The sequence below is a fragment of the Vollenhovia emeryi genome, unplaced genomic scaffold (assembly GCF_000949405.1).
Source record: "Vollenhovia emeryi isolate VEMERY1.0 unplaced genomic scaffold, V.emery_V1.0 DF939123.1, whole genome shotgun sequence".
NCBI lineage: Eukaryota > Metazoa > Arthropoda > Insecta > Hymenoptera > Formicidae > Vollenhovia > Vollenhovia emeryi.
In genome coordinates this window covers 2244619-2388797 of record NW_011967243.1, presented here as the reverse complement: position 1 = coordinate 2388797, position 144179 = coordinate 2244619, and the positions used below count along the sequence as shown (strand labels likewise).

At 46.1% G+C, this 144179-nt stretch overlaps 5 protein-coding genes and 1 long non-coding RNA gene across 13 annotated transcripts in view; 4 read left to right on the top strand and 2 right to left on the bottom strand.

The window, feature by feature from the left end:
* LOC105569677 (protein cueball) overlaps positions 1-2401 on the top strand; it is a 15408-nt gene extending 13007 nt beyond the window's left edge. Inside the window, exon 7 of the mRNA XM_012026325.1 lies at positions 1-2401. This exon is cut by the window's left edge and continues 736 nt beyond it. The gene's annotated coding sequence lies outside the window, so the exon portion shown is untranslated.
* Positions 2402-2514: 113 nt separating this feature from the next.
* LOC105569675 lies at positions 2515-4562 on the top strand. Its single transcript, XM_012026316.1, has 3 exons — positions 2515-3041; positions 3475-3725; positions 4091-4562. The coding sequence occupies exons 1-3, from the start codon at positions 2779-2781 to the stop codon at positions 4531-4533; spliced, it is 957 nt and encodes a 318-aa protein (XP_011881706.1). The 5' UTR covers positions 2515-2778; the 3' UTR covers positions 4534-4562.
* Positions 4563-5493: 931 nt separating this feature from the next.
* LOC105569676 lies at positions 5494-21212 on the bottom strand. 7 transcript variants are annotated; one of them, XM_012026322.1, is made up of 20 exons: positions 20996-21205; positions 16613-16741; positions 15860-15951; positions 15049-15310; positions 14640-14769; positions 14418-14569; positions 13916-14191; positions 13111-13422; positions 12699-12782; positions 11357-12230; positions 10560-10949; positions 9805-9986; positions 8969-9147; positions 8487-8635; positions 7543-7689; positions 7249-7338; positions 6588-6960; positions 6327-6496; positions 5882-6025; positions 5494-5724 (listed from the first exon to the last, which is right to left on the bottom strand). In XM_012026322.1, the coding sequence occupies exons 2-20, from the start codon at positions 16689-16691 to the stop codon at positions 5517-5519; spliced, it is 4293 nt and encodes a 1430-aa protein (XP_011881712.1). In that variant the 5' UTR covers positions 16692-16741; positions 20996-21205; the 3' UTR covers positions 5494-5516. The 7 variants fall into 7 exon arrangements, with proteins under 7 accessions (XP_011881712.1, XP_011881714.1, XP_011881708.1 ...); XM_012026324.1 differs by having other exon boundaries at positions 8496-8635; positions 12699-12794; positions 13111-13410; XM_012026318.1 differs by having other exon boundaries at positions 12699-12794; positions 20996-21204.
* A 2910-nt stretch (positions 21213-24122) lies between these two features.
* Positions 24123-129677, top strand: LOC105569668. The gene is made up of 39 exons (XM_012026310.1): positions 24123-24791; positions 25047-25133; positions 25226-25608; positions 25695-25820; positions 25990-26105; positions 71918-72060; positions 73402-73745; positions 79851-79985; positions 80539-80697; positions 83254-83430; positions 83602-83827; positions 84013-84314; positions 84593-84811; positions 84891-85064; positions 85195-85356; positions 85449-85691; positions 85800-86030; positions 95794-95896; positions 96939-98212; positions 98292-98869; positions 109957-111031; positions 113361-113465; positions 114028-114153; positions 119609-119785; positions 122687-122772; positions 123045-123261; positions 123346-123436; positions 123880-124076; positions 124707-124801; positions 124900-124966; positions 125647-125700; positions 125779-125880; positions 125966-126037; positions 126157-126310; positions 126681-126838; positions 127056-127214; positions 127372-127506; positions 127678-127851; positions 127989-129677. Exons 2-38 carry the CDS (start codon positions 25118-25120, stop codon positions 127846-127848), a joined length of 8352 nt encoding a protein of 2783 aa, XP_011881700.1. The 5' UTR covers positions 24123-24791; positions 25047-25117; the 3' UTR covers positions 127849-127851; positions 127989-129677.
* Positions 129678-136067: 6390 nt separating this feature from the next.
* On the top strand, positions 136068-141239 carry LOC105569669. Of its 2 annotated transcripts, XM_012026312.1 has the most exons (14): positions 136068-136321; positions 136420-136593; positions 136804-137106; positions 137188-137314; positions 137434-137597; positions 138378-138599; positions 138701-138803; positions 138870-139130; positions 139251-139413; positions 139592-139795; positions 139897-140039; positions 140121-140348; positions 140498-140809; positions 140902-141012. In XM_012026312.1, the coding sequence occupies exons 1-14, from the start codon at positions 136218-136220 to the stop codon at positions 140917-140919; spliced, it is 2526 nt and encodes an 841-aa protein (XP_011881702.1). In that variant the 5' UTR covers positions 136068-136217; the 3' UTR covers positions 140920-141012. The 2 variants fall into 2 exon arrangements, with proteins under 2 accessions (XP_011881702.1, XP_011881701.1); XM_012026311.1 differs by having other exon boundaries at positions 136185-136321; positions 140498-141239.
* Positions 141240-141316: 77 nt separating this feature from the next.
* Positions 141317-142456, bottom strand: LOC105569670. Its single transcript, XR_001009529.1, has 2 exons — positions 142275-142456; positions 141317-142019 (listed from the first exon to the last, which is right to left on the bottom strand). It is a non-coding gene; the product is annotated as an uncharacterized LOC105569670 (long non-coding RNA).
* Positions 142457-144179: the final 1723 nt, after the last annotated feature.

Genomic DNA, 144179 nt, shown 5'->3' with positions numbered 1-144179 from the left:
GATAGGTATCTACCAAGCAACATGATTATTCTAATATGAAAAGTTCTGTCTTATTTCTCTTGTATCATTTAGAAGAGAGTTCAAATGTGTGCAAAGTGGAAAGAGAAAGAATAAGGAAAAAGTATCGCAGTCACAAGGGGTGCGCAAAAGTTGCCTTAAGCGATAATTCTAATTGTTGCTCAAAAGTACCACTGAGTACATTCCTGAAAGAAATTTAGATCGCGATATGGCGTCGCAGAGATAAGTGATTCTCTTATAACATTTTTTGACTGAACCATCCGTCAACGGACTTTACAGTACATGATGTGAGTAATTTCATTACGTCAGATCGTAATTCGATAGTTAATTTCATTCATCATTCTTGGATTTTTTTTTACATATCACGTTTGTGGGAATATTGCCGCGCAAAAGCTTCGTCTCTTGACAAGCGCTTCTCTCTCTCTCAAACTCCATTCTCAGTTAATTCATTGAATTCACTTCGTGTACATTTTCAATCATGTTCAACCGCTGACCATTCTTTATCATACTGTGAGTACAATATATGCGTTAGGTATATATATAATATATTATATATATACCTAACATTTGTGAATGTACGAATGATGAGCTCGAGTTGAATCGTGCTCTTACGCACCTAAGATCCCTTAATCGCGAATTTGTTACTGCTGGATATTAATTCAACTCGAGAAGCGTTATCACGTAAATTCATAGTAGTGATATGAAAATTGATGTGGCATTGTCTAGGCAACTAAATATGTAATACGTGTATACATATGCTACATTACGAGGTATATATTAGATGAGAATAGGAAAACGTTCAAAGAGTCACAATGTATATAAACGATCCTCAAATACTGGATACCCCCCAGTGATAACATACACTGCAGATCTATGAAACTTTGCCAGAAGCTACACATCAATAATATCCGTGATTTTTAGTTTACTTAATTTTGAGGATCGTCAAGATCTTTTTTTTTCTTTATATAGTTTGACGACACCTGTAGCGTTCCTTACAGAGCAATATTTCGTTTACTTAACTCCGAAAACTTTTGTTCTATATCGATATATGTAACGCGGAGCCAACTTTAAGTCTTCTTCTTTTCTTCCAACTTTATTCCGCGAGAGCGAAAAATCTACCATTCTTATTTTCTATGCGCGTGCAGTTATGGTGGTTACAGCTCACGTGCGAGATCACGTACGAGGCGAATGGTGCACTTGTACATAAGAATCGAATTTATTTTGATCTTTTCATTCATAAGGAGGATGATCGCAAATTTTCATCTTTTTAACGTCTACATTTTTATTCAAATCAGCCGTTATTACATTACTATCTATAGCAGTAACGTAAAACGTACAATCTGTTACGTACACCAAAGTTGTTTTTAGTAATAATAACATGAAACAGAGTACAATATTATTGGTTTGCAGGAATTATATGTTGCATCTTCAACTAGCACACAATTTAATCTTTCACGATATTGTGACGATTTTATATGGAAGCCTCACATATATTGAAAAGTTTTGTTTCCAATTGCAATCACGTTAGACAATGGCAAACCAATGATGATTATGTTGTTCATTTAATTGTTTATTTATAGGAGTTATGTTATTTTTTATCATACGGAATAATGTTCCTGTCGTTGTGACAACAAATTATTCACAGTACATGACGATACTTTCTGTTCCTGTATACGATAGATGCTGTTAAAAAAAAAGGTCATATTTGTTTTTTAAATCTACTTTTTAATTTTTGTAATAAAGATTTGCGACATTTACCGACTCTATATATACATATATATAATATAACTATATACATGTATACATATATTTAAATATGAAAAGAATATATATATATACATATATATATGAAAGTTGCGCGATCTACGTATCGATATTGTATTTGGAAAATAGCCCTCTCCCACACACTCATCCCCAGAGACGGGATAGTGGATTTATGGTGAAAGGGTTATATTCCTGAAAAATATAAAAACCATGATGATGTATAAGATGCAATATGTCTCCGTACAATTTTGTTTTATGTATTCAAAATGATGAAATTTATCATACGCAATATTTCCTCGAATTCATTAGTTGATAAACGCAATTATCTTTATGCAGAAATGTTAATCTGATATTTTAAATATTTAATGCTTGATCTCCGTTATCTTGAACTCGATCTACTTTCTGCGTAGGAGTTCGAGAATTTATTGCGTTTACTTTAAATTATGTACTTAAACTTGGTAAGCTGTACTTAAATTGTGATTAAATTATTAGATTCTTCAAGTTATTAAATATTTACTTTGTAAGCGACATATTGCATATTTTGCATCTCTCTACAATGGTTATAATACTGGTTGCTATTGTATACAGAATAAAGTGAAATAAAATAGATTATCTCTTATTACTGGTGTGTCGTTGTTATGTATGTATGTCTTCAAGCGTCTAGTTTCTAAACTTTTACTTGGAACTACATATGCGACGGATATACATTTCATTACACATCTTCCTATTTATTATATATTTCATTATATGTTGTATGCATATATTTAATAAGTTTAAATTTTTATTTAAGTGGCCGCTCAATTCCTCTTTGGTGACTGGCAAACATATTTAAAGCTGTGTTTTCTCGACACTAAAATTCTCGAAGCGAAATCAAGAATCGCACGCGGGAAGCCTGTTAGATACTACACTAGACCAATCTGAATTAGGCTTAATATTAACATTAGGATAACTTCCTATGAGCCAACGAAACAATCGAATGCTTGTACCCATGGTAAAATGGCGTGTCTGAAGAGCACCCGCAAGACGTACAGCTTCGAAGAACGGAAACTCCTGATATCGCTGATAAACAAACACGACGTTATTCAGGATAGGAAATTGGACCCGATCTCTATGTGCAAACGGAAATCGGCGTGGAAGCGAATCGCCGAGGAGTACAACTTAACGGTAGGGTCTCAGGGTGCACGTACCGCCGTACAGCTCAAACGTTGCTGGGAGAATATGAAGGCCTGCAAGCGTAATCACGAGGAAAAGAAACTTCGGTAATTCGACATTATGAAGCAATGCTTTCGAGGTTAATCGAATTTAGCAGGACTTGACAATTGCAAGATTCGTACTTTTAAATTTGTAGTGTCAAATGTATTCAATGTGAGTCATTTTTAAACATTTCTAAGTCACCACTGCTCCTGCTCAATATAGAAATGATTAAAAATAAAATTAAATACAATTTGAGACTACGAATTTAAGTATAGTTTGAAAAAACGCATATTTAAAATTTTGTTTGTAAGAATTATAGAGCGACGAGAGAGTAGAAAAAAATAGCATCGAGTAAAATTTTCATTGCAAAGAAGAATCTGCTCCAACCTTGCCTAGAAGTTTGCTAGCAAGTGATTAGACTTTTCAACATGAATTTATGTGTAAAGAAAAAGTCCTGTGAGAATAAGAAGTATTTGGATTTTTATCTCTCATTGTCAGTGATAATACGAAGGTAATTTGTCAAACGACAAAGGACAAAAGGTGGGCGAGGAATCAGTGCTGGGAAGGTATAACTTGTAGCCAGAATATGTCGGAAGCGGCGGTGTCTACCGGAAACGGCGGTTTGCCACCGAATGTAGTATTCGAGCCGAAGGACTCAGAACCATTCACGTTGCAAAGTGTCTGCACTGCCGGATCTCAAAATCCAAATTGCCTGAAGAAAGACGCAGATAGTCGCAGAGATTTAAATTGTAAATGTACTTTTTTTCTTGTTTTACGCGTTTAATATAGTTTTTTAATGCACTCTCTGGAAAAGAGGACATTCTTTAATTATGCGAATAAATATAGTTAAAATAATGAACGATAAACAAATATCAATGAAAGGAAAACGTGAGAAATGATTTTCAAAATTGAATAGTTTCTAATTTGCACGTCGCGTTTTTTTTCTTGCTTAATCAGGATTTCTTCATAGGTTTATTATTTTGAGAAGGCGATAAAAGTATTGTTTTTGTAATATTATAATGATTTAATATTTGAATATTATTGTAAGTAGAGAGGCAGTACTTTTTAATTTCAGGCAAGTAATGAAAACTTAAAATAATTTGACTTTGTGCAGTTGACGGTGTATTCAAGCAAATAATCGCCGATAGAAATAAACACGTTGATATTGCACCACCCTCTGATTCAGTGGATGACTATTTTAAAAGATTCGTAACAAAAAGAAACTTGAATTCCCCTACGATCGGTCAGTCAACGGAAAATAATAAAATCGGAAAAGTCGCATGCCGAGAAATTCATGCAAATGCGGGACCGAGTGACCTGTACACGTCCATTTCGCCTTGCGTTGTGCAAGGGCACAATCGCAACGGGAAATCCATGCAGCGAGAAGAGGAGCTGCATGTATTGGCGCTTTCGGAGGCGCAGATGAAGGTCGACATCGCTGCCATGTTGAAGGAGGAGGCAAGGATCAAGCTGGAGGAGGCTCACTATCGCAAGGAGGAGGCCAGGCTTAAAATGCTGTTTTTTACTTACAAATTGAACAGGATTAAAAATGAGTAAAGGACAGCGGATAATTTTGTTGGATATACGCGAAGGACGCATTCTGGCAAGTCCATTATTTATCTTTGTTTTTGTTGATCCGATGCATCGGTATTGTTACCGGTGCTTGTGAGCACGACAGATCAGTTCTATGAGAAATATAAACGCAGTTGTGTCTTCATATAATACCAATTTATTTCTCATAAATATAAAATTAGGATATCATAATAAATATGAATCTTCTGATAAATTTACTTGCTAGTAATTAATTATTATTGCGTTAGGCGATGTTATTTGGTTTGTGACGAATGTTGCGCAGCTGTGACTTTTGACAAATGCAGACGCGATGGAAAGTTGATAAAATTATGAGAGTAATATAAAAGAAAAACGTTTCGATGTTCACGTTATTCGTACTGTTTGTTTGGATCAGTCATTTTTGGTAAAGTATAAGAGCACAGATAACTCGTCCTCGGTTCAAAAGTTTAAAAGAGAGATAACAAAAATTAGTTCTGTAAGAACGTAGAATTAAGTTTGCCACCACGAGTTTTCTATGCGTCTTAAAATACTCTTGATTATTTGAAACTTAAATTTCTATATTAATAACTATTTTGCAGTCATTTTGGAATGTTGTTTGAAACATTAGACGCTACTATTTCTGAAGCATCTTTAGGAAATATTTTCATAAAGCGATATCTTTAACTTCTCGATTGTTAGTAGTAATATTATATAAATGTAAGATCTAATTTAGATAATCTTTTCGACAATGTGATAAAAGTCGATCTAAATTAATTGGGATCCATTTGAAAGATTATTGATAAATGCTTGACAGTCATTAGCAGAGGGTTTGGCAGTGGACCATTGACTAGTGACAGAATAGATCATGTTGGAAGCTGATTTGTCATGGATCGGTTAGTCGTTTTCGTATACTCTCATTAAGGTAAATAAATAGAGCGGGGATCGTTCGCGTAACGCAATTTCGGGTTCGATCTACCCGCGAAATTCTTTTACATAAGATGAAAGTTATCGCTGAGAGCCGATTTCGTGGCGTTCGAGCAACGGGTGACCTCGAAAAGCGAGGGATCGGTGTAGATCGGCTCGCTCGGATCGAAACCGCCACGTCGGCCGGTGGATAATCCTACAGCACCCTCCAGAGCGGTGGGCGACGAGGCAAGACGTTGGCTGATAGCGTTGCTCATTGATCTTGAGATTGACCTATTAAACATTTCCTCCTGTTAACAAACTCCATTGCAAATTAGCTAAAGCTACAATAATTGAATATTAATCAAATCGATAATAATAATAAATAATCAGTTTTTGCAGAAGTGTTAAATATTTTATATAGATACTGTTCGTTTCGCTTTTCACTTACGACGCCTGAAACGGTTTTTGAAGACCCGCCCTCATAAAAGAAAAGTTATTGACCCGGCTGCTGTAATGGTCGTCGGAATGGCTGCTGCGGTTACAGGTTTTGTCGAGTCTACGATTTTTCATGATCACGGAATAAACGTATTTTCTGAAATAATGAATCACTTTACATTTGTTTAATAGTCAAAGAAGAGATGGTATATAAAACAAGAAACTTAGACATTTTATTAATATACTTCAAGTATAGGAAATTTTTTTTTATAGATTAATTAATTTTCGAAGGGACACGTTCTTCAATAGTGAAACGCGAATAAGGGATCGAAATCTATATTCTGCAAGGTTGACAAAGCATCAGGAGGACATGACCGGCGAGAAGGTCGCATTATCAAAAATTCCAAGAATTTTATTCATACTCGCAAGAATTTGCAGCGATGATAATAGAATTTTACCTGTAGACGAGCATAGACAAGAGAACGACGGAGGCTAAGAGCACGACGAGGATGCCCACTGCGGTAACCAAGCCATAGTATTCGTTTTGCGTTATACAAATATTTTCCAAGATCTTAGTTTGCTTCTCGACGATGGTGTCTTCCTCAATGTCCATTCTCGAGTCGAGAACCTATCAAAATACAGATAATATTATTGGATTGCGTGAAATGGAGATGACACCTTTCCATTCCTTCAAAGCGAGAGCGATCGATCTTTGGTACCTCTATCATTTCTCTGACGTGTTCTTCCTCCTCTTCGTCATCTAGCTCATCGTTCGCAGCGTCGGTCGCGTTGAAAATCGTCGTCGATGCGTTGTTAGAGTCACCGTCCGTCACCGCTATCGGCGATACCTCGTCCTCGTCCGCTACCGTGTCGTTATTTACGTCCCTTCGCCGCCTGCCGAAGGACGGCTCGCTTCTCCCGGTGCCGCCGGAGCAATACGCCGGCTGGCAACCATCGCGACACGTTCGCACGTTCGCCTCGAACACCAGGAAATTTGATTCGGGTATTTTGAAGGCGTTGAAGCGGGCCTCGAGACTGTCACCGTCGCGGAGGCGATCCAAACCCGGAAACACGTAGTTGTCTACCGGACAGCTGCAGAAATTTGCGAGGTTCAATCACGCGGATACGATACGCCCAATGTGTAGACGATTTGCAATGTAATTAAATTTCCCACATTGGCGTGTTACCATATATTGTTTAGTAATTAAATTTGTTTGGTCATTACGTAACTTGAACCATCTCAAGAAAGACCAAGATATATGTAGACAGAGAGAAGGTAGAACATTAATACTATATTATCTCCACAGTGTAGATAATGCTATTATAAAATCTCTCGGTCTTTCTCTCTTTCTCGCTATTAGGAGATTCAGTGATTCATACCCATATCTGTCTATCAGTTGGACACTTCTACCAGAGTAAGGATCTCTTGCGATAACATTGGTAGCAAATATGTCTGTTACGTAATTGTACCTGTGAGAAAATAATGAGGATTTCATTAAATTAAAATTATCAATGTCTTATAAGTACAGCAGTGAAGTTTTCAGTGTTCAATGTGCGAAAATGTAACGATACGAAGCTATTATTACCAGTGAACCGCGTTTTCTAAAATGTAATCTTGCAATTTTACTAATTCATCGCGCTTATCATGTTAAGAAATATACAAATGGAGATTACCCATCCTGAGCTTCGAGTCTGAAAGTGAGAGGGTCGCCGACAGCGATGGTCGTCGTAGGTCTACCCTGATAGAGAATCAACAAGCGCACTCTGGAGCTCAGGGTGTTTTCCGCTGGGAGATATTCAATGGGGATGGGAGACCCTGATCTGTACAGTGCACGTGCGAGACCCATTAGCGAAATTGAAATTGGAAATCGTCGGAAATATGGTAATAGGGACGTACGAAAAGTAACGTTAACGACGTAAATCAACTGATTAACTCTTGTTTTTAAATTTCAGTTCTACCAATTGATATAAAGTCAGCTCTCAACCGAATATATCATACACTTTTTTTATAAAAAACTGAAGTAATTATGCTAGCACAAAAAACAAAAATTTCCCGATATTTAATCCAAATCACACTTAATTTTTTAGCAAATAGCAACATTGTACGTGTAATACAGTGTAACATAAAATAGAACAGCAATTATAGGAATGGAATACGTGCGTAACATCCTTAGGTGACATTTGGGGCTAAATGTGTAATAAAAGAAATTGCACGGGCGTGCTTGCACCTATGTGTACTCGCGTACGATAAACGGAGCGTTTCACCTTACAGTTAACTCGCTAAGCATTACACGTGGATTCATGTTAACATGCAAAATTAATGAGCGAGGTAAGCCTAGAATAACACTGGAGCAATACCGTGATATTCGCTCAACGGATGTAAAGGCGAAGAATTTGACTGTTTGTCTAAACGATTCGTTTCGTCAGAAAAAAAATCCTGTAAAAGTACAATTAGATAAAGTGATAAGTTATAACGAGGAATATTATCAGTTAGGCTCAGAAATTTTTCTTTCGACATGGCTTTATTTACAACTTTCATTGGCCCGGAGTACTTATGGCACGTGACGCGTTAAAGACCATACTCTCGGTGCAAGACACGACCACTTGATCGATATGACCTGGCATACCCGGCACCGATGTAGCCGGATGTGACGACAGCTTCGCCGGGTCCCCGAAACATGCACGTCAGGTTGAATCGTTTGTCCCGTCCGGTTTGCACATAGTCCGAAAACTGCACCACCACGATGTTCGTCATCGTATCGCCGTACTGCAAACATTCGCCGTTCAAAGCGTTTATTACATCCATTACTACTGTCAGAAACGGTGATTTCATCGGGCACCATCGAGAAAGGGAAGTAGTTCGTTAATAAAAAAAAATTTCATAAATCAAATTAGAGGAAAAAACGATTTACAAGCAAATTATTATAAATATTGTATAGCTTCGGCGAATCTGATTAAAAGTCATGAAGTAATGTTCCACGATTCAGTTTGCAGGGATTTCGTCGCTGTTGAACGCGCGCGGTAAAAGTTTCGAGCTTGAATTAAATCATGGAGATTACTTTAGCGGATCGGGCCGTTAAGCGGAAATGGTCACTCTTACTCGCTGTGTCCCGCAGTCGGGGTATCCCTGAGGTCCGCTGATACGGAGCACATTCACGGTCCCGCCGCTCCCGCGGAAGAAGCACCGGTCGTAGAATCCGTACGTGTAAATTCGCCCGATGAATCCCTCCGGCGTCCTGAGAGTGAACTCCATCCCGTCCTCGCTGCAGACTTGACTCACTGCAAGCGTAACAGAGCGTTTTCCGGAAAACCGTAGACCGAGGAGGTGCGCGATGGTGCAAAGTTAATCGAATCGAAGTTAATTAAATAGCCAGTGAAATTTATTAAAAGGCAAGGGTGAATAATCGTCGAGCTTACGGGAATAAGTTGATTTACGCGAAAGAGACCAGCCCTAGAAACTGCCAACCGTATTGCTTTTCTGTTAGCATCAAGATTGAAAAGAGGAGTGGGAAATCGGGGGTGGTCACAAAAATGTAGGCTGTGTCGGTGCGCGCATATTGCATAGGTCGCGCACATGCGACGTGCGAGAGGAGGAAGAAGTATAGATGAAAGAGAAACGGCATTAGAGATTTATTTCGTAAAGGCAAAGTCGTGTGACAATAGTGCAAAATTGTCTGTACAATAACGTGCGTTGAATTCATCATTAATGTGCATCTTAATTCTAGAAGAGTAATCGTGTCATTTATAGACCGGATGTGCCGAGTAAATCGCTGTCTCCGATGTGTTTTTAACTATTCCGTGTAGACGACAATCCGGACATTGTACATGTATTTCGGACACGTGCGTTTCACCCTGCGGGTTCTCAATGCGCTCGTGCGTATCTCGCGCGTTCTCCAGCTCTCGCGTCGGCACCTTACGGACGGAGTGGCCGCTTACCGTCCAGGCATTCCCCGTCCGCGCCCTGGCGGCCGTTGTTCCTCTCGTAGAAGTCGTAATCGGAGCCCGAGTCGTAATAAACCGGATTGCCCATGTCCATGTCCCTGGAGTCCCGGTCGCTGAGCTCGCAGTTGTCCCTCTCGGCCCCGTAAGGCGCAGCGTACGGCCGGTAATTGAAGGACCTGCAAATGACGTTGGGAATTCGCAAGCATTGTCCGATCGATTGCGCAAACAAACGCCATCAGATCATTCGTAATTCAATTTCAAGCTCCCCGGGTCACAAGCATCTCCTGAATCAACTGTCGGAATTCGACGTTTCGCCGTTGCAGTTATACCCCTCGAAGAACACACGTCCTATTACCTGTGCTTTTGCAGAACTACCTTTTCTATTTCGCGTATCGACAGGCGGCCGCCGAATTTCATTTCCTTTTACACTAACTTTTACTTTTTCCTATTAATTTTAGGATCGCTAGGAAACGTTTTCATGCCGAGCTAATAATTTATAATCACGCTATCATAAAGCATGCTGCTCAAACCGATCATGCTCATCACTTGAAAATCATTTAAGTCGGACCAGGATTCTTCTTAATTTTTTCTAAATTGCTTACGTAAGTAGATACGAGTAAAAAGTAGCAGAAAGGTAAAGCAAACATTTCTTGTAAGTGTCTTTCGAATTAATTGCTGGAAAACTGATGTTTGTCACGTGAACTTAAATTCATCTAACGTGTTTTTGCTTACAGAAATTCGCCCGTTACCTGCAAACGAAGTCTCTGGCGTCGGCGCATTCCTTCTCGCATTGGGCCAACGACGAGGCGGTGGTGTACCGCCTGACGAACGGCTTCCGCACTCTGGTGTGAGACCCGACTTGTCTGAAATTATCCTGCTCGTCGCACGTGGACACTAACGGGGGTCTGCCTATGATAGGCCCGCCGGCAGTTCCGAAGGGACGAGGGTTGTAGACGCCGCCCTCGCCTATGTATCCACCACCAACGATACCACCGTCGCCGTATCCTCCGTACCCTCCGACGGGTCGCGCCGGGCCGTACGGCCCGCTGCCGTAAGGGGGTCGCGGCTCCTGACCCTGGCCCTGGGAACCGCGAACATCATCGGCGAATCCGTGCGAGTACATCCCTGGCGGATACCTGCTGTTTAATGGAATCGCAAGGTAATTTTTTACAGCGAGCCTTGGATTATCACGAATATATATAAACTATTTGATAGGCCGAGTTTTCGACAGCATCTTAGTAGTCCTGATGAGTGGTGGGATCCAATTCTTTTAAAACATTTGTAAAAAAAAAAACAGATGGCATCTAACATAAAATTTTAGATCGCGTAAATGTATAATAATGTAAAAAGTGCGCTACTCAACACGGTATCCACGAGGCTATAGTCTCGTTTAATCATATTACCCAATGTTTTATCTGTGTATGATGGAAAAAAAGAGAGGAAAATTCTCCATGACACTTGTAGTAAAACTCAGGGCAGACATGGTGTTAATGGAAAAGCGACAAATTACGCGAAAAAATATTTACATTCGATACGCGCGACTTACCGGTTAGCATAAGGATCCTTGTCCGGATATCTTCCACTAACTGGGTATCGATCGGCAGGAGATCTGTCACCTGATGTCATAGGATATCGGTCCATCGGGTCTTCCGGGTAAGGGTACCGGTCGATCGTGTTGGGATATCGATCGATCATGTCGGTGGGATATCGGCTTGGAGGCAATCGGACTCCGTGTATTACGGGATACCGATCATTCGCGGGATATTTCCCCAGAGTTCCGGCATCTGGGTATCTATTAACAGGACGGCGATCTCCTCCTCTAACGGGATACCGATCGGATATGGGATATCGATCGGACATGGGATATCGATCCGGATAGCGGTCTCCGGCTGGATAACGGTCTCCCATGGGATACCGGTCTCCCATGGGATAACGATCTCCCGCGGGATAACGATCTCCCGCGGGATAGCGATCTCCCGCGGGATAGCGATCTCCCGCGGGATAGCGATCTCCCGCGGGATAGCGATCTCCCGCGGGATAGCGATCTCCCGCGGGATAGCGATCTCCCGCGGGATAGCGGTCTCCGGTGGGATAGCGATCTCCCGCGGGATAGCGGTCTCCGGTGGGATAGCGGTCTCCGGTGGGATAGCGATCTCCCGCGGGATAACGATCTCCCGCGGGATATCTATCGGGATATCGATCGCCAAGAGGATATCGGTCGGGATAATTGTCGGAATCGCCTGAAGGATATTTGTTGTCCGGGTATCTATCGTCTACGGGACGACGATCGGGGTATCGGTCTGGATAGCGATCGGGATACCGATCTGGGTAACGATCTGGTAGTCGGTCTGGATAGCGGTCGGGATACCGATCCGGTTTGACGCTGCTGGAATATCCTTTGTCGTAATCGTCCGGGTATCCTGAGGAAAATATTTAAAAAATTTTCCATTGTCACAGTCAGTCACGCATTTCTAATCTTTCGCAGTTTTAATATGATAAACAAGTGAATGGTGGTGTCTTATTGTGCACATTATTTGATTCTTTGTTACTATCGAATACGATCAGAGTAGAAAAGGATTAAATTCAGAATTAACCATACACCAGATAACCACGTTTAATTAAATATTTAGCGTTAAATATCATGTGGGTGCTGCCTTGATTAGCTTAGGGTATTCGAACGACACGATTGATGATATTTACAAGATGATCGTGACAGATGATGTTAACAATCGTGTCTAACAGCGGTTATATATTATACATTACGTGCTTCAGATCTTGTCCCATCAAGACAATTTATGCGGTTACTCAGCAGCTTCATGAATAATTACGCAACTTTATATGACACGTCGACATACGATATTATGCTGAATTAATAAAGCGATTCTAACCGGGTCTTCCTAAAGAGGGTCGTCCGAAGTTTGTGTCTTGTCCCAGAGGATCGGGTCTGTATCCAGGTCCATCGCGATCGCCGTCTAGATATTGATCTGTTAGTACAATGCGTATAATTTAACATTAAGCTATGTAAAGCGCCGTCGTCGCCTTAAAAAATTAGCGAGATGTGCGTTTACGCAGTGATACAAGTCAATCTACCAACCGACATAATCGTCCGAAAAAAGAATCGAATTTGAAATTAACCGTAGTAGAGCACGGATATCTCATAATACGGGACCTTCCTCTATTAATTGTTCTATTGCCACGTATGTCAAGAAAAGAATTTATGTCGCGGACAATACGATATTCAGGAACTGTTTATCACGCGTATCCTTTCTCGCGGTGAACGGACGGGCGATCGATACTCACGCATGAGGTTCTCGTAATAGTCGTAATCGGCATCGTAGATAATCCGGTTGCCGTCCCTTTGATTGTATCGGCTCAATCGGCAGGTGTGATAATTTTCCGAGTAAACGGCGCTGCGGCACTGGAAGCTCGTCTGCCGGAGGCACTCGTCCAGGCACTCGCTGAGGCTGCGTCCGGTAATCTCCGAATGAAACTCGCCGCTCAGACGCGAGTTCCGATAACGCTGGAAGGCCGTGTCCGGACGACGACCGTCGGAGAAGAGGTGCGACGTCGAACTGCTGTCCGGGTATTCGGAGCCGCGCGCTACGGACGGATCTACGCTTCGTAAGTGGGCATTGATAACGAGTTGTGAATCACCAGCTGACCATTGTTAATTCAATCTTACGCCTCGTTAGACTATACTATGGTACAGAGCAAAGATAGAAGTCGCTCCTGTGCACTGAGAACTCTCGACTACCACCGTGAATAATTAGTGCACTAGGTAAATTTCGGGATTCCGTATTCGATCCCAGCTCTACTTCGTTTATTTACACCGGAGGTAAATTAATAAAATTATATGATAAAGTTTAGTAAAATTTCATAAACCAAGATATTAGTGAAATTAAATTGAAGAAAAAAAAAATAACTGAGTGAAAGCTCAGTTTCTTGAAAATTAAGTTTGGTTAAAGTTTTGATAAAATAATCAATATTGTACAATTTGTTGCGAAACTTACTTACGCAATGAGACGATCTACTGTTGACTAAAGGAGAGATAGGCGAAGAGAGAGCTAGCATTAAAAAGTAACGTTAGAATTTGGCGTACACTCACGATTGTCTAAGCACACCAGATCGTAAAAGTGATGACTCGGACTGCTACTAACTGTAATCTCGTCCTTTCGCGAGACGGAATCCTCCTCGGATATGATGCACTGCCGAGTTTGCTCGTCAAACTCGACGCTACGACAGAAGTACTTCTCCGCGTTGAGACATAGCGCCTGACATTCGTCTAAAGTGAGATTCTTGTATATGTCCACGTCAAACGGGCCGCGTAAATATTTGTTTTCTTCCTTGACGAATACTGCGAGACCGTCGCATCGTCTGTCGCCTGGTCACACGTTAACCAAATATTTCTTCAATTTTAATCATTCTTTCATCGGTATAAACATTATTAATTAATATAATTACGTGATACATTTCTATTCAACATGCGAATTTAACGTCTTCTAATAACGTTTTCTTGCAGCGACGACTAAATGCCGCGAGAAAACTTATCACGTAGTTTTGTAATAAAATACGTGAATGCTTTGTACAAAAATTAACCGGGAACGTACCGTTGAGGCAAGTATTTTCCAGATAATCAGAATTTGGATCATCCTCTAATAATTCGGGGTGAGTTCTTCTGGTGAAACGGCTGAGAGAACAGCTCCTTAGAGCAGTGTCGTATGTCGCCGACCGGCAGACGAAATTGAACTCGTTGAGACATCTGAACGCAAAATTTGAATGTTGTTTCTTTTACTACGTATGGCAGTTTTAAAAAATCTTTACACGTCTACCTGTCCTCACAGTCGGTTCTGTTGGCAGCGCTGACCTCTTTGATGTCTGTCAAGGGTAGCTTCAGCTTCTTTCTCGGGTGCCTCTCGAACACGTAACGACGGTTTGGACATTCCCTCCCTATTCTGCTGGCTGAGAGACAACGTTAACTTAATTTCCAGTAAACAAAGATCATTAAAGACAGGTAGAACGAAGTTGCAATTAAGAATTTCAGCTTTTAAATTTGGAGAGAAATTATTTCTAGCCCGTTTTTGCGGAGAATCGTTCCATTTCTATCAGAAGTGAAGAACAAATCACTGGCTGACACTTGTCCTCCCGGCAATCTCGCGAACGAGCGTCTGCTTCAATTAATAAAACGCATCTCGGTGCATGCAAAGGTCTTTTTTTCTCTGTCGACGCGCGGATACTCACACGTTAGGCATACTTCGCTGAAGTGCACGCTGTTCGGTACGAGCATGAGATTTCCAATGCCCTCCGGCTGCGCCTGTTCGCTCGTTAAATAGCAAGTACTCTCCTCGTACTCGCCGGCGCCGTTGAAAGACGAGATTCTGTTGCCGGGCAGGAAGTCGAAGCTCGAACAGATGCGTACCAGGTTGTTGTTCACCGCTCTGTCGCGCAGACAGAGCTCTTGACACGTTTCTAAGACCCTGAACGGAGGCTCCGTCTTCCGCAGCTGTCGTAAAACAGAAATTTGTTTTTAACGCCGAATACTTGCTTTATCGCAGTTACCGCAACGCGGCGACTTGTTCGCGGAATTGTGGAAAATTGAACTTTGAGGATCGATTGATCGTTTTATCGCGAAATGGCGCACGGTTGAAAAGTCGCAACGTTACTGTTAATATTGCAGATATGATATCTGAAAACTTAAGAAGCAGAACTGTTAAAAGTTTCGTCGATCATTGAGGTTCGTCTATCGCGGAAATCTTGAAATTTCGGGCGTCGAACGCCGAGCGCCGGTGCCGAGAAATGACGTGGCGCCGTAAACACTTTGGTCGAAAGCAGTCTATTTTCATTGTACCAAATTATTAACGCGGCGACAGTCGAACGGATCGGTGAGCGGTCGGCTTATCGTATTATTCTTTCTTGATACGCGTTCGCGACAAGTGCGGGAGGAAACCGCGATAGCTCTTTGTGAATAATAAGTCATCGCGTGATCGCTGAATCCTCGCGATTTGCTATCAATGCTCGGTTAATCAGCACGACAGATATCTCGCGCATTTACCTCATTGTCATCGAAACTTTGAAGCTGCTGATCCGGAAGTCTCTCGTAAACCACCCTACCCAAACCGCCGTTGCAGGTCGTTTGCGCTGAAACTATAATGGTTTTCTCGTTAACGCCCGTTTGTCGGTCAACGCGCGACAGACCCTTTTCCGATTTTATTATTTATATTTACTGTTCTGCGCGAAAAAGGCACGTATTATTATTTCCTACTCTCGTAAAATTCTACTTCCTCTAGACAACAAACGCGCACACGCGCTCTGCGATCTTATCAACGCGATATTTTCATGCCATAAGTGGCACGGATAGTGACACAATACCGACCGACAGTTTCGCAAGTATGACGTGGCATCGTTCCGTATCCCTCGATTTGCTTGCTCGCACGTCCGCGAAACTATTTAAACCGTATGCAAATTCCCAGCAGCGCGCAGAGCGCATTTTAAAAGTATAATTTAGAATACGATTTGTCACGTTGAAATTTTTGCACGGAAAATTTAAATAAGTAAATTTTTTATTTTAAGCAAAAATAATTTAACTGCTGCTCAAATGATTTCAAACATTAAATCAATTAACATAAATTTTATTCGCGTTTATACATCGTGTTTCATTAGCGTTAAAAATTTTTTAAAGGCACGACTGTTTCTACTTTTTGCTAATTTTTCAAAACTAAAATATGTCAAGATCTGTGAGTAACGTGTGTCCTAATATTTATCATATATTTAATCTGAAGGAATCTTTTATTTATTTTATTCTTACCATTGTCCAATAAATCTAACGCGATGAGTATCCAAATGGCTGGCAGCATACTAATTGATCTGCGAGCTCTCCGCATCATGATATTAAAACAAGTTACTATGTCGCATACATGCCAATCGCTATTAGGATCTGGAAAAAAATTATTAAACATTCGACCACGTAAAACGCAGAGAGAGAGAGAGAGAGAGAGAGAGAGAGATGTTTTATTGTTTGCAAAATGTTATCAGAACTTTTCCATAATTTTAATTTTTTACAGCAACGTTACTAAATGCAGTTGCTATATGTGCGTTATTAAAACAGGTTCCAATGTCGCATACACGCCAATCGTTACTAGAATTTGAAACAAAAATATTAAAAATTTAACCACGTAAAAAGCAGAGAGAGAGAGAGAGAGAGAGAGAGAGAGAGAAATTTTTTATTTTGGCAAAATATTATCAAAACTTTTCCATAATTTTAATTTTTTTTTACAGTAACGTTATTAAATACAGTTGCTAAACGTGCGTTATTAAAAAGATACTGAAATATTTCGTGTTATCCGCCGCAAAATTACACGAAGCAGAAATGGAGAACGGTCGGTGAATGTGCTTTTCGCTACGAAAAGAGAAGAGAAATTTAATTTATGCGAAGAGAGAAATGCTTTTCTAAGGGGCGGCTTTGTATTGAAATTTAATAATGCAGGAGATCTCGAAATTATTTATACGGCGGACTATCGGAAGGCAGCACCTATTTTCCACGTGTATTTTTCTTTTACGAAATAAGTGTCCGGGGAAAAATATTGTAACGGTTTCTATGTGCCCCGGAGGCATAAAGGGGCTTTTAAAAATTACGCGCGCTACGTACATATAAATATACTACCTTTAATTGAACGAATATTTGACTGAGGGAATCCACGAAACCGGGTTTGTAAAAAGAACGCACACCTAGGAAGCGCAGTAATTATTGCTTAGATGTTTCTCGAAATCGTTCGTATGTCTCTTCCGAATTTCCCTGGAGGACCAGGTGCAACGGACGGTAAATCCAGTTTTTGTCCCTCGCGTAAAAAAACAAAAAACAATACATGAAAAATCGAAATACAGATAAAGCTACTAGCGAGAGCCATTTGTTCTGGGCGATGGACGTTTCTACGTACTCCAGATACGCGGGGACAGCGTGTACTAAACTTTATGGGATTCCTGACGAGCACTCACCCTGAACACCTCCACACACTGTCACCCTAGCGCGCCCGTAAACGTACGCGGCTGCCAAAGGACCAGCACACACGCCCGTAAGGGCAACGAAGCGTGGTTCCAACTTTCAGGCATTACATTATTAGCCGGTTGCCATTATCTATCCGGCTATCGTGATTGACGTAGGAGAGCGCGGGTTCAATCATCGGAAACGAAAGACCGAGCAGGGTCATCTCCGTGCGATGATTTCGATCCATCGATCGAAAGGAGAATCGTATTTATGTGACGTGTAACATCTACAATAATTTTGCAAACGTAATCCAAAATAATCTCACGCCTCGAAACGTTTTATTCCGTTGAAAGATAGTTTATCGCTAATAGTTTTTCTTCTTTTCGTCAGTTTTTAATTTTTAATATTAATCAATGCACCTACATAGACCAGCAATAACCTACTTTGATGACATTATATTTTTTTACTCCTCCCTTGAATCTTTAATTCTAAAAATGTACTTTAGCTGCCACTTAAAAGGACCTGCTTTAATGCTAAATTGGCAAAAGTAGAAATTTCCGACACTGTCAGTTTGAAAGTAGGAGTAAATTTTGTTCTCGCAGTTCGACCTCTTTTACTGTCTCAGGTCCTGCTGTACAGGGTGTACTAAAACCACCGGATATCCTTTTAATCATAAATTCTTTAGAAACTTTCAAGACAAAAATTCTAATACAAAAATGTCGAGGCTATAATAGTTTTTAAATAATAAGCGATTACATTTCACAAATGACAGGCCTGAGATTTCGCGCGCTCAGGTACGGCGACACGACAAGTGATAAAGGTGTTGCTACGAATATCGCCCTTTTTAGCATAGTGACAACTTTCACAACAGACTTAACGATTCATTCTCGAATTAATTGTCCCTCTTGTTATCTTTAACCATTTCTTTTGTTAACTTTGTGTAACGTCTTATTAATAAAAGGGAGGGGTTCACTATGATCTTGATCAAACTGATATCCTTCGATTTAGTCGATCTCCGATATTCTGAGTGAACTTGGAATTTTCAGTTAGATTCAATCTAGCCTCCTGCCTCTCTTTATCCTCAAGTTTTTAAAATAACCGGATCATCGTCTTCCCAAATATTTTCTGTCCCGTCAAACGGTGACTTTGGTTCTCGCTCGCTCGCGAAACACATAGGAACACTTTTATCACTCGTCATGTCGCCGTGCCTGAGCGCGCGAAATCTCAGACCTGTCATTTGTGAAATATAATCGCTTATTATTTAAAAACTATCATAGCCTCGACACTTTTTAATTAGAATTTTCCTCTTGAAATTTTCTAAGGAATTTGCGATTAAAAGGATATCCGGTGGTTTTAGTACACCCTGTATAATCGATTTAAAGGTTCAACGTAGGGCCAAAATTTGGACTCGGGTTAAATTATTTATTTGTATTTTATAAGTTGCAAAGTCCCCGCAAGATACAATGCGAATACTCGTCTTTATTCGTTCATAATTTGGAGAATATCGCGGTCGAGCTGCTCGACGAGTGCCTGCAGCGGCGCCGCAATAGGATGTTTATGATATCGACAACGTATCATAAAGAGGATTTTATTGTCGGGGTAATTTATGTTTACTCGTTGATGCGCGCGGGCAGTACTTGTTCGTGACGAGTGCCAATTACTATGGCCAAGTCTCGTCCACCGATTGTGTCCCATCGGTGTCCACCGTGCAGAGCGCACTGCTTATTAATCGCGTTATGGTTTATCGCCTCGGTAATTGCGTCTGTCACCGACAAAGCAGTATAAAAGCTTATTCTGATGTTAATATCATCGGCCGCGAGAGAAAATTATGGCGCCCGTTCGTCATAATTCGCGTAATATTGCGCCGCGCGAAATTACATTTCTGCAATTGTCCTCGCCGGATTGCCGGATTTATGACGTGCCGCTCGTCGTATGCAAATTATTTCGGGAAATTACTCGGATTAAGGTAATTAAACGTGCCGTCGGACACGGGGGAGACCACGAAAAACGCCGCGGGTGGAGGAGGACGTTAAAGGGTATGACGAATGGTGGGCGCCAAGTGTTTTTAATTTTTCCCGACGTCGTGAAATCGGCTGCTGCGAGACGTTAATATTTTGCAAACCGAGGAATTTGGACCACGTCCCCCGTGAACGAACGAGTTGAAACGAGTCGTTTACGGGGGACAAACGGCAATTTGGAGATCGTTGTTGATGCGACTCGCAATTCGGGCTTTGGGAATCATCGGGGCCTTTTGAAAAGCTTACCTTCTGCAGTTGCTTTTCACCGAGCGAGCTTCCACCGCAGGGTCTATTGTCGTGGTGCTTTGAACCCGATTGGTACGCGGACGGCATTGTTGCGTGCGTATCCGTGTCGAACCGGGAATGAATTCGGTCATTGTTGTGTGACGTTCATGTTAATGGAACTTTCGCACGCAATGACAAATTATTATCTGGTAATGCGCCACGTTAATTCCGTCCAATTCGGGCACGGGGCGACGCCGGCTCGGGCGGAGGCGACGACGTGTCTCGATCCAATATTTTCGCGAGTCGCCGGAAAATAATCACCAATCGAACGCGATCGCGCGGCTGTGCGAAGGATCGCGGAAGATCCGCATGGTATCACGCCCGTATCTCGCAATTGCGTAACGATCTCCCGAGTAATTATCGTGATTACAGCAATAAGTACTGCGCTACAACGCGTTCGCGATACGTCATTGGAATAATTAATTAAGTTTTCGAACAGTTGCAGTCATGCAAGCAGTCACTTAATCCTCGGTCCTTATATGGCGATACAATCACGTGAAAATGACGTTCCGAGAAAATATTTATCTCCTCGCGATTGTATTGGAAGGAGAATTAGCTGCTACGCGTTCATAAGCGTGCGCGAAAAGTCTCATGCTTCCTGAAATAAACTTGTCGACTCAATAAATCTCCTTTCGAGGTAGATAACGGGAAGCATGAGGGTGCGGCGGATCGGTAAAAATTAATTCACCCTCACAAGTACGCGATTTAATCTTCCATCCGTGAATTCTCTTGAAGGAGGCTATGAAGTGATAATTAAAGTCCAGCAATCGCGAGTGTATTTGCAGACTAATTTAATTGAAAGTTACGGACTGAAAAAAAGGAAAAAAAGTTCTCTGTACCAATTTAATATCTCTCGATATCCGAGTGGAAGAGAATTGTCGGTGCGAAATAATGCGAGTCTTACCCGGGAGGTACAGCCCTCCCAAAGTTGAGCCCTTTTCCGTCGCGAGCGGTCCGTCCTTTCGGCGCGATTGCGGCTACCGAGAAGAAGGGCGAAGGGTGGCGGGGTCCGCGGTGCCGGCGCTGCAACGTCCCGATCCCGATGGTGCGATCCTGGAGCGTCCCTCGCGTCTGCTGGCCGCCGATCGCGCGCGTGAAGGAGGCGGTGCGAGCGTAGGCCGAAATCACGCGTGCGGCGCGAATGGCACCCGTAATCAAACTGACGGTCGAAATCGGCGGAAAGCGTGGAAATAATGGACACCTGCACACCCGGGGAAGCGGAGAGAGAGAGAAAGAATGGCAAAAGAGCAAATCGTGCATTCCCGATGAGCGGTCCCCGCGTGTACGGCCAGGCCGTAGGGGGCCCGGGGCCCGCGGAGAGCGGCGCGCGGGGGCGGACAGGTGGGGTCCCCACGTCCGACTTCTCTGGCCTTGCACGCAGCGGAAGTGGACCCATTGTGTGTCCGGTTTCCGTGGGGCCATCCGGGAAAACGAGCGATCGCGTCATGGTTTCCGCGCGGGGGGGCCGGCCCTCCGGCAAGAGTCGCGGAGTGTCGTATCCAGCGGTGGTATAGATACTCGCCATCGAGGCCGATTCGCGGCGGAATCATGGATTAGAGACTCCCAGCCGAGGTCAACCAGGACGAGATCGCGTCGTCATCGTCGACGGGAGTCAACGAGCCGCTGCACGATCGGCTGGATAAAGCGCGGGGTGATCGGGCGCCCCAGTACAGGGGTCCGCGAACCTTTTGTTCGCCGTACTGGATGCCGAATGATCTTCGCGTTTGCATAATGAACTGCCTCGCGAACAGTTCAATTTACTTTTATTTTCAGCCCTTTAGAATGCACGAGAGTGCCAAGGCACAATTCGCGATCGTACGCGGAGAGAATGTTCTTTCAAAATTTACCCTGGAAATCGTGCAATCGCGAGTCAACACGGCATTTTGAAGTACTTTATGAGAGTTTTTTGAAATTTTATCACACATTTTGCTAGTAAAATGTATACTAAGCGAGATTACTAGTGAATTGTATAGTAAAATTCTTTGAAATGCCACATTGTCTTACGATTACAAGATTTTCAGGATAAATTTTATTAAGGGAAAATTCTCTCCGTGTACAATTCAGTTTTCAGTGCATGCATATTCGTTTTCGCGATTTTGCAACATTATGGAGAAGGAATTAAACACTTAGACGATTTTTAGATAAAAACCTCGTCTCTTCTCTCTGAAGTACGTAAAACTTTTATCCCGTCTGTGGGAATCGAATGTGATAAAAGTAAGCGTGTAAATTCAATATTTTCTAATAAATTAATACGTTAATACAAGTATTAAATAATAAATATAATAATATAATAATGATCGAGTTAATAAATATAATAGTATCGATAATAAATGATATTGATGCGATAAATATAACAACATAATAATAGTGGAGTCAATACATGGGAGAGGGAAAACGAAATTCGGTAACAGTACGTCAGTCCCTCGTAAATTATGGCGCTAATAATGATCTTGAGATCTCTTCCCTTCCTTTCTTTACGGGACGTCCTTTCTTGCGTCTCCACAAAGAGCATTATACTTAAGAGATATCTCTTTTTCTCTGGAGACAGCAAATAACGACGCTTCCGTGAAGTCTGAAATGTAAGGGGAGGTGGAAAGATAAAGGTATGTAATAAATCTCCCTCTAAGGGCGCCTAATATGTTTCTTCTCGATATTCTTTTATATAATAATAATAATAACGATTATTTGCGGATAAATCCTAGCCGTAATAACTTGCCTTTCTCGTAAATTCGTTACAAATGCTCTCATATTATAACCGACACAAAGGAGGAAGCTTTATAGCTGCAACAAACTTGCAACTAAAAGAATCAAGGAAATATTGAAAATTTGGCTGTGTTGCAAATATGAGGAAACTGGGATTGAATTCTGCCGTGGCGCTTAATAAAAAAAAATGAAAAACTCTTTTATAAGAAAGTGCGTTTATTGACAAAAAGGCATCAAGTATTCACATACGTAAACCTTCGTGTGCACCAAATTAGACGAAAACTGTACATAAACCTGTAAGCCTCCATTTTCCGTATTTTATTATTGCACTTACAATCAGTGTAATAAGAATAAGAACAAAAAAACAATGATAATTATTAATAATAATTCCAAGCAGCAAAGTGACGATGAAATAACGTTTAGTGACGTCTAATGCACTGAAATAGTTGTTTCAGTGTAGCTTCTATTAATTAATTTCTACAATTAACTAATGATTCAATTACTCATATACAGTAATTTTCTAGTAATTATTTCGTTCCTCTTTCGTAAGGGAGCGCAGCGAATTTAAAAAGAATTCTTTTCGAATTTCCGAATCATGAAATAAATTCTTTCTCCATCTTTTCCCCGCTTCTGTTCTAAAAACATTCCTCAACGTTTTCAAAAAGTATTCGCCCTTAACGTCGTCAAGTATGAGCGCTTTTTCAGATGCAAAGGGAATTCTTTTTGACGCAAATAATAGAAATATGCCTTGTACGGTCGGGTTGGATCTTCGTTGCCGAATATTTTTGCATGCGCAGTCTGAAGATACACTTTTACGGAATCCTCTTTGAACTATCGAAGAGGAATTCTTTCGGACAAATTACTACTTGTAAAGAATTTTCAAAAGTGGATCCTTTTTAACAATAAGTTCAACTGTGCTATTTAATTTAATGCCATTCTGCTATCTGAGATAATAATAATTAACGATAATTATTCTTGGGATATTAAGGCAAAAAGTAGACCCAAAACGTACGATTTATAATTTTACATTAAATTGTTAAATTAAATATTACACTAGATGAACTCACACACAAGAAACTGCGTTTGATTCTCAAAGCACATTTTTTACTTTGTGATTTTAATATCGAGAGTCTTTAGTTAATTATCCATTGATTAAATAACAATTAATGTTCCGAAATAGTAAGGCTCGATTTCAATGTCGCTTAACTTTAGTCTTGATTTAATTTATGTTTGTCTCTTTCTAGAGCAACAGTTGGGAAAAGACAAGGAGCGAATTAAGCTGAGCTTAAAGTTGAACAACCGGGACTTAGGACCAGTTTCATTTATGCTTGTCTCTTTCTAGAGCAACAGTTGGGAAAAGACAAAGAGCGAATGAAGCTGAGCTTAAAGTTAAACAACGTAAAGTTAAACAACCGGGACTTAGGACCAGTTTAATTTATCTCTGCCTCTTTCTAGAGCAACAGTTGGGAAAAGACAAGGAACGAACGAAGCTGAGCTTAAAGTTAAACAACGTAAAGTCAAGCAACCGGGCCTCAGGCGTCGCTTCAATTTTGATTTAATCTTTCGTCTCTTTTTAAAGTTCGTCTCTCTCTGAAGTAACAGGGTTGGGCAAAGATAAAGAACGTAGTGAGCCAAGCCCAAAGTTGAACAACGCAGGTGAAATTTAGCCTTAAATCGGCTAAAAACGAGACTTCGGCGCCCGAACGGCCCGCACGGCGGCCGAGCGCGCATTTGAAAATGGCGGGCGGCGTCACGTGATCGCCGACCCGCTCACCGAGTGCGTGCCCGCTCTCCGGACCGTCCCCGTTGCGTGTATACGTGAGGAAGGAGCTCGATAACAGCGATATATAGCTCGGCGAAGTCAGCTGACGCCAGGATGCAATCGCCCGTCGCCCGCGGACTGTAATGAGATCGCTCCGTTGTCGCGTGAGACCGTAAGGATCGCATTCGCGGAAGGAACCGCGCGTTCTCGCATCTCGCCGCGAGCCGTCAACGAGGTGAGTGCCTGCGATATCCGCGAGGACGAGCCCGCGTATTGATTCTCGCGGCGGGGCCCCGCGCTTAATGACAATTAATCCGCCCGCCGAGGGGGGCATCTTCGAGGGGCGCGCTGTTCCCCGAGCGCTCCACCGTCTGTTTTGAGGTTAAGAGAGCCTGACGGTCGCGCGGGGCCGCGCGCTTCGACGGGCGGGACGAGACTCGGGGCTGCTTGCGCGTACGCGCACGGGATGTCATCTCTCTTTACGTTTCAGTTGGAGCAAGTTGCGCGAGGGACTCGTGGAAACTTGGGCTAGCTGGGCCGAAGGGAGCACGGGAGGCCACCATGCCGCTCAGCGCAGGTAAGTTGAAGGTATTTTGGTAAACGCGACCCGTGCCGTACGCTCGGGTATCCCAATCTCTCGTACCGACGTCGTGCTTTCGTTTGTCGCAGACATATCCACGGCGCTCCACCTGCTGGAGCACGTGCAGGAACGGGTGGAGGACTGCGACGATCCTAAGCTGCAGATGCACACGCAGCAGGACCTCAAGTCGTTGATCTCGCTGCTGGAGGACCCGGTGTTTCGCAGCATCGTCACGATCCAGGACTCGCTGATCGAGCTCAACACACAGCTGACGCATCATCCGTCGATCCTGCCCGGCGACTTCGACATCAACATCAGCGGGCAGCTGGAGCTCTCGGTGCCGAGCACCCCGGTGCAGCCTCTCGGGCCGAGCATGTATCAGGATCTTTACCAGGACAGCAGCGAGCTGGAGGACCAGCGGGTGCCCGTCGCGCCGCTGTTGCACAGCAGCAGCGAGGACACGAGCGCGCAGGTAAGTTTTAGCGGTCGTCGCCGCGCGCCCGGTGGAGGATTAGCCCTGTACTTGTTATCGAAGGGTCCGCCGCTACTCTGTCGCAGGTTACCAGCCCCAGCCTGGTCTCGGAAGTTATGGGAATGCCGCCTATAACCACCCCTACTTACGCGAAGGAGTTCAAGAAGGTCATCGAAGCCGCGGCGAAAGGGCGGCAGATATTCACGGTGCAGGTAAAGCTTTTCTTGAAGGATGTAGACCTCGTTTGCCACGTAACGCCTTTGCGATGTCTTTCTGCGCTCCGTTAAGACTTCACGTTTACCTTTCGCACGAAAAAGAAATCGGGATGAGACGATGTCGCGGGTATCCCTCGCTGATTAGGGCGATTTTGCGTTCCCTTAGCTGTACAAGCCGGAAGGTACCAGCTTGGGATTCAGCGTGGTCGGACTTCGCAGCAAGGACAAGGGCGAGCTCGGCATATTTCTACAAGAGATACAACCGAACGGCATCGCGGGCAGGTGAGTCCAACTCCTCTTACCTCTAGCGTGTTTTGCCGCATGCTTTCGATATATAGATTGGCCTGCAAGCTCTTATGACTTTGCGCAATTGAGTGTCCAAGTGGTCGCTGTTATTTTGACAATAGCAGCCGTGTGTTCCTTTTTTTTTTCTATCGATGGACTAGATTCGAAAGATTGATAGACATTTTCGCTTCAGTGGCGTTAGGGATCTGCGCGAAAGTTCCCGGCTGACGTACGTACGTGCCGATAGGGCGGCAATCAGATAGCAAGTCTCGCGAAATGTCCAAACGCGTTTGATAGTCGTCGGTAAAAAGATCGTGCCGCGATAAGGGGCTCGAAGCGGAAAATAGGGATGATCCGTGAGTGGGCGAGATATCAGGTGATCCAATAACTTCGCTTTACCGCAGTGCGGTCGAACCGACATTTCGCAGCAGAGCTAAGCGCGGAGGAAAAGCTACTCTCCTTTTTTATATACGTATAAGTCAAGAACATTTTCCGTCGTATCGCGCGATACATTGTAAACCCCGGGCTCTATGTTAGCAGGAAGTCAGATCCGTCGTATCAATTACAGCGTTTTTTTTTTTTTTATCAACGCGCCTTTATCGGGTTTGCAAATCTCGACGGAAATTCGCTGTTAATGCATGAACCCACCGGGCGAAACGCGATCCCCTTTTAGCACGGTGAGAGCGAAACGCGATTCCCTGATTGCTCCTGGGGAGAGAAAATGAGAGGGTTGGGTGGGAGCAGAGGGAGAATCAAAGCTCCACAGGCAGTCTAATCTACATCATCGTCGTAAACCGCATACTCGGGGGGGGCGAGGGAAACACGCGAGTCGCCGTCGCGCACACGCGCGTCCAAAGCGAGCGACCGCGAGCTATCATTTCCGGATCACGCGTTTCTCCCCGGCACACCCTTGTGCACGGTCGTGTGCGGTGCCGATCGTGCCATCCGTCACACGCATGCCCGTTACCCTCCATCCGGAAGCCTCGCCGCCGCCGCCGCCGCCACCGCCACCGCCGTCGACGCCGCCGCCGTCGTCGTCGTCGAGAAAACGCTGCCTTTGAAAAAGAGCCTCCCACCCTGCGGCCGACCAGTCTTCGACGAACCTTCGTCGGCCGAGGGTCGCGGGGCGGATCACCTGCGCGCGCTCTTATCACGCGGTGGACACGCACCTCGCGCGCATCCGCGCATCCACGCGCGTAATCACACACGTATCCGCCCGCTCGGCCGCCCGCTCCGCCCGTCCGCCCGCTCGCTCGCTCGCTCGCTCGTTCGCCCAGGTACAACGCGCGGACCGCGGTGTGCCGCACGCCGCGAGTGCGCTCTCCCCCGTTTTTCCATCCCCCGTGAATCGTCTCGCAGTGCGTTCTCTCCCCGCGTGCCGTCCCGCGGCCACGCCGATGCACCCGGAGCAGCGCGCTCCGGAATCCCCCGCCGAGCGCTGACGACGGGGGGTGGTTTTTTTTTTCGTTTTTGCCATCCCTCCCCCCGCCCTCACCTCCTGATTAATCCGCGTTGGCGGGAGGGGTGGGAGGGCGAGGGAGAAAGGGGCACGCGTGTCGGGATCGCGTTTCTTCGCGAGGTGACACGCGAGGCGGCCGCGCCGCGTTCACGCGATGCCCTCGTTAATCAGCCGCGTGCCCTCGTGAAGGGCCCACCCCTTCGCGCGCGCGGCGGTGGTTACGCACACGCGGGGAGGTGAGTGAACAATGCCCGACGTCGTCCTGTGACAGCTCACGTGGTGCGTGGCCGTCTTGCGTATCGGGAGGAGGCGTCGCGCGGCGCAGCGTCTCCGGCTCACCCCTATGCGCGATACTCGCCCGGCTCCACGTTCCTTCTCACGCGATATGATAATGGGGCGAGGGGCGCGAGGTTGCTCCGCGAAGAAACGCGTGTATCGGCGAGCCACGTCGGAAGAGACGCGTCTACGGTTGCGTAACGCGCGGCTGGCGGTCGCGATTTTCTCCACGAGCGGCCGCGGCGAATCGGCACGCGAGTCGGCTCGGCGACCTGGAGCAGCTCGCACGGCTCTCGTCCACGTCACCGTTACGCTACCCCCGGCGGCGCGAAATTGCGTTTTTATCGACTCGCCGCGCGGCTCTACTCCGCGGGGCCGAGAGAGCGTGATACTACGCGGCCGCGCGCTCTCCGCGGCCCGTGCGCGCCTCGCGAGAGGCGAAACTGGGTTAGATCGTCGGCGGGAGTAGGCCTCATCGATCCCGGATTTCAATTCAATGTGAAATTATTCTAGCCCGCGATGCGCGCGTATTATTCATGCCCTGGGACCCGCGGCCGGTGGCGCGCGGATGGCGCCGCGACGCGCCGCGCCGCGCCGCGCCGCGCCGCGCCGCGCGAAATTGAACGACTTTCCCGCTGCTCCGCGGGGCGAGACCTGGCGCGCGAACCTCCCCGCGGTCGCGAAATTTCGTCGGCGCGTGCCACCGAATTTATCGCCGTCAACGCCACCGGGGGTGTGTGTGCACGTGTGCGACGGGGCCGCGCCGTTCATAAATTAGTCCGCGTCCAGCGATATCACTCCCGGCGTATGCATAATGAAGAGCTACGGGACGCGGCGGCGGCGGCGACGGCGGCGCGGCGCAGCCTTGTAGCTTTCGTACCCTCGAATCGCGCCCGAGTTCCGCGGGGATCTTAATATTAAAACAACGACGGCTGATGCACGCCGGCTCTCGATGCCGATTGTATACTTTTGTGTCGCCGCCTCTCTTACCGGGATCCTAGTGGAACTTGCATATTCTTGCGTATTGATTGCGCGGCTATTTCTACCCTCGCTTTACTTGCCCAGTTGCAGTTTTTCGTCCCGGTAATTCCCGAGTAATGACGTTTACGCCCCGCCCCGCGGGATTGTTTTCGTTTATCTGTTATTCCGTATATTTTTAATGCAACGTGTAAACTGTGTGGCGGAGGCACGCAAAAAGGAACGGATGTGAGGGGTGTACGAAGTATGGAGCGTGAGTAATTTGTTGTCGAATCGATGGCTGGCCTATATAAAGCCGGGCACGCCAGCATTTTGACGCCGCGCTAAATAATGCTGCGGAGGGGAAAAAATTAGGCGGCAAAAAGGGGGCACTTTAATTGCCGGTTAGGCGACGATGTGAAAAAAGAAGAGGTTCCAGGCTTGATGAATTAATGTTAAAGGGACTACCCTCGGCCCGGGCGTGCGGTAAGGTTTCCCTTCCTCGCGCCGTGGAAAAAGGAATTCGTCGAGGGGGAAAACGCTCAGAGCATTGCGGTGTACAGATTCGCGGCATTACTGGGCATTACTGGGCATTTTTGGGGCATTTTTTCGGCATCAGGCCTTGTGCTGGGGCATTATAAAGATACAATAAGATAAGGTAATGCTCACTGGACAGTAGTGGGCATTGGTGTACAAGATTTTGGTCAGCGGTTTCCCCCTCGGGCGTCGTAAATCGTTGACTTCGACGCAGACACCGCGAGCGTAAACAGCGCCGAGGAATATCGGTAATTAAGTTTCACGAATAAATTAATATTTTAATCACGCGTCTCTGGACGCGTCGGGTTCCCCCGCGTCAGGTTTTCTCTCATAACATCGGATTCGGGGCGATCGGCCGCGCGCAATTTACGCCCCCGACGTATCGCCATAAATTTTCACCCTGATTTGCGGCGCGTGTTTGCTCGAGGTATCGCGACGTCCCCCCCCTTTTTTTTTATTATTTTGACACGGGGCGAGCGAAATTTATCCGCCGAATTTTTACGCGGTCAATGGTCACGCGACAGAAATCCGAAGCTCGTTAGTTATACCATCGACGCACGTCCGACGAAATGTGCAAGCATTATACGCATAGCTCTCGAAAAAGCCCCGGCGCGGTTAATGTGTCGCGACACGTCGCCGCGTTGTGTACGTTAACGAATTTATCGCACGCGAGAGAAAGTCCGGAGTGAATTATTAGCCGGTTACGCGCGCGCCGCGCTCGGGGATGGTTTTTTTTTTCGTTTTATTCGGCGACAATGTATAAATATTTCAAGTATACTCGCCGAAACTTTATAAAAGCAGCGATGTTACAACGGGCTTTTTATTGTACGCCGCGCCTGTTTGCCGAACGGGCTTTATTTCACGGAGATTACTATTTTAATGTAATATTTATTTTCATACAACTTTAATCCACCCCCTTCAAAAATTTCTCTCTCCACCGGCGATACACGATAATACGATGGGGTGGAGGGATTTTTTTTTCTACCGGGGACGAGACGCTTAAAAATTTCGCTGTTAATATTTATATCTCGACGTTTGTCAAATAGTATAGCGAACGTGGGATTATCGGTAGTTGACCAAAATTGACACGAGATTGTTTCCCCGGGGAGAAAACACGCCGGAGGATATTGAACGGGGGCGAAGACCCCGCTTTGTAATTCGCTCTCCAGTAAGTAAGTAAGTGGTTTTTATATCGGCGCCCTCTTCCTCTCCGGCGTTTTCATAAAGGGACACGTGGTTTACACAGCTTACGTGCTCGCGCGTCTCGCGACAGCTGAGCGAAATGTTGTTAAAGCACCGAAAAATCGTCGCCGCGTTCGGAATTGGATCACGAGTAATTGGCGCTTTTGCGAGGAAACTTCTCGCTTTCGGTCCGTCGTCCATTTGCATCTCAAAAGACGAGGCGGGAATTGTGCCAGGCCGGATTTTTCAAGGGCTCGGCCGCCCCTCGTGCGTCTTTTCGCGCTCACGCTGCTCGCCCGCGCGAGATGCATCTCGGGCGGTGCGCGCCGTCGGCTCCGGGCAACAATTAAATCCGCTAGATTGGATCCGGTCGTTTTACGGGCGGCGTGATCGTCGCGTCCTAAAACAAATGTTTCGTAAGAGAGTCAATATCGTTAACCAGGCGCCGTGCGTTATATAGTTGCAACAATGGAGATCAGTATCCTCGATAGTTTGCACTTCGACCCGGCCGCCATCGCCACCGCCGCCGTCGCCGTCGTCGTCACGTTTTGCGCTTTGTTCGTTCGATAAAGGCGAGACAAATTTCATCACCGAATCAAACAATGTTCGCGCGCGAACAAAACTACGCTGCATTCTGATTGCTTTCCAGATAGCGCAAAACACAACGCGGGCGGATTTAACGCGAACGATCGAAAGTGCGGTTTTTCGCAGCGTGTACTTTAGGTAACGTGTGCGTTTTGTTTTCTTACGCTATAACGGACAGTTTTTAATTTACGTTTTTATCGCGAAAATAGCAACGGAGTTTGGAGCTCGTAAGGAATTTGATGAGGTTTGCATTTTCAAGCGGGGCCGGTAATGGCCGCTGTTAAAGAGTTGCAGACAAACTCAAGTTATAAGCTGATTTGAAAGCGTAACTTTTGCGAGAGAAATTGCTGATTAACCCTTTCTCCGCGCGCGCGCGCGCGCGCATTTTTTAGCCGTCACAGCGCGTACTTCTCGCCGGTGTACGCCGGTAATGCGACTCTCCGTCAAAAAGCGGAGCAATTTAAAAAGCTGCACCACTTGATGCCGCCCGCTTGTTGTACTCGATTTTTTTTACACGCATTTAAAAACCCGTAAACTGTTTAATATCATCGCCGGGAGTATCCCGCGTGTGTCCGTGCTAAATTCTAATTAGGACCGGCGATTTCTGGCATGTTGGCCTTCATTAAAGCAAATGGCAATATACAGTTCTGTAATTAAAGCGGGACTGAATTAATGTCGTACATTCCGAGGAGCGGCGCTGAAAAATTTCGGGATTAACATCTGTCAAAATTATGCCTCGTGATTATTTGGACGTTAACACCAGTTATTTAGGCGAGCCTGTTTAATATCGACGGAATCGAGTCAAGCAATTCCCGTCCAGGCCCCGCTCGAGCAGTGATATCAGTGCAATCGATGAGGTTTCGAAACGATAAGCGATGAAAAATTAAAAGCTCCTACGTTTCTGAAGATTGCCGATATTTAATTCAGTTAAATTCAATAGGATTTAAAAATAGCCCGCGCGCAGGATATAAATGCAAATTTCAGAATACTTCCTGCATGGTTTCGCCGTATCAAAGAACGTATCGATCACAGAAGTCGTCAGAAGGCAACCGGCAGCTTTTCGACAGCAAAAGCCCCCCCCGCGCGTTTCCGTTTATTTTCTCGCGCCGGCAAACTTCGGTGGTACTTTCACCGGCTAATCTCGAAGTCAGAAAGTCGACGTTGTTACGCGCGTTCAAGTGAAGCGGCGCCTTTTCTTTTTTACAGCCTCTCTTCTCAGCGGCGTCGCTCTTTCACCGTAAACAAAGATCAATAACGTTACCGTATACGTAACGTCGCGGCGAGTGACGACGGTTTTATCACGGGTGCCATGAAACGCCTCGTAAAGTGCCAACCTCGTTCTATTCTCGCTCTAGTTTAGTTATATCCTATTCTTGTACGTTAAACGAAAATGCGCCCGTTTGCGCTCGGCAGGATCATGGCGGCGGCGACGGCGGTAAACGTCGCTTCTTCCAACGCGGTCAACGCCATGGCAAGAAATTGATTAACCCGCCGCCCCCCCCGCGCCGCAATGCTGTAATGATCCGGCGATTACAGGCATTGTGCGCGGAACGAGCTACGTTATCGTCGCAAACAATCGTTTAATAATTAAACTGGCAAAACTTCGGGCTTCTGTTTATTAGCTCTGAATCGCGCCCGTAGGGACGCCCGATCCGCGCAGTCATTCGGGCTTAGCGCGGTACGATCCGAGCTCGACGCACCGCGGATATTTGCATACACAGTTGTACGCAGTGCGCACCCCGTGCACACGTTTTCGTTACGCGAGCGCAATAAGTGCACGGAGCGGATTTTCTCTCAGAATTTACCGTGAAAGCCGCGCAATTGTCGGACAGCACACGGCATTTTGGAGAACTTGACGAGAGTTGTCTTGAAACTTTACCGTACATTTTACTAGTGAAATCGTCAACTAATCGGAATTCACGCAGTTCACAAAAGTCGAAAATATATACGCGTTGCACTGGAGTGTTAGGTAGGTCCAGGTTCAAACCCTGGCTGAGGTGATATTTTTCGCAATAAAGTTTCTGTACTATTAAAGATGCCAGGTGTGCGGTCAAGAAAAAACCCTGATGTTAAAATCATCAAGTTCAATCGCGATTACATGATTATCAGGACGATAGTTTCAAGAGAGAATTCTCTCCGTGCACTTGGTGAAACGTGACAGCCGGATACAATATAATTTTTGAATAATAGGAGGATCCGTACGTATGTTTGATTTTGACAACGGGGCACAATAGCGGGAGCGCTCATCTTTATCCAATTAAAATCTCTTAATTAAGAAAATATCCGGGTGGGAGTTTTCATCTCTAAAGGATTCTCAAAAGTTTCCAAGCGCGAGCGAGTGACTTCCCGACGAACTTTTTATCAATGTCATACAGAATCGTATTTTAATTCTCCACTTTGTTCAATTAGCGGACGCACGACTGGATCGTGTGTATAATTGCGCAACTCATTAAATGAAGACCCGAGATTGCGTTAAACTCTGTACAATTTAATAATCATCAGTATCGATTTCAAACAGTAGAAATTTCATGTGCGCCAATTACGGCTATTAGCGTTATCTCAATAATCTTAATTTAATCGCGGCGCGTAATTACATTTCAAATTCCGTCTGGGAAAATTTTTCAAATTACATCACCGTACCTTTAAATACAGCCCTGTTGTTGAACCTATTTCAGGCGGTCTGTGATTTGTGTCAGATCTCCAGATAGAATTTCACTTTTGACTCTCCCGACCGGCTAATTCGAAGAATATTTGAGGAGTCAGAAATACGCACAAAGCGTGCGTTAAAATGAACTTGTCAGACGTTAATTTGTACGCGTATGAATAGAATTTTATCCCGAGGTCTGACGCGAATTTTAGAACGTCCGAAACGAGCTTTTAATTTCAGAGGCGCGAGGGTACAATTGCCATTTCTTAAAAGATATATATAAAAGATATTGTCAATTTTTTCATATCCGATGCAGAATCGCGAGAATACCGGCGGCAAAATTATTAAAAATAATGTGTATGTAACGTTCCACCGACGAGAATTACAAGTATACGCGAATGACTCCGGGACGGGCTTGGGATAAGCAGCTCGTAACTTGGATCAATATAATCTCCCTTTTGCTCTTTCGTGCACCCGCGGCGCGAAAAAAAAGTGCCCCTTTCAGTCGACGCAGTCTTGTTCGCCGGAAAATATATTAACGAGTAATATCTATTGTCGGGCGGCTGCTGCTTTCTTTTCATTCCCGCGTGTTGTAAAAATTGGAATTTCTGTAATGAAAGCGTAATTACATACGCTCGCTGCGGGATAACGCAAAGTAATACCGTGGAATGGAAATCAGAACACTCGTCAAAATATCTCCAAATTGATTTATTAAATAATTATCGGCAGATATCGTAATTAAATACATTATGCGAAGGTAATACGAATGGAAACGGGAGCTGCCGATGCTTCGAGCCGATGCTAATATTTATTTGTCGAGGAACATTCGTTTATTCAGCTTTGCCTTTTTTTAAACCGTTTATTCGCGCTCACGTGGGAAAGTGCAGAAGTGCATGAAGTTATTCGCGCTATTACCTCGACACATCAAAGGAGCAAATATTGCACGCAGGAAGAAAAATTTAAATCCTGCTGTTATGTTGTTTTTTTTGTTTCTACTCTTCGCGGCTCACCGTAGCTCGTTAAGGATAAAGCTCGCGCGAGAGCAATGTGCAAGCGCGTCGTTAACGGACACCTCGTACAAATTCTTGCGTTCTTCACTTGTTGCTCGATCGATCCTTGTGTACCATTATTGCCTGGACAGGCGTACTTACACTTACGTAACGCAGAATCGGCGATCTCTCACTCCCGCGCTCTCGAGGTTTCGCGGCTGCGCGACAGAATCTTAACCGCCGGCGTAACGCCGGGAATTCTTCTCTGTCTTCGATTTGGCAGTGACACTTTACTCCTCGCGTCGCGGAATTTATTATGACTTTTACGAGACTATCCGTTTCCGGCGGGCTCGAATAAAGGGAACGGAAATTCAGAGACTCCGACAATGACGGACACTTGCGAGACGACGGGGATAACTTTTTGATCTATGCTCCCCTTGCCAAAAATTAATCGCTTCTACGCGAACGTATATCCGGGGAAAAGTTCTAATAATTCCCGAGGAAAGGAATTTTATTTTCCTATTTTGCATTACGCTTTTACAAAGGAGCGGCCCGCTCCCGGTCGTCGCGTCCTGCATATGCATAAGTTATTACATTTATGAAACATGCCCCATAAATCATCTGTAAAACTTCACCGGGATGAGCGAATTTCAGAATAAAAATGAGCCTCGTAGCGTCACGTTCTTAATGGTGTGCCTTGCGATAACCACAGACTATATGGAGGAAAGTCCCCTGTTATGAGACAGGGCTCTTAATACGAGATAGCGGAGTCTCCGCTAAATTAATAAGCGTCATGTGAATTTATTGCCCTTGGAGCGAAATCTGCTTAGCGGTAAACTGATTGTCAGATCGTGTAATCGTTGCGAGAAGAGACTTGCGATTGAATTTGGACGTTAAAAACCTACTGTCTCGCATTAGAATCCTATCTCATAATAGAGGACTTTTCTCTGCTATTAGACTGCCGTCTTCGAGCTGAAAAGTGAGGCAAGAGTTCGGCCATGTCTTCTTCGGTAAATAAAGTAGTGTGCATCGGTGTGTCGCTGACAAGCCTCACTTTTCAGCTCGAAGCTAGCAGTCTACACCGAGAGACTTTTCCTTAAAAATTTACCGACAACGTGGCATTTCGAGGAATGTATACTAATAGCGAATTCGATAGCTTGCGCTAGTGCGCACTCAGGTCAGTTTATAGTCAATTTTTATATTTAACTTCGTCTCGAATACATGTTCAAAGAGTATTTAGTCAAAAAATGATCCGTATGGATGCTATACATCATTTACTGGCCGCGAAATATTTCAAGAAATATTTACAACGATTCTTTAATATAAAAATGGTCTGTAAACGAGCCTTAGTGTGCACTCAGTGCGCACTAGTGTAAGCAACCGAATAATTCGCTCACTGATAAAAGAAGTATCTTAATCCAAAAATCTACTTACTTAGTTAAAAAAATTTTTTTGGTCAGTGTACAAGTTCGATAAAATTTCGAAAAACTCGCATAAAATTCTTCGAGATGCCATGTTGTCCCACGATTACGTGATGTTCAGGCTAAATTTTAAGAAGAAAGTCTCTCCGCGTAGCAGCGCGTGGTCCGTGGCGATAACTCGCGGTGTCGTTACCTGATATTTTCAGTAATCATGATTTCGCATCGCTGTAGCGCCGCATGTCCAATCGGGGGATGCGCTTAAAGCTCGGGGAATTGATTTATCGGGCATGTGGCGACTGGGAACATTCTTTTTTTTCTACGTACCCACGACATATTTTTCGACGCGATACGTGCATGTGCAGCCGACGTTCTTGCTCTCTCTCTCTCTCTCCATTACGGGCGTGATTTTCATTGCGCTTACGCCGCTCGTGTGTTTATGTTCTTTGCAAATGTTCCTTCCAACGTGGCTATTTCGAGGTGAAAACGCGATTTTACCAAGTAAAATTGACTTGCATACCAGGAGATCGTTTTATGCGCCAAAGTGTGTTACGACTTTCTCTTATTACTATGCAAAGTTTGAATTAAAACGCGAAATTTTAAATGGTTACGGCATTGTCGCGGCAATATTTGCAAATTAGAAGGGACTCGAAAGTGCACAGCCTGTGCTTGCGACTGCCTCCAGATTTGAATATCGGGTGGGGGAAATGAAACGTATAGTAAAATTCAGACGCGGTTTATTGATTTAAAATTAATGGGAATACAAATAGGACCAAATGCGAGCCAAAGCCGAGCTGGTGCCATCCTTTTTATTCGCGTAATCAGATTTTCAGTTTCGCAAGCGTAAACAAATAGATCCTTGGCTGGCCGGCTTGTTTGCGTCGCTTTAAAACTCCGACAGCGCAACGCTGGCTTTTCAGAAATGTTTTCGACTTTGAAACTATTGCCGGGTCGCGGATTTATAAAGTTGCGTAACATTTCGAGTCTTTCCCAACGTGCTTGTTAACATTGTATTAATTAACCCATCTTCGCGCTCGCCTCTGGCGGATCGACGGCGTCTGCATTTTCGATTTGCGGTAATCGCGACCACCCAATAATTCTCTCCTTTTCTTTTGCGACAGAAAATAACGAGAATCGACTCGTGAGCGCGCGCGCGTGTGTGTGTGTGTGCGTGCGTGAATCAAGACCTCTTTGAGAACATTTAATCGCGTGCTCAGTAGACAAGATATACGTTACGACAATCAAATGTGCCACGTGAGGAAAAAGCGGCTGTCCCTTTATTATGCATATTGCTCGGGGCTAACGCGAGATCTACGTGTTCCTCGCTACGGATGCTGTCTGCGAATCGTGAGAGGAAGGATCAGGCCTAACAGGAGTCGGAGTGCAGGTATGTTCTCAGATGTGACGACTTATTCGGGGAGCTACGGCCTCGTCGTGCCTTGCGCGTCACAGTTTGCGGGCGAATCTGTTTATTTTTCCATTTAAGGGCGTAATTGAACGCGATGTGTGGGCGGCGCATCAGACGGTTATATGTTAACGTTAAATGCCCGAAAATGCCGGCCAACGTTGCAGCACGTTCGTGTTCACCGGGCATATCGTCGGTTTACCGCGAGCGAAATTGCAATTTTGCGTGCATGTAAATACATCGGGGCCCGAACATTTATATTTCCGCGCGCAACACGCCTCGAGGAGGGATCGTTAAATATCGTTAATCAATTTATAATACGGTTTCATATCGTTGCGAAACAACAGTTTAATTATCCCGTAGATATCGGCGTAATAAAGCTTAGCCGGACACCCGTGATGCATCGAATTTAAACTCGGGGGTATAGCGCACAAATTATATTACCGTATTGCATTAGCGCGGCGCTGACTCCGGCTGATAATTAATTTATTTGAAAAACCTCACGTGACGATTACGCACCCTTTGCCCGCGAGAGTTTTCCTCCCTTTCTTCAGCGCTCGCCGACCTCGGTCGCGAGTTTCCAGTTCTGAAATCTGTGTATCGCGACTTCGAAACTTTTCATATTAGCGAACGGTGTACAGATCTTGAAATAATGACACCGAGTATTTACATATCGTAATCGAATCCGTGATTGAGAGGAATCGGAGATTGATCAATAACAGTCTACAAATACACGGGAGAAACGAACGGGGGGGGGAGGATGAGCAGCGGCTCGGGGAGGCAGAGACGTCGAGCTTTCGCGTCCCCCGGCTGTGTCTCTCCAGCGAGACGTTCTCGCTCGAATCGTCGCGGTGACTTTTAATGAGCGGGTTAACTTCCCTCATTCTTTCGACTGGGAATACGACGCTGCATAATTCAGCCGGCAAACAACGTCCCGCTCCCCCGTTGTCCTCGTCCCGTTCCAGGTAGCTGCGCCTCGTTGAAGCTCGGCGGGGGATCCGGCCTTAAGGCGCAATCCGGGCGCGGGCGTCGCGATTATCCGGCACCTTGCTTACATTTTTCAACGCAGTGCATATTCTCAGACGGCGGGCGTCGCGCGCGCGCGCGCGCGACGTCTTTTTCCCTCGCGTCTATCTAATGCAATTTTAACGAGGTGCAAAGTCGGTCAGGTCCCGTCGCATACTCTCCGATGCTTGATGGCTCGTGTCGTTATACTTCGCTTCACCCTCCTCCCCCCCCGTGGATCGATATTCGTGCCCGCACACACGTACGCGCTCTTTCTGCGCTCGGACGTTGATCAATCCCTCGCGACGTGAAAAGAAATCAGCGTCTTCGAGAGGAGAGCAGGAACGGTCACCGGTTCCCGGAGAAAGGTTTCAATTGCAACTTGAACTTTCTCGAGTCCCAGTTAGAGAGCTCTCGCTCCGCCGTATTTTAAATATAATTACACACCGAGATGGAGAACGCGCCGGCGCGAATCCGCGAGATGTTTGGGCAAATCGGCGCGATTACCTAGCGGGTATCACTCGATTACATTTTCCTCCCTTTGATCGAGGTACTTGGCCACACGATGGCTCTCTCGCTAGTTGAAAGCTTAAGTCGAATAAACGATTGCATTTGTACGCGCGGTAATGCAACGTCGTGCCTTAAGGGGATGCTGGGGTGATTCTGCACTTTTGGCCATCTCTTGCTCCTAGAACTGTCGATTCGTGAAAACATTTGTGTAATACACAAATTATGTGGCTTTTGTGTACAGACTGGCAGTGTCCCACTATTCAGATTAAGTGAAAGAACAGCACGGTATCATTGGAATTAAGTTTAGGAGCTTGACAAGAAGTCTATTCGCTCGAATAAGTTATAGGTTAGGTAACCTATAACTTATTCGAGCGAATAGATTTTTGGTTAGGCTTCTAAACTTAATTTCACGAATTGACAGTTCTAGGAGCAAAAGGTGCCAAAAGTGCAGAATCACTCCAGCGTCCCCTTAAGCGCGAATAAAGCGGGATATTTTACGTGACTTCGGGATCTTTAACTCGATTTCAACTCGAAGCATAATTAATAAAGCGTCGAGCGTGCGAAAATTCTTCCGTCGGTCTTGATCGGGGCGAGGGGGGGGGGATTGCTCCAGTTTTCCGCGAAGAATATCACCGTTGCATTCTGCACGCGGGAAAATTCAATCACCTTATGCATTAAGGCATGCACTTAAATGATTAACGTACGCGAAGTCGAGATTAAAAGCGCGGCGAAAGATGCGGGGTCTCGCGCCGAGAGACCGGGAGAGCGAGAGAGAGAGAGAGGCAGCGAGGGGAGAGTGAAAGAACGCGTGTAAAATCGTAGAACGCGAATTTCGGCTTCCTCGGCCGCGCGAAATTTGAGTAATGGGAGAAGTTTAAAATCAGATCAGTTTCGCTCCATTACATTCCCTTTCTCGGTCGACATTTTCTGCCCGGTTGCCCGGCCGAGCGATCAATCTCCCGTATTTGGGGAAAAATCGGCCGCGATCGATCACAGCGTTGCGGAAGGTGCGCGGACGGCCGTGTATGTCACCGTTGTTCGGTCCTCACGTACATCGAAATCGCTGGACCGTACGAGGGCGTAATATCTGCACAGCGAGCGGCCGCTTCTACAATTATAGTGCGAGAACCCTCCACCCGGAGGATGAGTGCACGTGAACTGCGCTTTCATCCCGATTACGTTGCTCTGCGAGCCGGCCTAGGATCCCCCCCCCCCCGTATGTTACGTATCATCCTCTCGGCTTGTCGCGGTGATATAATGCACCTATTGCCTCCGCAGTGGCAATCGAGATTCTTATCGACGTAGCGGGACTCCCAATCTAAGATTAAATTGCAACCCGAGCGAGATTAAAATAGGACTTTTATTACCTTTCATCTGCCTAATTCGCCGTAACGACATAATGCGAAATTTTAACCGCTATTATTATCGCTGCGGGAAATTGCGCGCAACTTTATGACCGAAATTATATTGTTCTATGAAATTAGCGAATATTTGAGTCGCTTATTACCCGCGTTGTATTCCGGGTGTGTCGCGTTTGGAGTGGCGGCGGAACTTTTTATCCGGGAAATTTGGAGGCGAACGGAAGTGAAAACTGTCTGGCGTAAATTTAATTTGACTTTCGGCGTTTCTCTTACGCTAGCCGACTAGAATCTGTTGATTGCGCCTGAAAAGGGCCGAAACGTTGCGCGAAGAAAGTTGTGTCGGATTATTCAATCTATTTGTTAACTGATCACTGGCGATGAAACATTTCCAAATTTTGCTTCAACTCTTATGCACTGAGAGACCCATTTTGTTGAATGAAACGAAACAATTTGATTGAATCATTTTGTTGACTGAACATGTAACTTGATTGTACAAAACGAAAAAGCATGTTGCTGATAATTAGCTAAATGTTACAACAACAAACTACTTGGTTTCCACGGGTTGTTTATCCGAACAAAATTTTATGGCTGAGATAACAAATTCGTCCATCTCATCACGTCCTAAATAATTGTGTTTGTTGCGCCAACTAAATCGCTCAGTCGGATATCATAAAAGGACGCCGCGCGTGTTCACTCAACCAAATTTGTGTGTTGATAGAACCAAATTGTCCAGCTAAATCGTTTTGTTGTATCAACCGAAATATTTGTTTGCCCATATCCAAACGAGAAATTCGAGTTGAGTCGACTAAATTTTGTTTCATTCAACAGAAACGGGGTCTCTCAGTGTGTGTCGAATATATTACACTTTCCGGGTTCCGAATTTTGCACGATATTGGGAGGGTAATAATGAATGCCATGTATGTTATACATCGCCCCTTAGGATGCTGCAATGAATTATGCATCGTTCCGTATAGCGTTCGCAGCCATTATCGATAGCACGGATTTATCAATGGAGGTTTAAAATGGGTTCCGTTTTCACGCACTTAGATTGCGTTCTATGATTTTGCGAAAATGTAACTCGAGAACAATGTGCGCGAATGATGAATCGGGCATTATGGTGCCGCGGCGTGGCGCCCCGGCACATGATGGGGCGGCACGCGGAATAAAGACACGTTGACATTTGGTATCAATTGAGATAAATGAATATTGCGTTGTTGATAAATTTCGCCGGCTGGGTTTAAAACAAATTGAATTAGAATCTAATGGAGAATATACATTCGATTTAACTGGCAATAATAAACGGGCATTTCGTCGTAATTTTTTTAGCAAGTACAGTTAATTGACTCGCAAATTAAATTCGCGAGCGCAAATGCGAATGTTCGACAAACGTCATGGAGTCCCGCGCGCGCGCGCACGTACACCGCCGTGCGATGCCTCAGTAATGCGCACTGCACGTTAGAGGCGGAAATTCTAATATAAAAATGCTGAGATAGTTATCATAATAGTTTTAGAGTTATGCAATCAAAGTTCGTCCCCGATATCGCGTAGAGTTCGCGCGCTGTAATTACGCTACGTGCCGATCTGTTATCGATTTTCAGGCGATTGTGCCTTCTTACATGCGGCCGTTACGTACGTTACATTCGTAGACAAATAACCGGTCGGTATCGAACAAATCGATTGCCAATAGCAAAATTGTCGGATGCAAATTATTCAGTTTGTTGCGCAAATAAAAAATTTACCTCCGCTTGAATATCCGGAGAGTGATGTAATATTTATCATTATTATCTTTCCCTTTCAAAGTTTCACGTCCCGTGAAAAAAAAAATCGCGCGGTAATAAATCAAGGGAAATTAATGAATCGCAGTTTCTCGCGGTGATTGAATTTCAGGTCTCTGATTATCGGAAAATCACGAAAAGTTCTTAATTAAAGTCACATAATTTCATTCCCCCCTGAAACGCAAAAATATAGTTAATAATAATAATCCCGAACTTGATGCAGTAACAACAAATTAATGCTGTTCAACTAACTTTTTCGATTATAGGAAGGTAAATTTTAATCTCTAAATAAACTTCGGATTTAATGTCGAACGGTAATTCGCTCGCCGGAATTAATTTGGATAGAATACTGCGAATTTATTTGATAAAGCTTCAGATTTGTAATTTGCGTCGGGTTGCAGGAATTCTATTTATGATTTTGCGTATTGTATTTTACGGTGCACAAAGGGAGCAAGAATTTGTACACGTGTAAAGTATATATTGAAATGCGCGCACGTGCCAAAGGGAGTTGCGAAATAAAATAATATCTGTGAGTACGTCTTTCTTGAAATCCGCCGCGATTTGTCGGACTAAAGTAGGCTTTAAGCCGCAGCGCATAATCCGCAGTGTGCAATCCGCAGATAACAATGGCAGTCTTGCTTGCGTGTTGTCTTATTATAATGTCACAGAAACGCGAGAGCGTTCTTTCCGAGCGACTGAATTATCGCTACGTTTTTTGCGTCAAAATTTTCGTCTCTAATTTAACGCGTTATTAAAATATTGCACGGCGGACGTGGGCGAGATGTCGCGTATATTCAGAGCTTGCATCCGTTAGATATGTGCAAACGCGGGTGCTCTGTTTTTTTTATGACAAATATTACATGTCGAGAAAACACCCGGGTGTCGTATCTCATTGAAAGGGATTACGCGAGCGTCGGCTTAATCTACGGAATCGTGTTTTCTTTTTACCTTGGAAGTCGACGTTCTACACCTTGGCGTTTAAGCGGCATCGATCAATCTTTTATGCGGCTGAAAAAAAATGCACGCGATCGATAATCCGATATAGCCTCTGCTTTTCTCGGGATATATACGCGCGTATTCCGCCACATGCACGCGCCAGAACTAGGACAACTCCGGGCGTAATATCGCTCCTTTATTGCGTAATTATCGACGCGGCGACAGAACGAACGGGGGATTTTCCCCCGCGACGAAGAAAAATTCCCTCGCGCTCCTCCGTGATTGCGTAAAGCTTGCATTTTCCCGCCTGGCTGGCGCAATTTGATAGCCGCTCGCGGCTGCCTAGAACGCCATTGTGTTCCACGTTGACAGTCCTCAGGTCGGTAGAACCGGATCCCCCGCGAGTCGGACCGCCGTGAAATCGAGCCGACATTACCAGCTCGGACAAGAAATTGAGTCGGGAGGATTGAATTCGCGCCCGCTTTCAAACGTCTCTCCTCCCCGTCTCCCCCGCAATTTAAAATTCTCATAATGCCGAGTGTAACATTTCAGGCGCGACGCGAATTCCCGCGAATTATATACGCGCGAATAATCGTAAGTCGGAGGTGCGCCGTGATATTTTAGCGCAATTATAAGTTTCCGTAAAATGTTCGCGGCCGTAGAAAATTCCCGCCAGCTTTAATCCTTCCGTGGGAATCTCTTCTCCCCCCCCCCCTCCCCCCGATGGGACGTTTTGCGAGCGTAAACCTGAATTATGCGGCGCCTAAAATTGTTTTTCATTAATTTACGTAATTTTCGTTGGCACGGCGAATCCGGCGAAATGCATATTTCAGGCGGTAATACGATTATATGGTGTAACGTTTTGCCATCGCAAAGCGTTACACCGTTATAATCGTATCTCCGCGCTACACAATTTCGGCAGACACGATAGAGCCCTTCAGCCGTCCCTCCGCGCCGGATCGGGTTCTTATCCGGGGAAAGTAATCCGGAAGCTTATCGCGATCCCGAATCAGATGATACTCTCTCACTCGATAACCCCGCTCTTTACGTACTTGGCGGCGAAATTTGCATTCCGTAACGTCGGCGCGCGTGCTGCTCTCGATGGGGGGATAATTTCGCGAGCGCACGGAACTCGCGGGGACTGCGGTCGTGCGAAAAAGACAAGCGGCGGGGCGAGGCGGCGAAGGGGTTGGCTGGCGGTGGCGGCGGCGGCGGCGGTAGATAGCCGCCGAGAGTGGGTAGGGGAGAGTGCGAGGTTGATGGTTTGAGAACATTGGAGTGGAGCAAAGTTGCTCGTATGGTTGCCTTGGTGAGGGGTTGGTGTATATCGATCTCAGACTCGCGCGGGAGCAGGGAAAATTATATTTGCAGTGCGAGAACGAGAAGAAGAGAGAGAGAGAGAGAGAGAGAGATTGCGAGCGGGGGTGTCCGGGGGAAGAGGGTCGAGGGCAGGGATTGGATGCTTCGGGTCCGATGGATCGCGCGGATAAAAGTGCACTCGCGGATTCGATTATCTGGATCGATGTGTCCGCGAATCTTCCAGCGGCGATTAACTCGCCTCTGATCGAGTGCGGGGCTTTGGAGGGGACCGGAGGGGGGGGGGAAAGTTGTTTCGCTCCAGTTATCAGTTTTCCTTTATCGTCGTTGGGAGACGCGAGCGTGCCGTCGCTGAAAATGCAATCGAAACTCGGGAGGCAAAACGGAGCGGCGCGCCGCGCGCCGCTCCGCTCGGAAACGTAACGCCGATCGAAAATGGATTAACGCCGTGTTTCTCCCCGATTTCCCCGCGCGCACGCACGCTCTGCGGCTGCGAGTGATTAATAATTTCGTCGTAAACGCGCGCATGTAACTGTGCGAATTAAACCGAAACGTCGGATTGGAGATGCATGCCTGCGAGCAAATATTTGGCTATCCGCAAAGTCATCCGTTAAGTAATTTAGTAGAATAGAGCGATTCGAGTTTGCGGAGGTCATCGAGCCCGAGAGTCGGAGAAAGAGTGTTGCTGGCAATTAATCGCGGGGAAGAGTGATTTTGTTTTCCAACGGTAACAAGTTAGGTAAATCTTTCGCGAGTTAGAAATGAGAGACTAAATTAATTCCCGTAGTTTTTTTTTAGATGTATCTAGTTTATCAGATTTAATACAGAACGTCAGACACCGTCGGAAAAATGTATTTACGTAATACGAATGTAGAGTTTCAATCCATTATATGAAACGTATGGTTTCTGTGGAAGCGAAACTTGTTTTTTTTTGCGCGCGCGTTACATTATCTTCAAAATAATGAACGAACGTGAAACAATGCGCGAATTGCTAAACAAGAGGTCTAAAAAGATCCGACGTGACCGCCGGGGCGAATGAAATAAAAAAAAAACAAACGGGGGGGGGGGCGTGCCGTTTATGTGCGCCATTTAACGACACAATTTTCCGCGCAAACGGAAAAGCAATTATCGGATTATCCGAAATTGCGCGTCGCATTTCATTATTAATCAAGAGTAATTTTTGGAGCACACGGCACGGAGGAGGCTCTAGGATCGATAACGGAATGGAGAAGTTTATTATTCAATGCAATTGCACGTTGCTCCGACCCAGTATGAATGAAATAGCGGGGCGCGCTATTTTGAAAACTTTGTACTTTGCGATTACGTTGCCACCCTTTCTCACCCTCTGCTCACCCTTTGCCCGGTATATTTCTCTCTCGCTCGCTCGCTCGCTCATCAAACTTCCTTATCGCGAAGTTTCAAATTTCGAAACTGCACGTGTACACAAGTACTCGCCTCTTGACTGAAGCGAGCCGGGCGGGCGGTAAAGGCGGCTCCATCAACAGAAATTAATGATTCACGTTCACGGACGTGAATCGCGCGCCCGCGAACGTTTTTCCGCGGCCCGCAAACGGCAACCCGTGTATGCTTGGATTTTAAGAATTTTATGCTCCCCCCCTCTCCTTCTCTCTTTCCCACGTGCCCGTTTCACTTTTTCATTTTCCGGTTTTTACGCTTTTATGCCCGGCTCTTATCGTCTCATATTCCGCGAACGTGCATACGCGCGCGATATTTCCCAGGTAAAAGCGCGGCGGAGCACGCGGTAACGAAAATATCGGAGAGGTAAGCTTACAGCTCTTTTCAGTTATCGAAATAATGTAGTCGGACCAGATGATAAATAATTGAGGGGGATGAAATTGCCGCGTGTGCCCGGCAAAAGGAATTTCTCCAGACCCGAGGAGACAGGTTTTCAAACTTTAATTATATTGTTTCGCCGGGCTGTTACTTTTTATTGAATAAATTACCGGGCGCCAGACATCGAATCTGTGTATTTAAAATAATTTTTAATATCCTGCGAAACGAGCTTGTTTAACAGCAAGCATGTTCTGGGTTTTACGAATTTTTTTTTTCCCCGTGTAACGTTCCAGCAGACATGATAATATTACACGTGATATAAATGCAACAGAGAGACGCGGGTGTGTGCGAAAATTTTAATTTGAAAAGGACCGAGGAGAGAAACATATATTTCGTGTAGGGAATATAGTATTACTTTGCGCGAGTCGAAAGAGATACTCAGGATATTCATACGGGCATGATTTTTATTAAATATGAAATCAATATCGCCGATTACACCGCAGACTTTTATATACTACTAGACTGCTACCTTCGAGCGGAAAAATGAGGCAAGAGTCTTCTTAGGTAAATAAAGTAGCATGTGTGCGCATCGGTGTGTCGCTGGCGGACCGATTCACGCGTGCTACTTTATACGCCTAACAAGACATGGCGGAACGCTTGCCTCAACTTTCCGCTACACTCGGAAATAAAGATTTACTTAGGTTAAACAAACGAGACGTACGAACGAACGTTGGTATCGTGTTTCTCTGAATCTACTAAATTTTTATAATCAAGCTTCTTAGTCGACATTAACCGGCCGGTGTTTTAATGCAGAAAATCTATTGCGAAAAATATTACCTCAGCCAGGGTTTGAACCGATGGACTTCCCTTCTCTCTCTGGGCGGGCGGTCTCACCAATTCGACCGCTGAGGCATGTAATATTTATCGCAATAACAGTATAAAGGCGACGCGCTGCTAAATTTTTATTTACCTCCACTAAAACATTTGCTAGACTTGATGAAATAGATATGAAGTTTCTTAGAAGTTGCAGTCTTAGGACCCAGGTTTTCCAACCTCTTGGTAAACTAATAGTTAAATTATGCGTCTCCTTTTTTAATTTCAAGGAAAGCCAAAGACATACATACGATTCAACTATTAGTTGACTTACCAAGAGGTTGGAGCAGCCTGCCCTTAATCAAATAAAATTTTAGTTAAGGTGAAGGAAAGATTTCTTTGAAGTTAAATGGAAGTCTAGTAAGGTCAGAATTCGAAGAAGATTCGTTCGATTTCAAAGAAACTCTTTTCTGGGTGTAGTAACATATCTAAAAGTCAATCGGCGCATTATCGCTGAAGAAGGCGTGCGTGCGCGCGCAGGCCTCGTCTCTCCACATTATCGGCGTTATCGTGCCTCAAGGCGGGAGAAAATTCAAGAAAGTTGTTCCGTTGTTGCGTATCTCCTTTGCCGGCTGAGATCTTAATGCACCTTCGTATTACGTGCTGGCGGGGCGCAGAAGTTTCGCGGGAAAAAAAAAAAAATTATACGACGCCAGAATTAAACGTCGGCAAATGGAAATTGTACCGCTAAGGATGCTTTATCTGCCGAACCCACCCGCGTTTATTACGCGAGGAGCGCGGCGGTGCCGTAAGGAATGCGGGGAATACGGGCCCGTTGAAAGGCGAGAAGAATGTGCTAATCGAAAACGCGATCGCTGTTAACATCGCACGGTGTCGGGTGGTATCGCGCGAAAGCGATATTTTTGATTTACGCGGCCCGTTACGGCGTGCCGTTACGTTCGTAAATCTTTTCGCGCGGGAAGATTGATTTGGCGCCAAATCGTCGCATACACTATGCAACGATGGCACCTCGTAAATCCGTGTTTCTCAAAACGATTCTCTCTCGCACGTATCACTTCTATTATTTTTCAATCCCGACTTACAGCGAGGGAAAATAGTCCGTCGCAAATTTTTCCGCTTGAAGCCAGCGCCACGTATTTTTTTTCCCTTCTGCCTCTTTCACAGAGAGAAAGGTACATTTTCTACTGTATACTTTCTAATTGTGCCCATCGCGGTCTTTTATATAAATAAAGAAAAGAATAATAAAACGACCGCTATTGTCCGCCGTGGCTACTTACTTCGCTCTTTAATTAATTTCCATACCGCTCAGTTTTCATTATGATCCACGAAGATTTATCGACGACATACCCGCGAGATGAATCGTCCAAGTTCGCGGGCGCATAATCTCGAGGGGGGGTGGGGGGGTAAAAACCAGACGATGAAAAAGCGGAGATGTCGGCGGGTAATACGCGCGAGAGTTATTTCTGCCGCGCGCGAATCCTTTTAATCGCCTTCCAGCCCGAGGTGACGTTGGAACACCGATAAATTTGTAGCTATCGAGCCACACCATCTGTCGCCATCATCTTCGAAATCAGACCGATTAACAAGGCCGTTCGGGCGCCGCTATTTACCGAAGGGAAATGTAATTTACGATCGCGCGTAGCCGCGCAACAAAGGGCCGAAATTGCATTAAAGTCATAACTGCGACTGCAGGCACTTTAATTGCCGCGAGTTTACTTTGCCGAACAACAGGGAACGGCGGAGCCGGGGATTCGCGAGACGCTCGCTGCGCATCCGTCTTTCAAACTTATCCTCTTGTAAAATTGAATATTTCAACAGCGGGGTCGCTTTGTAAATTCGCCGCGCCGGCAAATTAATTATCGATCAAATTATAGTTTTCGGCGAATGGCGGCGCGACGCGACAACGCAAAACGGATCGTATCGGTAACGCGTTAGAGACGGCAAAATGGCTCGCCGGTTTTAATCGTAGCAATAAACTCGTAAACAAGTCCGGCTTCTCCGATTCAAACCCGTTTACAAAGCTCGCTCTTATTTTTTTATCTTTTACCTTTAAATGCAGCAAACAACTTAGAAATTTTTCCCGAAGGCTGCAACTTTCTTATGAGAAAGTCAAGCTTGCCCCGTTTTTCACGTGCAAACTCGACGTGGAAGACTTATCAATATGCCATTTTCGATATGGACGACTTATCAATATCCTATTTCACGAACGGCGGCCGAAATGTAAATGTAGATTACGTGGCATGCTTCCATATCGGGACACGCGTGAACTTCCGGTGACCATATGGCGCGGGCCAATTTATTACATCCTGAATTCCCCCGAGGGCCGCGCGTTAATCGGTTCTCTGGCGGTATCAAAGATGCGAAGCCGTGAGATCGCGCACAAATTTAGCCCGGCGATAACATCATCGCGGGCAGCATAAATTTTAGGTCCCCTGATTCACGTATAAAATATTGCTCCCGTACGTTCCCGATGTTGCGCGCCGTGTTTTTCGAAACATGCGATACGTTACCTGCGGACTTAGCCAAACAAAATTATCGTCGCGATTTATTCCTCGCGACGGGATTAAATTCGTGCGTGTCGCGCACGCGCGAGAAAACATTCCGCCGAGACGGCCGCGGGATATTATGTCGTTCGGCCCGCGCGTGTTTTAGGAGCCGATATTTTTTACGTAACGAAAACGCGGAGCGGAAACGGCGCGATCGAAGAAGTCGTCCCATTTCTCTCGTTTCTGGGGACAAAAGTACTTTTATGACACTTAATGGATGGAGTACATTCCGGAAGCGCTCCCCCTGGTTATTTCGGAGTTCGATCACTTTCGCGAAAGTACTTTTATCTCGCGCTTAACGGCTGCAAATGCCATTCGGCCGAACGGCGCAGAAGAGCCGAGTTCTTATTATTAAATCGCATCTTATTTCCGGATTGTCGGCTTCGCCTCGCGAAGACTCGTCTCCGGACTTCACGAAGGAGTGCTATTAATCGTGCGAGACATCTCGCGGAATAAAATTGACGATTAAGCCCGATCTACAATGTACTCTTTGCGTCTAGAAACATTCTATTTCATAGCCAATGAACTCGTTTAAAAAAATGTGCGCGATGTCGATAAATTTTTTGAGCGTATCGATTCGCCTGCATAAAATAGAATGTTTCCCGTTGCGAAAAACACATTGCAGATTAGACTTTAAAGTCGAATGTTTGCAACTGTTGTGCTTCGCGAGTCAGGTTCTTATTGTTAAATCGCATCTCATTTCCGGATTGTCGGCTTCGCCTCGCGGGCTCGTCTCAGGACTTCACGAAGGAGTGGATTTAATCGTGCGAGACATTTCGCGGGATAAAATAGACAGTTACCACAATGTGCTCTTTGCGTTGAAAAACATCCTGTTTTATAGCCAATGAACACGTTTGAAAAAATGTGCGCGAGTTGTAATATTAAACATGTATATTGCACAATCGTCGCATTGTCGACAAGTTTTTTTTTTTTTGAGCGTATCGATTCGCCCGTTTAAAATGGAATGTTTCCCGTTGCGAAAAAACGCATTGCAGATTAGACTTTAATGTCGAATGTTTGCAACTGCCGTGCTGCGCGATGGTGCATAATGGGAGTTTTGTTCGTAAAGCGCGAGACGTGGCGGGAAAGCGAAGGAGCCTTTTCGTCCCGCGGTCTTGCTTCTCTTTAAAAAAAAGGAATGTCCAACTTCGCGGATATGAGAAGGGAGGTGGCTGAAGTGCAGAAGTTCTCGCCGCGACTTTCTTCAAGAATATTCAGAGAAGTTTCACGAGTAACGCCTCGCTAACTGCGAGTACTTGGTGTTGGCTCACCGCAATCTGCCATGATTATATGCGCTACTGTACATAGAGCGTACGCAGCCTCGTCCTTCTGCGCGAGCTTTCGCGGTAGAGGAGCGTAAATATGCCTCTCGGGACGTTGATACAGACGAGCGTCAGATAGGATACGTAAAAGTTGGAAAAGAGGCCGGGGGAAAAATTGCGCCGAGCGTAAAATTTCGTCGGCAAGGGCCGCGTCACGGAAGCCGTAAACTAACAAGCGGGATTGTACGGGGTCTTCGTTTATTCTCGGCGAACGAAGCTGTTTTCTTTTCTTTGTGTGCGAACGTTTCTACGTTTGTCGCGAAGAGATAATTGGAAAAGTTAGTTTGCACGGTTCTTGTATTCATATGGAAGATAACGCGGAACGATTTATAGCAATTATGCGCGCTGGTTATTCAGAGTTTGCGAATTTGTGCCGCGAGGAAACGCTTTATTCTATATGAATATTTATTTCGCAACGCCGTACATTCGGAGTGTGTACAAAGTGAGGGCTCGCTTTAAGATTCTTCCGAGGCGGACTTGTCGTTGATCGAAAAATCGTTAATGAACGTTCTTTATCCGCTCTTAATCTCGCGTGATTAATTCTCGGACGGACTTTGCATAATTGATCGCATCGATTTGTAAAGGGAGGGGGAAGGGCTTTCTTGCTCTCGCGTGAGATATTATTATGTTGCCTTAAGTCTTATAAATGTCCACGAAAACGCGCGATCGTAAAAGTTGGAGCAACGTCGTTACTTTGTTCGGCCACACTGCTGCTACCATTGGCGGATATCAAATCTCGGACTATTTCAATTTGTAAGTTTGCCGAGAGGAGCAGAATCGTTGTAACTTTACCGTATCCATCCGGGGAACTTTATTTCTGCTCGTTTCTGGTCCGCCGCACGAACTCGAAAACTCATTTTCCGAGCCAAGGAGGCGCGAGGAACGCGAGTCCCGGGCCCTTTCAACCGGGCGAGAGATCGTTTGCCGGCTTGTAAGTGACTTTGTTTATTAACTCGGCGCACCCCCGAATTTCTCGCCCGGCCATCATCCGTGGAATGTGAAATACGCGCGCTGCAACAATAGCGCAAAGTATGTGCCGGCATCGAGCCGAGATAAAAGTGATTTATTTTGTGCGGAGCTGCGATGCCTTGGATGTCGCGCATATCACGGCGAGCGTGCCATAATTTTGAGGGAAAAACAACGCGTACAAAGCCTTATTGCGCGCAATATTTCAAAAGTGCAATATGATTTTTTTTTGCAAAGGCGCGCCTATTTTTCATTTAAAAATTTCAACCCTTGGTACCGCGTGATATGCAAATTTATAATTTACAGCGTGCCACAGATCCCGGGTGAATTTTTTAAATAATTCCCCTCCCCCCCGTCCGCGGGTGACTCGATGATGCGTGGCATTTTCGATTTAAAACGCGAGTGTTTATGCCGAGAGGGAAATACTTGCAAAGGTTACGAGGGATCTAATACTACCGCACTTGCTCCGATTTCCGGCGGCTGAGGGAATCGAGTTACGCTTTGACCTGCGACATACACGTAGGCGTCGCAGGTGTTGAACGTACCGATGCAAATAATAAATAAATACTAGGTCGTGTGTGTATAAAATGCATGAGGTGCGACGGATGTGTGTTGGGTGCCGCCGCCGATGATCTAAACGCGTATGAGAGGTGGCTCCCCCGGTGCGGAAGTAGGTCGAGAAATTGCAAAGCGCAATTCTTTTTCACAACGCTCCATTTTCGGAAATTTCAATTTAAAAAATTCCCAAGATTGATGTATTTTTTACGCTCTAGAAACCTCCCGTAAAGTTTTCCGGCAGTGGACCAGCCGTCCCGACAAAGACGTATATCAAAATCTAGATAAGAAAATACAATATTGCGCACAAGTGGAGGAAGAAAGAGGAAGGCGAGGAAATGAATGGTCTTGTTACCTTTTCACGCAACAATTTTCAAAAATGTGTTTTCCAAATAATATCAAAACCGTAAATTATTTCAACTTTTAATGAACCGCTGCACGGAACAAAAATGTAGCTACCGTAGCTAAAAAGTGCACGTGGTAACTAAATTTCAGTGAAATATGGACAGCTGATATTTTGCTACTGTGCCTATTGTATTAGGCGCGACAGCAAACCGTTTGCTTTAGAAATTTGTAGTTAATGCAGCAAAATGTTTTTAGCGGAAATCACGACACGCTCTGGACACACGCTCGTGCCCAAGCCGAAAGAAAGATACGAATCTTTCTAATCGCAAAACTTGTCGATGTTCTACGCCTCGTTAAAAGAATCCGTGCCGCTGTTTGGCTTACTTCAGCACGAGAAGTTACTCCGTACGTGTTTCCCGTTACCGCCGGCACATTTTTCGATGCCGCGATCGGCTGACCGTGGGCTTTTTCTACTTTCTCATGAGAGTCTGCCGGGCTTCGCGCGATGGAATTGGCTGCTGCGAGTGGCGGTTCTCGTTGCGCTGTAAATTTCTCAACACCACCGAGGGGAATCCTTTCGTTCGCGCGGGTCGTATAACTCTTTAATGCTCTCCAACGAGCCATGCTCTCGCTCCTTGCCCTTCCAGAACGGACGAGCGCATCCGTCGTTCCGCTCCAGAAGGGCTCCGCTTTGTATCTTGCCGTTTTGCAAAAGAGAATGGCATCCCTTTGGGCCGGTATGTCGCTGAGGGGCTCCCCTGTTATGAACACGCTATTTTGCCCAGCTGCATATTGCGGTGCGCGAATTTCGTGACTGGGCAATTACGGCTGTATCAGGGTTGCCCTGAATTTTAAGCGGGTGGTAGTGATGTCCGCTGTTGCAAAAATTCGTATTTTGCATATTGAATATCGTGACTTAAGTCAGGATAGGCTGAAGGGGAGAGTCAGACATTTCAACGTTTTGCTATAATTATATTTTATTGTTTGCTGTCTTAATACAGTAAGAGAACATTTTCCAACGGTTAATTATAGAACAAATTTCCGGATCCCAGTGCTATTACACCTCGATGTATCGTAAAATAGGATCGATGTAGCGCCAATCATATTTAATCTTAAACAAAAAATTCTAAAATCTAGAATAAAGCGACAGTACGCGTCGTCTTTTGTCGAGGATCGCGGTGCCAACTTCGTGCGTCGTAAGATGGAAAATTTATTCCAAGCGCAGGAATATATAAACTTACATTTACACAAGTTACTCTCGTCTCGATATAGTAAGTCAATCTTGTTTAATTCGATAGAGGAGAATAAGAATTATTGATTTTATTTTGATACCGTCTTATTTTTATACTGAATGAGGTTGCGAGAAATATAAATGCGTCGGGAATATTTCTTGTCTCGGCGACAGAAATCCTTTCCGGGGGGGGGGGGGGGTGTAGTATTACGAATTCGATCGGGTTGATGGTTGCATAAATCACGCCACTAGGTAACGTTGTCCGACAGTCATCAAGGTGTACCGCGCCCTGCGTCGCGAAAAAGGGAACATCGTGACATCGGCGGGCTTTAACGAAATGGAGTTGGCATGTCGTAACGTGCCGAAAGAACGTTGATTTCCGGCGTCGGTGCAGGTCCGCGGGTTAGACGGGCAAAAAGCCGGGTCGAACTTCGTTATCGAGAACCGCTCGTGACGCCGGGGTTTCGTCCAGATATTTGACCAGCCCGCACCAGATATTTACAATCGGGTCCTTACGACGACTGTGCGGCAACGCGGCACGTTTCTTTACCTTGTTGTCCAACCTCGGCGACTCAGTCGCGGAAAGAGAGGCCAGGACAGGAGCGGGGGTGTGAGCCTGGGATGAAAGTGGGATAGAGAGAGGGAGGGAGGGAGGGAAAAGGGAGAGAGAGAAAGAGAGATTCGTTATTGATTCGAACTCGACACAGCTTGGGTACAGTCGTAGCAGACCGTCGTCGTCGTCGTCGTCCTCGTCGTCGTCGTCGTCCTCGTCCTCGTCGTCGTCCACGTCGTCATTGTCGTCGTCAATGTGTATCGCCGGTACTTAGAGGCTGTCGGCAGGCACAGGCGCACGCAAAAGCGCCCGGTGTAGCCGGATTAGATCGCGACGACCGATGACGGGGACGGAATGACCCCGATACACTATCGACGTATAATCTCGAGAAACGCGAGCGAGCCGCGCATTCACGCTGGGGATATACGCCCCCTCGTGGTTGTTAAGAATGCAGAAGGGTTTGATGGGTTGGGTCTGATACGGGAGGGACGGATCGCTGGATCCGTTCGACTGCTCAATTGTGAAGAGTGCTTGTTGCGCAAGGAAGAAAAAGAGAAGCGGAAAAGCAACAGATTTGCTACGGCTTGTATAAAAGAGCGCTAGAGAAATCCCCCCCCCTCTCTCTCTCTCTCTCTCTCTCTCTCTTTTTATCTAATATCCTCCCTCGGTTTTTTGTATTACGAATTATTTTAGAAAAATGTTGAAGATTGATGGATCTCACACACAGGCGGTTCTCATGCATTACGCAACGTTGCGGGGATTGTCTTAATTTTTTACAGACCGAATGAGCGAGGGAGGAAGCGGGTAGCTTCGAACGCGAAGCATTTTTGGGGGAGTAAAAGTCCGATTTTTCGGAAAAAAGCTGCAGCACAGGTGAAAAATTTAGGAACTCCGTACTCGCGGTTTCTGTACGAAAAATGGGAATCCTTCGCTCGTAGGTAACTCGGGGAAAACTTGTTATTCAAAAACTGCCACGTGTTTAAAATTGATTTCTCTACGTGTCTGACGCGCACACACACACGCACACACGAGGGCGATGCTAGACATGTCGGTTATGTGGACGGCACAGGGATTACACTTTCAATAAAGATCTAAAGAAAAAAGGGAAACAGATATTTCTCTCGGGGAAAGAATTATATTTGTTTCTTTCGATAATGTACCTTTGCGTTCGTTACCTCTCCCGAGTCGTTCGTTATTTTTCCTCTTCTATACGGGCTTAATTTCAAAGGGAGGCCTGCGGTGACATTTCAACGCGGCCAATACGTAAAACGCGCGCGTGGGCGCCGCATTTAAAATGATCCGAAAACACAATTAGACGCGAGCGGGCGAAATTGACAAATTCTCGCGCGGCCGTAATTTAATTCGGCGCCACGTGGATTGGAAAATTCATCCGCGTTATCGGGAGAAAGGCGGCGTAACGGAGCGCGCCGGAGTCCAAATCCGCCGATAATAACCGAAGATGCGTGACGAAAAAAATTCGTTAGACCAAATGGACTGATGACGACGACCCGATCGGTCGGTTAATTTTGATAAATGACCCGTGGAGAAACAGAGCCGCTTTTAACGAGCCGCGCTATGCTTATGCGGTTTTTTTATCGCCCTCCACGCTTCGAGGATATATCGGTCGCGCTATGAAAATAACTTCCGTTCTTCGATTATCGCGTCGCGAGTGGAATTCATTTTAGCGCGATAGCATACGTGCGTCCCTGTGCAACTGCTTCCTGTCGCCGTCGCAGATCTTTTTTTTTTTACAATTAGACGCTCGAGTTTGCGAACGACAAGGGATTATTCGGGTACTCTTGAGGTGACGCGAAAACGATTGTTCACGTGTACGCGGATAAAATGTGCATCAATACGTACGCGATAGCGTTTAACGTTTAATTCAAACCGTGCAATAACTCTCCGATATCGTCGACCTAACGTGAATTATCATTCGCGCAATCGCGGCACTTATCTACGCTTTATATGAGCAAGCGTTACTCTATCCTCGCGATAATTGCTCGCTCGTTATTGATTAATCGCGCCATTAATGCTGTTGTAACTAACCGTTCAACGTTGGTTTTTAATTCGATTATCTTGGAAATTAATTACGCTAATTATTTTCTCGGCCCATAACAATCGGCAGCTATTGCGTTTATTCTGCGTTAAACTAATAATATTTGCCGAGCGTGCGGCGCCCGTCGCGCCACGCTATTTTCGCGGTGTTTCCAGGCGATTGAAATTTATCGCTTGGGACACAATAATGATTTAGCCGACATTTTCGCCCGCGCGCGGGAGAGAATTTTATTCCCGCTTTATTCGATATATTCTAATCTGCGGGAGTGATGGAAAGCCGTCTATGTAAAAACGTAGTAGTTACGGATTATTCTGATAGCGTCAAAGTACGTTATATTCGCTCCCGGGGGGATGCTAAAAATCCATTTCTTAGTATTGACGTGGATATAGCTGCGGCGCCTCTTCTTATGAAAGCCGTCCATTTTAGAGCGGAGCCTGCCAATCCGCTTTCAAAGGGAGAGAGATACGTGCTCGAAGGGATATTTTTACGGCTTTCAAGCGTAGAATCTTTCACATTACATTCATATTTATATGGAAATGAGAGCCGCGGGGAGGGACGCGGCGAGGTGTACGGTAATCGGTGCGCGATTTAGAACCGGGGACCCGTACGTCTCGCGTCGCGACGCGGGGCGGAAACGTCGCAGCCGACGGCGGCACTTACCGTGTCACCGCACAACCGTCTCCCGCGATTCTCCCGCGCACACGCCTCCCCGTCTTTGCATTGATTACTCCATTGTGGTTCGTTAATGACGTCAGGTTGCTGCAACAACAATAACCTGCGGCACGAAGCGATTCGCTCAACGTCGGCGATTAATTCCGACGGAATTGATGGCATAGCGATAATGGTCGATCGTAGGCGCGATGCAGCGGGAGAGAGAGGCAAGGAGATTGATACAGAGATAGACGCATAGTTAGATAGAGAGTTAGATAGAGAGAGAGGGAGAGAGAGAGAGAGAGAGAGAGAGGGAGGGAGTGGAGAGAGAGAATGTTCGTGACACGGCCGCGATGGGAATACGAGATGTAACGACGATATCTCGTTTATCTCGATATTTCCGGCGCGAGTAATCCCGTCGCGCTCGAACGTATGCTCGAAAAGGCGAGAGCCCCCCGGCCGGAGGGGGTGGTTTTCCCGACGGGGAGACGTCAGTCCTGCCGCACCCCCTCGCGTCCACCCTCGCGAAAAGTTGCCCGAGCTTTATCGTCGCCGGCTACGTGCCGGCGGCGAAAAGCGCGCGCGTGTATGTGTGTGTGCCGCGCGTTTTCGCGAACGGAGACAGAGGAGGGAAGCGGCAAAAAGCGGAAACGGGTAGCGGAAAGTGCAGGAGATGGCTCGTTACGCGCTTCCGCCGTGCGTTTCGGGCAAGTATGCGGCGGGACGGATCTCGCCCGCGACAAATCGGCGCAACGTACACGCGCGTGCCCGCCGAAGGCGTGCGTGCGGAACGATGACGGATCGCCCGTCCGGAATATCGAGCGATCGCTCGATAAAGCGCGTCCGTCATACGCGACGTCGCGCGCCCCAATCGGCGTCGCGTCGGTTTAATATTTAAAAAAAAGAAGGAAATAAAAGAATAGAAAAGAGCGACGTTGGATTCTCGATGTCCCGTCGAGATGTTTTAATGGCGACACGCTCTCGCGCGACGTCAACGTTTCCCCGCCGCAATGACAGAGCCTGGCAGTTATATCGATCCCCGCATTTGCCAGGCGATATAAATTACACACGCGAGAGACACGAATATGATTCCTATTACGCTATTTCTCACGGCTCGTTGTGCCACCTTAATTCCGTTTGCAGCGCCGCCCAGAGCCGCCGCGAAAACATTTCGGAACGTTTTGAACACGTTAAAATGATTTATGCCGCTTGCATCAAGCTGGAATTCAAAGGCGAAATTGTTCCCGTAAGGTCTTGGATTAATGCGCGAGACATGTTTTGTAGAAAACAATGACTGTTGATAAAAAGCGAAAAAGAATCCTCTCGCCTTAATGCGATTTTACACTACTACTCCATATTACATTTGGGATTAAACCGACCGAGGGCATGGATATCCCTATAAGCAGCTGATCAAATGAGAATTGTTATAAAGGAAAGCTCCCTGTTATGAGATGACGGGGGTTTCCGTCAAATTAATAGGTATCTGTTGGTTCCACCATAAAATGGCGAAATCTGTTTAGTGAAAAATTCCTTGTTAGATCGTGGAATCGTCGCGAAAGAAGATTGAATTTGGATATTGAAAACCTGCTATCTCGTATTTGAAACCTATCTCACAATGGAGAACTTTCCTCGATTTTTAAAAATACGAACTGTTCAGACGCCAACATATCCTGCCACGGCTCTTCAGTCTTTATTCCTTCGAATTTGCGTTTACCACATGAATTTGACTAGTTTGCAATATTTTTCTTCGTCTTAATTAAACGGCTGCATCCAGATGCAGCCGTGAAAGTTTAACGTATCGTAATTGTTGCGCGTTGCAAAATTCCTGATCCGAATCGCGGTTTGCGCTAGCATTCGTTACATGTGCAAACAGAGCTAGGAGATTGTTATTGCCTCACCGTAATAGCGTTGTAACCGCCGCATTTATGTGCATTTTCGAAAAGCTGCCCCCGTTGAAATTTATGCGCCGAATAAATTTTATACGCCATCCTTCGCTCGTACGCCCGCGCGCTTTTTCACACGGTGATGCGCGCACGTGTCCGTCGCGAATACTCTGTATCGAATTTAATACCTCATCGCGTATTTATGAAAATAGCACGCACTACGGACGATGCATAATACAGCGATTTGTTTGATTTTAATTAATGAGTTGACATCCGTTCGAATTTGCGGTAGGATCCACAAATTGCATCTGACACGAAATTATTTCGCGCAAGTGCGCAACGACGGCGATGTTAAAGCGACAATTCCGCCCGACCAATTGCCGTTGAGGGCCCGCAGACGTGTTTTTTTTTCATCGATCATTATTAAAAAAAGAAAACACTCGCCCCGCACCAGCGCGAAACGTTCCATCGATTGATTCGGATATGAACTAATAAAATTGCAATTACTCATTAAAAATTTCGCGCGGAAATTTGCGAAATTATCACGCGCCCCCGTATATATTTAAACGAATCGCCTGGTCACGCGCTAAATAATGCAACCGTAAAAAGATTAACGGGGAATTGTTATTTTAACAAACGTTATATACTTGGACAGGATTATACGGCAGGAATCTTGTCAGTGTGCATTAAATTCAGCTTCTCGTCTAGGCACGGTGCTCGGATCCTTCCGAAGTGCTTATAAATTTACAGACCAGACCCGAGTCGAAATTTTGGTACCACTTTGACACTTTTAAGGATAATTTACACCTACTTAACTGATCTATACACCTACTTTGATGACATTGTATTTCTTTACTTTGAATCTTTAATTCTAAAAATTTACTTTAGCCTCCACTCAAAAGGACCCACTTGAATGCTAAATTGGCGAAAGTAGAAATTTCAGACACTATCAGTTTTAAAGTAGGAGTAAATTTTGTACTTACAGTTCGACCCCTTTTACTGTCTTAGGTCCTACTATAAAATCAAATTAAAGGTTTAACACAGGGGCAAAATTTCGACTCGGAAACTTTGCGCGGAATCGTGTAACGTTACCCGCGGATTTTTTTTCCCCACTTCCCGTTCGCTGAAACGACACAGCGAGGCGCGGCGTTTGCCGGGCAAACGTTTGGCGAAATTTTAATAATGTTTTATATATTACATATTCGTCTCGCTTTGCAAGGGGATGAGACAATATGTCAGGCGCACCGACCGACGTTGAAACAGCAAACCCGACGATGCGTCGGGGCGGAAATTGCGGCGAGCGTGCGGCGGCGCGGTGTTATTTTACAGCCAGTTATTATTTCATTTGCAAAATGAGAATCGCGGACACATCTCCATTTTCTAATAACAACGGTTCTGTAATTTTGCGACGATCCCGCCGCTGTTTATCCTCGCGTGCGCGCGCGGAACGGCCAGTTGCCGGCCGACCGGGCGCATGAATATTCCTATAAGCAGCTGAATTGTGCTCGTCGGAAAATCTGTACCCTCCATAAATTATATGGTGCGGTCGCGGTGAGTCGCTCGCTGCTCCCGAAAGATAAAATATTCAGCTTTGATATGGAAACGCGTTATTACCATAACGTCGTCGCGCGATTCGATTCCGTTTCCTGCTTTAATCAGTGCGATAAATCTAATACGCTTCGACCGTTAATCCGTTCCAGGTCACGAGTGCGCGTAGATGGATGGAGAACGTACCGTTCATAGCACATCTATATAACTTTTCATAATTTCGTGAAATGTTACGTCGCAATAATAACAGTAGAGCAAAGTCTCCCCCCCCCCCCATTACGCGATAGGATCCTAAAAAAAGAGATAGCGGGCTTTCTACTACATTGATAGGCATCGTCTGCTGGTTCCACTGTGAATTTATTGCTCTTGGAGTAAAATCTGTTGAATAAAAAGTTCATTGATAAACTTTCTAAGGCTCTAATTGCGAAAACACAAATACGAAGTAATAAAGGAGTTCCGAGTCGAAATTTTGGCCCTAAGTTGAATCTTTAATTCTATCATATAGGACCTAAGACAGTAAAAGAGGTTGAACTGCTACTTTAAAACTGATAGTGTCGGAAATTTCTGTTTTTGCCAATTTAGCATTAAAGTAGGGCCTTTCGAGTAGGAGCTAAAGTAAATTTTTAGAATTAACGATTCAAGGGAGGAGTAGAAAAAAATAATGTCATCAAAAGTGTCAAAATAGTACCAAAATTTGTGTCTAAATACTTTTACTTTTAAGTCTATTGCGCAAAATAATATCTCGGGCAGGGTTTGAACCTCTTACTAGGCGGGCGTTTCACCAATTCGACCACCGAGTCATATAAAAGATTCATTGTTCGATTGTATAATAATTGCGAAAAGGGATTTGTGATTGAATTCGCATGTTGGAAACCTGCTATCTCATGTTAAAAGTCTATTTCATAATCTGGGACTTTCCTCTAATAGCAAAAGCAAACGGCGAGAAGACTTCGCGTAAAATTAGCCGGCAAAATCTCGCAGAGACTTGAGCGATTACAAAACCGAAACTGGCTTTTTAAGCAATTACGTGCGAGAGCTGTTGACACATACCTTTGTTACACAGCATTTCGTTATGCAAAAGCTTTTGCCGAAGCGAATAGCGAAATAAAAGTTATTGTCCGGCCTCACCCGAATTCGAGCAGCGAGGCGATCGAAGCGTTTGGACTCTTCCGAAATATCAATTGGGGAATTTAACGTGACACCAGGGAAGATCGTCATTGATAAATGTTGTTTGCTCCACATATTGACGTGCCGCTGGCAATATGCCCATTGTCTTTTATTTGGACGCACCACTTTTCGATCTCGTCACACGCCGGATTTTTACGTTCAATCGCGCGCTTTTTGCTCCGATTGTTTTCTACCGTGCAAAATTGTTTAATATCAATCACATTTTAAGCCAAACATTAGTTTCATTTGAAGAGATTAATTGAAAGGATTGGAAATCGATCCGCCGTCATATCTCTCCATCGTTCTCCTCAATTTTGTATTTGTGTAATCGTTTATTTTTAATCAGCCTCGGCAGCGATCCCCGAAACTTTTCAATGCTCGCATTTCACGTATCTGGGCGTCTACAAAGCGCCATTTCAACCATTTTCTTTCTGCAAATTATTGAAAACGCAGCAAATAAATTTGCTTAGTTAATTAATTAACGCTTTACCGTCACAGCTACTTCAGTGTATTACTCTTGACATTTGCCGCGAGGAGAGATCGGCTTTAAATTCCCCGAAGGATTTGTTTTAGTAAAATTTTTTACCGGCGACGCTAGAACATTTCCTATGAAAGGCACGAAAAACCGAGCGAATTGGCAGGCGTTGAGCCGGGGCCTCCGTCTTTTAATTCGCATTTCCAAAGTTGAGAGGACAAAGATTATAAGCGCCGTGTCACATAATTTGAGGCCCGCTTGAAATGGATGAGGAGGCACTTTCGTAGATTAAGGACAGTTTGCGGCGGAGCAGCAAAATAAACGTTGGAGTGCGCGGTGTCACTTCAAATCGCAATAAATGATGGATCACCCCCGTCCGGGATATCGGCGCGCCAGTGCCAGCTTGAGAGGCGCATTATTCTTGCCATATTCTCAGCCCTTTCCTCCCGCGGTGCCGCGCCCGCGACACGGGCAATTTACGCGGCTGTCCCTCTCTCTCTCTCTTTTTTTTTCTTCCTCTTTCCCTTCGGCTCAAAGCGATATAGGTCGCCGTATCGCCTGACCTCCACGTCCGGATCACTCGCCGGAGTCTCGCCCGTTTTGTTCCGGAACGCACGGCGCGGCCTTTAATTAGATTAATTGCGCGTGGCTTTGCGTGTGCGCACGTTTATTCAACTTCTCGTCGTCTTCCGCAAGCATTCCTGTTATTTTTTTTTAAATTCCCCTTTGCTTTAAAGCGCTGCCGGCAGTTTTGCTTAATTAATTTGCCTTTTTTTCTCCCCCTCCCCCACCCCCTCGCTTCGCCATGTGTGCGTGATATGCGTGGCTTGCTTGTGGCTCGTTACTCGCGTGTTCCCTTCCCTTTCCCCCCCCCCGTTTCCCCCGAGCGACGATCGGGGGTTCGATTTTGTTTCTATTTGTTTATTTAGAAAGTCCGTGACGGTTATTTTGACCGCCCTCGTTAAAAATACACGCGAGACAAAGGACGCAAAAAGGAAGGCATTGATACCGCGAACGGAATAAATTGAGAATGCGACAGCTTGTCGTCCGTCGCTGGGAAAGCCGTTCAATTTATTAAACCGGGCATCGATTAATCTAAACGAGCCTCGTCTCTCACTCGACGCTTATACGGTGAATTATAGAGATTAGACGAAGTACCCTCGTCAAGTAAACTTGGCGCTTTGATCACGTCGGATAGTATCGCAACGACAATATATGTACATTAAAGGCCACGTAGGATACAGAGGTATATACCGAGTAACCTAAACCCATAATGAGATAATGCTCTTGATGTACGTAATAGTTTCACGCATACGAGGAGGTTGGCCCTGAATAGCCAAGCTAGACGCTAATGAGAGAGAGGAGCGACGTCGCGCGACGCGTTTTAATCGAGTTGTCACGTTCCGGGAAATTCGGATCTTAATTAGCGCTTCCTATCGTTTTCTGATCGAGGATCCCATCCGAAACAATGAATGGCTTGGCAACGGGTTAATTTATCTGGCCGCGAGACAGCGCGCGGCGTACGGCGATGCCACGGCGTCTCAGCTACCCGAGTTGGGATTTACTTATCTCACCCGGCACGAGTTTGAGTTAAATGCAACTTCATCGGGATATCGGGGGACGAGGGGCGTCTGTATCCATTATGGACTCCCCTGATTAACCGATGTCCCGCCGCGAGATAAGTGCGAGATTACACGGTCGTGTCCGACCGGGGTGCAACGGGCGTGCCCGATTCGTATTTTTAGTCGCTATTTTTAGCACGCACTCGCGCCTGGTAAGTAGCGCGGAACGTTGGATGGAATTTGCAATTCTGGGATGAGCGGTTTGAAGTCATTTCGACGACGAGGTGTGTGTCGCTAACAGACCCGCGATGCATTTACCGCGGATTCGTTTAGCGAATCACGCTGTCGCGCATACGAGACTCCCAGAGTTCCGCGCGCGGAATACTTTTTCTTTTACGCTTTACTACTGCAATTTTCTATCCTTTCCAATGGCTTGACGGCTGCCGAATAGAATTTCTCGACGTTAAGCGTAAGACGCGCTCTGTGCGGCTGTTCAATGTTGGACATTTTTTTTTTCTTTCTTTGGCTAATCGGAGATCTTGCATGCCGAGCAATTTGCTATACACTTTCTCGGACTCGACCTCGTCGAGTCTGCTGACCTGCTATCCAGTGCGTTCGTTTCACTTGCAGCGACGGCTTCCAACAGCAAACTTTTTCGGAGTCGCACAAAAGAGAGGGAAAGGAAGATTAACCTAGTGACTGGACCGACACTGTGTAAGCCCTGCGCGTCAATCCACCAAAAATCTCCGGCTTATCCACCCCCGGCTTACCCACTAATTCGGAGTACACAACCTGTCAGTGAGAGAAAAAGAATGTGCAATTCTTCCGCTGGTTTCTCCCGTGTATCTGTGTTTCTTTCATCCAACGCGCCACTCATTTCCTATCACTTTGCGCGGCGCGGAGAAAGAGAGAGAGTTTTCCGTAGAGGCCCTGCGATCAGAGACTGGCCATAAGAGCTCGTCAAATTCTCGCGAGTGAAGAGAGAAGTAGGCTATCTCGCTCTTCTACGATTCCACGATCGTACAATTGTGGAAGGGTGAGATAGCCTGCGTTTCTCCCTCACTCGCGGGAATTTGACGAACTCTTATGGCTCCGTCTCTGATTACAGGGTCTTCTAGTTCTCCGCGAAGTGTCGCGCCGCTTATCGGATATCGCAAGCAACAAATTGCTGTGCGTGGAAACCAGATACACGTTGCTTTTTCCGAAAAGCCGCGACGTCATTCATGCAGCTTGACTAGTCGAGTAGACGCCGGCGACTCGCGCGTTTCTTTTTCTTTCTTTTTCGAAAAATAAAAAACAGAACAATTTCGCATACATGCCCGATCAGTCATCCGCCAGGTTATGTACTTTGTTTCTCACATCGTCATTTCTCGTCCATCGCCATCTCCTCCGTCGATCCGACTGCAGTTATCGCAGAGGGTTTCCTCGGAAATGAAATATAACGAGGGAGGAGCGTCTGGCGTCGTAACGCGAGGCCGGAGCGGACCCACTGTGCTCAATCCGTGACACAATGTCGCGGGCGCGACAGCGGAGATTTTTCACGAGAGATACGCGAGTGCACCCTCGTTTGCGAGGTGGCTGTCGGCGGGTTGTTACGAGGGGCGTACGCACGCGTAGCATCTCGGTAGCGCGCGGTGAGAAATCGCGGCGGCGCGTATTTGACTTGCAAACGGGAGCCGCGGCTTCGCCTCGGGCCTCCGGGACACGTTTGTATATCTTGATACGTTCTAAAAGTTCCAGCCGCCGAGTATCACGGGGAAACGGCGTTTGAATCCGGACGAGACGGAGATGCCTCTCGCCGGCACTACTGAAAACAATGGGGGCGGAAGTTTTCCGCCTCCGCTGTTCTTAAGTGGTGAGAGTCGCTGTATGGTAGGACAACATACTCGAATCGATAAATGCGCGCCGCGACACACATACACACAAAGATACACACACACATTCACAGGAATATGCAGCTGAAACGAAAGATCGAGGATTTCCTTTTGTGCAGAACCCTCGTGTTAATTTTTGCCTTTCCAGGGCGCACCTTTTATCTTTGCGCCTTTTCCGAGTCGACATTTTGGTCCAATGTTGAACCTTTAATTCTATTATATAGCAGGACCTAAGATAGTAGAAGAGGTTGAACTGCAGGTACAAAATTGACTCCTTTAAAACTGATAACTTTGGAAATTTCTACTGTTGCCAATTTAGCATTAAAGTAGGTTTTGAGTAGAAGCTAAAGTAAATTTTTAGAATTCAAGGGAGGAGTAAAATATACAATGTCATCAAAGTAGGTTATTGCTGGTCTGTGTGTGTGTGTGCATAGATCAGCCAAGTAGGTGTAAATAATCCTTAAAAGTGTCAAAATAGTACGAAAATTTCGACTCGGGTTCGCATCGAATTTTCACGCAGCAGGTTCGTTCTCTCGTGTCTGAACGTGGTCGTAACGTTAAAGGGTAGGCGATTTTATTTCGGACGAATATTGCTCACGTTAATTGCATTGAAGTCCAGAGACTTGTTTTCATTAAACTCGGAACGGGAGAGAGAGAGAGAGAGTAGTTTTGTCCGATGCAGCGTCACGGTAATCCGCCAGTGTTTCTTATACAAATTACTCGACTGCATTTACGGTATTGTAGAGCTTAATTACTCGCCAAACACAATCCACCCCGTTTTCATGTTTACAGTCCGGCTGCATTCTGCAATTAGCGATGGTCACCAGGCTAATGACGTTTGCCGGGACTCAAATCAAATCAAAACGCGCTCGGCGCTTTGAAGCGCCCGGCCACTTTGTAAACGGCGTGTAATCAAGGTCGTTTTCGAAATAATCGCCCGATGAGACTGATTAACTTTTCGGCGGAGGCGGGCGACGTGTAAATCGAGGCCGGGCTCTCGAACCCCCCCCCCTCCCCCTCCCCCCTCGGTTGCTCGGGTCTGAATATATTTCAGATTATCTTCGCGTCCTACACGTGCGCGGCTACGTGCTCCATTTTCAATAGATAGAGATAGTATCGATCAAGCGCTTCACAGGCGCTTGCAAGCATATCAGATAGTCCGCGGGCTGAAGAATAAATAACCCGCGACGCGCCGGAATCGCTGACTGCAATCAGTGCTGAGCCGAATCGCGAAAAACAAGAATCGTCCGTCCCTTTTCCCCAAGGGCCAGCTCGAATAATGAAGAGGCACAAAAAAGACTTTTCTTTTTTCCCCACCCGCTTAATGAAAACATTCGTGCACTCTGTACGCGATCATTGAAGAAGATAAAAGAATAGCGCGGCAGGTCCCCCTCCCGTCGCGCAGCTGTTGTTTGTCGGTATTATTTACGTGAGGCATAAATTACGTCTCTGAGCTAGTTACGTAATTATCTTGTAGCACTTGCAGTTCCCGCAGAATTTACGTGGGCGATTTTGCATAATGGCCGCGTTTCCTACAAAGTGCGAGCCTGAGCTGTGTTCTCCAACAGTTTGGAAATTCGGCGAAAGTTTAGTGTGTGCCAGTCAGTCGCGCAACTATATCGCCAGCACGGGGGGGGCACAATGGATAGTTAGGCGGTGCCGCGCGTCGGATCTGAAAATTTCCCGATCGGAGATGCGGACGGATCGCTCGTCCAGAATAGAACTTGGAAAGACCGCGCGCGGCTGCCTTTGTCGTACGTTTACGTTAACTCGCGGGAGAAGGCGAGGTGCGGAGAGAAGCTCGTCGTGCGTTAAGCCGAGGAGCCAAGGAGTACCGGGCTCTCGCGCTTCAAGTCCCGAGACGTTACGTCCGGTTTACGATTCCGCGCGGAGGAGCGGCGGAAGAGTACGCGCGCGGTAAACGCGAGAGGATCGGAGGCCCCGCGTTTTTATTTTACGACCGTGCAACATCCAGTCGCCCGGTCCTCGCGTACGCCGGGAGACTCCGTTGAAACTCCGCCCCTTCCCGGTGTTTTCCTACGTTCGACGAGGTTGGACGCCACCGTCCACCCTTCTGCTCGCGCGACCCTCATACGCTATCCACCCTCGTACTTTGAAGCGCCGGGGCGCGCTGCCGGAGTAATCTGAGAGCTCGGTACACACGGGCTCGCGCAGGATACGCCTCATTCATAATTTACAGAGCGCCGGAACACTAGCGGTGGTGAGCACACGCCGTTCCTACGCGCTTTTGCGCTCCCCGGTCCACTCTCTCGCATACCCACCGCTCCTCATTAACTCTCTCGATCGCGCTTTACACCGCGCGCGTGTACGTACATTCCCGCTTTTTGTCCGGTATCTTGCGCGCCGCTGGCGCAATTTTTATCAGAGTCATTATTGCGGTCCCGCGATGACCTTTCGTCTACCATTCCGCCGAGCTTTTCAAAGCACAAAGCGCGATTATATCAATCCACTGTCGTTTCTGCCCGCGACTTCTCGGCCCCGTGTTTCCGTTTCCACCCCTTTGGTGTGCCTTTGCAACGGGCTCACACCCGTTGCCCCGCTGCTATCTTTATTTTATGAACTTCACACGGTTTTCGTACCGCGGCAGCGTTTCCGCCGTTGTTATCATTATTACTTTATTCCCCTTTTATTTATCACCGCGCAATTCCGACAAATGGTATCCGGCTACATTTTATCCCCCGTGGCAGTTTTAAAATTTCGTTTCATCCGCCGTACGACTGTTCTTTGTCGAGTGTCTTTCGTAACGCGCTGAAGATCTCGTTTCTTTAAAAAATAAAAAAATAAAAAAATTCCGCGACCGCGAATCACACGCGCGCAGAAGCGATTTAGCTCCAGGTGAATTTCTCTCTGAAGCAACGCAGGCTCTCGTGGCTTGTATCTGCACGAATCAATAACGTCGTTTTATGCTGCACACGCGGCGTGAGGAACATTCGTGATATAAAATGGGTAACAAAGTGATTAACGTCAGCGGCAGAACGCAAAACGAGCAGCACGTTCTCCGATCCGGGATAATCTTTTAAGAATCTTTGTTTTCGCGTTTTTTTTCTGTTTTTCGTTTTTCGAAAACGTGGCCTCGTTCGCTCGCCCTGTACGTCCCACGATGACGCAGCCCCCGTAAGATCTGTCGTGTCATGCGGACAGCACGTTCCAGCCGGATCCCGGGATCTCGCCGGGCGCCCTGGTTCGATCCGCAGAAAATCGGGGCGTAGATTACCGCGGCCGTGCCGACAAGCCGGTATCATTAGCGACAGCGCGGGCATTGAAATTCAGTTTGACGGAAATTGGGTAACGTGACCGCCGTCGTGCCATTAAACGCCGGGATCGCGGTGTGTAGCTTTGCGTGCCATGCCAAATGTCGCCGAGAATGCGTCCCACTCGATAAACGATGGCGACGCGGAGGCAGTAACGGGCGTAATGATGGCTCCGATAGCGTTATCGTCGCGTGAGATCCGCAATTTCCCTCCCCGATCCCCGCGATTCTCGCCGCGCGATTTTCCCCTCGTTATTTTCCATTGTCGCTTACGACGTGAGTGCGCGGTAAGAAAGACAATGTTAATGTTAAACGTTTCTCACGCGTTTCTGTCGCGTTTCTGCCTTACGTGAAATCGAGACCTGCTCCTTCGATTTGCCACACTGCATTTTTGACACGATTATCGCTTGAAAAGGACCACAAGTCAGGGTCGAAGCGTTGTGAGTTTAAACACAAACATTTGCCAGACATGGTCAAGTAATCTTTTGAGAAGTTTTACACGTGTCCCAAAAAGTCCACTCTAAATTTTCAGCTAAAGTAACATTTATCGCGTGTTACTTTTTGATAAATTTAATTAATTAACACTGCACTTCACATTTGCGTTTACGTGCTTTTCACCTTAAGTGCAGTGTAATAAAAACGGACGGGATGAGTAAACTGCGCGAATAGTTGCAGATTAGAATAGTTGAGATAATTTTTAGATAATCTTTTAAATGGCACACATAAAGTGTCGAGTTGTTATGTCAGCACGCGCGACAAATGTTCATTTATTAGTAATTTCGTTTTACAATTCGATAAACGTGAGAAGCCGACAAGCCGCGCAACGCGCTTCGGTTCGAGTGTAGTCGACTGTTTCGTCACCTCTGACACGGTTCACCCGGGGAATTTTATTTCTATCTCGCCAAAACACGGAAGACTAGGAAATAAAACGATTCGCTATTTCCGCGTAAGATACGCGGTGGCACCGCTCGGGGGACTCGTGAATTTCAGCTTTAAGGCAACCGGAAGGTACAATTTCCGTTTGCGCCTCTAAAATTAAATTGGACGGGTCCCCTTTATTTTTCATTCGAGGCCCCGTCTGCCATCCAAGTGGCTATCACGCTCCTTATTTCGGCCGCCGGTATCCGTGACACGGAAGAAAGGACGGTTCCGGCGCACTTTATAAAGCCCGTAGCGGGTTTTAATTACGCGGAAGTTACGAGACGGTGGACTTGGCGAGCGGAGCGGTTACCACGTCTAAGGAGAAATTTTCTCGACCGTCGTCGTGAAATTTAATTAGTCAGATATCGGGTCTCGCCGCTTGTCAAAAGTCCTTTATCGGCCTGTCCCCGTGATTCCTCGCCCTTCGCTCGTCCGTATTGTCGTACGGAGTTCTCGACAGATTGCGGACGACCGATCGGCTCGTTCCGCTCGAAGCGATATCGATAACGCCGTTATCTTGGCGGCCACCGTGAAACGACCGGAGCCACTTTCGGCACGAAATATCTCGTAGCATTACGGCGATCTGTTGTGTCCCTCGCCGTATCCATTTTCCCTTGAATGGGCAACTGTATCGCGTGTACTTTGCGGGACCTTCCGTCCCTCCCGAGCGACACGGGTATCTTTTATAATACAGACGATGCGACGAGGACCGAGTCCGCAGCGCCCGACCTCTCCTTATACGCTACCATCCGCGCTCGTTCTAATAATCTTATTCTCTGCGATATAAGGTGTAAATCACGTTGTCGTAAAGGAACCTGCAAGGGGCTGCATGATAAATCGAGTTAGCATCAAACGACTTATCCGATTACATGTTGCGCGTCACGGAAATTTCCCTCGCGACACCCCGACGACTTTATTAAAAATTTAATCGCCGCAGTCGGAAGGGCAGGCTGCAAGGGATTTTCATGGTGCATCACATAATATCGGCGCGTCATCCTGTCTCTCGGGGCCCGCGTCCACGACGCTAAAACTTGCTCCGAGTTCCAGTTCCGAGGAACGCGCGGCCAATCAACTTGCAGCTTTTATGGAACAGCTAAACTAAAACGCGGACCAAGTTCTGGGCACCGCGGACACGGGCCTTTGCGTACGTGACAAAGCTCTGTACGACGAGCACGACGATACGCGCGCTCGGTGCAGATCTACGCGAGATAACGGGATAAAAGTTGTAGGTATCGCCCGCGGGTATTGTTCGCGGGCGGCCCCGGGATTTTTATTTAATATCGGCCGTACAAATTGGGGATCGGGGGTTTGAACGGCGGCGTCCGCGTCGTTAAAAAGTCTGAAAACGAGCGTGAGCTAATTGCAACCTCGGCGGGTCGCCGCGATAAGGCAAACGGGAGGAGATTACGAGCGCGTCGAAGTTTTCGCAATGGTTAAGTGCCCCCCCCCTCCCTCCCCCTTCCACCTCCCCGGAGCGCGGATAAAAATCGCAACGATCTGATAATGCGCGGTCGACGACCACCCTCCTCCCCCGGAAAGCAATCTAATTATAACGGCCCCGAGCGAGCCGCGTGTATATTTGCATAGCGGGTATTCATATCGCGTTATTAGATAAGTTGATTATTGATCGCCCCCTGATTATTTAGCCGACCCGATCCGAAATGCATAAAGCGGACGCGCGCGCGAACGAGCGGAAATGTCAATGGCAAACAGTATTGCCCCGCGTAATGCGCGCGCCATTTCGTTCGCCCGTCGCCCGCAATTCACTATTCACTCAGCAGTCTGTTTTATTTATTCCCGAGACTCATTTTCACGAGCGGCGGTCGAGTGCCGTTTGCCGATCGCGTGTCTCACCTGGGACGCGGCGCATACCGAATTAAGGCATTTTTGTTTCAGCGACGGTCGACTGCTAGAGGGAGATCAAATATTGGCGATCGATGGGCAGCCCTTAGACTCGAACATCTCCCATGAGCAGGCGATCTCGATTCTTCAGAAGGCCCGTGGTCTGGTTGAGCTAGTCGTAGCAAGAAGCGCCCAAGGTAATTACAATTTGCGTAATTGCGCGCTGCGAGCGGAATCCGCTTATGCCGGGAGATGAGGTCCCCACGCGTTCGATTTGCAAAGAAGATGATACCGCGTAACGCGATTGTTGTGATGGATTAACTTCAAGACACCCGGCTAATTCTAAACGGCGTCGTTTGCATTTGGCTTTCGTAAATTTGTTTCGCCTCGCCTCGTCCTCGCAATTTCGCAATTTGCACGAAAGTAACGAGCGATGCCTCTTGCATGTAACAAGAAAGACACCAGAGTCCAGAACTATTATAAAGCGCCCTCGGCGATGCAACATTGTTCACGCCAGCATAAATGTTTATTCTCGTTGAATTTCTCGCGCCGTGAATAGTTAAATTAGTTTCGTTAACTTTTTTTTCCCCCGGCCCGGTCGTGTTGCATATGGAACAGCAAACTCGTGCTGGATTGTCCATGCGTGTAGACGATGCGAATAACGCAGTCGCTAAAATATCACGTTACCAATGTTAACTTTCCTTGCTCTATCCGATCGGATTTGATAAATATGTTAACAAGCTCGCAAGCCGGTCATTTAGATCGGCGTTCATAATCGGGTTTTGTATTCAAGACCGTCTTGAATTTATTTAAAGATGCTGTACAGTACATTTCATTGGCTACGGAGTATTTGAAGACGATCGTGAGACAGTCTCGAATGTAAGATCCGACTACGAATACTGGCCCTAGCGTATTAAGTAATTCTCTCAGCGTTAGTCTCGCACATTTTCTTCTTGATTAATTTTTAAAAATATACATCCCGAAATTAACCCCCGTAAAAAGTGTTAATTGTTAAAAGGACTAAACGATAGGGGAACTTTTCACAACTAAGCTTTTAGGAGCTCTTCGTCGCTGAATAAATTATTCCGTGTTTCCAGTTTAACGCTGAATTAAAAATTACATATTAACAGCGGTAAAAAATGTAAGTGCATTTCTTAGTAACTTCAATAGTACTTTGATGCCACATTTGTCGTCTCATATGAGAAAAGCACTGTGATTTTAGCCTGCGTAGTTTCCTTATTCGACATTCTACTTATTTTCTACTTTATTTGTTAAACAAGTGCCAGTTATGGTCGGCTAAACTGATCCATTGTTAGTTATCGCTGGCAACCTAAAGAGATTATCACGTATGATAATATTTGTCGTGTTCTTTTTATTTTCCGATCGGCGTCTGAAAAATTTTCGGAAGTAGAAAGTAAGTTTTCTGAGAAGCTGCGGCCCCGCGGTTACCATACGCGTCGGAGCACCGTCAACGTAGAGCACGTCGCGCCCGAAATGGTTAAATAACGGACGGAACGGTGTGTACTTGCTATTGACAGACGTTGGGAGCTCTTTGCCAACGGATGAATTGTCCGGTGGTTCGAGTTCGACAGCGGCCGCAGGAGCAGCGTCGTCCATCGTCGGCGGCGGCGGCGGTGCCGTTGCTGGGAACAACCAGACAGGCTCCGACAAGGATCAATCGGTGTCAGCATCGTCCACCGTCGTTACACCGGGACCGACTCCGAAGTCAAGCCAACCGGCCAGCACCACTTCGGCGGCGACCCCGACGCCCACGAATACGCCAACACCTACGCCGACCTCGACACCGGTACCTGGAGGCCTCGTTATCGAAAGGAGCCCCTCCGCCGTCAGCGACACCTCCAAGAGTGGCTCTGACATGGTGGTGAGTCTCGCCCCCCCCCCCTCTCTCTCTCACACACACTCTCTCCAGCCTCGACCCAATCCACGTTCCTCGGAACGCCTTTTTTCTTTTTTTAGAGAGCTTCGTATGACGCGTTGTTTATAACGCCATAATTAGCGACTGTCTTATAGATCTGTAACTTCACGGCACCGGCGATCCGCGTCGGCGTTAAGAGCCGAGCCGTAAGGCGCTCGTCGAGTTCCGTACCCGATGGTTTTCAATCAAAAAATTTAAGCGACGATCTTTCGAACGACCCTAGACAGCGGTGCTAAAGCAGGAGCTGTAAAGAGGAAAAAGGGAGGAAAACTCCCCTTCGGCAATTTCTCGTTTATAATCAACGCGGGCACAATTACATTGATATTCTGATCATTTTTCATCTCGGTTGTGGCTCTTTTTCCTTTGTTCTCTCGCCTCTTTCCGCTCCGACGAAAGCCACCCAGATCTTCCCTCTCGGTGGAGACTATTGTGCTGAATACTTCCACGTAAAAGGATGTTCTTCATTGGCTCTTAATAAGCGCGCTCCGCCCTCTCTTTCTCTCTCTCTCTCTCTCTCTTTCTCCCGACAACCTTCTTATTTTATCATAGCTGAGCTTTCAGGCCCGAGATCGCCTTACGCGGACAAACCCCGCGTCTCCCTCGGATTCGAGGATGCTCCATCCCGAAAGAAATATTTGCGTTGGAGCCGCTCGAGTGGGGACACGCCGATAAAATCTCGATCGATAGCCCCGGCATAATTGGCCTCATTTGGACACCCTTCCATAGTACACCTCTCTCTCTCTCTTTTTTTCATCCCTTTCCCATCTTCTGCCGCGATAATAGGAACAGCGGCTACGACGGAAATAGAATTATTGGCACAGCCCCGCCAGCATATCTCGGGGCAATAGTCTCGCCAATAATGTTTATCTTGTATCTGCGATGTCGCGGACACCGAGGAGTATTTTTCCACGAAATATTATTATTAATTTTGCGCCGTAATTAAGAGGGGATCTTTCTACCAGTCTCTCCTGTTTTGCCCCCGGTGGTACTTTTAGAAATTTAATTAGAGACTCTAATGGGGATGTATATATCTCTATAGAGAGACTCTTAACTTTTCGTAATAGCCGAACAACTTTATCAACGAAAATATTATTCGTCTCAGCTGGCAAGCAACACTTCTAACGGCGGCACTAAGAAACATTATTGATGTTATTAATACGCGTATACATTGCCGCGATTATTAATCATATAACGAGTGATTAAGGCGACACACGTGAACTACGCGAGCCGTATTTAATATATTTCGAAGAGCAACTTTAAACAGTTAATCGCGCGGCTTGTTCGAAGCTATCAGTTTCCCGAGAGAGAGTTTTCGATTGGCCGCTGAACGTCCGTAGCCATTTTTCTTGATTCCTCGACATTCGATACCTGAATCGAGTCGCTTTCCTTTTTTTTCCAATCGTAGATAAATTGGGCGCCCGCCCGCTCCTCCCCACCCCTGCCATCCTCCTATCTCCACCTGTCTTCGGGCGCGATAATAGGAACAAGCGGTGGCGGACGAGCTGCGACGGAAATAGAATTATCGGTAAAGAGTTTCGCCGATGCCCTCCGGGCGCGGTGCCGGTTCTCTCCTCCTCCTCCTCCTCCTCCTCCTTCTCTGCTCTCTCTCTCTCTCCCCGCAGGCAAAGTTTGCGTGATCTTGAAAATTTATCGTCCATTACCGGCGAGATACCGTAGAATCGTTTATCCCCGCGGCGATGCCATTTCGATGGAACATTTAATCGTAACAAATTGACACTTCCCCGCGCTCGTATTAGATCTACGATCCCGTGTGCTCCTCCCGCGCTTTCGGCGTTGCCCCGCAATCAATTTTACCCGACGAAAGTGGAACGGTTTTTACGAATTAACGCTTTTTCGCCATTGCTCAAAGTTTACACACGATACGTCGGGCGGCCGTGCGGGGAGCGTCCGTTGTATATAAAAAGGAGTAACGAGAATTTAATTGGAATTTAGTGCGGACCGGAGTTTCAGACGTTGAAATCGAGTACGGCTCACAATCGGTATTAATCGCGATTTGATACCGGCTCATGAAAGAAAATCACGTCAATTACGGGGCGGGCACGAACGGCAGGGACGTTCGCGACGGCGATTTTTAATATTTACTAGTTTGTAGAAGGCACGAAAAATTTATGGCGTATAAAACCCGCGATCGAGTGGCACATGTCATTATTGAGGCTCGCATATATCAAAGACTGACTTGATGTCAGAAAGTCCTGGGAGCGTTCGATCGCGCGCATCTGAACATTTATTTTCCTGCTGCCATTAAGCAAATGTCATGCTCGGCTGACGGAAGGTCGGTGACTCCCTCGCGACATTGAGATAAGAATAGGATTACAGACGACGACTTCCGGCGTTGTCAATAGAACCCGGCGGAAAAGTGATCGATCGTAAAACTTTATTGCCGATTACATTGCAGCGCGCCACCGAGGTATTATTTAATGCGGTATATTTTTCCAGTCCCTTCCGATCCCTGGTAGAGGACGCCTGGTATTAAATCGTCCGGTGATACCTCCAGATGTTTCGTCAATCGCTATAACCAAGTTATTTCGTCGGTCGCAATAACGAAGTTGTGTCGTGTCGTTAATAGCGGTTTCTACGAAACCTATTAATGTGGAGCAATGTTACGTTTAACGTGTACTTCAAGCTACAAATGCGGAGCTTGTGTATCTTATTGGCTCATCAATCTTCTGCTTCCTGGTCACATTCTAAGAGTACATCGTCTACAACGAAGAAGGTATCGACCGATCTCTCTCACAAGATTGTGTGTCTTGATTTTACGCGATTCCCGGTTTTTCTGCTTAAACACTTGTTTTGGCACAGAGCGAGCGTTTAAGCGGAAAGAGCAAAAATCGCGTGAAATCGAGACACGACGTCGCGAAAGAGATCAATGGATACAAGTGACTCTTCACATTTTTAAAGTAAACGAAATGAATAGTGCTTTTGTTAAACGTCTTCGCATCCTAATTTAGAATCAAAGACAATATATGGAAGGTCCCCTATTATGAGATAGGATTCTAATATGACAGAGCAGGTTTTCAACGTCCAAATTCGTGTGAGTCGCGCGAGATATTCGCTATCGGTGCTCGGCAAGACAAGATGTCTCGCGCGATTCACACACGAAATCCGTACGTCCAACAATCAAAGCGCTGGCTAACTCGAAATCACTTCTTCGCTGCGATAACAGCGGACGACAATTGTTTCTTTAAACGATGTTCGTATTCGGATACATCTCGTAACCGCGATTGATTATCGGCTTCTCCCTCCGCCTTTGTGACGAGAAAAAGTACTCCCGACGTCGCTGCGTCAGAAACGGAGCTTCCGACGGAGCTCTGCCACTTATCCCGAAACTAATTTCGGCCCGCGCGGAACGATTATCGGATATACGAAGTTCGGAGAGTATCCCGCCAGCAGTCTTTAATGACGCCGACGTGACTCGGGTCCGGACGTATGTATGTGCGTCTCGCCCGGACGAGTTTCCAGCTTTCGCGATTCGGTAAACGCGCACGTGTTTAATCTTCCATCGGTGTAAGTGCGCGTACACGCGCGTACGCGCCGCGGGCACGCGTTTGCACGACACCCGCAATGTAAATCACTCTCGGCCTTGTCTCCCTCTTGTCTCTCTGTGCCTCGACCCGGCGGACTCGTTCCGGTCCGCGGGAGCGCCGGAAGCTGTCCGCGGATCCGACGGAACATCCCGCGGTCGCGTCGCCGCTATTTCGCAGCTACCGCGGTCCTTATTTGCACGAGGCCAATTACCGGATCGTAAAAAATTCATCGGACTCGCGTTTTAACGAGCCAATAACTCCGCGTTCCCCCCCCCCCTCCCTTTAATCCGGAAGGACAATCGGGTGCAACCGCCGCGCCGGTAGAAACGCTTTAATTAAATCCAGCCGATTGTTTGACGCATGTAAATTGGAGCGCGATGAAACGCATCCTCGAGCCGGCAGATTTCGAAACTTTTCTTCCGATAACAATCACTCGCGACTCGGTCTCTTCGCGTATCCCCGAGCATCCGGAAATGAAAGGATTATCTCGTATAATAAACAGGGGAAGGGAGCGATATCGCGTTTCAAATGCAGCGCTTTACGGGGAGAAGCAGAAATTCCGGCGCACAATTAAATTTCATTAATTTTTTTTTACAATATCGCAATACCGGGACAGCCGAGGAGGTAAACGATGAAAAATTGATTGAAAATCTTGGCTATGATTCCCCGGAAATTGCGGGTCATTGTAAGCACCCTGTAAGAGCTATCGGAAATCGGAACGTTAATATTAAATAGCTCGTTAATTGTAGTCGCGTGGACGATAACGAAGCAAACTCTGGAGAACCAATCCAAGGAATTTCTCACAAATTGGCAACTCATCAAAAGAACATGATCGGCAAAGAAGTTGCCCTATTTCAAGTTCCAAGAATTTTGGCAATTTCCAAAAAATCCGTCAATTTCCAAGTATCTTCTGAATTTCCAAAAATTGACAAGATATAAGGAGAACATGATCAGCAAAGAGGTGGCACTATCTAAATTTCCTTAGAATTGGAATTTCGAGAATTTCAAGCTTCTAATCACTAAAATTAAAAATCTCGGAAACTGACAAAATATCAGGAGAACATGATCAGCAAGGAGGTCGCACTATCTAAAGTTCCAAGAATTTTGTAAAAATTCAGAGAATTTCAAACTTCACATCGCGAATATCGGGGATTCTAAAACTGGCAAATTAGGAAAACATTATCGGCAAAGACGTTGCACTATTTCAAGCGCCAAGAATTTTTGCAATTGTTAAAAATCCGTCAATGTCCAAGAATCTTCTGTATTTCTGTAAAATTTTCCAGTCTAAAAAGTGACAAAATATAAGGAAATTATTGTTATTAGTATTTTGGAAGGCTTCGGGGTGTTTAACAGGTGAAGGAATATCATCTCAGCGACGCCAGCCCTTTGCGGTTGACGTGAGATATCGACGTGACAATCGAATCTTTCATCGTTACTGAAAATCCCCAAGTAACCTTGTCCGGTTCGTTTAAATTCGTTAAAGTATGCCACGGTGGAGCAGATGCTGTGCGCTATCATTACTCTTATTTCCGCCATCGTACTTTATTTTCATTAACTCATTCTTTATGCGGTATAAGCTACGGTTGTTAACGTCGTTGGAATTAAAACCGAGTGGGAAGCGTGTGGTGGGTATTTGCGAAAAATGTACTCGCGGAGAAATTGCCCCCAAGTTTTCGTAAATTGGTGGTATTACGGGATTGTACTTGTATTTCGCGTACTGTTAACAGCAGCATCTTAACAGAGACGGAATCTTGCCGCAACAATTCAAACGAATCAGGTCGAATCCGTAAGAGACGATTCTTCCAACGTAATTAAACCACCGATCGAAATTAAAATTAACAATCAGTAGTTCGATTACGAGCAAGAAGTAGAAGAGAGGAAAGTTTTTATTTTTCCTATTTATTAAAACTCGTGGAGATGTGGGATCTCCTGAGAGTTCGACTTTTCACAATGTCACTCGAACGCGTCCGGGCAGAAGATATTCGATAATAGAGGAAAGTCCTCTATTAGAAGATAGCAAGTTTTCAAAACCCAGATTCAATTCACAAATCTTTTTTCGCCACGATTGCACGATCTAACAATGATAAAAAAACTTTTCCGCTACCGTAGCTAATCGTGATTTGCTGAAAATATTTTGCTGCATTAACTATAAGTTTCTAAAGCGCCGCAATCGGTTTGCCATTGCACCTAATATAAGAGGCAGAGTAGCAAAGTATTAGCTATCACAACTAAATACTATATTAGCCGCCCATACTTTACAACTGAAATTTAGTTGCCACATGCAGTTTTTAGCTACAAGCAGCTACACTTTTTTTTCACGTGCAGATTTCGCTGCGAGGGCAACAAATTCATGGTGCAATCGGCCGACGACGTCTATTAATTTAACGGAAACCCCGCTATCCCATATTAGAATCCTATCTCGTAATAGGAGACTTCCCTCTATTATTAAGTTAAAGCCCCATAACAAAGAGCGAGACGTTAAGACGCTTTTGCGATCATTTCGCAGTTGAATACGGAATGGGCTCAAGTTGAAGTGATAAATCTCATCAACGATGGCAGCGGTCTTGGATTCGGCATCATCGGCGGACGCAGCACCGGCGTCGTCGTCAAGACCATTCTTCCAGGAGGCGTTGCCGATCGCGTAAGTAAACCGAGAGCTTACCATATATTCCCTCCCGTTTGGGGGCATCTAAATTCCTCGTGGACGCTGATTAATTCTCAAAGTATCACGTTTTCAGCGACGTAATTGCCCGTAATTCCACGTTTCCGCGCGTACGATATTGCCAATATGAATTATATCTTGATAATTCGATATTTTACGTTTATCGCGAGACTTGACTCTTAACAAGTAAATCCCGTCGTTAATCATAGGTTTAACTTCTGATAAGTTGCCCACTTAATCATACGGTCGCGTCGCGTGCGCCTTCCGCGCTCTTATTCTCTTTCCCTCGAACTTTCGCGCTTTATTATAACGCACACGCGGGCGGTCCGTAGCGCGGGTTACAGAGTTGGTGCCCTATCGGAGATAGATCGGGGTATTACATGAAACGCGCGTCTCGTACCCGAGCTGCTTGGAAACGGACGGGGAAATGAGAAGCGCGCGCGCCGACGAGAATGATCCGGGACGTCAACGTTTGCCCTCCGGACAGCAGCCGCGGAAATTAAACGCTCCTCCTCGCATTGTTTGCCCGCAGGATAATCGACTCCAGAGCGGGGACCACATATTGCAGATCGGCGATGTCAATCTCCGTGGGATGGGAAGCGAACAAGTTGCCGCGGTTTTACGGCAGTCGGGCACCCACGTGCGGCTGGTCGTCGCGCGACCTGTGGAGCCAACTTCTCCGGATTATCAGGTATCTTCGCTTCCGCAATTTCGCGCGTGCGATCGCGATTAATTGCGCGCGATATCGCTTTATTTGTTCCGAGCAAATTGTGGGGGCAAGCGTTACAGGATAGCTTCAATAATCCGCCAATTACGTTGTCTTCAACGCTCTCACCCTCTTTGGTTTGTTACCTTCTTTCTTGAATATTCGGAAATACGTGGAACGCATCGAGACCTCGTGCAATTGTAAATATAGACCCGCTCTTTCGACTTATATTCGTTACATCTGTTTCAATCAGTAACGACAATTTTTTTTTTTAAAGAAGATAAAGTCTCTGGTTTCATTTTTGCGCGCGCGAAGCCCAACAGCATTTCCTGACTCCAGCGACGTGCAATTACTATTCGCCGGCAATATCCAATACATTTTTAAAGACAAGCTGCAATTCTTTTTCCATCAGACCCCGCGCGAGAACCCGCTCGCGGCAGAAGCGAGGATAATCGCTTAAAGCCCGGTCCATTTGTCTAGCTTGCGCAAATTAGAACGCGGGGCATGTCCGCGTTCCGCGGAGGTGCATATTTAAAGTAGCCGAGTTAGGTGCGCGATGCGAGCCATCAGATTCCGATGCCGAGGGCTTAGGGATGCGTCGGGTTTGGAGATTGATGGTGCTGGGTACGGCCGGCGTACGTCATTGTCGGGGGCCTCCTTATTGACTACCGCGAGCGAGGGCAGTCGCTCCGGGCCGGGAGATTCACGCACGAAATTCCGCTAAACTGCGAGCCATTAGGACGATACATTACTGATCTGTCGACCGCAACGCGATCGATATCGCCGGTCCAGGCGAGCGTCCCGCGATCTCCCGTGCTTCGGAGAGCCACGGCGGATGGTCGGCCGCGAGGAGGAGCGGCGCGTCGCGATTCGCGGGGCAATTATACGGTGGCCGCGGTGGCCGAGGACCGACTGTAATTCGGGGATTATGAATAATGCATGGGGTATTTCACGAGGTGACGGAGGTTCCATTATAGAGAAGAACGGACTGCGGGGACTTGCCGCGTACGTCTCGGGATCGCGGAAGATGGAAATTACCTCGCCGCTGGATTAAAGCCGGGGTGGCGCAGGCGACGGCGAGCCGCCCGCGCGAAGCCGAGTTTATCTTTCGCTACAAACCACTCGCTCTCTCGTCGCCCCCGTTTCAAGGGTGGAGTGGCGTAAATAACGGGCGCGTTAAGCGAAATAGCAAAACGACTTGGCGGGCTTTAATAAATTAACTTTCGGACACCGTTGGCCCCGGCCTCTGTAATAATTCAACGTTGAACGCGGGCACGCTCGCGGAAATAAAGTATCTTTTATTATTCGGTGAGGTCAAGTAGGAAAAAAAAATTGGAGAGAAAGGGAGAAAAACGCCGAAGCGCACTCGACTCCCCTGTAACGCTCCGGTTTTCCCTCGTAGGCTTTCAATTTTCATCGCGTTTGATCGATATTTATATTCCCGGCTCCGCGTATAATTCCGGCCGTCGTTCCCCGCGCGAATATTAAACAGCCGGGCGCTGCCACCAGCCGCGGAACAGGAATCCCCTCCGTGGAATATATTTTTTTCACCCCCGAAAGGGTTGCAACGAGCCGTCCTCCGCTGCTTGTCGACTTGTAAATATCACTTGTTGAGGTCCGGCGAAATTCCCTCGAGACCTGTCGCGGCCCGAGGTAAAATCCGCGTGACATAATCTCTGACACCCCTGACAAAAATAAAAAGGAAGGACATAAAAAATTATGCTTCGCGAACCAGTGGCGCGCATTGCACGCGATCCTGTCGTTTTCAATTGACCGTAAAAATCGTCGGAAACCGTATACCTCAGTCCGACAGTAAACTATTATATATATACACAGAAAGTCCTCTATTGTGAGAGAGGATTCTAATGTGAGATAGTAGCCCAGATAGTAATGCATGTCTAAAGGACGTCACAAAGATATCGTTAAGACAAGACACTTTTTCGACATACATATCTAAAAGACAACTTAACGCCGTCTTAAAGATTTCTTTCAGACGTGTGTGCTATCTGAGAGGTTTTCAACGTCCAAATTCAATCTTTTCTCGCAACGATTACATCGAACAATGAATTTTCCACTAAACAGATTTCACTCCAAGGGCAATAAATTCATGGCGGGACCAGCAGATGACGTCTATTGATTTAGCAGGAACCCCGCTATCCCATATTAGGGTCCCATCTCACAAATAGGGAACTTTATATTTGGATTTACTCTTCTCGATGAAGTTTGCTTTTCGTTACAAGAATAAAATGGACGCGGCTGTACGCCGCCCGGGCGACCGCGTGCGAGCGCTCGCAGACGCGTAATTGTTATTCCACGCACAATGCGCCGTAATCTCCGCGAGAAATTCTACGGGGCTCGCCGCGGGGGAGGAAACCGGGGAGAGGGCGCGGTTAACATTTTTATTTACTCGGATAGATTGAAATTTCCACACGGTTGGAAATTCGAAATCCCGGAAAACACGCTCGTCGCACGCTCGTCTCTATAAAGGCCGTAGGCGATTCGGGACGCATAAAATTTCACGTTCCCGGGTGCTGCTTGCAGGCTCTCGGAAGTCACGCCCCGATCGTACCCACGAAAATCCTGGGGGATCCGGACGAGCTGGACAGACATCTGGTGCACAGCGTGCCGGAGAGCTACAACATGCGGCACGTGCAGAGGGGCGACACCAGCTACGACAACGGCTACATGTACTCGCAGGAGTCCGACATTGAAATGCACGTGAGTGTCCGCGCCGGAGACGGCGGTGTCGTATCTCCTCTTCTTGGCGTTCACCGACGCGGCCCACTTTCCCACCCCTCGGTTTTCCCACGCTCGGCGTCATGTCCTCGCTATCGAGAAAACCGCGACACGAAGAGGGAAAAAAAATGGCCTCTCTTTCTCTGCCTTCAGGCAAGACCCGGTCTCATCATGGACGTGGTACGCAACCCAATGCCAATTGGAGCGATGCCAGTTATACCGGCGGTGCCACTTCCGGTGCAGCTCCAGAATCTCCCGGTGCTCACCATGGAGCCCCTCGACATTAATTCACTGCCAGAGATGGAGCGCTTCGAGGTCGATCTCACGAAGGACGCTTACGGCCTCGGGATCACTATCGCTGGATACATTTGCGAAGAAGGTAACGGTGGCCGGACGCCGCGGGGGAAAATATCCATCGGGTGCCTTTGACGTTTTAAGAGCATGCCAAAGTCGTTGTAAAGAATTGCGCGTACGAAGCGCGCGGCCGAGTACCGCTATCGATGCGGACGAACCGATGATGCATATCCCGGGATCTCGATGACAACTTTTCATTCTCCCTTGCAGAGGAACTCTCTGGTATCTTCGTTAAGAGCATTAGCGAGGGTAGCGCGGCCCATCTGAGCAAGAAGATTCAGATTTACGATCGAATAGTGGAGGTCGACGGGCACTCCCTGCAGGGCTACACTAATCACGAGGCCGTTGAAGTGTTAAAACGCACGGGGCAAACGGTGACCCTATGCTTGGAGCGATACCACCGTGGACCAAAGTTCGAGCAGCTCCAGCAAGCGATAGCCGCGGACGAGTTGAGATTACCTCAGCCGAGCTCACCATCGATAACGAGCCTACCTAGTTTCCCCATGAGCGCGGTACGTTTAATTAACAATTAGTCGTAGCCGTTTAATAAATAAAAAAAAAATTGAACGGAGAAGGGTGCAGTGTACCTTTGCATTAATTAAATATCGCTTTGCTGCCCCATTGTGCGCTCTGTAGTTCTACATACATGCTTTGCATACTCGTATTTAACTTTTTATCTGATGCCGCGTATTGGAAAATTTCCCAATTATAAACTTGAAAATTGTATACGTTTTAATTATTATTCGCGCATCACTGCAATTATTGCATTTGTATCCGCGCGTTTTCCCAGGATGGGGAGACTACCACCGAAATCGAGCCGGAAGGTGAATCCCATACTACCGTGGACAGCGCGATTCTGCAGGAAGGTTTACGAACGTCCGACGACCAGGACGGAGCGAGCAACGTCGAGGCTCTATTGAGCGACCCGTCGAGCGAGCTAACGCCTCAAATTCGCGCAGCAATCAAGGCGAAATGGCAGAAGATCGTCGGGCCCGACACCGAGATAGTGGTAAGTGCCGCAATCTCGTAGGATAAGAGCGCGGAGAAAGAGCGGAGGAAGAATATCCCTTTCTTTTTCGTCTGTATAGGTCGCACAGCTGAAGAAGTTCGCCGAAGGTAGCGGCCTCGGGATTAGCTTAGAGGGGACGGTCGACGTGGAGAACGGCCAGGAAGTAAGGCCTCATCACTATATACGTTCGATTCTACCGGAGGGCCCCGTCGGACAGAACGGCACGCTGCGCTCCGGCGACGAGTTACTAGAGGTTATCGAATTTCCATATCTTTTCCGTGAAACTTTCAGTGTCTATAGTATCCTCCGTTGAAAAGTGCTCCGATAAAACGGTCCACTTTCACGAGCAACTTGGCTGAAATCGATACCGTGCTCTCTTGAAGGTAAACGGCTACCGTTTATTGGGCATCAATCATATGGAAGTGGTTAGCGTGCTGAAAGAGTTGCCTATACACGTTCGTATGGTTTGCGGAAGAAACATCGCCTCGCAGGATCCACTTTGTCCCATCGACACCGCTCAGCACCAGGCCGCTTTCCAGACTAGAGTGAGTATACTGTGTGCCCGTGACGTCGCGCGGTTGGAACGTTTAAGTGGCGCTTTAAGAAGCTAGCGCGACTATCTGTGTTATCCTCGTAGAGCATCCTCGGTGGGTCTCTGCAAAACTTGTTGCCCACGATGGATCGCCTTGTGAAAGCAAAGTCGGACGGTTCCTTGGCTTCGACGACGACCACAGCTACGGTGACGGACGCGAGTCTAAATAAAATGAAGTCGCGCTCGTTGGAACCGCTAACCGGTCTGGCGATGTGGAGTTCCGAACCGCAAATTATCGAATTGGTTAAAGGAGAGAGGGGCCTTGGGTTCTCCATTTTGGATTATCAGGTGCGAACGTCTTTTTCCGTAGTACGCGTGGTTCTCCGCGATCTCGATGAGAATCTGCAGTAACCTGTTCGACCTGTTTTTCTTTTCCCGCTCGTCTACGCTTTTTAGGATCCAATGAACCCCAACGAAACTGTGATAGTAATACGATCGCTCGTGCCCGGCGGGGTGGCACAGGTCGACGGGCAGTTAATACCGGGCGATCGGCTTCTGTTTGTGAATGACATCGGATTAGAGAACGCAACACTGGACCAGGCCGTGCAGGCCCTCAAAGGCGCCCCGAAGGGGACCGTTCGCATCGGCGTGGCCAAGCCGCTGCCAATACCAGACAGTATTGTCCAGGTGAGCGATCAGGACGACCGGGCCGAGGCTACGAGAGATAGAGACACCGAGGCGGCAACCGCTTCCTCAATCGTGGATAGCCATAAACAGAGACGGGAATATTTCCGCGAGCGTAAGATTAACGTGACCGAGCCGCCGCACATGGATCTGATCGAGGGCCTGAAGCATCAGCACAACCTCGTCAAATCCGAAAGTTTTTAATTAGGTCGCTCTGATCGGACCAGTAGACTCAAGGCTCTTGCCTCTGCTAAATTTCACCGCGGTTCGCGTGTCTTCGAGACGGTCGGCGGCGCACGGCCGGAGTTAACGTGCAATCGAATTATCCTCAGTTCAGCTAACCGCATTCGATCACTGCGCTTGCAAAGATCACGAGCGGATTTAACATTCTCTCGTTGATTGAACATTCCCTCGTCGAAACAGAACGTAACGTGCGCACAAATCTAAATGCATATTTTCTAACGAGATTCCGTCCATACAAGTGAAGTAACCGTCCCTGCATTCCATACATATATACTAAATACGACAGCCATACATTTGTGAGTGTCGTCGAATAATATACCGAGCATGAAACACTGTGTTCCATTTTCTGTGGTAGAAATCATAAAAATTTGCAGAACTGTCTGTCAGTCGCCCGCTCTGTACATGTTGGTTTTCTCCTCGTTTGTTTTCACGCGCACGCACAAGTTCGTCGTTTGGTGAAATTGGCAGAGCGAAAATTTGGAGAGAATAATTTTTGGCATCGGCATTACGTTAAAGGATACTTTAACACTTGCCACTTACGTGCAACTGTTTTACAAGACACCAAAGCATAAATTTAGCATACGGAATAATATATTGAATATTGGATTGTGTTGGTAACTTTTAGAGCTATGGTAATCCGCAAAAATTACTTATAAACCTGCATGACGTAGTCCATTTGTGTTAAGTCTGTCGTCATCTCATATTTGTAGGCCAAGTACTACTACTTCATGGCAGATACTCTTACGTTACCCTTTTCCTTATAGATATGCAAATTATATTTATATACGCAATGACTGATTTTTTGTTTTAGATTATTTGTACACAGTTTTATATATTGATTTTTAGCGAATTGCGAGATACACTTGTGGTTTATTTCGAATACACGTTGTTACGTATTTGTTGTCGGGGCAATTTTAACTTGTCGAATTTTTCAAGGCAATATGCACCAGTATTCACCCACGGCGATGCACCAGGACCCCGTTCAATGTGCTTTTGCATCCCGAACTGTGTTGATTTATATGTTTCAGATCATTTTGCATTGTATTCCTCGCCATTACCATTAAGTTTTTATTCTGTAATTACGGCGTGTTGCCTCTGGCACTCGCATAAAAGATTATTTATCCACGCTGTGCCAATGGTCGACAGCCATGTCCCGTTTAAAGAGCTTTCGCGAGTATTTTATCCATAGGTGCTAGCGCAACGTGGCAGCGTGTCCACTTGCGAAAGAAGCGAGACGGGTCAAACGTAATGAATAAAAGTTGCTTGATCGGTGGTTAACTGAAAAGAAGAAAATCGCAGCTTAGGCCGATAGGATTCTAAGTAAATAAAATTTTACGGTATGCATGCGCACCGATAGTGTTAAGTTATCGTTATGTGTTACTTTATTTCGTTCATCATCCCCCGCACCGCCCCGTTCTCCATCCATCCCAGTTCTTTATGCGTTCGTCACCTGTGCTTGTTACGTCATGATTTTAATCGTTTGCTTTTCATTTCAGCTCGTTTACCCGCGCGGTAACACTCCTCATTTTCTAATAGTATATTTATATTTGACATTGTAATGTGCCTATGTGGTTCTTCCGTGCCGCGTTCGTACCGTTGCAAACCGGAACATCCATAAAGACGGCCGGTATAAGTACGGCGGAGCCCTGATACACTTTACGAGGCGGCCCTCGGCGTTTATTCCGGGGCGCGGCCAGGCGTTTTGAATGATTTATGCGATACCTTCGGACGAGATATACCAGCCGACCGGCCGTATTTTGACAGACCTATTCTCGCTTGGTTTCATTTGACTCCCGGCCGGGGGAATCACGCGCGGAATCTCCCTCGGGATGCGGCCCACGTCGTGGGATTAAGCGAGCCTCATCGCGAGGTTTAAGCACAACTCGCCTCTCGCACGGAGAAAATAAAGCGACGGGGAGATTTCGCCGATTCTGGAAATCCCCGCGCGCGTGATTCGTTCATCGAATTGCGGAGCAGGATTGGAATTGTGTTAAAGTGTGTTAAAGTGATAACAATTGCCATAATACATGTATATATGTATACGCATATTTGTCGTATTTCATGGATATATCTGGGATAGAAAGAGAAAACGCTCGACATCGATTTAACAAAAGTTGTCTTATTGCGGAATTGCAATTTGTACATTGGCGAAGCAAGTGTGTCGAGCACGTTTCTCTTAGGTTCTAGGATTTGAAATGTAATGCCAATTATGTATGCATCTTGACATTGCCAAATCATCCTTGTAATCTCGACGTAAGGAACCGAATTGAAAGAACGATCGGAAGATCTTACGCAGCTTTAATATTTCTTACATATTATTATATAAGACAGTTGTCTCAAACGAATCGGTCCATTTTGGCCAGCATAACTGACAATCCTTATACTCTGCTCCTATACAATATAATTCCGTCACGATATCCAGTAAACTTTCGATGAGCCTTGTACTTCTTAGCGGTGGTCAGTCGGGAAAAGGAGGAAACAGGGGAAAGAGAAATGAAAGGTCGGACGTTCGGCGAGAACGTGAGAAGTGTACGAATATTTTTCGGCGCTGCGTAGTCGGTGCCAGGAAAAAATAGCCTGAGAAACGCTAAAGATGCGGTACAAAAAAGAGAGAAAGCGAGAGAGAGAGAGAGAGGGGGGGAAAGAATGAGAGATGGGTGCGAAAGAGAGATTTTTTTCGGTAATAGCGCTCGGTGTTTACCGCGGATGGGGTTTATATTGCCGACCATCGCACAAACTAAGTAAGTACAGAACAAAACGATTGTAATAGTGAATGAAAGTTGCCTGGTAGAGTAGCTGAACAAAACAACTTTATTGCATTCGACTGACTTCTCTCACATACTTCCAAAATTCTTTCGAACTCACGAACACACACGATCGTACTAGTGATCTTTGTTTAGCAAGCTGCAAGTTCGTTTTGAGAAATTATAATTTCTTTGCAGTATGTTACATTTTTTGCCATTTGTCTCTTTGCAGTCGGGCGAGAATGAGAGCGAGAGAGAGTGAAAGACACGTATAGATAAAGTAGTTTCTTAAAAGATAGATAGTTGACATTCGAGACAAGCGAATAGCAAATATGTGAATGCGAAATATGAATGGGGAGGGTGAGAGAGCGAGAAGTTGAGATACAAAGGCAAAAATAAGCTAGAAGGAAAAGAGGAAGGTAGAGAGTGAACGAGAGGGAAAGCGCGTGAGAAAGAATGATTCGAACCGGCGGCAAAGTAGCCCGGGTGAGAGAACGTTAAAAAAAAAAGAGACGAAAGAGAGAGAGTGAAAAGAGGGGAAAAGAAAAGACAATGAGAAATATATCGTGAGAACATTAACGAGGCAAGTAAAAGATCAAGTACAAGTTGAACGATATTAAGTCTCTCGTTAATTCTGTGACTTTTTTTTCTCTTTTTTTTTCCTTCTGATTGTGTCGCATTTTTCTTTCACTGTCTCACAGGATCTCTTTAAGCGACCTGTTCTTCTTCTTCTTTTTTTTTTAATTTTCCAAGCGATCTCTCAAGCAAGCTCGTATGTCAAACTTTTCGCCTTTTTGTAGAGCTCTACTACCATTCCACTACTGTCTACTCACTGGCACCTTTCTTCACTATTATCAAGAGGCTCGTGTGGGGATCGATACGTACGTTTACTACTTACTCGCAACCTGTTTATACCTGAACTCTTCCGACCGCCTTCCCGATACTCGAACTACTTCGAACGGGCGAAACGGATGGTACATAAGCCGCGATGGCAGCCGCTGGGATATCTGAGCCGCAAGTTACGTAATAAATCGATTCTCCTCCAGGCTTCCTTATTTCTTCACCGCTTAGAAACGTGAAGCTCTTGTTATTATCTTTAAAGCCGAGTCCTCGGAGGCACGCGGGAGTCACGATTATCAATCCTTATTGCTGTCGTTTACTGAACTACCGTTACTGTTGTCACACGCGCTCACTGTTGTCATTTTACTGCCCTTGTATGATTCTATCACCGTTTTCTCATTGCCATTGCCATTTTCTTTTATCGTTTCCACCGCCGGTGTCGCTGTCGTTATCGCTGTTGTTACTCTCCACACCCCTTTCTCTCCGCTCTGTGCATAGCGCCTGTTACGAGCTTCATTTGCGCAAGCTGCAACAAACATTGCCGCGGGATTCTCTTCCCCGATCAGCACATACGCATAAAAAGTTTTCCTGCGACGGTAAAAGCAACGATAATCCACCGAAAGTTTCCCCCGCTGGCGCGCGTGCAGAATGCAATCTCGGATCTCGGGGATGCGCGATAAGACGTTTTTCCCTCCTCCGGTACTCCCCTCGCCGTTCGTGCGGGATCTACTTGACAGTCGCAATCGCTACTCCCGCAAATGCTTGCTATAGAATGGCAGTTCCGCACAATTTAATGGGAAGACAAAGCAAGACGAGTCGCCTCCTTAGAGATCTGTCTGTCGCGTGTCGCAGCATGCTCGCAACACCCCCTTGGCTTCAAAGCAGGCTAAATATTTTAATATTAAACGTCAACTTCTATCGGTGCTCGCGCGCTGCTGAGATGTTACACAATCGTAGTCTAGAGTTGACAGACGACTCGTAAATATTTAACCGGCAAAGCACTTTCTGCTAAATTAACTGTCGCGTGAACAGAGAGATCCACGTTTTCCTCCCCCCCCCCCCCGAGAAATGCGACATAAGCTCGCGGTAAGCGAAGAGCGCTTCGTCGGAGACTTACTCCTCGACGGTGTGAAAAGTTAAAAATTAATTTGGGTAGAGCGACGTAGAGTAACGGCAATTAGACGATTGTATTAATTCGGTTGGGATCCGAAGAGGAAAGCGTTGAAATCGGAGAATAGATCGGTTATCGTTGACTCGCGTTAACGACGCTGCGAAAATGCACGTCGTAATTAATTGCAGTGAATATAGAGCATTCTGAGATTGCACGAAATACGTGCCTCCCAAAGTTGACGTACTCGTCCCTTCTTCGTTCTTAAAAGAAAAAAAAACCCTCCCCGCAGGAGAAGTATTTGCGCAAACCTCTCGCGCTTCCTCCGTCAAGACTTCGCGATTACGCGAAGACACGATTCTTTGCACGTTCCACAGAGCATACGGCGGCACAATTACGTAAGTCGTTTTGTTCTTATCGGGCACCTGCGCCAGGTGCATTTATCATGACGTCCTTCATCCCGCGCTCGAGTATCTTCCGCGCTGTTATTCTTATTACCGCAAGAAAAATTTCGCCGGCTCTCTGTTACGAACAGTTTGACTCGTTCGCTGGGCAAACGAGGCTCGATCCAACCACGAGATACATCGCGCGCGTATTTCCCTTTCTGAAATATGAACTTATTCTCCACAGAGGAGAGCGGGGAAAAAAAATTGCCCCACGCCCGTTGGACGTTAAATGTTTCGCGGGACTTCGCAAAAGATGCGATACTATCGTAATTGACGGATAAAACGCGTTCCTTAGTTTCTTTTAGAATTCTTATATTCTTTTTCAATCTTCATATGTGCGACACAAAAATATGTGAAAATGCAACTTTTATTTTTGGCACGATTGAATGACATCTCCGACATCCTTTCCACGTGACTTTTATTATCATTTTCTAATCACTTTTACAAGCATAATATTCTTACAAACGCATAAAACGTTCTATATAAAATATTTAAAAAATATATGTATATGATTAACATATCTGAAACATGTATATATAATAGATATATATATTTCTAATACAAATGCATAAATAATTCCCTCTGTTCCCATCGTGCGTTTTCTGTAACATAATGAGTGCACGTAAGATCAAATTTGTCCTTTTTTTCTTAGCAACGCTTTCTGTGTACACTTTTCCCCATTTCTCCGAAGACGAGCATTTGCTTCATTTTATGCATATACCACAGGAAAGATGAAAACTTAAAAACAAGCTGTAGTCGCGTTGGCACGCTTCGTAGAGTTTAGCGAGAATGCGGCGTGGTGAAAATCTATTGTCGAACGTACCATAAGTCACACGTAATTATCCAAACGCCGCACACACACGCAGACACTCACACACGCACGCACACGTGCATACATATCTCTCTAATGATGACGTGTCTTTTTCATTTTTCAGAGCGAGGCATAAACGCCGAGGCGGATGCGTTTCCCGTGCGAGTTATACCTTTACTGCAGTTATCGACCAAAAAAAAACCCAAAGAGAAATAGAAAATAAAAGTTACCATGATTCAGCACTATGTCCTCGTTTATGCCCATAACAATTTTAATGATAACATTATTAATCCGAAAGAGCAAGGAGCGTAACCTGGGCGCAATTGCGAGTTGAACGGCGCGAAATCGAAGGAAGAGAAGGAGGGGAAAAATATCGGCACGTCCCGCCCTTCCGTTTATCCGGGACTTCCCCCTCTCGATATCAGCTTACCAATTAATTATGCGTATTAATTAACACGGCCGATGTCTTATCGGCGTGTTCCTTCGATCTTTCGCAGCGATGGGGTGTTCTGATTTGTTGCGTAAGGAAATTCTTATACCAACTTGAATCGAGCGTGTTCTTAAACGACGACGATTTTGTAATTTCTTCCTTCAGCTCCTTGCCACTCTTGATGTACGCAAAATTCACGATCGTTATGAAATTGTATCACTAACTTTGTTACATTTTATCAGAAATATAGAAATATACTGAGCGCACACAAACGATACGAAAGAGAGTTGATACGAAATATTCGCCAGACATTATGTGAATTATTCTTGCAGCACTTCTCGCCGATTTCGACCGATTTTGTTTCTCGACACTGCCGCATCTCGCCGTAATGCCAGCCGCAAACCCTTATGAATATATTCGATTTCTTTCTGTGACGTGGAATCGAAGCCGAGCTCCCGAAGTCTATTTACCTGATAAATAATTTCGTTGCATGGTTTCGAATTGATTTGCGCAAGTTTATCTATCGGTGGATCGACAGTCCCGTCGTATACTACGAGAATTATTATTTTCGTAAGGAGTAGGCTATTGAAATAATATGGATGTTCCGTAATGCAACTGGTACCCAACACGAATCCGTCATTGTTAGCGACGTATCGCAAACTGCATGAATTGGATGAGAATCTCGTGATAAAATGTATCAAGTTTCTATAGGTAAGTCTCTACATTTCTTTCCGGTAGGTTGCTCGCTCCTGTAGACGATATTGTTTAAGTATGTTTTACATAGTGCAACTGGCAAATGAAAACTTGTCAAGCCGCGCCAGGAAACTAATCCATTTTCAAGCAAGCGCAGCGAATTCCGTCTCTCGATTTAAACGCTTCTGCGTAACGACTTTTATCCGGGTTTTCGTCGCTTTATTCGCACGATTGGAGAATGTCGACTAATTCCTTTGCCATTCGAGCGGATTAATCGTCATTTGATACGTCGATCGAATTACTCGAATGGCTCGAAAGAAGTGAATCGAGCGACGAATAGCTCGGTGGCGTTACGTAACGATTAAACGCATATCGAAAAGCTGAAATCTGCTTTTCTGCACGAACGATATAATTGTTTATAGGCATATAAATGACACACGTGGATAAAGATATTTAACTTGTTTACTCGAACTTTGATTTTCTACAATCAGCCGTAGATAACAAGATATTGCTTTCCTATTCATTTAACGTTTTATCATAAAGACGAATTAAAGTAAACAAGATATACACATTAATTTTTCTCTACATATATATATGCATTTTAGTTTTATGCGCATAAAATTAAAATTTTACAGTGCTTATAATAATTCTAGAGTTATCGAGTAAGTATACTTTTAATATCGAATTTTATGATCATAAAATTTTGCATAGAATTTCAATAACATTATATATATATATTACAATAATTCTATGATATTACACATAAAGTATCTATAAAATTAAGTGGACAAGCGTATCGTGTGTGAGCATGGATGGTTCACAATCAGGAAGGTTGCCTGCAAGATCAAATCTTACGTCTAGTCGTGGCCCGTTATTTTTCATGCCCCCAAAGTAATTAAAGCGGCGTTTAAATGCTACGGTGTTTAGCTCCACGAAGATACATATCTATTATTATTATTATGGATTATTATATCTTTAGATCTAGAGGAATTCTGTCACGGCACAGAGATCTAAAAGTATAATCCGATCGGCAGAAAGCAACTTTCTCCGCTGAACGCAGCCACGCAACACGATCGATTGACAGATCGAGCAGTGGAGTAGAAGAATAGTTGATTTCAAATCGGCACGAAAAACGACCGCAAACAATATATATATGTACATGTATAGAGGAAAGTCCTCTATTATAAGATAGGATTCTAATGTGAGATAGTAGGTTTTCAACGTCCAAATTCACTCACAAATCTCTTTTTTCGCAACGATCCCACGATCTAACAATGAATTTTCCACCAAACGGTTTTCACTCAAAGGGCAATAGATTCATACGATGCCTATTAATTTAGCAGAAACTCCGCTATCTCATATTAACAGTTTATCTCATAATAGGACACTTTCCTCTATATTTATATTCAATGAGCAGCTTCTCCTTTCTGGAACAGAAAACATTTTTCGATTGTACCATACATTGTATCGTAGGCGTTCGCGGATTTCTAGATAATCCTATTTGTACAGAATTATTCCCTTAAGTGGATTATCGCGATAGCGAAAAGATTACGAGGCGTATCTGTAGTTGAGTAACGCTCGCGTCTACGTATACGCCACGACGATTCGTCTTATTTTTCCTCCCGGGAAGCTTGTTGAGGTCTTGGGCGAGTGTACGCCACAAGTGCACACGGAATATCGATTCCCATCGCCACGATCCCGCTGTATTTGCCGCATTATTTGCATTTGAACACACGTTTACCGTAGCACGTTTCCAAAGTACCTATTCTCTAATGCAATTTAAATCTGAATACGCGGCGCGCTCGCCCCAGACTTATCTCCGCATAGATCAGAATTCGCGAAAATGCATGCACGCGCGATCTGATTAACATATTAATGCAGCTCAAATGCATACAAATGAAATTACGCTGTTTCAACACCAATCACGGCCGCGTCAATTGAAATTCCGCGTCAACTGTATTACCACGCGCCTGACATCTCCACCGAGATACCGAAGACCTGTGCGCAGTTCCTTCGGCAAATTATCGCGATGTTCGGAACTGTGATTAAAATTCCAACTAAATGACTGGAGGAAATCTTCCAAGTCGCCGGGAGCAATTAAGAACTTCAGAAGATTATCCGGCCATGTCTGGCAAATTGTTACGTTTAAACGCACAGTGTTTCGACCATGGTTTGTGGTCCTTTTTCACGTGACGATTGTGTCAGTAATTCCGTATGGTAAATCAACAGAGCCTGTGCTCCTTTTCAAATCCACCAATTCCCGCTTACAGCTTCCAGTTGTAATTGCACCCCCCCTCCCCCTCCCTGCCAAATTGTAGCCTCTTCCCACCCTTACGCGCGCCAGGTCCCGTAAACTTTAATGCGAAATCTCAGAACGGTAATTGTCGACGATGCACTAATGATCTAACTCCTGTCTCTTTTGCCCGTTTCCCGCGCTGCTCGATTCCGTAGCAGAGGGTAACACCGAAGATCAAACGGAGCAAAAGTTTCCCCAACGAGAGCGAGACGACCGACCATGTGGCCGAGCTTGAAGACCTGCTCTCCTCGAGATCAGGTACACTTTCTTCATTCTGTGCGCGCACTTTTGTAAAACACGCGAGCCGAAAGTTCGCAATTGGCTGCGACGGGATCGACGGATTTTACATTTTCGTGATAACTGGCGTGTATAGAGGAGAGTCCCCTATTATGAGATAAGATTCTAACACGGGACAAAAAGGGGGTCGCCGGTTGATTCCACCGTGAATTTATTGCAGCGAAGTCCGTTCGGTGGAAAATTCATTGCCAGATTGTGTGATCGTTGCGAAAAAAATCTGAAGATTTGCGATTGAAAACCTGCTGTCTCATAACAGAGGACTTTTTTTCTATACCTTCGTCTTTTATTCGTCGGCAGAAGTTTGATCGCGGATCCTTGAGTGCCCCGTCGTAAAAAGCATTGCAATTTTACTCGGGAAATATTAATTTGTCGGTAAAAAGCGATACCTCTTGCAACTTCGCCCGTGCATTTTTTTTTTATCGATCTCGTTCCGCATCGCGTCCCAAGAGCGAGTCGTATAAATCACGTTCCATTCAATGACGAGTACATTTCGACTACATTCTAGCCAGTTTCATATATTCCTATTGTTCCGGAACGAGGATATGTCGCGCCTTGTTTCGCGAAACGTACTATCGTGATTTCTATACGAGCTCGCCTTTCTTTGTCTGACAGCGGCGGAATCTCCCTTTGCGCCGTATGCACGAAGATATATGTATATCTGTATGTAACGTGGCAATTTGCCATTACCATTCACGTCCGACGTACGAACGTCATCAATTTTGATCTCGCGATTAGACTAGACCTCCTTTACAGATAACGTACAAAAGCGCACTGCGCTTTAATATATCGCGCGGTAACATGCGATATCCCTTGACGCGGACTGCTTAAATAGTAAAAATAGATACGATTGTTGTCGACGCGACAGCCGATAAAAGTCGGAAAATTGGCCAAAGGCAACCAATTGGAAGGTACGATCTTCGTGCACCTTCGAGCCTCGATAGAAATCGTGTGTCGTGCGTTTCGTCCGAAGACCTAGTTGACGAGCGTGTTCCGCCGTACGCAGGACTGACCGAAGCCTCGACGAACAAACCGGAGGTCGACGAGGACGAGGAGGAGGACGAGGACCAGTGGAAGGACGCTTCTCCGGTGACGCCGATCTGCAGCCCGGCCAGGCGGCCCGCCAAGCTGTATCGCGACAAACGCTCGCCGACCCGATACATCGACGTCGACAACGACGTCGAGATCATCCACGAATTCTATCCCACCACGTCCAAGACGATGCGGGAGGAGACGAGCATCGTGTCGTACGGCGGCACGATAATCGTGGAGACGACGAGGATACCCAGGCACACCAAGGACGTGCCGGCGAGGATGGAGAAGGTAGCGCCGAAGGTGAAGTTAAAGAAGCAGTCGTCCCTGGAGTTGGATCGCGTGCCACCCGTACAAGAGGAGCCGTCCTCGAGCGCGGAGGATGCGTCCAGGGTCACCGCGATGACGAGGTCGGTGGAAGAAGCGGAGCGGGAACGCGGCAAGAACCTGAAGCGTCACAGCAGCGCGGAATCCGAAGGGCGAACGTCCACGTCGAGGGAGACGGTGGAGAAGTCGGACACGTCGTCGGAGAAGGGCGCGAAGAAGAAGATTTTCGCGGAGAAGGCGGACGGTAAGAAGCGATCGAAGAAGTCGGTCAAGACCGAGCGGAAGGCGGAGGAGGATCCGTCGAGGCGGAAACCCGAGGGCGAGGAGTCCGCGAGGAAAGGCGAGGAGACTTACCGGCGATCGAGGGAGGAGAGGAAGAGCCTGAAGGAGCAGGAATGCATCGAGAGGGTGACGGAATTCCTGACGAGGCACAGCATTCCGTCTTATTCTGATGTAAATGTTGGCCTCGAAACCGCCCAGCCCTCCGTTCCCGAGGTCGTCGACGAGCAACTGGAGCAACGAGTCAAACGTCCAGCAGCTATTAGTAAAGAAGACGAGAGCGCGGGCCTCTCGACGACAATCGAAACGTCCGCCGTGTCTACAAAGAGGAGGGAGAGCCTGAAAAGTGTATCCGAGGTGGTGGAGGAAACGAAGGATTCTCTAGGAGGCTCAAAACTCGCAAAGGGTCTCCCGGAGGGCAGGAAACAACGGCCAACTTTGGAGCGAGCCGCGGCAGCCGTTTCAGAAGTTCGGCAGCCCGAGTCGGCAGCTCAGGCGCCCGCGAAACGACCGAGCTCGTTGAGAAAAAGGAGAGACTCCTTCTCCAGAGAGTCCTCGAGGGAATCGTTGTTGGAGGAGAAAAAAGGTGTCAGGATTCAAGAGGACGTACAGGAGATCTTCTTCGACGATACGAGCGATCAGGTGGGTGGATCGTTGGTCTCTCAAACAATTCCCTGTATTTTGTTCCGGCCGATTTAATTTTAACGCTTAATTGTCACAGGTTAGCGATCTGCTGCCGGAGGTCCAGCTGGTGACTGCCAGGATCATCACGGCGGAAGAGGCGTCGGCGCTTCGCTTCGAGGAGGCGGCCGCCAGAATCGAGATCCACTCGCCGCCGGAAGTGTACCTCGTGCCAGAAACGATTAGAACGAAACTGACGCGGGCGCCGTCGCCGGAAATCGTCGACGTCTCGTCGCTGCAGCTGCCCGCCTTGGCGAAATCGACGTCGGAGAGCACTTTGGCGGAAGGCAGGCCCAGCTCCGACGAGGATCGCAAAGTCTCCGTGAGAAATCTCAGGCCGGAGATACTTTGGGATCTATCGAAGGTCTCTGACAACGGCGACGGGGTCGCGGAGACGGGCGAGGACGTCATAGATAAGCGGCTCAGCAGAACCGGAAGCGAGGGCTCCAAGAGATTAGCCAAGGATCAGAAGCAAGAACAATTTCCCTTCAAAATTGGCAGCCTCGCGCAGCCAGACAGACCAGAACTGACGATCCTGCACGAAGGCCTGACGGAGAAGGCAGCGAGTGTCGGAGACATCACGAGGAAGGTTACAACGGAGGATGGCGGCGTTTTAGGGTAAGGACTTTCTTTGCTGTCCCCGTAACGATCTCGTCAACATCCGATGGATTCATTATTTTGCACAAGCTTAATTAAAGCTTGCGTATTTAGTTTCGTTAGAGAGAGAGCCACGGGGGAAAGCTCTGATATTTCTCTCGCGATCAGGGACTCGTTTCCTGATTACAAAGGATCACGGATATATAAATAAAGAGAAACCGTGATAAACGACTTTGCGACAGCGTGAAAAATTAGCTGATCTTATCTTATAATCAATACAACGCGATCTCTCGTCATCGAGGAGACCATTTTGCATATTGCGCGAAAACAACATTTATTTTATCAACTAAAAATATTCGATTACTTTGCACAAGATTAATTAAATTTTGCGTATTTAGTTTCGTTAGAGAGAGAGAGAGAGAGAGAGAGAGTCACGGGGAAAGCTCGGATATTTCTCTCGATCTGGGGCTCGTTTCCTGATTACAAAGGGGATCGCGGATATATGAATAAAGAGAAACCGTGATAAACGACTTTGCGACAGCGTGAAAAATTAGCTGATCTTATCTTATAGTCAATACAACGCGATCCCTCGTCATCGAGGAGACCATTTTGCATATTGCGCGAAAACAAAATTTATTACAGCAACAAAATATTCGATTACTTTGCACAAGATTAATTAAATTTTGCGTATTTAATTTCGTTGCACAGAGAAAAGGGTTTCTTTGGATTTAGCATTTCTATTCGTTTAATTGAAATTTGTTTCATCGAGACAACATATGCTTGCACGAAACATTATTCGTCTGAATAGAAATTTCGTTGTTTCATTCGAAACAATTTCTATTTAAGATACTATTATTTGAAGTAATATCTTTCAAATCACGGCGGCCAGACATATAAACGACCGCATCAGCAGACGAGGTCTAATCATCTACCAATCTATTCTTTATAATTCTTTTAAACAAATATTTTATTTCAGACGAAGATATATATTATTTATCGAATTCAAACAAATGATTTATTTGGGCCATTTTAAATATCAAATTTGTTTGGAGACAACACAATTTATTAAGTCCAAAGAAATCATTTTCTCTCTGCAGAGAGAGAGAGAGAGAGAGAGAGAGAGAGAGAGAGAGAGAGAGAGTCACGGAGAAAGCTCTGATATTTCTCTCGATCAGGGGCTCGTTTCCTGATTACAAAGGGGATCGCGGATATATAAATAAAGAGAAACCATGATAAACGACTTGGTAACGGGGTGAAAAATTAGCTGATCTTATCGCGCCCAGTCAATATAACGCGATCCCTCGTCATCGCGGAGACTGTTTTGCGTATTGCGCGAAAACAAAATTTATTATGCCAGTAAAATATTCGATTACACCCAGGAGGGGAGATTTCGGCCGTAGCTCGCGTGGGCGAATGATCGATCGATCCCTCCGCGCGGCGCGTGGAAAGAGGCAAACAAGTTTGTTTGCAGTATCGCAAATGCGGTCTGTCGATCGAATTATAAGTTCGAGCGACGTCGCCGCTCGGGGCTTCGAATGTCGATTTGCAAACAATATTATTTACTCCCGTAGTTTGTCGCTCCCGATTAGGGTTGGATTACACGCATAGCCATAGAAACCCCGAAGTGCTCGCACAATTTGCCGGGGAATCTAGGTCACGCCGTTAATACGTCGGGATACTTTGCGCCCCGAAAAAAAATACTTGCAAGCAGCCGAGCCACGCTGAAAAATTCATCGCGATCACGTCCCGCCGCGCGCACGATTTTAAATGTCGCTCCGCGTACGCGGGCTGCGGAGGGGCCGCAGAAATTATGCGCCGCGTCCGCGTCGCGCGGACGAGAAAGATCGCCATTCCTCTTTCGTATACACCCAGAAAGAAAGATTTATTTAGGCTGAACAAATGGGATGCGTTGAAATCCTGTTTCTTTGAATCTACTAAATTGTTATTTACTCCCGCTGAAACATTTGATAGATTTGAAGAAATAAACTCTCTTAGAGATTCCAGTCTCAATGAAGTAAAATTTTGGTCAAGGTAAAGAAATGATTTCTTTGAAATTAAGTGAAAGTCTAGTAAGGTAAAAATTCGAAGAAAATTTATTTAATTTTATAGAAACTTCTTTCTAGGTGTACGTAATTTGAATTTTTCTACTAAAACATTTGCTAGATTTGAAGGTAAAAAAATAATTTCTTTGAAATTAAATAAAAGTCTAGTGAAGTCAAAATTCGAAGATTTATTCGCTTTCAAAGAAACTTTTTTCTAGTTGTATGTAATTTTAATTTTTCTACTAAAACATTTGCTAGATTTGAAGAAATGAGTTCTCTTAGAGATTCCAGTCTCGATCAAGTATAATTTTGATTAAGGTAAAGAAATAATTTTTTGAAATTAAGTGAAAGTCTAGTAAGGTCAAAATTCAAAGAAAATTTATTTAATTTTAAAGAAATGTTTTTCTATTTGTATGTAATTTTAATTTTTCTGCTAAAACATTTGCTAGATTTGAAGAAATAGATACAAATTCTTTTAGAGATTCCTCGATCAAGTAAACTTTCGGTTAAGGTAAAGAAACGATTTCTTTGAAATTAAATGAAAGCTTGGTAAGGTCAAAATTGGAAGGAAATTTATTTGATTCGAAAGAAACTTTTTCTCTGGGTATACATAATTTTTGCGAGATGCATTACATACATCTCGTAAACGAGCGTGCGATGGACGCGACGTAGAATCTTAAATCTTGATTATCGAAACATGAGTCTCATATTTATGGCGAGACCGCCCGAGATACGCGATACGGGAAGGATCGAGGGGGGAAACACGTTTGATTTATAAGTAATTTATTTACATTAATTGAATTGCCAAGAAGAATACATTAAGCGAATCTACATCTCACAGGCTACGAGAGATTCTATTTGCCGGTTAATTTATTCATTCGCCTTCCGTACTGTCATGTTTAAAGAATGGGCGGAGCAGGTACTCTTTTTTAATTAGTCAAAAAGCAAAACGCAACCGGAAGCGACTTCCTTTAATTCCCCATTCCGCTCTCCTCCGTCCTCCAGAAACTTTCTCGCTGCCATTTACATTTACGATTCTACAAACTTCTCGCAGGATCGCCGGAGTTACACACCCACGCAAGAAAGCACTTACCGCGGAGTGCTATTTTCTTTTTTTCTCTCTCTCTTTTTTTTATGGAGCGCTCGTATTCACGTTGGGATCTCGCGCGGGAACGCGCGACGTTACGGTCCAAAGTGCGATGCGGTATTTATTTTTTTTTTCCTACGCGCCTGAAATAGTTCGGTTGTTTTTGCCGTACTCGCTACGCAATCGAGCGGATCTATCTACGGTAGATTTTTTTTTATCACGCAGCCGCACAATATGCGGTGCGCGTAATTGCCCTCTAGCAATGGCGTGCTCCACATTATATTAATCCAAGTTCGCGCCGCTGGATTGCACTTGCACAACACGCGTCCGAAAAAAAAGGTAGTCGATCGCGCCGCGAAAAACAAGTGACGCGAAAGGTAAGCGTGTGCCGCACCTTCGAGCATCTCCCGATAAGCCAGAAACAACGGGGTGGAAAGAGACGAATGGGGTCGGCCCTGCGCGGCGGACGAAACCGGACACCGGATGAAAATGTGCGCCGTATTCCGGGACAAGTAGATCCAGACGGAAAACTCTGAAAGCTCAACGCGGAGTGACAGCGATACTGCGGGTGGGCGAGGGGGGCGAGCGGCGCAGGGCGGACGAAATATCGGTCCGAGCGGTAGAAAAGGGGATGCGGGGAGAACCGGCGCGAGGAGGGGCCCGGTGTCGAGCGCGAAGATAGGCAGCGGTAGATACGGGAGAGCCGTGGAGGAGAGGCGCGGTTAGAGCCTGACGTCGGGACACATTCGGAAAAGAGAGAGAGAGAAACGGAGGCTGTGACGTAACGAGCGCTACAAGTAGCGAAAAAGAGACGAGTGCAGCGGAACGGAGAGACGGGGCGACCTCGGTTCGCGGCACAGAGGCGGGTGAACGCGACGCATCCGGACAGATAATGCAGGCACTGCGAAGTAGAAAAAGACGACGTGAGGGGAGGGGAAGGCAAACACACACGCGCGCGCGATGTGGTATCGATGAGGATAAGGAGAGATAAAAGCGTCGCTGTACAAAGGAGGGCCGGGGGGGGGGCGGCGGAATCGCAAAGGAGCGAGGCCGGAGCACGCGCGCGCGACAGACGGAGAGGAGAGAATTTCCGCGCATACGCGCGGAATCGCCGGTGGCTGCGGAAAGATAAGACGTAAGGATGTCAAAGCGGCGGGCGGGGCGGGACGGGACTTGAGCGGTTAAAAAGAGGACGTGGTACAAATGAGGCGGGGGAAAATGGCTGGTCGCGCGTATGGAGAAGGACGGATGAGCGCGCGACGCGTGAGAAAAATACGGCGAGTCCGGAGAGGCGCGTGCGACAAACGCGAGGCACACGGGAATGAATGAGGGGTCCCGGTACGCGCGCGAGCGGATTCGCGTTTATGGTGAACGAGGCCGCGGGGTTTCCCCAATTGTTTCTCGGCCCCTCGACGTTTACCGACCGAGCGAGGCGGTAACCTTTCGTTCTTCGGTTAATTTCACGCGGGCCGCGATGGAGTTTTAATTCCGGGCTCGATTATCCAGACGCGTAGTATCGAAGGGTTCGGAGTTTTAATTGCGACCAAAAAAAATATGCGACGGTTAAACTTTGACCTTACAAAACGCGCGTTGCTCCGCTTTTTCGACGGAATAATACGCGATCGTGAATATTGCAACGGCACTCCATCGCGGACGTACGAAATGCGTGAACGCGGCATTTCCCGCGAATTGACGAACAATTAGCGCTAATTGCGTGACATCATTCCCGCCAGTCAGTTGCTCTCCGCTGCAAGACGCTTTGGTCGCGTTTTGTGAGGCAAACTAACCGTTTGCCCCGCGCCTTGACGTTTATTTAAAACTCGGCAAACGTTGTTCTAACGCACAGGCTACCTTCGAGCTGGGAAGTGAGTGTTAGGTAAAGTAGTGACACACCGATGCACATATAGGGAACAGTCCCTTATTATAAGACATGCTCCTAATATGGGATAGCGGAGCTTCTGTTTGGTTCCACCATGAATTTATTGTTCTCGGAGCGAAATCTGGTGGAAAATTCATTGTTAGATCGTGGGATCGTTGCGAAGAAAAGATTTGTCATTGAATTTGGGTATCGAGAACCTGCTCTCTCATATTAGAAATCTATCTCACAATAGAGGACTGTCCTCTATACGGAAGTCTGGGCTCTAGCGTCGTCGACGTGTCATTTCGCACGCACGCGCGCGCGCGCGCGCACGTGGTGGCATTCGTGTTACGTAATCGAAGCGGGGCGCCGTGTAATCGGAGTAATTCGAACTGCGTTATGCGTTTTCTTAACGTCGAACCGCTTACTTAACATTGTAAATCCAATCGAGCCTGCGAAGCAAAATAACGTCCGACGGTGGGATCGCGGGGAGAGGAGAGGAGAACATACGCAAACAACTCGCGCGTAGGTACGCACATATGGGGGAGAATAACGTTTATTCTCGAGCTCCCTCGTGGCGCTTCTATTAAATATGCGCTCGTACGGTACACACGCGTGTTCAATAACTGCGCGTGCGTGCGTAGTGCGCGCGGCGCCTCCACAAAGGCCCGCAATTTATCTCTAATTTGGCGACGAGCTAATCTCAATCTGTATAACATTTGCTACCGCGTTTGAACAACGCCGTGCCCGCGCTACTTTCGCCCGGTTATATAACAACCAGCTCGCGACGAGTAATCAGCCGGCCCTTAAACGAGCAGCGTCTGATAAAATAATGATGTTTACGTAATGATTCTGTTTGACGAGTGAAAATGCGTCATCGAATTGGCAGCGGGAGCGTCGCGTCGCTCGCATCGATAACTGTCCGCGCTTGACGTCCGGGCTTTACGTCACGGGGCCGAATAATTTTTGCGCGGACGCGCTAAAGAGAAGCCAGGTTTTGCCAACGTTTACCGACGATAATTAAAATTAGGGGCGCGATAATGAAAAGCACTAATTGAAACCGAAGCCCTCGGATCCGCCGCCGGCTGGAAAATATTTTATTCGCCGACCCGCGAAAACTTGTATACGATTACCAATCCCCGAGGAACTCCGCGCCGTTCGACAATCGAGCTCGCCGTCATTTATCGAAAATTGGCTCGGCAGATACGAGCTGGTCGGATTACTCCTCCGACTACACACGCCCACACGTGTGCCACGCGCGCGCGCACACGCGGGTACACGCGCGCGTAAACGCGAATGCATAAGCGAGTATCACGTGTGCGCGTGCATTTCCAAGCACGTACCTGCCGCCTACATTTCGGCGCGTGTACACACGTGAATATCTCCCACGCTCGCTCCCTCGCAAATCGACACACACACACACACACACGTAGATTTCGATTTCGCTCGACCTCCGTGATACGAATTTTCAACCGATGTATAGCAGCCGCGTAGTCGTACGCATTCAACGACAACACATTCATCCGTACATATGCCGCACAGACACTCGTTTCTCGCAAATTCCCGCATGTACATGACGCATGTACATATTTCCATGCGCGCCAGGTGTACATACGTACGTACTCTCACGTGCTGCATTCACTCCTCTTTCGCGTGATTAACAGGCACACGTAATGCACGCCCGAAAGATATTTTCGGAGCATCTCGAAGCTATACATAGCCCTGCGCGAACATCGCGCAATAAAATAATTACAACGAAAACAAACCGCAAAAATTCGTACCTGTTACAAAATTGTACAAGCTCGCATATTAATTGGCCGATATCATTATGGCAGTGAGCCGCGTACAAGCAAGAGAGCGATTGCATTGTACCTTGTTAGGATTGAAAAAATGTTCAGAAAAAATAAACTTGCATATTAGTCAGAAAATAATAATTGCACTCGTTGGTAGACGAGTGCAAAGTCCAGTGAAATTGCGTCGTCGATTATTAAATATGAATAAAAGTGACAAGTGAACTGTATTAGAGATCAAGTTGAACTGGAAAATGAACAACAATTAGAGATTCATATGTGTTCTAACACCTTGTCACCTTGAAACTTCCTGAATAAACGTATGTACGTACGACAGTTAGCTTTTACGAGGCACCTTTTGGAGCGTAGAGCCGTTTATATATCGACGACTGCGATACTTATCGATTAGAACACGCGGGGTCGCCGATTTAAATTTAAAATACCATAGGCGACTACAAAATATCGTATATTATATCAAAAGTATATATTTGTCCTGCGTCAAATATGCACAGCTACATATACAAATGTTTATTTATTAACAATAATTGCAAACAATTTTTCGACGCAGACTCTTTTCAAGACGCGGCGTTTTTTGGAAAAGTACGTACTTCGTATTCTTTCCCTTTACTTTCCTTCGCACACATAAATTCTGTATGTATGAAGTTATGCACACAAGATGCGCCAGAAAATGTATAGCAATACTTTGAGACGAGATTATTTCGTTGAAATGGAGAAAACAATTCTTGTCAAGTTGAAATCCAAATGTAATTATCAAATAATAATTCCGCCCGTGTTGTATTTAACAACAACAAGTAAACAAAAGAGGCCAATTTTTGCGAGCATAAAAGTTGACAGTGCAATATATATTTTTAAAAATTCAAAGATGTTACAATTGAAATATTAGATAGCGACGCGGCTCGACACGCAGTGCTTTCATCGGCGCAGAATTAAAATTAAATAGTTAACTCGCCCAGTGCATAATTGTCAGCAAGTAATAGAATACAATTATCAAGTTACGTAACATTAAACAGTTTTAAGCCACGTGCGTGTAACAAGCAGTTTGGCGTCGTTAAATTTTACATTGATTTAATTTTGATTCTGGCAACCGATTATCGGAACGCTTCAATTTGAAAGAACCCGACAAAGAATGGCTTGGAATTAACGAAATTAAAGGGAAAAACCCCTTAAAATCCCGTGGACGTACACGGTTTTAAATTGCATTAAAACGCAGACTTCTCAGGCTTATCGACTTGAGAGATTTATTCTTTTCCACTCCCAATCCGTTTTATTTTATTTTTGTAGCGCTCCTCCTGAATAACTTAATCTTCGGCTGCGCGATTCAGTTTCAAATGAATCGAGGAACTCGCCCCCTCGCGAAACGTCTGTGCCAAAAATTCGATAAAGAAACACCGTCCCGTCGATTACGCAGGCTCCCCAGGGTGCCTCGTCACACGGGGTTACGCACACAAGCGCGACCCCCTCCCTTCCCCCCTTCCCCGTGCACGTGTACACGTGCTCAATGGGCGGTGTAGCCCACGGTGCACGCACGGCCTCGCGTATACGCACATACGCAGACTCGCTCTCTCCCTCACCGCGCGGAGCGGAGCGGAGCGCGCGCACGCACCGTGTACTCCGCGAGGAGTATTCTACTCTCGCGAGTGGTCGCCCGCGCCTCGCGGCACAGTCGGCGTGCGTCCACGCTCGTCGCGCGTTACCGCCGCGTTTGCGCGCCGTCCTCACGCTCGCGCGCGTGCATCGCGCACATACGTGTGTACGCGCGTCCCGTCGCCCCGCGGTGTCCGCCGTGTACGTGCGTGTTGCATACGCGGCTCCCCCCGACGAGGCTGTTATTTATTAGATCAGAGGAAGCCAGTTCGCAGTGACGTACACGGAGTGCCGGCTGTCGGTGACACGCGCGGACAGTGAGCACCGCGGCTTCGCGCGACGCAAGGAAGCGAGAGAACGCGCGCCGAAACTCCTCTTCCCGCGTACCCTCGGCCAGCGTCCACGCTCGTACGCGCTCACCCCTTCCGCTCGCGGGAAGCGTTCGAGGGAGACCGGAAGCGTGCGACGACGTCGTCTCGTTTGGATAACGGAAGTTGGAGAACGTCGTCCCCTCGCGCTTGTCGCTAGACACCGATGCGCTGGGAAGAAAAGCTGTGACTTAGTTGGCAAATGTATATGCATTTCTTCGAACTCGCGCCGTTTATCGAAACACATATTTTTTCTTTTTGCGTTAATTAAGTATTTTTGCGAATTAACAAACGTTTGCTCGGCAGCCCGTGACCAGCCGAAGCGTGAGAGGTGTCTCTTCGACGCTTCGTTTCTCTCAGTGCGCGAACAACCGGTGCGGATGTCGGGCCCGGCGTTTTACGCGCGCGTAAAAAAAAAAAACGATCGGCGTAATCGCTCTTGGCGGGTTTCGCGCGTCACGATCGATAAATATGAAAACGCCGCGGGGGCAATTCTCCTCTTGCATTTAATTAGAAATTCCGCGGATAAAGTCGCGCTCAAGTTTTATGCAAATTGTCGATACACGCTCGGTTACGTAAGGCTTCTCGGGCTGCGCCCCGTGAAAACTCGAGCGCGCAGTATTTCGTACAAATATTAGATATTCCCAGTTGTAGAAAAAAAAACGGGGGGGAGGAATTGATTCGCAGGGCGTTGGGAAATTTCAAACGGGCTTCCGCACACACACACACACACACACACACACACACACACACACACACACACACACACACACACAGGCTCCCGCAACCGGAGAAATATCAGAGTTCGACCGGGTTCATGCCTCGCGTTTCAGACCCCGCGTTCCTTTTGTTAAATATGTACCGGGCAGACGTAATACAGCGGCGAGGTACGAAAACACGATTTCACGTATCGATAATGGATACGACGGTGATCCAAGCCGTAGCCGAGAAAAATGTCGGGATATTTTCCGTCGAGATATCATAGCTCGAGCGGGAGATTTTCCGCTAAAAGCAAACACAGCGGTGGGTCCGTCGCGTTTCCGCTACGGGGATTTTATACTGCGTTCACATGTGCGCGCGGTATCGTATCGAAAATGCGCGCCGCGTACCGCATCGGGAATATCGCTCCGACACACGCGAACAATAAGCCCATCCATATTATCATCCGTTATACAATCCCCTCTCATTTCAATTGCACGAGACACGTCGCGGCGGGAGAGACCGTGACGTACAATTTTTATCCTTTTAATTGCACTTGTATCTTTCGCAAAGCGCCAAAGAGGATGAAGGGACCCGGGGAAATATTTAAATCCCTCGCGTGCTATTACCGCTCGTATTAATTGTGTCAATATTAATCTTGCGTTTCGTACAAATGTTACCCTTGTCGAGCCAATTAACGGAGATAATCGTACCGTTCCGCTTCTTATCGCAAACCGTCTGTGTCAGTATTCATTTCTAATCGAACCTAATATTTTCATCGGAAAAGTCCTCTATTACGGGACGGGCTTCTAATGTGAGACAGCAGGTTTGCAGCATCAAAATTTTATCACAAATCTTTATTCGCAACGAACCCACGATCCAACAATGAATCTCGCGCTAAACAATTTCACTTCAACGGCAACAAATTCACGACGAAACCCATAGACGACGACTGTTAATTTAGCAGAAACCCTGCTATCTCATATTAGGAGCTTATCTCGTAATAGGAGACTTCCCTCTAGTAGCGCGCGAAGGTGTTTTCGTGTCGAATGCGAGCGGCAAAGTTATTTTAATTTCGAGGCAATTAATAATTTCATAAGGATCTGACGTGAAAGCACAGTCGAAGGAATAAAGGTACGAGAGAGCCAAGACGGGATGTTAAATGTCTAAGGCCCGGTTTTTCATTTCCTGGTTAACTGCTAACCAGAAGTTAGTCGACTCTTTTTCTATATTGTTATCTAAGGAGAGACAGTTAATCGGCTAGCGTGCGGCTAACATTGTGCCAGAAAACGAAAAGCCGGGCCTAAATAATTTTTATTCGATTTTCGCACCGCGAGGAGCGATAATTGCAGCGATAAGGGCAATCATTTCTGATTTATATCGCGCGAGTATTCGACAGTATCGGAATGACCTCGGCAATTGGCCAGACTTTTTATACCGCTCGCTAGCGCCGGCCGCTAACAAGCGGATCGCGGCAATTAAGAGAGCCGATCGGACGACAGCGCCGAAGGTCCGCTCGCTGCTCGCGACGGCTTTGTGCCCGGCGGTTTCCTTTGCCGTGCATTAAAACGCTCGGCACGAAGCCGTCGACTGACCGCGCGACCGCGGATTTCGACGGCTTCCGCTCTGTGTAACCTCTGGTTTTCCTGGTTTCTCAAGCGAGTTCGAGGCGCGACGCGAGTCCAGGGGATCCGTCCGCGTTCCGAAGGACCTCGCGATTCCGGCGCAGGATTCCCGCAGGGAGGAGCAAAAGGGGCCGTTATCGCGGCAAGAGGTCGAAGAGGACGCGAGGGAGGCGCGTGATTATGAACAGGCCGCTCCGCGGGAGAAACCCTCGCCGTCGCTGGAGGAAGCGGTTCGCAAGCACGAGGAGGATCTGATCTGCAAGGAGCACTCGCTTGAGTATCAGAGTCAGACGCTCGAGAGCCAGTCGGACCATCTGTTCCACGAGGTGTTCACCACCTCGCTCGACGATCTGCTGACGACAGTGCCCGAAAGTTGGACCCGCCAAGTTTACGAGGAGAGCCTCGACGACGTCGAGCGGAGCTACAAGGAGACGCAGTACTCGCCCAAGGAGAAGCGTGATGTACAGACGCAGACTGTGCAGGAATCGAAGAGCACGCAGTGCAGCCCCGAGCAGAGCGTGACGAGCCCGTGCGAGGAGCCGCCCAGGATCAGCCCCTTCCACATCGGCCAGAGATACTTCCAGAGTCCCAGAAGGGAAGTGCAGACGCAGACTCAGGGCGAGAACAAGAGCGTCCAGTGCTCGTTGGACGATCTGAGCGATCTCGCGAGAGGCGAGGCCGCGGAACAGGAGTCGAAGAGCGTTCAGTGCATCCCGGAGGACATCTCCGCGAGGTCGTCCGACAGGTCGAGGTCCTCCTCCCGCGAGGACGCCCTGCGCAGCCCGCGACGCGAGGTCGAGGTACAGACCTACCAGGAGTCGAAGGCGATCCAATGCAGCGACGACGAGCTGCGAGAGGCTGATCAAGCGAGCGACGATCGCCCGGAGCACGCGCGACTAAGCAGACCAGCCAGCTCGCCCTCGTCGAGCTCGAGTTCGCCGCGCAAGTTCCCGACCGTCGTCTTCGTGGAGGGCAAGGGGGACATGACCGTTACGCACAGGGAGCACGATGGCGACGTCACCTGGTCGAGGCACTGGGGTCCCGAGAGATTGGTGGAGATATATAGAGAGCCGAAGGCCAGCCTAGGGCTCAGCATTGTTGGCGGAAAGGTAAGTTTAACATTTAACAGGCGGCATATTGATCCGACGGTGTACGTATTGTCATTACTTTCTTTTTTTTACGATCCCTTACACAATCTGTCCTCTGGAAAACTCGGTAATTCGTTAGGCAGTTAGACCTTTTCTCCCCCCCAAGACCCGTCGAAGGTCGCTCGCCAAACAACTTGGCAATTGTTCCATTAGAGGATTTATTTCTATCGTTATTACCTGGAAAAGTGAAGAAGAGAAACGCAAATTGAGAAAATTTAAATTAGACATCGAGCTCTTCAACACGTGTCACCCCGTTGTCGATATTTTCTAATTGCGGCATCGCGTCTCTCTCTCTCTCGTTACATCATCTATAATTGCCACGCGCGTATTGATCTAGTTTACAACGCGAGTATACGCGGCCGCGGGATTTATTTTTATAAATTCCCCGAGATTCGATCGACGCGAGAGAGAAGAGATAATCCTGTACGTGAATTATTAGTGCGTTCGCGCGCGTGGCCGTCCGGCCACAATTTTTCGCATTCCTTTTATTAGCGCGCAACGGATATAGCCGCGAGCGGACGAGAGCAGGCCCCGTCGATATCGCCCTTGGGTGCTTTATAGAGCGCTTTTAAAATCGGGAATGCCGCGACGGAGTTGTCGAAACGTACGGACTGGCGGGGGAGTCGAGGTCGAAGTAGGTCGGGCCGAGAGAGCAGACGGCCGCCGGCGTATGGACGTCTCGGCGGATCCCATCTCGCGCCGGATGATCCGTAATTGAATAATTCGGCCCGATAATTAACGTCGGATTTTAACAAGTAATAAACTGTCACGTGCACGCGTCCACGGCGGGGGCGCGAGCGGGCTTAACAGATTCGACCCCGCGCGATCCCGCGAATAAATTCCTGATGCGCGCCACGCGGGTTAAAGGCTTTTTATTGATCGACACCCCGAGCGGCGCGGATCGGGAATGCTAGTTCGACGAATAGAATTTAATCAATTAATTCTTCATCGATGCACACCCGGCCGCCCGTGTCGCCGATACGGGCTGCGCTCGGGGTGTCGGGTCGCATTAGTGCGCGGCCGGCTTGAAGCCGGCGTGATTCTGCACTCTGGTCACCTCTCGCCCCTAGAACTGTCAGTTCGTGAAAACATTTGCGTAATATACAAACGATGTGGCCTTTGCGTACAGACCGGCGGTGTCCCACTATTCAGATTAAGCGAAAGAACCGCATGGCATCACTGAAATTGCGTTTAGGAGCTTAGCGAGAAGTCTATTCGCTCGAATAAGTAATAGGTTACCGATTTTTTGCTAGGCTTCTAGACTCAATTTCAATGATACCACGCTCTCTCTGATTTAGTCCGAGTAGCGGAGCACTGTCGGTTCGTACACGAAATCGACATACTTTGTACGCTACGGAAATGTTTTCACGAATTGACAGTTCCACACGGAAAAAACCAATATAGCCGCTGTAGCTAAAACTTAGCAAAATAGGGACAGCTAATATTTTAGTTGTGATAGCTCAATATTTTGCTACTGTGCCTATTGTATTAGGTGCGACAGCAAACGGTTTGCTGTCGTAGCAAAATATTGAGCTATCACAACTAAAAATATTAGCTGTCCCTATTTTGCTAAGTTTTAGCTGCAGCAGCTACATTGTTCTTTCCGTGGCAGGAGCACGAGGTGCCAAAAGTGCGGAATCACCTCCAGCATCCCCGCGCGGCCGTCTTAGAAGCTCTTGAAAATTGTGTTCTACACAAATTATCGGGACACTGCGCGCATTTCGGCGACCGGTGTAACTCCGTATCCAATTAAGCTGTATAATTATTCGCTACCTCCAGTTACAGAGGGGGGAGTAATTGATTTCGGGAACGGCGGAAGGATTATAATCCCGCCGATAAATAATGTAGCGCGATCGCGCGAAATAGAATACGCTGCTAATTAAGTAGGGATATGTTTGTTTCTCTACTCGCGCGGGGAAGGGTAAGCGCAATCGATTACACGATACGCACGTTGAATTGTGGCGTTAAATAATTGCTTTAATTCGATTAGCGCATGACGATGCGGCAGCAAACCAATGGGAGATTAATGAGAATAAATGAGCGGGGGCGGTTGGAAATCACGGGGGGGGAGGGGGGGTTGGAATCTGTCTCGAACGCGGCCAGTGTGCCTGCGACGTGGTCCCCGCAGTTAACGGAGTTGGGAGCGGAGTCGTGGAGCGACGCTGATGAAATCTAACTGTGATTAAGCTGTGAATTGTCAGCGGCTGAATCGACTAATCACGACTCTGTTGATCCTGCCGTTTAACGGGGCTCGAGCGAGCGGGCATTAAGCGACGATTCTTGCTTCCAGGTCGATCTGCATAACGGCGGGCCCAGCAAGACGCAGAACATTTCCGGGATATTCATAAAGAATGTTCTGCCGAACAGTCCGGCCGGCAGAACCGGCGGTCTCAAGGTAACGCGGTTTCCTCGGAAACGATCCTCTTCACCGTCGCACGCGGAAATTGTGTTTCGCCGCTCGATTCGAGCAACCCTCGCAAAAAGACTTTAATAAAGCCAGGGCTAGAGGAGAGCCACCGCGGTTTTTGCCCCGGTAAAGATTTCACCGCGACCGTAGTCTAACGTTTGCGCGCGCGCGTTTACGGGTTCGAACGCGCGGCCGCCGCTAAATGCGGTCTCGGTCCACGAATTTTGTTTCGCGAAGGTAAATCTACAGAGTTTAATTTCGCGAACTTATAACTGCCGCGTTTATCGCGAGTGTTCTGATTTAAGTTAAGACTCCATAAACTGCGGCAACGAGTCGAAAGATTGCGATTTCAGCGCGGGAAGCTTGGCGGCGAGTTTTCCGATTGGTCCGACCCGCGTTGCTGCACGCGTCGCGCAGCTCGACGCATCTATAAAGTCCTAGCTCGAAGCGGCATTGTCCACGTGTAAAAATTTAATAGTCTGCAATCACCGCGACGTGTATCTCGCACGGACCTTGGCTCGTTCTCAACTTCTTACGCGCGTGCTTTCAGATTGGAGATAGAATAATCGAGGTGGACGGCGTCGACCTGCGGCACAGCACGCACGAGCGTGCGGTGGAAGTTATACAGGCCTCCGGAAATCCTGTCAGCCTCCTCGTCCAGTCCCTGGTGAATTTGGTAAGATCTTGACCGCGATCGAGAATATCGATGCGACCGCTTTTCCCCGAGCCCGAGCCTGTCAGCCTTAATGTCGTTACAAAAGTTTCCCGAACCACGCTGGCTCCTCTTATCGTCCGACTTGTATCTCCCATCGATGTTCTCTACTTTTTCCATTACATTTGACAATTGCGCGCGATATATCGCAACGACGAGACGTGGGTCCGACGGTCCGGGGGAATATTAACTTTCTTCTTCTCCCATCGCGGTCTTCGTGAGGAAAATAATCATGGCCGGCGAACATAAATACTCCTTTTAAAACGCGCTGCCTGTTGGCAAGTCCGTGCTATATTCCTATTGGAAAGAAGCTTTATCCTGGCCCATGAAAAAGAGTCTACATTCCTGAGGGAAATAAATTCACGACGCGCAGCTAAACCCTTTACAGCCGCTGGAATTTACGACATTGCTTTACTTCAGTAACTCGCGTAACGTTTACGTTACACGTCGTTTTATAGTCTGCAACATTTCACGATGTACCTCTTTTTTTTTTTTACTTTAATCTTTGCAAGAAAGCAATTTAAAGTGCAGTTGTCAAGAGAAATGGGGAATTATACCGTTGCATTATATTTTCAGTCAAAGCTCACGGAGATTAATATTAATTAATAGACGACAGTGATATCGCGTCGACCTTTACCGGCCGGATTACCTCGCGATCAAACCTCTCGGAAATTTGTGAAACGTGCGTATTATTAATGTTCCCTCTTAATTAAATATCCTCTTAATTATTTGAAATGCACAAATTTCAACGTCCGCGATCTAATTTCCCACCTTACTGTCCCCGACGGCTCGCGACGAGCATTTCGCCATGTAATCTGAGGATTATTCCGCTCGCGTTTAACGACAATCTACGCGCAAAACGGAAAGTCAGATTTCGCTTCGACCTTCCGGTGGGGGCCGCCATTATAAATCCGCGCACCGCTGAGCTGACTCGATTTGCAAGGCACGAAAGTTTCACCCTCGCAATTAACCCGCGCCCGGACGATCGATTCCGCTAACCGGACGTTACCGGCGTCATCATAGTTCCACGCAGGGCGAAATTGAACTCCGTAATGTCGTTGAATGGCAGCAGCCCTAGGCGCTCCGTCGTATCACGTCGCTCGCCCGGCCCTCCAAAGCATCGCCGATAGACACATTACGCGAAATTGGATGCAGGAGCGACGCTGCGTGACGGTACTTGCGAAATGCCGTGATACACGAGTAGACACGGGGAGGATCCCTCCCCACCCCCGGTTTTGCGTAACGGAAACAACCCTGTCGCGCGGCGACTTTTATTATCCCGCCGTCGCGAGTTTTATCCGACGGTCGCGAATTTTTGCGACCTCGAGGGAATGCGAGATGCGAGTTGGCCTAAGTCCGAATCGTCTTAAATATCTCTTGAAATATTTCATAGCCAGTGAAATGATCCGTACAGCATCCGCGCGGATAATTTTTTTACTAAAAATGCTAAATACTCTTCGAACGTATATTTAGGACAAAGTTAGGTATAAAAATTGACTATAAACTGGCCTTAGTGTGCACTCGGTGCGCGCTAGTGCGAGCGATCGAGTTCGCTATTGCTCTCTAAAAGTCAATCGGTGGATTATCACTGAAAACAGCGAATAGTCACCGATCTGCAGCACTGAAGACCGCAGTGGTATACTTGTAGCTGCAAATCAGTGACTGTTTTCAGCGATAATTCGCTAATCGATTTTTAGAGGGTAAGATCGGATATGCGCGGCTCCGAGGCGACGCTACATGGCGCCGCGGTGCAAATTTAACATCGACGTCTCCGATTGTTACGCGGACCCGTGATCCTCGTAGCGGCGAACGATCCCGTAATCTCGACGGTAAAAATTTACAGCGATCCGTCGCGACTCCGTCAGCGCCTAGCGCGGTCCGCGCTCTAGGACGGCTAAAATTTGACATCGAGCATCAATGTGCACGCTGTTCAACAGCGCGGGGCCTAATATAACTTCCTTCGCGCGATCGCGATCACCGTCGATCACCGTCGTGTTATTTTTGGCTCGACCGAAGAGAGCGCGAACTATTTTTTGATGCCACCAAGTTAGCCCGAAACGAACGCTCGGAGGAAAGACTCGAGTAACCGACTTCGCAACCCGGCTCGTGCACGGCGCATTGTCGAGCGGCGGTTTCAGGGTAGCTGTCAGATTCCGATGATAGCACCTGTTCGCCGCAGCCGCGACTGTGGTGGCTGAAACGCAACGGCTTCCGCGATTGGCATTCCCGGAAAACGACATCGGACTTTCCCCGAAATTTCAATCGGCCCGCTCGATACTCGCGGAGCCGCCGATGCGGGAAGAATGGCGACGTCGAGATACACGCGCGATCGCGAATGAATCGGAGAACGGAGAGAGGAAGGGAAGAAGAGGAAAAGCGGCGAGGGGGCGCGAAAGAATAGAACGGAGAGAGAGAGAGAGAGAGGACAGGCGAAGGGACGAGAGATACGGATGGAGGGCAAGAAAGAGAGAACACGGGAACCATTATTGACGAACGGCTCTTGTACGTACACGATGCACCCGGGTCGATCTTCCCAATAAATCTTGACAATGAAGGAGAACCGAGGGGAAGCCTCGGAAATGTCTGAAGTAAGGACAAACGCGGGGAACGAGGGCTGGGAACATTGTAAAGATTTAGATAATGCCCGTGATCCGCCCGTGTTCTCTCGAAAGATGCTGGGTTCCGCGTTAATTACTTTCAATTGACTAATCATGCCGCGCGCAACTACATATCGGCGTTACAACGTTGAAGCCGTTTTACGCGGCTTCTGATATGGAATTTCTCGAGACACACCGCTGTCAAAAGCTAATCGCACGTAAAACAGTAATATGATAATTAGATGACGCCACCCGCCGCCAGAATTTTCGATTACAATCGCGCGAGTGTCGCTGCGAAATTTATCGATGAGCACGAGCGATCTCTAGCAATAATGGAACGCATATATTTCTCCCTTCTCTACGAGGTGCCGGAGGGAGAACAGACACAAGCGAGAGAAGAATTGCGCTTGTCTGATCGCCAGCGAGAGTCGTTGGAGGGAGCGGGGGCGGGGGGAGGAGGAAAAGGGCGGGGGAGGGTTGATGCGGTTCACCGGAAAGAGTGGTTCACCTCGTTGCAACCGAGCGCGCGCCCATCATCAACACCATGGACCATCGACGAGCCCACCCTCCTCCCTTCCCCCTTCCGTATGAACGACGCCAGCCCCCCGTTCGCCGACCTCTCTCGCCCTCCGCTCGCGGGAACTTCAGTTTCGTGCACGAAAGCGCCTGGTCGACGGCGGTTCACCTGATGTCACTCGGGCTCAGTCGTCACGAGGCGTCGCGATGCACCGATTCTTCGGACGCAAATGCGTCACCTTCGTCGTACGTTATCACGGAGATACGCGCAGACCGCAGAGGATGTTGCTCCGCGTCCGATCGCCCGGCGATGACACGAGCACGCCGGGCACCCGGTCCCTTTAACTCTCGTCAGCGCGTCCGCGCGTGAACCGTGTGCTGCACGCACGCAATCGTAAATCGCATCGTAAACCCGGGTTTACTTTGACTTACACGCGCGCTATAAATCACGAGCGTCGGCAGACTCCGCGCCGGAGAAGCGGAATGTTCCCCCGAGTGACAGCGAGAGGCTGCGGAAGCGAGCGGGCCCTGTGCCGTGTTTCGCCTGCGATCGATCACAAGTGAAGAGAAATAGAAATTTAATAAATATTCCGCGTTGGCGAGAGTCAAGGCTGACCGGTCGCGCTTAACCTGGCGATTGGTCCACGTGTGCTGCCCGTATAGTCGACCTTAATTATTCTCGTGTGCTCGCAATCGCGCGCCTCATCTCGAGCAACAAAGAGAACGTTAATCAGCAAACGCGAGTTGTATGAATTGTTCGCGCTATTGTAAAACAAAAATTACAGACACACACGCGGGTGAAAATATCGCTTTCACCGGTAAATGTGGAGTAACATTTTGCGTTTTTTTTTTATATATAAAAATTTGTTACATCGCGTTTAATTTGATCTGCATCGAATTTTGTCGGAAACAGACGCGAGCTTTTTCCACGCCCAGCCAGTGGAAAACGCCTCGTCCGCATATCTCGGTCGATTATTTCGAAAAAAAAAAATACGTCCGTCAAAAAAACACGAAAAGTTGAAACGGTGCTGTATACGCGGAGCACACAAATCATTCTTACGGCCAACGTTTTCGCGCAGATGTTGATATTATTTATCGCCCGTGCTCGCCATCGAGCTAACGCGGCGCAGCTCTGCAGTTACTCGTTGTCGGCCTGCGCGTTTACAAAAGAAAATTGTAACTTTCACGTCGAAGCCGTCGGTAATCGTGCCCGATCGCGGGAAGGAAAAGAAGACGTCACGAGGCATCGCCGGGTCTGTTTTACGGAATTAAACTCGCTCAATTGCAGTTACTTTGGCAACAATTCAAGACGCTCAGCAAATATTTCCGTTGTACTAATTCATTCCGACCGGTTTATCTAGACAGTCTGCGCAGTTTATCTCGCTGCTAAAATAAGTATAGATCTCTTTCAAACAATCCCGCGAGACTATCTGCACCATATATTCTCCTCTTGCCGTCTACTTCAATTCCCCCCCCCCCTTTCTCTCTATCTCTCTCTTTTAAGTCCTCGAGCTCTTTTTGCGTGTTCGGTTCGGGACTGCATTTCGCTGCCTCTTTACAGGAGCGCATCGCATCGAATTGCCGCGCAAAAAAATATTTCCAATTGCTCGATGGCGCTTATCAGCCACGCGCCGCTCGGGACCCCGCGACTACCAATCGCGCTCCTAATTCTGGGGTCACTTCCGGCAGCTCAACTTGCTAAATTCTATTGGTTCTTCCACGGAGGGACAAAGAACCGACCGCGGCAATATAAGCCCTCTACGCGTGGCCTGAGTGCCTTTTTCTCGGTTTTACCTCGAGGTGACAGGGTGCGTAGATCGCGTTTATCGAATCTGAAGTTGAGACAGTTGCGAACCCAAAGGCGAACCCAAAGGCAAAGTACTTGTAAAGTCTGGTGTTTCCTGTGCGAATTAAAAGCTCGATTATCGTGAGCTACGCGAATCTCGATGCCTTCCTCCGGTTTCCTATCGCGACGGTGAATCCGCTTTGGTGCAGCGCATCCGCGAACATCGGTTTTGCAATTAAATTCGCGAAAATACTGCGATATATTAAAGTTTGCAGCGTGTGTGTATTCACTTTATTATTATTTTATTTGCTCGAGTTCGATGAAAGCGCAGTATTAATAACAACCGCATGTTATCGCGGCGGGTGGAAAATTTTGCTTATATCCTTCAACGTAAATATTTTGATTTAATGTTAATGTCAATGCCGCGGAATATATTCCGGCGCAATGAGCAACAATTTAAGCTGGCTCGCGTGTAACTCCAAGATTGCAGGAAGAGAGAATCTCGGGATTGTTGTTGCAGAGCCCAGAGCACGGCGGCGCCGTCCAGGAGGAAAGGGATACCAAAGCCCGAAGGCAGACTGTCAAGAGTCATACATCGTCGTCTTCTGGCGTCAGTCCTGGAGCGCCGTCGGCCTCCTTTCGCCATAAACCACCGCCGGTCTCGCCCGCGAGATCCATCACGCCGGAAGTGATACAGGTCGGTTTTTCCTTGCACTCGTTGTACAGTCTTATTCATTAATGCCCCGGTTTTATCAGGATTCACATTTTTCATAATCTTTATTTCCATCCGCACTTCGATCAGGCTGTAGTTGACGCAGCTTGTTTACCGGGACAAAAATATTCTTGACGCATTTCTATTTCTCGCAACCTCATTTAGTATAAAAATAAGAGAGTATCGAAATTAAATCAATAATTCTTATTCTCCTTTATCGAATTAATAAAGATTGACTTACTATATTGCGACAAGAGCGACTTATATAAATGTAAGTTTATATACATATTCTTGCGTTTAGAATACATTTTCCCTCCATCTGACAACGCACGAAGTTGACACCGCGATATTCGACAAAAGACGATTCTAGATTTTAGAATTTTTCATTTAAGATTAAAATATTTCTTTCTCTATAATAAATACGTAGACATATAAAAGATAGAGGAACCCTAGGTAGGGGTATTTTTCTGAGGGAAAAGGACAACATAAATTTATTTGGGTATCTGTCTTCCTCTAGTGGGCGGAGATCAACCAAACTGTATATTGCACAATCGTGCATTGGTTTTTTAAGCATGTCGATTTGCCTGTATAAAACGGGATGTTTCTCATTGCGAAAAACACGCGGCAGCTTAATGACATCTTGAAGATGTTATTTGCATGCTGTCTGGAGTAGTATATACGCACAGACACTGAAACTCAGTGATTTGTATGAGAAAAATGATGATAAAAATGCAGGTCCGGGCATTAACGAATAAGGCTGTACGTCTTCTCGACTCGATTCTTTGTGCGCGTAATAGCGTCATCTGCCCGAGTCGAAATTTTGGCCCTATATTGAACCTTTAACTCTATTATATAGTAGGACCTGAGACAGTAAAAGAGGTCGAACTGCAAGTACAAACTTTGCTCCTGCTTTCAAATTGATAGTGTCTGAAATTTCTACTTTTGCCAATTTAGCATTCAAATGGGTCCTTTTAAGTGGGAGCTAAAGTAAATTCTTAGAATTAAAGATTCAAGAGAGGAGTAAAAAAATATAATGTCATCAAAGTTGTTGGTCTGTGTAGGTGTACAGATCATCTAAGTAGATGTAAGTTATCCTTAAAAGTGTCAAAATAGTACCAAAATTTCGATTCTCGGGTGAACAGCGATTAAACAGTGCTTGTGTGTTCTGTGCGTGCGTGCGTGTTAAACGAGATTACTCGTGATTGTTTCATTCGCACAAGTTTCATGAAAATTTAATCAATTCTGGTCTCGGCAAAAAATTATCGAAGCTTCAACGAAACATTTGTCAGACGACTATCTCGCCATCGGACACGCGAGTGCCGTAGAATCGACAATGCAATTTATATATGTATGTTCGTTCGTCGCGGTCAATTAAAAAAATTGCGGTACGCGATTCGTGCTTTCTCCCCGTGCTTTCTGCATAAGGGACACAATTGCTGCATTAATTGGCAAAATGGCACGGGAGAAACGCCGCGGGTCGGAAGACTCGGTGGTTCCGCGCTAATTAATTTCTTTAATTGAATCGCCGACTGCAGTTTTTGCGCGACGGTAAAGTGTATTTCCGCCCTAATTAAATGAATGCAGGCCGCGCGGTTACGAGGACAATCCTAGTCGCGTACCGTACGCGCGAGCTTTAAGCCCGGCCTAATGATTAATTCGCATTTCTATTTGCCGACGTTTATTTTACATGAACAGTTCGCGCCTCTCGACATTTCCACGTAGATAATTTCTTCGCGATCACGATTAATTATCGTTTGTAAGCGCGTCACGGAAGTACTTTCTAAAAGTCAATCAGTGAATTGTCACTGAAAATAGTGACGCGGTGAATATTCACTGATTCACAGCTGTACAGGGTGTCCCAGTAGGAAAGGTCAATATTCTGGGAGGCGATAGTATCGGTGATTTCAAGCAAAAATGTTCACACGAATATACGTCCCATTCCCCACTGTTTCCGAGGCAGAGCTACTTGAATGTCTCGCGTATTCACGTTTTTTTTTCTGTACACTTCACTCTTCATCCAACCCCATGAACAAAAATCCAATGGGGTCAGGTCTAGAGATCTTGGTGGCCAATCAATGCCACGACCGATCCAGCGATTAGGGAAAGTGACGTTGAGGTGTTGCATCGCGAATCGGGTATAATGAGGAGGAGGTCTGAAAGTCATGCTGAAAGTACATAACACGCCGTGCAGCCAAAGGAACGTCTTCCAGTAGTTGTTCTGGTAATGCATTCAGCAGAAATTCCACGTAATTTTGCCATACAATCTTCTAAAATAACGGTATTTGCACGGAGAGACCGATATGGTTCCCACATGTCTAATTAAGGTTGGCACAACCCCAATAAATAGTAATATTTGGGACAGCTGTACTTGCGGTTGTCGCATACCCACATCGGTGTGATAAATAGTGGAGACAGCTATACGCGTTTTGCGCGGCAGACTTAGTGAATGCCGCGACACAAAACAATGTAAATGCCCCTACGATTTATACGGCAACATTTTAAGTTCAGTTATTTTTGCCTTAGCCGGTCTTTCCGCGTGCAAAGTAAGTTTGCGACTGTACATTCGAATAGCTCTATCTCGGAAACAGCGGGGAGTGGGACACATGTGCGTACGAACATTTTTGCTTAAAACGACCGATACTATCACCTCCCAGAATATTGATCTTTCCCCCTGGAACACCCAGTATACCGCTGAATTATTCAGTGCTATACTCGTAACTGTTTTCAGTGATAATACGCCGATTGGCTTTCAGAGAGCACCGCCGCACAATAAACTCTCACTCTTTTATCGACGTAGCCTATAACGACACGTAGATGATAATATTTTATCGACACAAAAGCCTTTAATTCCCCGCTTTTGAAAATGTCAATTTATTTGTTGCGTAGCCAGGACTCGAGGACGGCGCATCACGCGGGGACTCCCACAGACAAAGCTCGAAAAGTTCGGATGGCTCGGCTGCCGGCGCGCGAAGGTATAGTCATAGAGAAATTGTGAGCTTCATTTTCCATTCTCTCTCAATTTCGCTCGAGATCTCGAGTCAATTATTCACGATTATACGCAAATCTAACAGGAATAAGGAACTTGGTTAGAAGCTTAGGTATATATATATATAATACAGGAATGCTCGTGCATTTCTCTCCTATCGTTTATCTCTCGTCCACGAACGTTCCGCTGCGAGCGATCGGCGTTGGAGCGCCGTGTTCTTTTCCCCGCCGATTCGAAAGCGCGCGTTTCGTCTCGCAGATCCTCCATGAAGAAGTCAATTCGCAAAACTGCCCCGCCGCCCCCCGTGAACCAGGGTATCCTCCGCGAGGTCAGCGAGGAACGGGAGGATCACGCGTCCCCCGCCGTCGCGGAACCTCCCTTAAAGCCCAAGTACTCCTCGGACGAGAGTTCAGACGAGGACGAGGAGGACACGCGTATGCTGGAGGGAAATGTCTACACGAAGAGCGGCTTCGAGGTAAACGAGTGAGAGACGGTGTCCCTTCAAGCCTCTCTCCGTCTCTCTCGCGCTACGATATAACGTGCTGTAAAAATTGCCTAGATCTCGCGGAAGAGCGCCGGAAACGTGAAGCGCACGAAGCCGGAAATCGAGGCGGATCCGGAGGAAGAGGACGAGTTCGGCTACACGGCCAGTGAGTGACGCTCCCGTGCTAAATGTAGACCGCGATTCCGAAACAATTGGGAATTGATATTTATATATATATATATATATATACACACACATACTATTTACGTCACCGAAGAGATCGATATTCACTCCGTGCGATCGCGCCGCCACGTCCGGCGCGGCCGTTAACGGCGAGATACAATTTTATTATCTCCCCGATCAATCAATCAATGCGGTCCGCGCGATCGTTCTGAAAAGATAACCGATTACGGCTGCGATCAAGCTGCCGCTACAAACGCTTCGCGGCGTTTCTCCTTCTCCCCTACCATCCTCACTGAAAGAAGGGAGAAGAAGAATACTTGCAAAAGATTTGAAGCGACAGCTTCACCGCAGCCTACGTCGCTTTAAAATCACGCGCGCGTTGGTCCACTGAGTTCTCCACACGAGAACGTCCTCTTGACTTTGCAGTGAAGATACAGAAAAAGTATCGGAATCTCGGGCACAAGGTGCTGATGGTCACCGTCGAGAAGGACAGGCGGGGATTGGGCATCTCTCTGGCGGGACATAAGGACAGGAACCGAATGGCGGTGTTCATCTGCGGTCTCAATCCGAAGGGGCCAGCTCACAAGAACGGCGGGCTTCTCATCGGCGACGAGATATTGGAGGTGGGTGGTTTCACCATCTCCCCCCGTGCCATTCCGCGTTTTTACGACGTGCCATTTACGACCGCGGTTCCCCACGTCGTCGGGTTGTTTAACCTTCGTTTCACGCGCCGTCCATAATCCGTTTAACTCGCCCGTCGCGACGTTACGCGCTGCGGGTTTTCTCGAGGAAATAACACAACAGACCGACGTGCTCCGGCGTAAATTCGCTAAGCCGAAAAACAAAGAGCGCCCCGGTCGCACTTGCCGCGATAATGTAATATAGACGAGGAGGAAGAATTCTGTAATCCTGCAAATTACGCGGGAGGACTTTGACATTTATGTTCAAGTACGTCAAGCGCTTAGGGCTCGAAGTGTACGCAACTTGGAAATTATACTTTGACAGCTGGCCCGTGAATGTGGGAAAATATATCGGGAAAAACGAAATGATATCCGACTGCGCACGCGAGCTTTCGTTTTTATTTTTATTAGAGTTAGTCTTTCTATCCTTATATCGGATGATGAAAAGAATTCGCCTCTATTTGCTAGCTGGAATTTCACAAGTCGCGTTTCGTCACGCGTTTCACGCCACTGTGTGTAACAAGTGTAAATAACGAAAGCGCGAATAAAATATTATTTTCTGTTCCACTTTAGATAAACGGCTGCGTGTTGCAAGGACGATGTCATCTGAACGCTTCCGCGCTTATCAAAGGCATGGCCGGTACTCTGTTCAAAATCATCGTTTATCGGTGAGATACCAGAGCTTTTTCCGCGATGTAGCGTAGAGACGACATGTATAACAAAATTCATTAAAACTATAAACGGATTTCGCCTGTCCCGGTTGCAGACGATCGAAGGCTGTCGACGACATCGCCGTAAAGCCGATAGTCCAATTTCCACCAACCTTGGATGACGTAAGTCAATTCGCGGCGTCTACCTTTTTTTATCCTCATCGTGCAAAACCGTGGCTGCAGCACTCGTAAAATAATAAATCAGCGGAAAGCAATTGAGCGTTGCATAATACACTCGGCGCGGTGCAATTAATTGAGCAGCAATTGCGAGAAAAAGAAATGCCGCATAATCACTTTAATGAATGCACAAATGACCGGCGACAAATTTTGCCGATATGAATATTTTGAAATAACAACATGAAATAACGAGGATAATATTATGCGAAGACAGATAAAACCGCTCGCATCTATTCAACATTGATGCGCATTTAAATTACGTAGAATGCCCGGTGGGTCGTGCGATAAACTCATTTTCTGCGAAAAAGCGCGCGACGTAGGAATTTAACAATTTCGAAATTGAATAAAAATTCTTTCCCTTTGAAACTTGTTTATCTTTCACGGTGCCGAAGGAGTCTTTCGAAATGCTGAATTATGATCGAGCCACGTTAAAATTATAATTTCGTTGCGGAACTTTAAGACTTTCGTAGATGAAGTAAGAGAGACTTTCTCGCGGCATCGGAGCAAAGACTAGTGTTTTACTTGAGGAATTTTGTGCGTGATAATTCACACAGTTTTTTTTTATTCCGGGACACTTGGCGAGTGCATTGTAATACCGTCGTGAAACGATGTCTCACGTGTTACAGGTTTGTATAGACTTCACGAAGTACAAGGGAGTCCGCGACGTTCGGGTGAAGAAGGTAAGCGCCCACCGAAATCGAGCGATCGATATTTCGGCGCAATCTTACTTTCTAATATTAATTGCCGATTGATCGTAGAGTCAGTACGGCCTTGGCATAATGATTATCGAAGGGAAACACCTGGCTGTAGGACAAGGTATCTTCGTGTCCGACATTCAAGAAGGCAGCGCCGCGGAACAGGTAATTTTCGCTCGTCGTACCTACGACCTTGAGAGGCCTATTTTAAGCGGGACTCGTATACTTTACAACGCGACCGATATTTCAGGCTGGATTGCTAGTGGGCGACATGATCCTGGCCGTTAATCTGGACAGCTTGTTAGGCCGCACGTACGATGAGGTTCGTACTCTTTTTCATGTTCTCGTCTTTAAACAAGAGATTAGCCTGCCAATCGAGACGCTAGACGTTTAAGCGATCTACGTTCTTTTTCCTTTAGCAATCTCGTTGTTTTCTTTTAGGCGACGGAGTTGTTGAAGAAAGCGGAGGGTGTCGTGAAACTAGTCGTTTGCAATCCTAACGAAAATAAAGAAGAGAAGGAAAAGGGCAAGAGTCAGGAACTCAAGGACTCTTCAATTTCCGCACAGAAAACTCCACAAAAGAGTGGAACACCGGGTGAGTTTAATGACTTGATGATTAATAGCGAATTGGATTGCTTGCACTAGTGCGCGCTGAGTGCACACCAAGGCCTGCTATAGTCACTTTTTATATTTAACTCTGTCTTAAATGCACGTGCAAGAAGTATTTAGCCGAGAAAGGATCCGCATGGATGCTGTAAAGATCATTTTACTGGCTACGAAATATTTCCAGAGATATTTAAGACGATCCTTAAATACAAGAATTGACTGTAAACAAGCCTCAGTGTGGACTCAGCGTGCACAAGCAACCGAATTCGCTATAAGACTCTTTCATTTTCAAAATTCCGTGATGACGCGCGCATACATTTCACTCTTGAAACTATGATTTCGATCTGCATTTACATTAGCGACCGGCAAGGAACCGGTGGAGCCCGAGGAGAAGAAAGTCCGGCAGGATCCAAAGACCTGCAAGGTAGAGGTCGGCAAGGAAGTAACGATAGAGTTTCAGAAGGACAAGAATCAAGGCATAGGTTTCTACATCGCTGGCGGCTCTAACACGCCTTGTGTGAGTACATTGGATAATTTGCAAAAGCACTTCGCCCATTCGCACGTCATTTGTAATCTTCTGCTTGTCAAATTGCGAGACATTTAATTAAAATATAGAATACGGTGCGTGCAGTAGTTGTATCGCTGCCACATAATATCGAAAATATTCGCGATTGATCTTATCAATATCAAATAGTTATCAATATATTCGCCTATAACGTTTTTCTTTGTTCTAGAATGGAGTATTCGTTTTGGACGTATCTCCCGAAGGCGCAGCTGGGAAGGACGGTCGGTTGCAACCAGGCGATCAGATACTCAACATAGGCAGCGATAGCTTCACGGAAATAGAGCACGACAAAGCTCGCGAGACACTCCTGAAACAAGCTCCTGGGACTGTACGTGGCATTTGTGCGCCGTTAAATAATTGTTTCTCGTCTTATGGAACGAGGAAAAAGACGTGGAACAGTCTTGCGATATATAGTTTACACGAACTTGTGTTTTAATGTTTCCTGGATTGAGCGAGCGTGACGCGATCTCGTTGTTCGTTTGCAGATCACGATGTCGGTGTTGCGCCACGAGAAACCAACCGAGGAATACGAGGTCGAGATACAGAAGAAGAGCGGCAAGGGAGCTGGTCTCTGTTTCGCCGCGTTCTGGAGCAACAAGGGGGTCTACGTGAAGGAGCTGGTGAGTCTGGTTCTCCAGTTCTACTCGCGCACAGCAAAACGATATGTATCTGGTTGCGTAAGAATCATTCGGATACCGATTGCGATATCCGATGCAGTCTCAGATTGTCCCTTTGCTGCGTGGGTATCAAACGGTACACGCTCATCGCATTTTACCAATTTCTACCTACAGACAGCGGGCGGCCAGGCCATCGAAACCGGCAAGATCTGCAAGGGCGATCAACTCGTGGCGATCGGCGGACTGGACGTTCGCGACGCTTCCCTCGACGACATCGCCTTTCACATGAAGATATCTAATCCGCTGCAAATGAAGCTAGCTAGGTACCATTCCGCCAAACAATGACAGGTAAGGCCGACACGTGAGCTGGGTTCGAGAAACGCTCGTGGATCGTTTTGTTCCTCCGGGCTGAACGAGCGTGAGCCTGTGAAGCAAGAATCGCGGTATCCTACTTGGTACTAGTAGTAACGAATTATCTTATCCAGGGTTCTGCGGGCGGAACTCCCAGCGGGTGTCCCGACGTGCGAAGAAGCGCCCGCAGGCACCGTGGATCCTAGTGTGATATACATAGGTAAAATAACGTCTCGACTAACCGTACGAGAGCACCTTTGTTACGAGAGCCGCGCGAAATGGCGCGGCTCGTTCTATTATTTACACGCCAGCGTCGCCAATCGATCTTGCCGTTTCGAGCTCACGGACTCGCGTGCGACACGAGACGCGAGGCAGAGAGGTGGAACGAGGAAGACGGAGCACGGAAGAGCGCGATGACTCACAAAGAGTACACATCAATCCGGATCCAGGAGCCGGCGGAGGGAAGGATATTTTTTTCCCCCGTAAACAGCTCGGGGTAGAGGGTGAAACCGAATCGAGTGAAATCCCGTCGATGCCGTCGATCGAGTCCGTAAACAATTCCGTCTGCCGGTGTTCGCGCTCGTGCAAGTAGCCGATACGAAGTATCTTATAGACATACATACACATACGTTATGATTATAATCGTATAGCGAGGTAATACGTTATCGCCGAGACGAGAGTTCAATAACGGCGAGAGGGTTTCGTCTCGTTCGGCATAGGAAGGCCGGTAGGACAGGTAAATCGATAATAATTGGCGGGTCTGCAATCCCTCGAGGCTCATGAAGGGGTGGAAAGGCGCTGGATCGCCCGGATCCGGTCTTTTCTCTTTGGATTTCGCCGTATCCCCTTGCATCCCCGATACAAAATCGAATTCGCTTGTACATTTCGTACCGCATCTTGCGTACATTTTAAGGCGGGCAGAAATAGGTAGGATCGACCGTGTAGGACCGCGCGTTTTCTCGACAAGTGAGACATTTTTCCTCGTTCCTTATTGTTTCCTTTCTACGATAAGACTCTAGTCCAGCCCGAGATCGACGCTTCGGCGTTTCTCGCCTTAATTATCTCTCGCTCGCGTCGCGGCCGCTCCCGCCGCCGTAGCGTTATTACTGTCGCATATTGTATTTTTTAATATTAATAAGAAGCACGCACGGAGCGATATGCGAGCCACGTCGGAGGATGTGCGCGCATCTACCGTTGCGAAAGGCTCTTCTCATCCGCCCGGGCTTGAGATAAGGCACGTCAAATTGCGGTAAATCCCGCACAAGTTGGAAATCTATGTGAGGCGCAGCATTAATTCACAAATCGACAAAAGCGAAACGATGCGTTAGCGAATCGCTGTATCACCGATGGACTTTACTTTGCGTAACTCACGCGCGGACATCGTCCAGGGTGGCTCGCACGTATCGGAGTATCAATCAGCGTAGAATATATATCGCCTAAAGGACGTTAGAGATAAGGCAAAGCGGAGGCACACACATACACACATCCCTCTCGAACGTAGACCGACGAACACGGGGAGCGGTCGCGTCAAATGTCGAAGCGTCGATCGAGAGGATCATTTAGCTGTAAGTGCTTGGAGACGCGCGCTCGACGTACAATCGTGATGTTTCTCAGCACGAAATGGATATCATCCCGAGTGTTCAAGCGTTTCTTTAGGCGACGCGTCGAAAAGCTAGACTGGCTTGTTGAGTACACATAGTTAAATTAAATCCTACCGTGTAACTAGTCCTTATACCATAGCTTAGAGATTTTCAGAGAGCGAGGACGAGAGGGAGAGAAAAATAAATATAAAAAGAGATATTATATATATACATATATAAATAAATAAGTAAATACATATATGAATAAATTATATGTATAATATAAAACAGAATCTATAATAGGAGTCGCGGAACATGTTAATTTTAACGAGTCGCCCGTATCTGTCATGTCGCGTGAGTGGTTGCACGTTCTTAAAGAACGTTTTGCATCTTGAATCTCGTATAGTTTATCGTAGCGTGACGTTTATATAGGGGCGTCGATTATGTCTCTGGCCGATGGCTCGAGGATGAAGTAACGTCATTAAAATTGTTAGTTATACGATCATTATTATTATTATATATTATATATAGTATATTACGCCACGCGAGTTGTATAAAGAATTAATTACTGTGTACTGTACGATGCGTTATCGCGTATTAAATATTTCCGACGGCAGAGAAATAGAGCAACCCTCGGTAAGCGTTGAAAATCGAGAAGCGAAAACTCTCTGCCCGAGATATTGATTATCGATGAAAGAGAGGACGCGTAGAGCATTTCGCTCCTCAAGTTTATCCGTGTTGATTTGTACAAACGTGTCTGTTTAGGTTTTACAATTTTACGTCGATATGCTTCAACGTAAAGTTCCCTTCTGATGAATTAATTTTCGTCTCGATCTTGCTACGCGACCTGTCAATCTACCTTTCTTGTCGTATCGTTATTTATGCGTACGTTATTTATTACAGCTTAGGGTGCTATTACATTTGTCGCACGTCAAAGTTTTTAAACGCGTTGATCGGCTACGAGCTAGAAAATTGCTAGATACTCGACAACTTTTCTATCCTTGCAGCCAATCAACGCGCTTGAAAAATTTGCCGTGCGACAACTGTAATGCCAGCCTTAGGGTACTATTGCATTTATCGGACGACAAAGTTTTTAAGTGCGTTGATCGGCTACGAGTTAGAAAATTTCTGGATACCCGACAACTTTTCTGTCCTGCAGCCAATCAACGCGCTTGAGAAATTTGTCGCGCGACAAATGCAACACCAGCTTTAGAATCTTCTTCATTCAAAGTGCACTTGGTATTTATCTTGTTTACACCGCTTTTTAAAATTCCACCGAATCAATTTAAAATACGACGATGACCGTCGCGTTTCTACGACGCTACGAGGATATCGCGACGCTCGGTAGTCGCTCGGGCTATCGCCGTTCGTGCCGTCTACCGGCGCGTTCTTAGAGAATTTTACCTGAGACGTAGAATGTAAGCACGTCTAGCGTTAGCTGTGCGGAGGAACGGAGGCGAGCGAGTCCATCGCGAGAATCGCCGATTCGTATTCCGCGTCACCGCGGCTCGAAGTCGCGTTACCGCGAACGATATCGATATCGGATTATCGACGCGGCGCGCTCGAGATGCCCTGTCCCCGCCGCGAAAACTCGATCGTCCCGAAAACGCAACGACAATGGCCGTCGTTGTGTTTCCAATTAGCGGGAGATAACGATCGACCGGCGGATAACAATCGCGCGGCCGACGAGATTCCATCTCCAATTTCGCGGTCGTTTGCGGAGCGGGCGTTCCCGCTAAGCTTTCACGTTAAATCGATCTCGTCCCGAATCGTCCTGCCACGTGGTCGCGCGCTCGCACGTGGAGACGCGACTGCGAAGCACGGCTGCGACGCGAGTGCACGATTGTCTCGATATTATGTACCCTCCATAGTTACCGTTCTGTTCGCACGCGCATTTATTGTACCATTATTAATAGCGTTGTTGCACACGAGCGGGACGATTGTAAAATGGCCCGAGGGCAGCCCGCGGACGGTCCCCACTCATGGGGGAAAAAAAAGGATAGCAACTCATTTTGGGACCCACAATTAGCAATCGAATCGTTTGGATTGTTCGTAACTCCGCTCTGGAAAAAATTTGGGCCGTTCTTTTGTAGTTAAGCAACTTGACATTTCGGTTAGTGCCTCTTAAGTGAAAATTATCTTTGCGTTACCGAATATCGACAGAACTAATTGAGAGAATTGATTAGTATTACTTAAAAATCTTGGATATAGATAGAATAGCTAATTGCGACTTTTAGTTACGAGGAGTAAATTCGTGAAAGATTAGAGGGTACGAACAATCCAAATAATTCGATTACTAATTGTGGGCCCCAAAATGGGTTGCTAACTGTCTTCTTTTTCCCAGAGCATCGTGAATCGAACTCGCCACCCCAAACGTCGCATATCTAAACGAACGTCTTAGCCTAATGTTGCGTTTGCCGTATGACAAATGTAATGTATTAGGCTTAGAGATGTCTTAAAGACCTTTTAGATACGCGCGCTGTACGGGAAGCTACGTTCGGCATTGCAAATCCGGGGCGTCGGAGACGCGCCCTTTTACATTCGAGTGAGCGAGAGGGGAGAATGAGATGGAAAGGGAGGAAGAGGGAGCACGCCCCTCAGATTTACAACGCCGAACGCAGCTAAAGTGATGCGGACGGGGGTGATAAGAGGAGATATCTCGCGCGGTTCTCTCACCGTGGATTTTAGACACGCTAAGAAAAGGATGCCGATTGCCATTTTACAATCCACGGCTCACGATTACTATCCTGATTATTGTTAACATGATTATTGCAGTCGACGTCATGGATCATCGTAGCGCGGCACTACTGAGAATAAGAAAGAAAGCGATTATTATAGAATAAGAATAAACCGGGGGGAGGGAGGGGGGAAGGGGAGAGACGGAGATCTATTAAAAGCATTAATTGCAACGTTGTAGTAAATGATGTTTGTTATTGTTGCATAAGTAATCTCTTTACGCCACTTTCACCCCTTATCTTGCTAATGACTGCTTCAATGGCTGCGCTCAAAAAATCAACCCATGAATTGTCACTGAAAACAGTGAATAGTCACTGATTTGCACCACTGCGATTTTCAACGGTGTACTTACAACTGCGAATCAGTGACTATTCACTGCTTTCAGTGATAATTCGCTGATTGATTTTTAACGAGTGCACCAGAAAAGAGATTTAGTCAGGTTAAACAAATGAGATACGTTGAAATCATGTTTCTCTGAATCTATTAAATTTTTCTTTATTTCTATTAAAACATTTCCTACATTTGAAGAAACAGATGCGAATTCTCTTATTGTGGAAATTCCAATCTCGAGCAAATAAAATTTTGATTGAGGTAAAGAAATAATTTCTTTGCAATTAAGTAAGAGTCTAGTAAGGTCAAAATTTAAAGAAAATTTGTTTGATTCAAAGAAACTTTTTGCTGGGTGTGCGCCACGTTAAGGTAAGTAAGGCCTTGTTATATAAAAATTATTATACAAATAGTCTTATTGCACAATTTCTGTACAATTTTTATGTAAAGAGGATATTTTCTTGTCATGTTCTCTAAAAGTCAATCAGTGGATTATCGCTGAAAACAGTAAATAGTCGCTGATTTGCAGTTATAAGTATACTACTGAAAATCGCAGTGATAATTCACTCCTTGACTTTTAGAGAGTAGATCTAAAAGTGTTTTCTTCTCGTGAGCTATACGTGTAATTATTAAATATTTCAACGCTTTCAAGTGACGATTGGAAACGTATTTCAGAAGGTAACGTGGAAACAACTAGGAATCTACATTTTTTTCATCTCGCTCTCAGAATTTTTGTTCTGCAACCGCAATCGAGAGAGGACAATTGCGGTGAGCGCGAAAAATTCGATTTGAGAATTCCTTGGAGTAAATTTCGCTCTGCGCGCGTCACAACGCAATCCACCAGCGCGAGATCGAGCGTCGATCGTCGTGTCTCGCGAATGACGCAAAATCTCGACGGCGTCGTCACGCCGCCTTTTTTCCGGTTAATTAATCGTGCATTATCGTGCGCTCATGACCTACTTGCGCCGCCGATGAACAATCTCTTCAGTCCACTTGGAGCACGTTCTTGGAGCAAGAAAAGTAACGACGTCTCGAAACAGACGCCTGCGTCACGTCGCGCGGCGTCTCCCCGCTCGAACGCGCCCGGCGCGTTTACTAATTAATATCGTGATTACTCGCGCTCGGTGCGCGTGTAATCGCACGCTCGTTAAATATCAGGACTCTCGTTGTCCTCGCGCGGGACGATTTCACTCGCGGCGAACCGGGAAAGCGCCGCGGTGATTTTACGTTTTCGCATGGCGCATCGGTAATCTACATGGACGTAGGAAATATTTGGACAGAGCGCGTAACGCACCCCCATAGACGCAGGGAGCTGTCTCAGAAGGCTGAGGGGAATCTATTGTCGCGGCCATCTATTGTCTTGGTGCCGGATATTTAGTGTCTATTATCACATTGTGAGACATACGGAATGAACTAAGCCCATTCTCCTAATACTTTGCCAGTTTTCGAGATACCAGATTTTCACCGTGTGAAACTTAAAATTCTTGGAATTCCAATTGTTGAAAATTTAGATAGTGCCACCTCTTGTCGGATCAAGTTCTCCTGATACTTTGCCAGTTTTCGAGAGTTCGCTACAATAAACATTTTATTCCCCTCACCCTTCGTTGACCGCCTCCGCGGCACTACGCTCCGTCCAGGTATCCCTACGTCCATGGTAATCTCCGAGAGTTATTTGTGGGACATCTTAATGTAACAATATAACGGGAGTTATGAAAGTTCCGTAACTTCTGCCCAAATCGCGGGAAAATATTAATCGAGCAGCGACAGGATATCTGGTGCGTGAAGTACGAATTGGGAGAGACACAAGAAAATCTGCGGTCATCCGGTCGCGCGTCTTTTCCGTCGAGCGAAATGGAGCGACGCGCGGTACCCTTGTGAAGCGTGAAATTCCTCGTGCCGCGGCGCCGGCAAGAAGAGCCTCGCGCGAGCGAACGAGTGAACGAGCGAGTGCGTTCAGAAATCGAACTTGACCCTGAAAGTTCCGCTCGTCGCTTTGACAATCGGATGTCAAGAGAGAAAGGCGGAAAGCCGACGCGCGCGAATATTCGACGTCAAATTGCTTTCGTCGTGAACCACAAAAACAGAAAACTTATTGTCACTTTAATGAAAATGCAATAAAAAACATTTTTATAATATATTCAAGTAATATACCAGTGCATAACAAATACTTACAAATACTAGTATCTGTTATGTTACTTTGACTTCGAGTTGCCTCTAAAAACGCCGACGAGGCTAGTTCCAACAATTTATAATTATCCGAACTTGCTCTTTCAAGAGTTTTTTCAGGTACAAAAGATTCGTTATGGTTCAGAGTATGAGACGCATTCAAGACCTTAGCACTTTCTTCTACTTCAATAGGGTACGAAGATATCGTCGTACTTGAAGTGACAAGACAAGACAAGACAATTTGATGTTGAAAAATCAAAATTTTATGTTGAGCGAGAAGAACGAGAAAATGATGTTGAAGAATGAGAAAATGATGTTGAAAAGGCGAAATCTAACTGAAAGCCATTTTCCATATAAAATGTACGGAGTCCTTTCAATGCAATCTCAATCTCAACCCGTAGTCTGATTCGGGCTTGACGAGTGTGAAATGATACACTGGAGCAGTGCTCTGTACAAAAACCACTGCATCCACCGTGGCCGGTGGTGGGGATGTGGTGGGGGGGGGGGGCGCCCTCAGGTTAGCTAAGCGTCTCAGCGAGTTAACCCTAAGAGCGCCCCCCACCACACCCCCGCCACCGGCCACCATGAATGCAGCTGCTTTCGTTTGGGAGCACCGCACTGGAGCACTCTAGTGACTTTCCCAAACCGCCTCAACGTCGAGAAGTTAGCCGTTGAATTACAGCGGCCCGAACACGGGCGACGCACTTTTGTTACCAGCACGCCCGTCCGTCGCAAGCGCCGCGATAACTTCTTAATCACACGCGCAAGTTTCCCCGCAGGAAACAATCCGCCCGACGCGATGGAGCTGTTCGATTTGTGCGCGAGCGACATAGACTCTCTACTGCCGTATATGAAGAGCCATTTGATGTCGGGAAGCCGGCAGGTAAAAGGAGAATCTGCGCGCCCCGCGCGCGTTTTCGCACGCCGTTCCGATTTCCGATCCTCATTTCGTATTCACGTTGTCGAGCGCAGATTCTCGTATCGACCGGAGAGATCTAATGCCGAAAAGAACGTTATGTACCTTGTACATATATGGTAACATGTTTCTCTTTCCTGGAAAATTGCCTCCAATTTCAACACAGTCTGGGACAACGTTCCCTCGGCTTTTTACTCTTACTCTTCTGCTTGATAAAGCATAACTTTCTTCTTAATTGAGAGATAATTTCGCTGGGCTTAATCACCAACGCCGCAGACGCGCGAAAACGGATCGCGTTTCATTAATCCGCGAGCGAGCGTGAGACCCGTTACGACTGGGCATCGTGAGTGCGTTTGGTATGAACTCAGCGAAATTACAGCGGTATTCATCACCTGTAACGCGAGCGCGTAACGCACGAATCGAGGACGATCGAACGGAAATGGAGCGGAAAGAAGTGAAAACGAGACGCGCGCGCGCGCGCGCGCCCGCAAACGCACAACACGGATCTACGTTCGCGTCAGCAGCTTCGTTCGTTAATGCACAGTACCGCATATTGCGATCTTAATTTGTCCTTTCTTTGTTTACCGCAATGAAATTAGACCTGGGTCGCGAAGAAGATACTGGATTTACTGAAGACGATGAAGAAATCCGAAAGCTGCACCGTCGTGAAAAAGCTCGTCAATTTCGACGTGATATCAATCATGTGCGACGCCATGCAGGCGTCGAATGAGGATTTCGTCAGGTACGCGACTGCTCTCTTACGCCATGAATAATCGATCGCGTGCAAAGTTCAAGCCTGCGTTTCGCAATTGATTGAAAACTGCCCGACTCTGTTCGCAGAAACGTTCTCAAGTGCTTCGAGATTCTGAACAACTACACTGAATTCTACGAGAGTCAAACGGCCATCAAGGCTCTACAGATGATGCTGAGGCTCAGTTACTGCATAAATATATCGCTCAATGAATCAACTCTGTTTGAGAAACTTATACAGAGCATAGCCGACATACTTGTTAGGTATCTTTTGCTCGTCGTTTACTGTAGAAACATATATCTTTGGTATCTCTTCTGCATATAATTATATATTACGTACTTATTTATTATATCTGCATATCGTATTATATTTGCTAACGAATCGAACATTGTCTAACTGTCAAATCTTTTGCTGAAACAAGTATAATTATCATACGCAGTAAAATACAAGCATTTGCCAATCATGACTTTTAGGTCGCTGCAATTAAACGTGAGCCTCGACACGGACTGCATTCTGCAGCAAATTGTGCTCTTCGTGCAGAATCTGGACATCGAAGTTTTGCAGAAGAATACGTTAAAATTTGCAGCTATCACGATATTAAACGTTGTCCTGCAGAAGCAGGCAGTTTTCGATGACAATACCAATGAGGAGATGATTATCGACGTCTCTCATAAGGCAATACATTCAATGACAAAAATTGTCAAATACGACGATGACGACGACACGATTTTACTCGCCGCTAATTCGCTATGCAGTACCTGCGCTAGCAGTTCTCGGTGGGATATTTTACTCGCCAATTAATTCTTCTCGATCTCGATATCAAAGCCATTTGCGTTACAAACATTTTCGTTTGGCAGATTCTGCTTCATGCAAGTTTCGAGGAAAGAGAGTGAGCCCGAGTTGCAGATTTGCGAGAAGAAAATTTGCGATTTGGAAATTTGCGTGTACGATAAGATGATGGAAATACTTATACCATACGTTAAAGTACGTTCCTTGAGGAAGTATAATATAATATAAATTTATCAACGCTACAGCCCTCGTATATGAATGAATGAAAGGAGCCACAAGTATCATTGTGTGATAAACGTACTTTTTTTTGGCAGGACGCAGACTTGTCTCGTCTTGACTCGGTCGGGTTTTACAGAAATCTCGTCTCCGCTCTGAACCACTTGTATCAGTTGAAAAACTGTGATAAGGACAGCTTGTCAAACCATTTGGCTGCGAATGGTTATTTGAAGCGCTTCGTATATTTAACCGTGGAGTTTCCGTAAGTTGCACCGTTTTTCACGCTGTATGGAGATCGATAGAATTACATATTCTATGTTATAATTAAATATATTTAATTATTTTCTTAATAAATACAAATAATAGAGGAAAATATTATGAGATAGGATTCTAATATGGGATAGCGGGGTTTCTGTTAAATTAATAGACGTCATCAGTTGATTCCACCATGAATTTATTGCCCTTGGAGCGAAATCTGTTTATTGAAAAATTCATTTGAAAAAAATTTGTGATTGAATTTAGGCGTTGAAAACCTGCTATCTCGTATTAGAAACCTATCTCACAATAGAGGACTTTCCCCTATACGATAAAAAAGAAAGCTCAGAGATACATTTAAAAATGTAAATATTTTATACATCTTTGCTTTCAGATGTCTTTCAAACTTTCGTGATTAAATATATTCTAAATTCATTAAGTTTTAATTTAACTTTTCAATACACTGATATTACTAAGAATTCCTTCATTATCTCTCTAGACAGAATTGTACTACTTTCAAATTAATTGTAATTGAATTTAATTTCACTTCTTCTACGTACCAGTTTTCAGAATTTAAATCTAAAAATAGATATGTAAAAATCTATTGTTCTCATTCACAGCGTTCTGAAAATATTTAGTGTAAATCCTCTCTAAGACCTGCAATATTACGGAATAAATTGCGTGTATTACATATTATTGCTGAAGCTTGAATCTCTTATTTCAAAGATGTATATCTAAACCACTGCACAACAGCGTACACAAATCGCGAAGCAACGTTTCATTGCAGGGAGAATTTACGAAGGAGCACCTGCATATTACTATCTCGGATCCTGAGTATTCTCGGTAGTGCTGCATTCTCCATAGAGACAGCGAAGTTAGAAAAGATTTTGTATCCACCTCTCCTTCAGTTGCCAAAAGATTTAACAAAATGGAGTCATTCCGTAGAATGCAAAAAAGATGGATCAGTGCTTATAGTTCTGCTATACTATCATTTTCTTAACACTCGAGAGTATGAAAAAACTATATATATATATATATATATATATATATACACTTTCCGTAGTATCGCTTGTTTCATTCAAATATTTTGATATCTATTTCACGTTTCAGGAACCTGGTAACCTTAGAAATGCTAACGACTAGAGTCATGATACTCCCAACATCTATACCGATTTCAATCCTGATTTTAAAACCTCTGTGGTTATTATTTGCTGTGAGTATATATTTATCCCGTGACTTGTTTGCGCTGTGCATTCATTGATTGCGTTCGATTTCGCAGGTAACGTCTCTATCTCATCCGAGTCCTAATACAGTTTATCAATATGAAAACGCGGTTAATCGACTGACAAGCATCTTACAACATTCAGAGATCAGGAAATTTTATACTCATGATACCGATCTTTTACATTATTGTTTCAATTGTCTGAACAATTCGGAAGACAATCTACTAAGCCGAATTTTTAATTTGTGGCTGATAGAGTCTGATGGTGATATCAACCCACTGTTATCCAAAGGTGACAAAATCCTTCGACATTTATGGGTAAGTGGAACGTCTATCTTTCAGTTTCAGTAAATTAAATTGTAACATTTGATGGCTTCAGTAAAAAGTATTTTATAATAATATGAGAATAAGTAATAATTTTTCTTTATTCGTAAATAGATCGCGATACGACATGAGTCCCAACCTATTGTCAATGTCGCTATGAAAGGTTTTCGTCATTTAGTGCAGGCCGTCAAAGATAACGAACGGCTCATGCATCAAATCGTGGGTCTTGTGTGGTGTATATTACCTGATATTTTTTCATCGTACCAACCGGATAATGGTTTGTCAAAATAATTCGATAAATCTTGCAAGAAAGATTAATATATTACTATTACGAGAGACAATTTAAGTTGCGTTATTGAATTTTTAGAAATATATTTGCACTTATTATTTATTTGAAATTAATATTATGATATCTAATATGGCAATTAAAGAGTCTCGTCAATTTGCATTTGCAGTCGCGCATATAGAGACGGCTCTGGAATTAGTTAATACCGTCCGACCATCCACGATACCGATACCGATACCTGGCATAACACGTAGCTCCGCTAATATAATCAATATTATATTACAGAAGAACTCAGATTTAAAATTCATGACTTTAATTATAGAGCAAGCGTATATGTTATTAGATGTCGCTATGTCATGCAAGTTATCTAAAGGTGAAGTACAAATTTTTGAATGAAAATAATCATTGCGGTGAAATTATATGTGTTATACGTTTTTATCATTCAAAACTACTTTCAAACAACTTCAATTACAGTGCTTGACACGTATGTGAACAATTTTCGGCTATTGACACAGCTATACGAGTATGGATTTTCGAAAAAGAGATCACAATTGTCCACTGCCAGTATAAAACTACTCGCATATATTATTTATTGTCAAAAAAAATTATCAGTAAAGGTATAATAATTGTAAATTTCATATGTGAATATTTATCTGAACGAAATTGTTGAATATTGTAAGACAAATTTTCTTTCACAGTGCAAAAGGCCATTGAAGGTATCAGTAAAAAATGTGTATGAACTGTTAAACGTATGCGCACACGTAGAAACATCACCGGACCACAAAGTAAACGAAATGCATTTTATACACAAACTCTTAATATCAAATAATGATGGCTCGGCCATTATTTTGAAAAATGTCAGGCCCGATAAAGATAACATCTACCTATGTAATCTTTATCTAGCTTTCTATTCCATTCGTGGACAGGTTAGTTACATTTAAAACTATAGGAATGAAGAAGCGTAACAATATCTTTTCTACCAAAAGATTTGTTATATTGTTTCGATAAAACGAATCAATTGTGACTAATTAATTGAAGAAACAATTTTGCACATTTAATTACTGCCTTTTTACAGAAATACATTGAAGATTTAGTATACCAAGGTTTAGTGATTCTATTACATTTTTGTAATACCAATGCAACTAAACTAATACCTTATTTTTGCACCATGATAAGTACTTATGATTTCATCCTTAACGTAAACATGCAACTTCCATCGAATCATTTTGTCAAATTCATCGCTACGTGGCTGCATTATTGTAAGACAAGATGCATGATCCCACTGTGGGATCCGCTGTTTGAAAGAGTATTGGATAAGCTTAAAGAATATTTAGTACTCCTTAATAATAACGGAATGAAAGACGCTCATCTGGAATTACAAAGCGCGGTAAGCAGACGTTTTAAAATAAATCCATACATTAAGATTAATATCTTAATTAATTCAGATTTTCCTTACAACTTTTCACTTTTTTGTTTTAGCTGTCGCAGTTTAAGTAAAGAAATAACAGTTTTACAGATCGTATCACGTTACATCACAATACATGTAGCGTATATTAAGGAGAAAGTTGTAAAACTGGATTTATGTCTAGAATATCAGATTTTCTGTTAAACGTTCTGCTAGACGTTCTCTAAAAATGTGTTTTATTTTGAAAAAAATTAAGTTGTATAAGTATAACAAATTTACAACAATATTAAAATACTGCTATTTCTCATCTGCTATACTTAAAAATTATTCGAATAACAGATACATTCAGATTAATTTCGTATTGTTTCAAAATGTTGTTTTTTTGCAATAAAAACAGTTCTTTCAGTTTGTTTATTTATTCTGTACAGTGTCATTATATCAATATTGTTGCAGTATCAGTAGAGGATACGTGCGTAGAAAAATAGAAAATTCTTTTCGAGTATTTAATTTCTCGTATTCTCGTACTTTCTCTGAAAGAGATTACATGATATCCACTTTTAACTTGTTTTTTATAATGTGTATTTTTATTTCCATTTTTACGCTACTACACGCATTCCATTATTCATGTCAGGCAGTCGTCATGCCACATCATCAGTTTAACCCTCCCGTGGTCTAAGTAAGAAGCTTAACACGATAAATTATTATTGCAGCGCGTGTACTTCGTCGCATGGCGATTATTTCGAAAAGTACAATGGCCAGTTCCTTAATTCGCCAATCGTTTATTTCGCGATCAAAAGCTTGTTCTCCTCGCGCCTCTTTTCGCGAGTGCTACTTTTACTTCCCCGATTGACCGTTTCGGCTGCACGAAGTAACCCTTGAAGACATTTAATCTCACGTCGATCTCGCCCTCCTTCAACCGAAACGTGTCGTATTTGTCATTCGTCATCGTCTGCGCGAGTGAAATATGTAGTATACCCAGGTATGTACCAGGTACATAGTGCGACGCAGTCCACGAACGCAATTAACGGAATTGGTATTCCGTATGTACCGCATCTGATCGAATAAATAGATCTCCTTGTGGCAGAATAGCGGCAAGCATTTCCAGTTGCATCAATGTTTTGGCAGCGCTATCGCTCCTGCATTTTGCAGGGACGTCTCTCCTCGCCCGCTGGAATTGTCCGAGGAGAAGCTCCTACGGCAGCATTTACCAATCATCGTAACGTACAGCGTTAACTTGAAGCCACTTCAGTTATTAGAAATTTGTAGATGAAAAGAAATTTAACAATAAGACGAAAAATAAATCGCCCTCGACTGCGCCACGCTATAAATGCTCAACTAAATAAACTGCAGCGCGTGCGTTAATTACTTTGTTACAAGATAAGCTTCGTGCTTAATTATTAATTTAATTAAATAACAGTAATTAGCGGATTCGCGTGTAAGGACAAACCTTGAAATAGCTCTCAACTGGCTACCTCAAAAATTGGAACGCCGAGCCGGATTAGCGTCAACGCCGCTGTCCTCAGCATCGTAAAGCTACCACCCCCGAGCGAGGGTGGTTCCCATAACCTGCGTCAACGTTCCACACTCGTATTACTCGTTAAGAAGAAATCCGATTAACCTATATGGCCAACTTACGTTCTTGGTGGTCTTCTCGCACGAATGTGGGAGCAATGTAATGGCCCTCGGCGAGGAATCCCGGTCCTTCCTGGCGGAAACGAGGATCGGATTGTACGCGAATATCACCCCGATGCCATGTTGAACCGGCGGTGATCGATCAATAGACGGGGATGGTGCGATGGCGCTCAATTTGTACTTCCTACCGGGTTTCTTCGTGGAAAGTAGGAAATTTTCAAACTTAGCGGGTCGTAAGAAACGACCATTGACTTGCGGGAATATTTAATTGAAACGTTTGTCCTTTATGCGACAAATAAGTAAATGCAAATTGACGTTGAAAGGATTCCTTCCTTTTTACACATTGTTGCGCGTCTGAGATAGATATTTTATTTACGTGTCGCTGCATAATTAATAGCGAATTCGGTTGCTTGCACTAGTGCGCACTGAGAGCAGTCAATTTTTATATTAAAGGATTCCTCTTCTATAAAATAAAGGCGATGTAGACCGAGAAGTGCGCGTTCGGAGTCGAAATCTATCGTTTCGTATTGTTGTCTCTTTTCCGCGATGCCGATTGGCCGTCTCGAAAGCTGTTGCGAGTTTCGCGGGCCGAAGTGTGTTGCGCGTTCGCGTAATGGCGCTGTGACAGATGGTGTGACGTGTGACCATAGAGATATAAGAATATTCTTATATCTCTGTGCGAGCGACAGTTTGAATTGTATCGCGCGAGGTCAATCATTCTTTCGTTTCGTTATTCAGAACTTAGACATGTGTTGGTAGAATCGTAATATGTTCGTGAATCTTTACACGTTCGTCACGGCATAATAGAAGTATATTAAGCAATTGATCCAACTACTGCGAAAAATCTGAAGGAAACGCCGTAGTCGCCGGCATGTGAAACTTCAGTTCATAACGTACAACTTAATGAAGTTTTCCTCGGAAAGCTTTTCTTCAAAAGAGCGGCTAAAAAACAAAAGACTCTAATGCAATTCGCGCGAGTGTAATAAAATTTGCACGGCTTAACAGCGGCAATATCTCTCCCGTTAAAAAACGTAAAGTAACGAGACTCACGTTTACAATTAACTCCGTTAACAGATTGAGCTAAGATCAAATTTCCATCGTGACATATTATTATGGTTTCGCAAAAGGATTACGAGGATAAATTTAATTTCTCGAAGGATAAATTCCTCGTGATTCGATAATTGTGTCTCGAGCGAAGAAATGCAACAGACGCGAAATGACCGACAGATCGACGGCGTTCCCCTAAAGGGGAAAAATCCAACAAAAAGAAACGTAACATTTATTAATAATTAACATATGGTCGAGTCTTTCATGAGGCACGAACGTTTCTACGCCGGCCAGAACGGGCTCGAGCGGATATTTTGGAAATCAAACGCGATCCTAAAAGTATCGCTGGTCGCTTTGACAATCGGATATCAGGGGAGAAAGATGGAAAGCCTGCGTGTGAAGCACGAGTTGGTGTCAATTTGTTCGTCGCGATCATCGACGCGCTGGACATCCAGCTTTTGCTCCAAAGTGACACGCTTTTCGCGGACATTCGCAACAGTTAACCCGAAACTTGGCGGTGTATCCTGTAACATATACGTTTCACAAGCGGTTTTCGGCGTGCCTGCGACCGTAGCTTCGCGTTTACAATTAAAATGCGTTTTAAAATTGTGAAGAGTTGCATAAATGACAGTTAACTTCCACCGAGTAATTACCATAACTGTCTTCCGGCTTA

Bases quoted from the DNA above. Each gene is read 5' to 3' on its own strand.
- LOC105569675 (XM_012026316.1), top strand. From the start codon at position 2,779: ATGGCGTGTCTGAAGAGCACCCGCAAGACGTACAGCTTCGAAGAACGG. The intron at 3,042-3,474 runs GTAATTCGACAT...TCTCATTGTCAG, and splicing joins CACGAGGAAAAGAAACTTCG to TGATAATACGAAGGTAATTT. The intron at 3,726-4,090 runs GTAAATGTACTT...GACTTTGTGCAG, and splicing joins TAGTCGCAGAGATTTAAATT to TTGACGGTGTATTCAAGCAA.
- LOC105569676 (XM_012026318.1), bottom strand. From the start codon at position 16,691: ATGATGCGGAGAGCTCGCAGATCAATTAGTATGCTGCCAGCCATTTGG. The intron at 14,770-15,048 runs GTGAGTATCCGC...GTTGTCTCTCAG, and splicing joins CAGCGAAGTATGCCTAACGT to CCAGCAGAATAGGGAGGGAA. The intron at 7,690-8,486 runs GTCATATCGATC...TGCACTGTACAG, and splicing joins ATCGGTGCCGGGTATGCCAG to ATCAGGGTCTCCCATCCCCA.
- LOC105569668 (XM_012026310.1), top strand. The intron at 98,213-98,291 runs GTGGGTGGATCG...TAATTGTCACAG, and splicing joins TCGACGATACGAGCGATCAG to GTTAGCGATCTGCTGCCGGA. The intron at 111,032-113,360 runs GTAAGTTTAACA...TCTTGCTTCCAG, and splicing joins TCAGCATTGTTGGCGGAAAG to GTCGATCTGCATAACGGCGG.
- LOC105569669 (XM_012026311.1), top strand. From the start codon at position 136,218: ATGAAGAAATCCGAAAGCTGCACCGTCGTGAAAAAGCTCGTCAATTTC. The intron at 136,322-136,419 runs GTACGCGACTGC...CTCTGTTCGCAG, and splicing joins TCGAATGAGGATTTCGTCAG to AAACGTTCTCAAGTGCTTCG. The intron at 139,131-139,250 runs GTAAGTGGAACG...ATTCGTAAATAG, and splicing joins AAATCCTTCGACATTTATGG to ATCGCGATACGACATGAGTC.